This window comes from Globicephala melas, chromosome 6, assembly GCF_963455315.2.
Source record: "Globicephala melas chromosome 6, mGloMel1.2, whole genome shotgun sequence".
In the NCBI taxonomy this organism is placed as follows: Eukaryota; Metazoa; Chordata; class Mammalia; order Artiodactyla; family Delphinidae; genus Globicephala; species Globicephala melas.
Genome location: NC_083319.1, coordinates 101,535,365 through 101,679,543, shown reverse-complemented (window position 1 = coordinate 101,679,543; position 144,179 = coordinate 101,535,365). Strand labels below are relative to the sequence as shown.

Genomic DNA, 144,179 nt, shown 5'->3' with positions numbered 1-144,179 from the left:
TAGTAAAACATTGATATGAAATATATTCAAATATTTAAAAGAAAACGAAGTTAATAAAGTGATAAATGATACAAAGAATACAAAAAAGGAATTATTAGAAATAAAAAAATTGGTCTCAAAATTTAAATTTCTGTTTATGATTTACAGTAGATTAGGCATGCAAAAGGAAAGATCAGTGAACCTGAAGATATAACAATAGAAAATGTCTATAATGGAGTGTAGAGTGTAAAAATACTGAAAAAAATAAACAAAATTTCAACAGCTTATGGGAAAAAGTCAAGATTTCTAATATGTATATAATTTTAGTCCCATAAAGAGAGGGAAAGTAAAAGTAAACAACCCAATCTTAAACAACCAATGATCAAATAAGAAATCACAAACAAAATTTAAAAATACCTTGAAGCAAGTGGAAATGATAAAAAAAAAAAAAAAAAAAAAATTCAAGAAGCCAAAGGAAAAAAACCTTTACCTACAGAGGAGCAAAGATAAGATTACATCTAACTTCTCCTCAGAAACTATACAAGAAAGAAAAGAGTAGAGTAAAATATTCAAAGTATTGAGAGAAAACACCAACTATCCTAGAATTGCGTACCCAGAATAATTACTTTTTAAAAGTGAAGAAGAAATAAAGACTTTCTCAGACGAAAAACACTGAAGGACTTTTTTGCTGGTACACCTGCCTTCCAAAATGTGTTAAAAGAAATTCTTCAGAAGGAAGGAAAATGATCAAGTCAGAAACTCAGATATACATAAGGAAAGAGCATTGAAGGCGGAGTAATTGAAGGTAAATAAAAAGTTTTATTGTTCTTATTCTTAATTGATCTAGTGGATAACAACTTGTTCAAAATATTAACAATGTATTCAATTATGTTATGCTTATGTATATATCATATAATGGTTGTGATATATAGATATAGATAGATAGATATAGGGGGTGTGTGTGTGTGTGTGAATTGAATGGTAGTAATCAGGATGGGACTGGTGAGAAATTAGAATTATTTTGTTGTTATAAAATACACTACCTGGGGCTTCCCTGGTGGCGCAGTGGTTGAGAGTCCGCCTGCCGATGCAGGGGACACAGGGTTCGTGCCCCGGTCCGGGAAGATCCCACATGCCGCGGAGCGGCTAGGCCCGTGAGCCATGGCCGCTGAGCCTGCGCGTCCGGAGCCTGTGCTCCGCAACAGGAGAGGCCACAACAGTGAGAGGCCCATGTACCGCAAAAAAAAAAAAAAAAAAAAAAATCCCAAGCATATGTCATTTACAAGAAATCCACTTGTCATCTACAAGATATATATAGCTTAAAAGTAAATGGATGGAGAAAAAAATACCATGTTAACACTAATCAGAAGAAAGCAGGAGTAGCCATATTAATTTCAGACAGAACAGACTTCAAAGCAATGAACGTTATCACAGTTAAAGAGTATTACATTATGATAAAGGGGTCAATTCTCCAAGAAGGTATACCAATTCCTACTGTGTAGGCACCTAACAACAGCGTGTTGCAAAGGCTGATAGAACTGCAAGAAGAAATAGATAAATCCACTTGATAGTTGATAGTTGGAGGCACAACACTCCTCTCTCAGAAATGGACAGATCCAGCAGTTGAGAACCAATTAAGACATAGCTGAAATAAACAGCACTATCAATCAACAATAGAGTTGGCATCTATAGACTACTGCATCCAACATCAGCAGAATATACATTCTTCTCAAGCTTGTGCCTAACATTCAGCAAGATAGACTGCATTCTGGGCCATAAACCACACCTTAACAAATTTAACAGAATAGATATCATACATCTGCTCATGGACCACAAACTAGAAATCAATAACAGAAGGATAACCAGAAAATCCCCAAATACGTGGAGATTAAACATTGAGGTATTAAGGTAAGGCTGGACCTCAAACTTTACTTCTGTTTTGCAAAAGACAATGTAAAGAGAATGAGAAGACAAGACACAGACTGGGAAAAAATATTTGCAAAAGACACATCTGATAAAGGACTGCTATCCAAAATATACAAAGAACTCAAAATTCAATAGTAAGAAAACAAATGACCACATTAAAAAATTGGCCAAAGTCCTTAACAGACACTTCAGCAAATACTATCTACAGACGGGAGAAAAGCATATGAAAAGATGCTCCATACCATATATCAGGGAAACACAGGTTAAAACAACAATGAGATAACACTGCACAACTATTAGAATGGCCAGAATCCAGAACACTGAGAATACCAAGTGCTGTTGAGGGTGTGGAGTGCCAGGAACCGTTACTCATTGTTGGTGGGAATGCAAAATTGTACAAGCACTTTAGAAGATGATTTGGTGGTTTCTTGCTAAACTAAATATACTCTTTCCATGTAATACAGCATTTGCCCTCTGTACTACTTTCCCAAAGTTGATGACGACTTAGGTTCACACGAAAACCTATATGCATGAGTGTTTATAGCTCTTTTATTCATAATTGCCAAAACTTGGAAACAACCAAGTTATTCTTTAGTAGGTAAATGGATAAATACACTGTGGTACATCCAGACAATGGAATATTATTCAGTGCCAAAAAGAAATGCGATCTCAAGCATGACAAGACATGAAAATACCTTAAATGAATATTAATAAGTGAAGAAGCCAACCTGAAAGGGGTGCTTACTATATGATTCTAACTCTATATACAATATTTGGAACAAGGCAAAATTATGGAGACAATTAAAAGGATGAGTAGTTATCAAGGGTTGGGGCAAGGAGGAAAAAGATCTGCAGAGCACAGAGGATTTTTAAGGCAATGAAAATGCTCTGTTAGATACTATAATGATGCATACATGTCGTTATACATTTGTCCGAACCCTTAGAATGTACAGCACCAAGACTGAACCCTAATGTAAACTGTAGATTTTGGTTGATAATGACATGTCAGTGTAGGTTCCTCGGCTGTAACAGATATGCCACTCTGGTTTAGGACTTTGGGGAGACTATGTGCATATGCATGTCAGGGCAGGGGCTATGTGGAAAATCTCCCTTTTTCTCAATTTTGCTGAGAACTTAAAACTGCTCTAAAAAATAAATACTTAAAAAAACAAAAAGAAATAAAACCCTTTTTTTATTGAAGTGTAGTTGATTTAGCATGTTGTGTTGGTTTCTGGTATACAGCAGAGTGATTCAGTTATACATATATATCTATTCTTTTTCATATTCTTTTCCATTATGGTTTATTACAGGATAGTGAATAAAGTTCCCTGTGCTCTACAGTAGGGCCTTGTTGTTTATCTATCCTATATATAATTTGCATCTGCTAATCCCCAGTCCAGCCCTCCCCTGCCTCTCTGTCCCCTTTGGCAACCACAAGTCTAAAAACAACAATCCTTTTTTTTTTTTTTTTTGGAATTTTTGAATTTTATTTAATTTATTTTTTTATACAGCAGGTTCTTATTAGTTATCCATTTTACACATATTAGTGTATATATGTCAATCCCAATCTCCCAATTCATCACACCACCACCCCTACCCCGCCACTTTCCCCCCTTGGTGTCCATATGTTTGTTCTCTACATCTGTGTCTCTATTTTTGCCCTGCAAACCAGTTCATCTGTACCATTTTTCTAGGTTCCACATATATGCTAAAACAACAATCTTTTAATCTTGGAAAGAAATCTTTAAGAAAATGAAAAGGCAAGAGATAGATAGCCTAGGAGGAAATATTTGTAATAGGTATATCTGACAAAGAACTTGTGTCCAGATACATAAGCAATTGCTATCACTCAATAATAGGATACACAACACAATAAAAATGTACAAGTGATCTGAATGCACACGTTGCACAAGAAAATAGATATAGCCAATAAGCGTACAAAAGTGTGTTCATAACATTTGTCAATAAGGACACGCAAATTAAAATCACATGGAGATAATGCTGCATACGTAGCAGAATGGCTAAAATTTAAAAAGATGAATGATACTAACTGTTGGTGAAGATGTGGAGTAACTTGAATTCTCACATATAAACTGATGGGGATACAAAGTCATAATATTCTAGAAAACATTGTGTTACTTTCTCATGTTAAATATATACTGCCATATGGCCTAGTAATTTTATCCTTGGTATTTTCCTGAGAGATAAAAATGTATGTCCATAGAAAGACTTGTACACAAATATTTATTGCAGTTATAGTCATGATAGCCACAAACTAGAAACCACCTAAATAGCCATGAAAGGTTAAATCGATTACACTAAGCATGGCACAGCCATACAATGGTGCTCTGCTAATTGATTGTAAGAAATGGACTGCCAGGGCACACAAGTAAATAGATGCGGTCGTTTTAAAACATGTTCACAGATTCTCTGAACATGGACCTCTCCTCTTGAATCTAGACTGACCACAGGGGTGCATTTGCAAGCAATACAGTACAGCACACGTGATGCTATACAACCTCCGGGACTGTGTCAGAAAAGGCCGTGCAGCTTCTGCCTGGCTCTGGACGCCTTTGGATCCAGGACCTGCTGCATGCTAATGCTCACTCACCATGCTGTGGGGAAGCAGCAGATAAGTGTCCCAGTCTATAGAGCACAGAGGTCTCTGCCCATAGCATCAACCGCTAGATGCATGGGTGACATTGCCTCAATTGCTCTGACATCCAGGCATTTAGTCACTCCTAGTACTTCCAGCTGAGACCCCAGACAGTAAAGGGCTGTCCCCACCGTGCCCTGCTGAAATCCTAACCCACAGAGCCTATGGGCAAACTAAACTCCAATAAAAGTTAAAAGAAAAGAAAAGAAAATGCTCAAAACAAAACATAGGAACAAACATACAAAAGGAACTAGAAACTATAGAAGGGTGCTATCTACCTGCTCAAAGAATGGGTAGATGTCTGCAAATATTTGTCCATCTGTGGTCACTAAATCACTCATCACCAAATCCTCAAGTAAAGACAAGGGGGAGACACAGAGACATGGTTTGGGCTGCTTACAATATTTCAACACATAATGCTACCTACTTAATACTGGAATTTCAACGGTCAGGAAAAATCTGTTATTTGCTCATTTTCTCCTAGAAGTTTTCATGTTCTAGCAATATTTATCTCTTTTCCATAGGGAAGACTGGCAAGGAATTGGAAAGTAAGTTCTTTGTTTCTGACAGCAGGTGTCACAATTGCCTAATAAAAGAGAAGCATGCTGTAAGTTTTCTTAATGAAAAAGAGAAAGGCACTAATCACTTTGACATATGGCTTTAAAAAACAGGCAACTAGTATCATTAGCACATTGTGAGAATTGACATGGTAATGAGTGCCTTCCTGCATTGGCAAGTAACATGCTGGTAAACTACAGCATTGATTTAATTATAGTCATTGAAGAGAAAAACAGAACACTACCTCATCAAATGTGTGTGTGTGTGTGTGTGTGTGTAAAAATATACATCCATATATACTACAAGCAATATCCCAACTTCATAAATGTTAAAATGTGAAAGGATGTTACCCTTAGCACCAAGGAAATATGGTCACTAACCACATGCTGTTTGCAAGTGGCTGGTGAGTTTCACAGCCCTGCCACTGCTTTCCAGTTTCCCAGACATCTGCCCTGTTCAGTTTCCCTTGCACAGAACCTAATTCTGGAGGGTGCCAACCGAGTGTCAATACACCTGCTGGCTGATGCTTTAAGAAAACAACATGATGCTATACATCATCAGAATTTCGAGGCCACAGGGCCTGGGGTGATGAAGGATGGTGGTGGGCCCTGGTATTTGCTGATGGACACAGGAGGTGGTGCCCTCTTTTCCATTTGCATTTTTGGAGATAAAGAATTCTCTCTGCTGCCTGAAATAGGAGCGTGCTTTTTTTTCCCCTTGGCCCACAGTAAGAGTTCAATAAATACAAGAAAAATAAACCAGGTAACAATCTCCACACAATGACCATCCCAACCCTGGCAGCAGACCATGAGAAACGTTATCTCCCAGTTTTCAGCGGAAGCTTTTATCTTTCTTTGCTCACATTCTTAGGGAAGACTTTATTGTTGAATATTGTTTGTTTGTATTTCCCTTTTTTAAAAAAAGTAAATGAGCCCCTAGTTTTTCATATAATACATCTCTGCACTCAATCCCAGGCCCCTCATTTCAGCGAAGACCATCACACCCTTTTGGGTGGATATCCCTATGTAAGACAAGAGGTCGACATGCACTGTGGTCAAAAAAGATGTCCTCTTGTAGCTGAGTTGTGCAGAATATCCTGGCATATTCCAAACATGAGTTCATCTTCCTCAAACTTACAATTTCTTCTGTACTTCTATTTATTCTACAAAAGGAAGAAATATTGCCATAAATGTTCAAATAAATAGACAACAAAAAATAAAGCAAAAAAAATACAAATCCTAAATTATCAATTATGGAATATGAGATTTTTTTCCCCCCATGGAGACAGCCCTCTCCAGGGTAAAAGCTGGAATCTCCAGTCTCTAAATTGATGTTTAGGCTAATGTTGCCTAAAGCAAAATACAGATGATGCCACTGACTTGGAGGATGGGGAAGACAGAGTGATGGTCATATCAGCCTGGTTCTTGGTGGGAGGGCATGTGTACAGGACAGGAAGTCATCACATAGTAGCATTAGGAAAGAGTGAGGCACCAGGATGTGGAACAGAACACACATGCCACATCCAGACTGAATGGCTGTCACTGAACTGGCTGCACAAACTGATTTAGGAATAGTCGCTAGATCCTAAATAATGTGACACATCAATGAAGAGCTTTGGGATTTGTAGTCCTCTAGACGACATACAACAAGAAAAGGCAGTATTTAAATTAGGGGGGAGAAAAAGCTGTTAGAATGAATAAGTTAGTTGAGCAAGGTCATAGATTAGATACATAGATCAATGAAACAGAATAAAGAGTCCAGAAACGAGCTCTCACATATAAACGATTGATTTTTTTGTTTATACAAATGCATCAAGGAAACTCAATGAGGAACTGATAATTTTTTTCAACAAATGGTGCTGGAACCACAGGCCATATATGGAAAAAGTGAACTTTGGACCTTACCTAACACCACGCATGAAAATTAACTTGAAATTCATCATAGAGCTAAATGTAAAAAGCATCAATACAATAATAAAAATTCCGGTAGAAAACATAAGAGAAAATATTAACAACCCTAAGGGAAGAAGGATGTGCGAATATAGAGTAAACAACAAACATTTAAAAAAATCATAAATTAGCCTTCCTTAAAATTAAAAACTTTGAATCTTGGAAAGATAGCATTAAGATAATGAAAAGGCAAGTTCCACTATACCCAATGGGTGTATATATATATATATTCATATTCTGACTTATCTGAATGTTTTTAATACATATATCTGACAAGGACTCGTGTCCAGAATATTAGCACTCAAAAATGGTAGTAGATGGATAGCCATAATCCAAGAGATTTGTGGTCCACAGGCAAGAAATGAGGGGTAAGGCTCAAGTCCCAGGTAGAATTAACAAGGAAAAACAAGGGAGCAGGTCATCCTGCATCTTGTGTCTCCAGGCTAAGGTTAAGGAGAAAGGAGGGAGCTTGTGTAGGATTTAATGAGAAGATAGCTTTCCTTTTGAGTAGAAGGGGAAAGGAAAAGTTTGATGAACCCTTGGATAGGAGATAGCATGGTTGGACTAATTTTAATTCTTAGGCAGAATAGAGGATGTATCCTAGTGATTCAGTGTTTACTCTTGGCCCTAATCTTTCTGAAAGCCCACTAAATGGAACATCCACCCAACAGGGCTTAGCAGGGTTCCTCTTGGCTGAATGAACCAGGTTACCTCTAGGGCCTGCGAGTCTGGGAATGAAACCCAAATGCTTGAAGTCTCTGACGTATGTCACTCTGCCGGAGCAGAAGCAATGTGCCAGAACAATCTGCAGACCTCTGAGTTCTTCTGATCCAATTTTTTTTTTTCCTTTTATCCCTGGGAAATAAACCAGAGTGTCCTCAGTATTTGACCCTTCCTTTTGTGTTTCTGACTAGGGACAATAACCCTGTGGTTTATATCCCCTGCCCAGGCTCTGAGTGACAGCTGTGCGGAATCTGTAAACCCCGTGGGTAATTATCCCAGGTAATCAGTGCAGTCAGCTTGGTGTGTGAATATGTGTGTATGTGCAGTACATTAGCAGTGCTGGGAGGAGACCACTTCCAGAGCATGCATGCCCATCTGTCCTCTGAGCTTCAAAGAGTCTTCTTAGGTGGGAAACTGGTCAAATCTGAAAGGAATAAGGAAGAGTGTCCTTAGAAACTCTTAAAACACAAGTAGAACCAAGATACCGACTTCCTCATTCAGCAGTTAACCAGAGAGCAGTTTGTTGTATTGAACTGAATGGATAAAGCTTGGCCAGGGGTGCAGCTTTCAACCCCAGTGGATCAACTTTGTTAAGATGACTTGAAGGAAATGCAGATTGGACGGGTAGTAAAGGTGGGCTCTGCTGCTATATATATTGTGGCCACACGAGGGCGCGTAAAACCCTAAATAGTGTCCACAACTGCAAAAGCCGGCATTGAGTCCACAAATCCTGGCCCTGCCTGAGCCCCTCTCTAAGCTTCCAGACTTCAGACTAAAGTCCACCTGCCCTGATCCTGGAGTCCTCTACTCTGTTCAACAACGCGCACTGGTCACAGCCCCTCTGATGTGGGAGAAAAGGGGACTAGACTGAGATGCAAAGATGGGGAAAGGCAAGAAGTCCTTGCTCCTGGGAGGTCCTGAAGATCAGCCGGCCTCGGAGAGCCCCTCCCACCTGCTCTGTGTCGCTGAGGCCGCTGGGATGAGCAAATCTGCTGTCTGTTCCCTGTCACCGGAACTTGGCTCCTTGTCCAAAGCCTTCCTGGAAGAGAGTCTCCTGCGGGGAAGTAAGCGGCTTTCCTGGAAACTTACAGGGAGGGCGTTGCAGATGGTTCTTAAGTGGGATTTTTAGGGATTAATAAGGATCAGAAATTCAGTACGAAAAGTTAATAGATAATAAAATGGAATCCCTCCCGTGGAAATAAAGAGGAGGAGGAAGGGCCCTGGGCAAAGTCCATGAAGATGTACAGTCCTTTGGACTGGCACTTGTCAGAAAAGCCACACTATGGGAAGACGGCTATCTTTTATGTTTCCTTTTTATGCTGCTATTTATTTCTTCCTATTATTAAGTCTATAGTAAAGTTAGTTTTTTCAAAAAGCACTTTAGTTAGATCTGCTAAGAGAAACAAGAAAGAAGTCATTATTTTTCATTATTTAAGATTGGCTTGTGTCGATAACAGTTGAGGAAGAGCTATATCGGGAATTTTCGTGGTGCATCAGCAGAAGGAAAATGAGTGAGCCCAGTCCAGGAGGACAGTCAGGGGCTCCAGAATATTTGAAGAGTTAGACATGTTTCCTGTATGATGGATTAGTCTCCTTATAAGCAATCTCTATATAGCTGATCTCGCTGTGTAGTTCTAATTTGATGCCACAGCACTGACCTTTCAAACCTTGATTCTCCCTCTCAGCTTCTTCCTGTCTGTCCACAGAAACATTATTACCTACCCTTGACCCTGATTTCTCACTGCTTTCTTGTATCCCATGGACCTTATTATACCTGAGAAAACAGCACTTCTCTTTTTACCCCTAAGATATGTAGGGGCACTCTCTCCCTCTTACAGGTTTACCTTTTCTTGATGATTGTCATTTGTCTATGAAGATGCCCAAAATCCCGATTAATTTGATTTCAGAAATTAAAAGCTCTGTCAATTTTGGGCTGTCCCTAGGTGGTGGTAGACTTGGGGATAGGCAAAGCTGAATAGCTGTGAGTAACTATCTAATGTTCTGATGTATTGATATTTGATGGTCAAGATGAAGAATGATTTTTCCAGTCACCTGGTACCGAGTGGTAGCCCCCTAGAAAGGGTATTTTCTAATATATCCATTGAGGAGAGTAGATTTCTTTTCCTTCTACTCCCTCTCTCTTACCTTTACTCTTCTGGTGAGCTTCTTCTATTTTTTAAAAATTTATTTATTTGGCTGTGCTGGGTCTTAGTTGCGGTATGTGGGACCTTTATTGTGGCATGCAGGATCTAGTTCCCTGACCAGGGATCGAACCCGGGCCCCTTGCATTGGGAGCGTGGGGTTTTAACCACTGGACCACCCAGGAAGTCCCTGGTGAGCTTTTACTGATCCTCTGTTTCTATGCCTTCAATTTCCTCTTAGAATTTGTTGACTACGTGATCACAAGGAAGACAGAGAAAGGCAATGTAAAAACTGATTCCAATATTTCAAGACTTCCTGAAACATGTATTTGAAAAGGAAGCTCTTTGGAGGAAACAGAAGTAACATCTGTAGTGTCTGTAGAAAGCAGATTACTGAGCACTATCTGTAGGCATTAGTTAGGCCTTTGAGCTCAAATTAATTTTCCAACATCCTAGGTTCTCTTAGGATTTATGACACACTCTAAGGTTTAATATATAAATGCCATCTGCATGCTTTAAGATGTGAGGTTCATCCATTCCAGAGATAATCCCATCAGAAAGGAGGATAAAATGGTAAACATCTAAATTATTTGTAAATGATCTGACATTGGGACTCAGGGCACTTGAGTTTGAGTTCTGTCAAACTTTCCTACAGAAGTCTAGATAAATCACTAAACAACCTCTTTGGCCACAGATTATTCCCTTATGAAATAAAAATAATAATATTTTTCATGCGTATCTCTTATTGATTTCATTAAGAATCAAACTAAGTAAAAGATATAAAAATACTTTGAAAAACTTACAGCGTCGAACAGATGTGTGGTGGTGTTTTGATTTTGCTTTGGTTGGAAACAAAATTATGCCTTTGAAAAGTAATTTCTGGATGTTAAAAACACATCACATTTAACTGTTAGACTATCTGCATATTACCAAATGTCAAAAGCAAACTATCCAGATGTTTGGTCTACCAACATGCCAATCATCTGAACATTTCCAAAAACAGTATTTAAGTCTTTATCACAGCAATTTTTTTCCCAAATAGTTTGATGACTCCTGATAAACTCAATGGGAAAACTTTTATTTAAATTGGATATTTGGTAATATGCCAATTATACCCAGCCTTTAAAAATTGTCCAGATCTCTAAGCCACTTTTCTGAAGATGCTATGTTTTCATGACAGATAGAAACGGAGCAGGACCCTATGGTCCTTGTCTCCCAAGTCCTCTGCCTGTCTTTCATCTGTGGAAAAACTTTAGCCAAAGAATAAGTTTAATCAGAGAAGTGAGAAAATGCAGAAACAAAGGAAAATGGTCAAAGGAGACCAAATAATAATAGTTTAGTCATTAAACATTAGTCAAGGACCCTTAGTTCCTACTCAAGGGCTATAGGTAATATTATGAGCCATATCCTGTGAGCTGTCTTATAGGTACTGAAACGCTCACCAGGTGGAAGAAGCTAACTACATGATGATCAGACTGTAGCCATGACATAAGCTGCCACAATTCCAAGAATTGGCCTCAAGGAAATGGGAACAAACCAACCCTAGAACTGAAGATTAACTGTTCTTAAAACAATCAAGATGGCAGTGGTCAGACTACCTCATGACCAATTTCAAGATGACGGTCAGAGCTGACTGTGCTGTTTCTGCATGTAGTCTCCTCCTTCAGCCTATAAAAGCTCTGTCAGTGTCGGGGAGTCAGCCTTTGGACAGGTGTCCGCCCTGGTTGCTGGCATCCAAAATAAAGCAAACTTTCCTTTCCACCAACCTTGCCTCTTTATTGGCTTTTGAGCAGCGAGCACTAGACCCCACTTTTGGTTACAAAATGAGGAGTTGTTTAGAAATTTTAAATTATGTAATAGGACATTTTAGCTAGGCAAGGGCTTGGGACTTACAGCCTGAAGCCACTTGGAGTTAGGTGTTGCCCCTCCCCCTCAATATACATCAGCTTTTGGAGCTTAGACGCTATTAAGTAGAATTGGAAGGGGTCCTCCCTATTTCAACTCTAGTCCATGTATTTATATACTGTCTCAATAACTGAGGGAGAATAATCTTTTAAGGTGGAAAAAAAATCAAAATCCCGACTCTTGCCTTTGAGGTTTATAGATATAAACCCATGTTCAATAGACTGGAGCAGCCCTAATCAAGGCAAATTTCAGAAAAACACTAGGGATCTTTTAGGGAAAAAAAAACCAACACTGAAAGGAAGAGGAAAGGACTAGACTATGTATATGGACTTAGTAGGTGAGAAGAGAGTGGAAAAGGGATGGAGATCATATTTCTGGGCTATTAGAATCCATTCCCATGACCTGGGCATTCTGATAACACTGATATACCCTGGACAAAGTGATTTTAAGTCACATGAGTATGACTTAAAAATTTTAGATATAAAATGCTCTAATCAGTGGTACCTTGGTAAATTTTTAACAACTGGCTCTCGGGGAAAAAAAGGCATGTTTGCACATAAGTACATATGCTTATTATAAATTTTACTGATATAAAGGATGTGTCATATTTTTAAATAATAATAAAGCATACAGTATTCTTTATTGTAAATTTCATACAGCCTTTGGATTCTCACAGGATGCTTTCTTTGATTTCTGTTGAACAATTGTGTCTGTAGCCAAACTAGCTGCTGCAAATGATGAATGAGGGTAGTTCTGATATGAATATCAGAACTTGTATCTTTGTTTATGCAAATGAACAGAAATGAAACAACAAAAATATATATTGGAATTTCTCTCATTTGTCAAAGATGTGAGTGACTTTAAGTGGATAATAGTTTTCCAATACTGAAAGAATAGTCTCTCAATTTTTTTGTGCTATTCACATTGTAATTGCTATAAAGACTCTTTTTTTCTTTTTTCTTTTTGCTGTACCCGGGCCTCTCACTGCTGTGGCTTCTCCCGCCGCGGAGCACAGGCTCCAGACGCGCAAGCCCAGTGGCCATGGCTCACGGGCCCAGCCGCTCTGCGGCACGTGGGATCCCCCCGGACTGGGGCACGAACCCGTGTCCCCTGCATCGGCAGGCGGACCCTCAACCACTGCGCCACCAGGGAAGCCCTAAAGACTCATTTTTACGTTGAATCTGCATTATAAAAAACTTCTCCATCACTTTCTGAAATATAGACAATGCACAAAACAATCAGTGATTTATAGCACTTGCCTATTTCTGTAATAAAATTCTCCCACCAGGGTCCATTTCAAAGCTACTAATGTGACATCACTGAACACAGAGTAGAGGTGTACACACTACACAGAGTAGCACACGGGTATACAGACAGTCCCAGGCTTATGATGGTTCAGCTTACAATTTTTTGACTTTATGATGGTGCAAAAGTGATACCCATTCAGTAGAAACTGTCCTTCGAATTTTGAAATTTGATCTTTTCCTGGGCTAGTGATAGGCGGTATGATCCTCTCTCAAGATGCTGGGCAGTGGCAGGGAAGCAAAGCCCCCGGCCAGCCATGCAGTCATGACGGGAAACAACCCATACACTTATTACCATTCTGTACCCAGACAGTCATTCTGTTTTTCACTTTCAGTACAGTATTCAATAAACTACTTGCAAGATTGAACACTTTGGTGTAAAACAGACTTTTTATTAGATGATTTTGCCCAACTGTATGCTAATGGAAGTGTTCTGAGCACGTTTAAGGTAGGCGAGGCTAAGCTACGATGTTAGGTGTATTAACTGCATTTTCAACTTAACGATGGCTTTGTTAGGACATAATCCCATCATAAATCAAGGAAGATCTGTATGAGATTTCCATCACATGATTATGGTAGACCTAGACAACAAGAAGAGCACGGGTTAGTAAAATGTAGTATGATAGGAAGTGATAAGTTTTCAGTGTGTCCTTTGCTTCTGTGACTGCACCACGGGGTGTCGTAAGGCTCAGTGAAGCAGATTCCTCCTCAAGGTTGGTGGGCATCATCCAATCTGTGGAGGATCTGAACAGAACAAAAGGTGGAGAAAAAAGAATTGTCCTGTTTTTTCTTCCTGCCTGCCTGCTCGAGCTGGGACACCTCAGCCCAAGTTCTCCTGCCCTGGGACTGAATTACAGCACCAGCTCTCCTGGTTCTTCAGATGGTAGATCTGGGGACTTCTCAGCCTTCATAATTGTGTGAGCGAATTCCTCACAACAAAATTCAATTTCTCTCTCTCTTACATAGGTAGGTAGATAGATAGACAGACATCTATAAATATAGATGTAGATATGTATTTATCATATGTATATGATAAATAGATATAATGTATATGATATATATTTATCATAAAGAGTGAATAAATGTAAATATGTATGGTGTTTCTCTGGGGAGCTCTAATATAGGTTTTAATATAATGTATTTAATTATACATTTTTTATGGGTTGCTTTTTTAGTAATGGCTGTGTTTTACAACCAATGCTAGCTGTCTCCAGCATGCCACTGGTTATAATCCTTGTAGGTCAAGCAGTTTTACTATAAGAAGCCTCTATCTGAGCATGAGGTAGGGGAGAAATAAACCTAAAGAAACCCTTTTTCCTTGGAAGATCTGGGTGGGAGTTTGTATAAGACCAGTGGACAGTTGGGGATATTGACAAGTCCTGGCTGCAGCAGGGCTACCAGCAACATCAGATGTGCAGCTTCACTGTAACACTTGTAGTTACAAACCCACCAATAATATGGAAGCAAGGAAGGGGAAGACAGCCGACACCAGCAAGCAGGGTTTTCTGGAAGGCTGCTTGTTTCAAAACCTAATCTTTAGAAGTATGTTTAAGTTCCTGTTCTCCCAGCCCAGGCATCAGTGGAAATGTGGGCAATTATTTTAATTGTTAAAAAGGGTTTAGAGAAACTTCAAAAAGAAGTCTAGTCTTGTGTGACTGGCCTCAAGTCATTTCATTTCGGGCATTAAAATATGATGTGACCTTTTCCATCTCCATCACGATGCCCAGCTCTCTGTGGCAATGCCGTCAAATGACCAGAGGGAAAACTAATTATGTGAGGCTTTAACGTCTAACACAGACCTACGGCAAAGCTAGAAAATATTCATTTTTGAAAATGACCACACAGAAAATCCTCAAAAAGTTGCGCTTTTATTCATTGACATTGTGGTTCATTAAGCCAATAGATGAATGAAGCATTCCTTGGTGGCTAAATTCCAGTGTAAGCAATGCAGACTTCTTCAAATTAATATTAAATGTGATGGCGAAAGGATTACACATGACAAAATTAAAAATGCTTATTAATAAGGGGCTTCCCTGGTGGCGCAGTGGTTGAGAGTCCGCCTGCCGATGCAGGGGCATGGGTTCGTGCCCCGGTCCGGGAAGATCCCACATGCCGCGGAGTGGCTGGGCCCGTGAGCCATGGCTGCTGAGCCTGCGCGTCCAGAGCCTGTGCTCCGCAATGGGAGAGGCCACAACAGTGAGAGGCCCGCGTACCGCAAAAAAAAAAAAAAAACTGGGGTTAAAACACATGTCACTTAACAGTTTACAATTCTGAATTGAGCCTGCATAATTCAGCAGAACATTTTGAGGTGTTTTAGTCAAAGGCTAATTTCTTTTGTTCTCCAAAGAACAGAGCTAAACAACAGCTTCAGGGTCCTTAAAAATACACTAAAGATCAGGCTTAGAAAACATGCAGCTTCTCTAAATACATTTATTGACCTGTTGGCTGGAGTGGTAAAACTATAGGAAGCATAATGACAAGTGAAAAGCAAAATATATCTCAGGGCAACCGTGAGAATATGCAAGATTCCTGGCATGTTTAGATTTCTTGATTCTTGTTCTGGCAAGTAGCATCTCAATGAAGTGGATTTTTGGATTCATTCTCTGATCAAAAGAAAAAAGTTTGGAAGCCATGGTTATTATAAATTATAAAATATTATGTAATAATAATAAATATTTATAGAATTTTAAAAATGCTAACAACCCTACTGAAAGGCAATATCATTAGCTTTATTTTACAGGTGAGAAAACTAATTAAATAACTTGGCTTAAAGTCCCTAGTTTGGGGAAGAACTAAGAAAAGAATTGAAGTTTCCTGAGTCCAAGTCCAATTTTCTTTCCATGATCCTAAATTGCCAATCTTGCCCAGTAATGGGGCATGCCCACCTATCATTCCAAGCCCCTAAAGAGTTGAATGGATGTTTTCTGTGATGCTATGCTTCTGGTCACTGTGACAGAGGAAGAAAATGGGCCTAATGTCTAGCATTCCCTGCAGAGTGGATCACACCAGGGGTTCAGCTGAGTGCAGTGATGCTTGGTGAGAGAATTAATGATGTTCCTCATCTTATGACCCCTCTGATCCTTTCCTTGAGGAAGTTATAGTCAATGGTTTTTGAGTCGATTATTCACTTTATAATCTCTCTGCAGTTTCCGTCCCAGAAAAGATTCAGGAAATTCAGGAAAGGGTGGGGATTTGTAAGAATAACTCCTTTAATATAATTTATCCTGAACCTTTCCCCTATTTATAACTTTTTGTTCTTGTTGCCATTTTTAGATTTGGAGACTGTTTTTCACTGAAAGGAATATATTCAGAACAATTAGGTTTCCTAGTATAACTTATGTAGGAGTGTGTAAAACACAAAAGTAATAAGTGAATTATGAATTATTGAGGCATTTTGAAAGGAATAAAATTGCTAAATCTTGTAGTGTGTTCTTAAATGTTATTTTCTGACTACGCTGCAAGTTTCAATGATCAGCACTTAAGAACAAAATTTGCTCTTCAATTGAGACCTTTTTAAATAAAATTTTCTGTCATATTACTTTATATTAAACTTACAACTAGCCAATAGAAACTTATACAAATTTTAGCACAGATTACAGCAGTCCTGATCTAGTAGATGATAAAGTAGCCACTTTTCTCATTACTATATTAGTATACACAGAACTCTGAGTTATTTATGTTCATATTGATGGCTTTTTTCATTTCTGAAACTGAGTCATTTAAAAAATGTAAAATAAATTGTGTTTTAGTGTATTGTAGAACTCAGTGTCACATCTCTCTTAAATCACATAGAAGTATGAAAATATTTGGAAACAAAGAAAGAAAAAAAAGTCTTACGTGTTATGGTTTACTGTTTTTTCCACAGTCAGCTTCAGGTTTTAACATACAGGTCATGGCGTCACAGCAAGGATTGGCACATTCCTTTAAAGCACACACACAATGCGAAAGTGGGTTCAAGTATTTTTTTTCCTGTAGACTAGGTGCACAGAATTCTGGTACAAGATGACAGTGAAATTTCACTTTCTAAACTAAATTACTCTGCTATACAAATTCCAATGGAAATGACCAAGGAAATTTAATAATAGAAAAAATGCTGAGTAGTGAAAACTACCTCCTAAAAGGACAAAAATAGAATTATCCAAGAATTATCCCAAATAAATTTGCCCACGTGGTATTACATGTAAGTTAATTTAAAAGCTCAAAGGACAGTATTTCTATACTATTCAAACAGCTTGAAGATAGAGAAAAAAATTTTCTTAATCCTCAATTCATTTTACCAAGCCTGCATAATTTCGATAATGAGATTTGGTAATGAATATACACATACATACTATTCTCATTTATGAATATAAATGCAAAAACTTGAATAAAATATTAATAAAACACTAGCTTATTAATATAACAACTCTCTATTACAAACTATGCAGGGTTTTTTTGGTCACCAAAAATGCAAGAGTGACTCAGCTCTACAGAATAAAGTAATATAATCCATCATATTAAAAGGCTGAGGGGAGAAAACAACTAATATTATAGTGATAGATGGCAAAAATTAGTACAAATTAGGTAGCCATTATTTACTTATTTAAGCGTATATTAGTAAACTATGAACAGAATTACGCATCATTATGATAAAATCTATCTGATGAATAGCAAAAATATATTCAATAATATAAACTATAAGACAAGAATTATTTATAAGCTATGTAAAGCAACTATACTCCATAAAAAGTAATTTAAAAAATTACTCATAGGCTATATCTGAATGTAAATTCTGACAAATGCTATGAGTGAAAAAATACATGAAAGTATAATAATTGGAACATAAAATCACACTTTCATTATTCATATGTGGTACAATTCTTGACCTAGGAAAAAAAGAGAGGATCAACTCTAAAAACTTTGAATGAGTCACTAAGATAGCTGTTTAAGATAACAATAAAAATAACATCAAGAACACTAATAAATTAGAACCTAAATAAAAAAGAAAGCATTACACATATTAATAGCAAAAAGAAAAAATTGAAAATACTTCAAAATAAACTTTCAAAATGTGCAAGAACTGCATGAAGAACATTTTATATAACTTCCCTGAAAAACTTCAAAGGCAACTTGTCTTTTAAGACAATACTTAATATTGTAAAAATGCCAGTGGCCTTCAGAGTGAATTATGAATTTAACACGTTTCAACCAGAATCTCAATTGTATTTGTGGGCAAGTTGACAAAAAAAAAATACTGGGAGTTTTATAGAAGAATGAACACTGGATAATTGCTATGTAAACACTGCCAAAAAAAAAAAAAGCCAGTGAAGAAATTTTCTATTAAAGATATTAAAGTGTGTTACATAGTTACAGTCATTAAAATAGCATTTCAGTTGTGTGATAATATCTAGACAGATAGATAGAATGATTATTTTTTAAATCCAGAAAAATACCTGCATATATACATAAAAATAATAAAATAGCATATAAGATCATGGAAAACTGGATTTTTCACTAAAGGATACTATATAAAGTATATATACACTACTTTTTGGGTAAGAAAACAGTTGTTTAAAAATTCAGTTGTTTGTAAGCTTGAACCCTCTCTCTGATTTTATTCAACTGTAGAAGAAGAAAATCAACAAGATATGGAAAAAGTATAGCAGTTGGATGATATACTTAAAGAATATTAGATATTATACATCATATATAGTAGTTTCTCTCTCTCCTCTCCTCCTCCCTTCTCTCCCTCTTTTTTTTGTAGGTGTGTCTGTATGTACTGAATACACGTTATTTACCTGCTGAAATTAGAAATAGTAAGGATTGTGAACAACTTCAATGATCTTCCACCCAAGAAACCATATGGGAATGTAAGGAAGTAAGAATGAGATAAACATAAGTCTAACTTATTGTAAGGTATCACGTCATTTGTAAAATTTCGTATCTCATTATAATTAAGAGAATATTTGCAATATTCTTTACAAATGATTGTTGCACCATGTAAACTTTTAATATAATTCAATAGCTTAAAATTTCTGAATAAATAAACTCAGGCATAGAGAGATTACATGCCTTCCCCATTGTCATAGAGCCTCTTAAAGTAATGGATAAGTCTTGGGCTGCAGTAGGCTTCACCAATTACTAGCTTTGTATCCTTGGATCTAGTTACTTAAATTTTCTGCGTCTCACTTCTTTTCTAAATTGGGAAAATAACAAACCTATTTTGTAGATTTGTTGTGAGTAATAAGGAGATTGTGATTATAAAAGCATTTTGCAGATTGACACATAAAAGTTCTCTTCAAATAGTAACTCATTTTCTCAATCTTAAAAGTAAAAGAAGATTGCTAAGAAAATAGAATGCTTTCTTTTAGAAACCTAATCTGGGATTGCTAATAAACATTCTATCAGAGACATTTTTTAGAGTACACTGATGCCTTGAAGGGGTCAGATTTTTATGAAGATTAGCAGAAGTATAGTAATTATCTTAGACGTTCTATGTTAACCCATTTTCTACAGGTTTGTGTGATTTTTCTTTTTTCTCCTTCTGTTTTAATTTCTCCTCGTTTACACACTGGTTTGATGAGAGAAGACCAGCACTTTTTCTATGGAGAGAACTTACTTCTAGACTTTTAATTGTTATTGCTCAACAAATGATCAGCTGTGACTTTAGGTGATTTAGGAATTTCTGACTAATATATTTAGGAAAGATCATAAGTGACATGTTATAGTTAATGATTTACTTCTTTACACTGAACTTCATACAATCATGTCATAAGTGTATCCTGGCTTTGAAATGCTTTTCAAAAGATTACTAAAAGCAGTACTGAAAACAAGTGCAAGCCTACGTTTTACTAAGATGTCAAGTTTGTCTTTAAAAAGAATTTCCAAAAAAACATTTTAAAGGAAAAAAAAGAAAAAGAAAACAGTATAATTCTTATGCAACAATAACTCTTTAGTAAATTTTTTAAACCGTGGATATTTTCATACCTCAGGAGAGCCACAATCACAGACTTCTCCTACTTCCAGAAGTTGGTTCCCACACACTGGTTTTATCATCATATTTTTAGGAACCCGTGTTTTCAGCAAGCAGCTTGGTTTTTGAGATAAAATATATTTTTTAAAATGTGAGCGACTGACTGTACTGAAATCCTTTGGGAATTTTGAACTGTAACCAGAAGAAAAATGAGACATATCATGACACACAGTGATAAGTGAACATGAGAATCTGACTTGTCTAACGATATTACGTAGTTCAATGAAAATTCCAAATTTAGTATAAATGGACCATGTTATATGTGGAGCTTCATAGAGCAGGCATACTCTGCTGGTTGAAAAATTCTTTTCCTAGACACCCAGTTGTAGAGTTGGAAGAATTTAAATTCCCGTGTGGATTCACTTCTGTCCTAAAGGGCAGCAGTGATGAGCCTCGCCATTTGTTATCATTCACTCATCTCGCCGAGGGCTGAGAGGTAGGCGATAATAACAATGAATAGTGAAAGGAAATAATTGCAGAATTAGAGGTTCTATGGACATATTTATCTATTTATGAACACTTCAAAAGCAAGGTATGTTTTTTCATTTTTCTATCCCAGGTCCTTGCAAAGTGCCTGGAATTAAAAGGCAACTATTAATAACATAAAAATGAATTGATTGGTGATGGGGATTTATAAGGATGTTGTCATCATCTTAATTAGATAAATATTTTTAGAAAATATATTATTTTAAGCTAAAATTATTTTAAGTTAAAATAACATGATCACTATACTTATAAACTCTATCTTGGCATATTTGGAGATCTTAAATAATGAACTCTGCTAGCTGGTAAATCCTATACATCAAGAAGCTGGAGGGTGGGGATTTCCCTGGCAGTCCAGTGGTTAAGGCTCTGCACTTCCAATGCAGGGGGCACGGGTTTGATCCCTGGTTGGGGAGCTAAGATCCCACATGCTGTGCGGTGTGGCCAAAAAAAAAAAAGAAAAAAAAAGAAAAGAAAAAAAAAGCTGGAGGGTGAATTAGCAGGAAACAGCCCTACATAAAAAAAAAAAATTTCCATCCAACTATATAGGCTGCATCTGAATTCTTTAAGATTTAAGAAATATTTTTTCTCTAGGGTGACAAGGGCTCACCTCAGATATTCATTCATCACACAACTCCCAGAGAGACACTTGGTGTTATATGGAACATCAGGCATACCGAGGGCATGACCCAACTCATGTGCCATCACTCCTGCAAGAGAGACACTGTTCTTTCTCTTACCCTGGAAAAAGAATAGAAATATCTATTACTTCTGATTTTATTCAGTTATTTGTTAATTTTTGCCAATGTTCAGTGTTACAAAAAAATAGTTTGACAGATGAAAATTATTGAATCATTGAGCTTCTTGCCCTGTCATTGGTTATTGAAAATTGTTGCATAAACATTTGAAATGATTGCCTCCTGGGAATCTAACCATTGAGCCAGTGCTCAATCAATATTTGCTGAATTAATGATGAATTCTTGATAAACCATGGTTAAATTACAGTAATTCCATTCTTTATAAGCAGTACTAAAATACACCATAGTATATACTCAAAGACCTCCAAAAACTATTGCCGTGATGCCTATGACATTGGTAGTGTTTGGCCGTATGACACCAGCATGCACTTTGTCTGACCTTCCTGGCCATAGATACTAGGGATGATTAATTTGAAGTTGCCTTGGGCCCCAGAGGGCACCTGGATTCCCTTTATGTCCCAGTCTTCCTGTTCTCATTCCCTAACACAAACTAAAGAATGAAACCTCTGGGATAGTCAATGTAAAGAGATATTCTGTTTCATAATCCAAGGAATCTTCAGTGTAGTGATCTAGCAGGAGGTTCATTTCTACTTTTATTTACTGACTCAGCAAGTGTACATTGTGCTAACTCTGAATAAGACATTGTGCTTGTCTTCCTGGAGGTTATAGAACCTCATGGAGCTATATTTTTACAAACCTCAATAACGGCAACAGACGATGGGGAACACAAGGAATTCAAGGCTGCCAGTGCTGTAATTCGATTTTTGAAGCCAACTCCACTGTGTGAAAGTTACAGGTACATTGTCACAATTTGAATCTTTGGAACCATCAGCTTTTTTCAACTCTGTTTGAGATTTCCCTAGTTCCCCTATCCTTTTCATATTCATGAGGCCCCCGAAAAGCTTCTGCTGTTCTATAGCATTATAATGACCACAGATGGCTATCCCACATCCAAGAGTCGATTTTAGTGTTCTGACATGGGTCTCCAATAATCTCACAGGTGAACTGCTATTAGTAGAACTTTAGGCTCTCTGACAACTGGATCAGGGAGGTAGAATTGAACAGGAATGTCTGCCAAGAAACATTTGGGATAACTATCTTCTCTGCCAAAATAGGCCTGGCCCTGTCCAGCGTGTGCTCACGTGAGTAGCTGAGCGTGGTCATGGATCTTCATCTTCCCCAGGTTAGAACGATGCCAATTCAGAAAGTTTTCAAAGGTGACAGCTGTGTTGGGTACCACGTTTATCTTATCACCATCAGACCAGACTTCCATACCTATCAAGACCACTTGAACATCTATGGTATTATACATCTGTGGAAAGAACATTTTTCTTCATGAAAATGTTTGAGATTTCTTTTTTTAAAAGTTTTGATTGAAGTATAGTTGATTTACAATGTGTTAATTTCTGTTGTACAGCAAAGTGACTCAGTTATATATATATTCTTTTTCATATGCTTTTCCATTATGGTTTATCCCAGGATATTGAATATAGTTTCCTGTGCTATATAGTAGGAGAGATTTCTTTAGTATTTTAGATATTTTACTGACCACAAGTGATGCATAAATGTATCCGAATTTTGAAAATAGAAAACCTAGAAGTTGCCTTTTCTACAGTATATGTGATTTTACCTTGATGTTGATCATATCTGCTAAATTTCCCAAAACTGCTGGCCTTAAGCCATTGTGACTCTCCCAGCTCCTTATTTGGTGAACACATAGGGAAGCCCTAAGCTCCTGTGTGGAAATATATGTTTAGAGAACAAATATCTTACCACATTGAGTAGGTTTATCACATCAAACAGAAAGCTTCTTATCAAAGTTACATTCCTATTATACATGTTATACTGTAAAACAGAAAATGCAAAGAGTAATTAAAACCACAAATTAAAATGAGAAAGCTGATGGGGTACAGGATTTTACATTCTAAGAAAAATTACACGTTTCAATGTAAATAAATGTCTGTTCATTCCACGTCTATCTTATATAAGAATCTATTTCAACAAATTCTAATTCAAATGTAAGACGTTTTTGGCAGGAGAACAATTTGGCATTCATATAAAATTTCAATTCAAACTAAGTTAAATAAATCAAATTAATTTCAGTGTTTTTAAACCAATTTAATATTATTAAAATTTGGTTATAAAGCAGTATTTGAGAGAAGCACAGATTCTAGTATTTTTGAGCATATGAACATAATTTGTAAAGTACAGATAGTTTTATGTCTATATGTATTATAGTGAGAACTTTAAAAAGATATTAATAACCCATTCTTTTATGTTTCTAGTTATTGTGGTTGTTTTACTGTTGCTATCTGGCATTAAGTATATTTCCAATATCTGAATATTTTGGCAGAAGATTTTAAAGGGGGGGATGAATGAAAACTATTTTTGACAAAGCAGGTAGAACAGACAAGACAATCAGGTGGACAGGCTTTGTATTTTCAGCTAGAATAGTTTATTGCTTGTGTCCACTTGATAAGAAAACTTAAAAGTTGACTTAACTGGCCAAAAAGTACTTATATTTCATACTCACAAAGGCATTATCCAGCACCAAAAAGAGATCGATGTATTTCTTAGCCTGAAGAAAGTCTTTCTTTACAAAGAGTGAAAGAACATTGTTAATATCTTCAACCTAAGAGATTAAAAAGCTTACAAAGAGATTTAAATAAGTAAAGAAGGGTTGGGCTTTACTCATGCGAGTCATTGCTGGGTGCACCAGTATTTCATACATCATTGCTGAAATGAATGTTGGTCGGAAAGCTGCACTCACCTCTGGCCTTTTGAGTGACCTTGAGGTTCGAATAAGGCCCTGTTTCCTGCCAACATTTCTTACACCACAGGTGTGATTAGCTGGGTCTAGCTCCTCCTGGTTGTATATGAGGACAGCATGTTCTTCTTGGTCTGTGCTTTTCAAAGGCTTTATCATGTATCTCTGATTGTGATGTGTGAAGTATCCCCTGCGAGATACAGAGGCTCATATTTCAAGATTGTCTTCCAGAGTCACATCCACTGACCAGAGTGTGGAGGGATACCTCTCCCTCAATCCCAAACTCACACATAGAGTTTTCATTTGTAGGCCTTGCAGCTAACTTTTGCTAACTTAAGTTGTACTCAGTATTTGTCAGTACTAAAATAGAGCCTATTTTAATTACCTAGAGAATTCTGAACAAGAAGTACTAAGGTGAAGCTATCCCAAAGAATTTGGAATGTACACCATAGTTTATTTTCACATTTAGCAAATATTTCTTGGCAGTTCCCAGACATATAATGGAAAATGCAGTAAAGGCATGTTTAGATACCAAGAACCCCAGAAGAGAGAGAGAATGATGAGCAGATCAGCCAGAGGAACAGTTTATAATTAGTATTAACTTAAAGATTTTCTCCTCTTAGAAGGAAAATTAGTTCAGAAATACAAAGTAAATCCATATGATGGAATATTAGAAAGCCAACACAGCTGTTAAAAATTACATCTATGAAGGTATTTTATGATCTGGGAAAAGGCTTATGATGTCATGTGGTATGTCCCAGGTTGGCAGAAGAATCATGTATATTTTATTTCATATTTCAATCATGTAAAAGATATATTTGTCTATATGCATAAAAGGCAGCAACCATGACAAAATATTAATAATAGCGATACACAGAGGTAAAATTTTATGGTGGATAGTTTTGTATTTGTGCTTTCTCACATGTTAAAAATTTTCCCTAATCGGCAAGAATTATTTTAGTAAACAGAAATACCACACAGACAGACACACACACATACCCATACACACAAACTTCTAAAAATTATGTTCAACCATGACAATTGCAGGGTAGAATCTTTAAGAAAATGAAACAGATGGTTTTGGGGAGTGAGTGGTAGAGTGGGTGATAAACATGAAAATGGATCCAGATATCCTCAAGCTCCAGAATGTAGTACTTGTTTAAAAATTGGTAACTTTAACTGTTACTAGAACCGCAGATAATGAGTGCAAGGATGATACATTATTCTTCACTTTAACCACATATATGCAACATTTTATCAATGGAGACAATTTTACCAGGATAGTAAGAAGATATGGTGTTCAGAAAGACTCAACCTTGTGTAACAAAATGGTGCTTGATGTTTAACATTTTTGCAAGTGGCACCCACCTCAGCCCATCACAAGTACAAATGCTGGCAACAGAATCCTTTTCATTTAGGACGTGTCCTTTATAGTAGCAGTGTTCCTAAGGTTGGAAAAAAATGTGTTTGTTTTTTTTAACTACAAAAATAAACATATCACAGTTGTGTTGAAAGCTCTTATCTTGAATATGTAGGAAAGTTTTTCAAGTAGTGGCTGTGGCCAGACCAGCTCCCAGAAACAAAAACATGAGAACCTCAGCGGTTTCATGAACTACTCCATGGGGAATTTGAATCTAAATGGACTCATGGCAAGAGTGGATGCTGCATTTGAGAAGTAGCCAGTTCCCCCATGGGATCTATAGCACTCCCCAAGAGCTCTCAGGTTTGAGTGTCAACTTTTGAGAATATAGTTCCCTTATGTAAGCTCCACTGTGCATCACATATCAATAAAATGAGGTATTCATTTTTCCAGATTCTGGAGTCCTCAGGGGGCCACATCACCACTCCTGAGCCCCTCAGACTAACTGGTCCAACTCATTATTTTAACTAGTGTGTTAGTGGCATCCCTTTACCAGCATCCGAAGCCCAGAGAATTTATCTACAACTAGAGATTCACACATGGTTGGCGCTTCGTAGAAGCAAAGTAATGGGTCACTTATGTAGAATGATCCAAGAAAGCTAATGAATAAACTCTTGCTCAGAATAAACTGACTTGCCTCAGGGTCTGAAAATCCATCTGTGTCTTTCTTTCCTTGTAAGAAACCTTGTCATCATAAACATTTTCTTATAGACGACTTGGAAAAGGTACCACATTAAGATATCACTGGCCATTCACACTTGAGCATGAATAAATTTATCAGATATTTTCCCCAGAGGTCAATGTTAGCAACAATCCAGACATCCATGAAATGAGAGTCTTGACTTGAGAAGGGAATGGAGAGTCATTCTGTGGCATAAGTCTTGTCTGTTTTTTTATAGAAACATAGATATTTGGGGCACCATGGAGGGTGGCTCTGAGAAACTCGCTTAGCTTGGTAATACTCCATGAATGAGTCTTTTTATATTCTCTTCCTGTTTTTCCCTTGGCCTTGATTCTCTATGTCTGATATCTATACCTTGGCATTATTCATATGATGGTAGTTTAACCAGATAAAAAATTATATTAATTAAATAATATACCTTTTCTGATCTCAGGATAAATTCATATATCATTAGGAAACAGTAAACAGCGACATGACCTTTCAAGTACCTAGGGGACAATATTTCTAACCTATTGATAAGATGGTTTAAGGGAAAGCAGACTTTTGGTTGCTTCTAAAAATGCAACACTTGGAAGCCTCCTACTACTCCTATCTTTTAAAAAAGATACAATTTTTTTCATCTGTTATCTCATTGGTCTTAGGTGAGCATCCTGTTTTCAAGTCCTTTAATTTTTTTTAAGTTGCCCTTGAACCTATGAATCTTACGATGTAAGCAGCAGATCCAAGTAAGAGTCCCAGAAAGCATTCGGAACCTACCATGTTCTGAGGGCTTGTTGTGATTTTCTCTCCTCTGGGTGAGTAATACGTTTCAAGGTAGTCTGGCCCCAGGAGATGCCTGTAGAGAGCAGAAAGCTGCATGATACTCTCATGGTGGTAGTAAAGGCTAATATTCCTGTAAGATCATCAGTACTAAAGGAATGATAATGTCTACAGTGAGAAAGAGCTGGCATTCTGACCACTGGTCCTTTTCCAACATCAGAAGTCTGCTCCTGAAGCAAACCAAAGCATTAGTTATACCTCTTAGATCTGAGGAAAGAAATACCCTGAAATACTTTTCTGATAGAAAAATCACATAGGAATTTTTCTACCTTCAAATGGATTATTTTGGGATTCTTTGAACCAAGGATATAGCCTCCAAAGGATCTCTGTAGGGTGTTGGGTCGTAAATACACATGAAGGACCATTGCATTCAGGGAGAAGTTTACTATTATAGAACTTGGTGGAGCCCCATACCCTGGGATCTATCTCAAACTTGTATGCCCTGAATGAGCATTAGATATATGTTATTATAAAAGTAATGGAGGAGAGGACCTTCAAGATAGCAGAGGAGCAAGACGGGGAGATCACCTTCCTCCCCCAAAATACATCAAAAATACATCTACATGTGGAACAACTCCTACAGAACACCTACTGAACGCTGGCAGAAGACCACAGACTCCCCAAAAGGCAAGAAACTCCCCACGTACCTGGGTAGGGCAAAAGAAAAAACTGACACAAAAGAATAGGGACAGGACCTGCACTTCTGGGAGGGAGCTGTGAAGGAGGAAAAATTTCCACATACTAGGAAGTCCCTTTGCAGGCAGAGACTGTGGGTGGCAGAGAGGGGAAGCTTCAGAGCCACAGAGGAGAGTGCAGGAACAAGGGTGCAGAGGGCAAAGTGGAGAGATTCCCCCACAGAGGATGGGCGCCGACCAGCACTCACCAGCCTGAGAGGCTTCTCTGCTCACCCGCCGGGATGGGTGAGGGCTGGGAGCTGAGGCTCCAGCTTCAGAGTTCAGACCCAAGGGAGAGGACTGGGGTTGGCTGCGTGAACACAGCCTGAAGGGGGCTAGTGTGCCACAACTGTCCAGGAAAAAGTCTGGAGCTGCCTAAGAGTCAAGAGACCACTGTTTCGGGGTGCATGAGGAGAGGAAATTCAGAACACCACCTAAATGACCTTCAGAGATGGGCGCAAGCCACAGCTATCAGCACAGACCCCAGAGATGGGCATGAGATGCTAAGGCTGCTGCTGCTGCCACCAAGAAGCCTGTGTGCAAGCATAGGTCACTATCCACACCTCCCCTCCTCGGAGCCTGTGCAACCCGCCACTGCCAGGGTCCCGTGATCCAGAGACAATTTCCCCGAGAGAACATATGACTCACCTCAGGCTGGTACAAGGTCACACTGGACTCTGCCACTGCAGGCTTGCCCTGCATTCCATACCTCTCCCTCCCCCTGACCTAAGTGATCCAGAGCCCCCAAATCAGCTGCTCTTTAACCCCCTCCTGTCTGAACGAAGACCTGTTGCCAAAGGGCGACCTACATGCAGAGGCGGGAACAAATCCAAAGCTGAACCCCAGGAGCTGTGCGAACAAAGAAGAGAAAGGGAAATTTCTCTGTGCAGCCTCAGGGGCAGCGTTTTAAATCTCCGCAATCAACTTGATGTACCCTGCATCTGTGGAATACATGAATAGACAACTAATCATTCCAAAATTGAGGTGGTGGTCTTTAAGAGCATCTGTAGATTGGGGTTTGCTGTATGCGACTGACTAGTTTCTGATTTTTATGTTTATCTTAGTATAGTTTTTAGTGCTTCTTATCATTGGTGGATTTGTTTATTGGTTTGGTTGCTCTCGTCTTTTTCTTTCTTAATTAGAAAATTTTTAAATTTAATACTATCTTTTTATTTTTTTTAATAACTTTATTTTACTTATTCTTTTCTTTCTTTCTTTCTTTTCTCCCTTTTCTTCTGAGCCATGTGGCTGAGAGGGTCTTGGTGCTCCAGCCGGGTCTCAGACCTGAGGGGGGAGACACAAGTTCACCAGAGACCTCCTGGCTCCTCATAATATCAATTGGTGAGAGCTCCCCCAGAGATCTCCATCTCAACACTAAGACCCGGCTCCACTCAATGACGAATGAGGTCCAGCACTGGACACCCCATGCCAAACAACTGGCAAGACAGGAACACAACACCACCCATTAGCAGAGAGGCTGCCTAAAATAATAATAAATTCACAGACACCCCCAAACACAACACTGGATGCGGTCCTGCCCACCAGAAAGAAAAGATCCAGCCTTATAGACCAGAGAGCACAGGCACCAGTCTCCTCCACCAAGAGCCTACACAAACCACTGAAACAACCTTACCCACTGGGGGCAGACACCAAAAACAATGGGAACTACGAACCTGAAGACTGTGAAAAGGAGACCCCAAACACAGTAAGTTAAGCAAAATGAGAAGACAGAGAAATACACAGCAGATGAAGGAGCAAGGTAAAAACCCACCAGACCTAACAAATGAAGAGGAAATAGGCAGTCTACCTGAAAAAGAATTCAGAGTAATGATAGTAAAGATGATCCAAAATATTGGAAATAGAATGGAGAAATACAAGAAACATTTAACAAGGGCCTAAAAGAACTAAAGAGCAAACAAACAATGATGAACAACAGAATAAATGGAATTAAAAATTCTCTAGAGGGAATCAATAGCAGAATAACTAAAGCAGAAGAACGAATAAGTGAGCTGGAAGTAAAATAGTGGAAATAACTGCTACAGAGCAGAATAAAAAAAAAAAGAATGAAAAGAATTGAGGACAGTCTCAGAGACCTCTGGGACAGCATTAAACACAACATTCAAATTATAGGGGTCCCAGAAGAAAAAGAGAAAAAGAAAGAGACTGAGAAAATATTTGAAGAGATTATAGTTGAAAATTTCCCTAATATGGGAAAGGAAATAGTTAATCAAGTCCAGGAAGTGCAGAGACTCATACAGGATAAATGCAAGGAGAAACATGCCAAGACACATATTAATCAAACTATCAAAAATTAAATACAGGGCTTCACTGGTGGCGCAGTGGTTGAGGGTTCACCTGCCGATGCAGGGGACACGGGTTCGTGCCCTGGTCCAGGAAGATCCCACATGCCGTGGAGCAGCTGGGCCCATGAGCCATGGCCACTGAGCCTATGTGTCTGGAGCCTGTGCTCTGCAACAGGAGAGGCCACAACAGTGAGAGGCCCGTGTACCGCAAAAAAAAAAAAAAAAAAAAAAAATTAAATACAAAGAAAAAATGTTAAAAGCAGCAAGGGAGAAGCAACAAATACCATAAGCGAGAATACCCATAAGGTTAACAGCTGATCTTTCAACAGAAAGTCTGCAAGCCAGAAGGGAATGGCAGGAGATAGTTGAAGTGATGAAAGGGAAAAACCTATAACCAAGATTACTCTCCACAGAAAGGATCTCATTCAGATTCGATGGAGAAATTAAAATCTTTACAGGCAAGCAAAAGCTAAGAGAATTCAGCACCACCAAACCAGCTTTACAACAAATGCTAAAGGAATTCTCTAGGCAGGAAACACAAGAGAATGAAAAGACCTACAAAAACAAACCCAAAATAATTAAGAAAATAGTAAATGGAATATACATATCTATAATTACCTTAAATGTAAATTGATTAAATGCTCCAACCAAAAGACATCGACTGGCTGAATTGTTACAAAAACAAGATTTGTATATATGCTGTCTGCAGGAGACCCACTTCAGACCTAGGGACACATACTGACTGAAAGTGAAGGGATGGAAAAAGATATTCCATGTAAATGGAAATCAAAAGAAAGCTGGAGTAGCAATTCTCATATCAGACAAAATAGACTTTAAAATAAAGACTATTAGAAGAGACAAAGAAGGACACTACATAACAATCAAGGGATCAATCCAAGAAAGAAGACATAACAATTGTACATATTTTTGCACCCAACATAGGAGCACCTCAACATAAGACAAATGCTAACAGCCAGAAAAGAGGAAATCGACAGTAACACAATCATAGTAGGGGACTTTAACACCCCACTTTCACCAATGGACAGGTCATCCAAAATGAAAATAAATAAGGAAACCAAGCTTTAAATGATACATTAAGCAAGATGGACTTAACTGATATTTATAGAACATTCCATCCAAAAACAACAGAATACACATTTTTCTCAAGTTCTCATGGCACATTCTCCAGGATAGATCGTATCTTGGGCCACAAATCAAGCCTTGATAAATTTAAGAAAATTGAAATCGTATCAAGTATGTTTTCCAACCACATGCTATGAGACCAGATACCAATTACAGGAAGAAAACTGTAAAAAGTACAAACACATGGAGGCTAAGCAATGCACTACTAAATATCCAACAGATCACTGAAGAAATCAAAAGGAAATCAAAGAACACCTAGAAACAAATGACAGTGAAGACACGACCACCCAACTGCAGTTTGCTGCACCCAACTGCAGCAAAAGCAGTTCTAAGAGGGAAATTTATAGCAATACAATCCTACTGCAAGAAATAAGAAAAATCTCAAACAACCTAACGTTACACCTAAAGCAATTAGAGAAAGAAGAACAAAATCCCCCCAAAGTTCGCAGAAGGAAAGAAATCATAAAGATCAGATGAGAAATAAATGAAAAAGAAAGAAGGAAACAACAGCAAACTTCAATAAAATTAGAAGCTGGTTCTTTGAGAAGATAAACAAAATTGATAAAACACTAGCCAGACTCATCAAGAAAAAAAGGGAGAAGACTCAGATCAACAGAATTAGAAATGAAAAAGGAGAAGTAACAACTGATCCTGCAGAAATACAATGAATCATGAAGGATTACTATAAGCAACTGTATGCCAGTAAAATGGGCAACCTGGAAGAAATGGACAAATTCTTAGAAAAGCACAACCTTCTGAGACTGAACCAGGAAGAAATAGAAAATATAAACAGACCAATCACAAGCATAGAAATTGAAACTGTGATGAAAAATCTTCCAACAAACAAAAGCCCAGGACCAGATGGCTTCACAGGTGAATTCTATCAAACATTTAGAGAAGAGCTAACACCCATCCTTCTCAAACTCTTCCAAAAAACTGCAGAGGAACTAACAATCCCAAACTCATTCTACGAGGCCACCATCACCCTGATACCCAAACCAGACAAAGATATCACAAAAAAAGAAAACTAGAGGCCAATATCACTGATGAACATAGATGCAAAAATCCTCAACAAAATACTAGCAAACAGAATCCAACAGCACATTAAAAGGATCATACACCATGATCAAGTGCGGTTTATCCCAGGAATGCAAGGATTCAATATATGCAAATCAATCAATGTGATACAGCATATTAAAAAATTGAAGAATAAAAACCATATGATTTTCTTAATAGATGTAGAAACAGCTTTTGACAAAATTCAACACCTGTTTATGGTAAGAACCCTCCAGAAAGTAGGCATAGAGGGAACTTACCTCAACCAAGTAAAGGCCATATATGACAAACCCACAGCCAATGTCATTCTCAATGGTGAAAAACTGAAGCCATTTCCACTAAAATCAGGAACAAGACAAGGTTGCCCACTCCCACCGCTATTATTCAACATAGTTTTGGAAGTTTTAGCCACAGCAATCAGAGAAGAAAAAGAAATAAAAGGAATCCAAATCGGAAAAGAAGTAATACTGTCACTGTTTGCAGATGACATGATACTATACAATGAGAATCGTAAAGATGCCACCAGAAAACTGCTAGAGCTAATCAATGAATTTGGTAAAGTTGCAGGATCCAAAATTAATGCACAGAAATCTCTTGCTTTCCTATACACTAGTTATGAAAAATCTGAAAGAGAAATTAAGGAAACATGCCCATTTACCATTGCAACAAAAAGAATAAAATACCTAGGAATAAAACTATCTAAGGAGACCTGTATGCAGAAAACTATAAGACACTGATAAAACATATTAAAGATGTTACAAACAGATGGAGAGATATACCATGTTCTTGGATTGGAAGAATCAACATTGTGAAAATGACTCTACTACCCAAAGCAATCTACAGATTCAGTGCAATCCCTATCAAATTACCAATGGCATTTTTCACAGAACTAGACCAAAAAATTTCACAATTAGTGTTGAAACACAAAAGTCCCTGAGTAGCCAAAGCAATCTTAAGAAAGAAAAATGGAGCTGGAGGAATCAGGCTCCCTAACTTCAGACTATATTACAAAGCTACAATAATCAAGACAGTATGGGACTGGCACAAAAAAGAAATATAGATCAATGTAACAGGATAGAAAACCCAGAGGTAAACTCATGCACATATGGTCACCTTCTCTTTGGTAAAGGAGGCAAGAATATACAATGGAGAAAAGACAGCCCCTTCAATAAGTGGTGCTGGGAAAACTGGACAGCTACATGTAAAAGAATGAAATTAGAACACTCCCTAACACCACACACAAAAATAAACTCAAATTGGATTAAAGACCTAAATGTAAGGCCAGACACCATCAAACTCTTGGAGGAAAACATAGGCAGAACACTCTATTACATAAATCAGAGCAAGATCCTTTTGACCCACCTCCTAGAGAAACGGAAATAAAAACAAAAACAAATGGGACCTAACGAAACTTAAAAGCTTTTGCACAGCAAGGGAAACCATAAACAAGATGAAAAGACAATGCTCAGAATGGGAGAAAATATTTAGAAACGAAGCAACTGACAAAGAGTTAATCTCCAAAATATACAAGCAGCTCATGCAACTCAATATCAAAAAAACAACGCAATCCAAAAATGGGCAGAAGACCTAAATAGATATTGTCCAATGAAGATATACAGATTTCCAACAACATATGAAAGGATGCTCAACATCACTAATGATTAGAGAAATGCAAATCAAAACTACAATGAGATATCACCTCACACTGGTCAGAGTGGCCATCATCAAAAAATCTACAAACAATAAATGCTGGAGAGGGTGTGGAGAAAAGGGAACCCTCTTGCACTGTTGGTGGGAATGGAAATTGGTACAGCCACTATGGAGAGCAGTATGGAGTTTCCTTAAAAAACTAAAAGTAGTACTACTATACAACCCCACAATCCCACTACTGGGCATACACCCTAGAAAATCATAATTCAAAAGTGTTATGTACCACAATACTCATTGCAGCAGTATTTGTAATAACCAGGACACGGAAGCAACCTAAGTGTCCATCAACAGATGAATGGATAAAGAAGATGTGGCACATATATACAATGGAATATTACTCAGCCATGAAAAGAAATGAAATTGAGTTATTTGTAGTGAGGTGGATGGACATAGAGTCTGTCGTACAGAGGGAAGTAAGTCAGAAAGAGAAGAACAAATACCATATGCTAACACATATATATGGAATCTAAAAATAAATAAATAAATAAATAATGGTTCTGAAGATCCTAGGGGCAGGACAAGAATAAAGATGCAGACGTAGAGAATGGACTTGAGGACATGGGGAGGGGGAAGGGTAAGCTGGGACGAAGTGAGAGAGTGGTATGGACATATATACTCTACCAAATGTAAAATAGATAGCTAGTGGGAAGCAGCCGCATAGCACAGGGAGATCAGCTCGGTGCTTTTGACCACCTAGATGAATGGGATAGGGAGGTTGGGAGGCAGGCACAAGAGGGAGGGTATATGGGGATATATGTATACATATAGCTGATTCACTTTGTTATACAGCTGAAACTATCACACCATTGTAAGGCAATTATAGTCCAATAAAGATGTTAAAAAAATTAAAATGCTTTACAGAACAACAGCAACAAAAAGTAATGGAAAGTCACATCAAAGGTTTCAGTTTATCTGGGTAAAAAATATTTTCAGTAAATTCCAAAAGCAGCAGGGAATCAAGTCATTCGTGCAGCTCGTTGTTTTACTCTTTGCATATAATTTCCTAGGGAAACATCAAACTTCTTAGATAATATTAACACCAACTATTAACATCTAATATTCAATATGCTTCATGTCTTCTATGTCAAATTACAGTATATAGAGTCTAAAGAAGATTTATTTTTCCACATTCTCTTAGGTATAATCCAGTGATTAGACTGTCAGGAAATACAACTTACTCGGCTTTTTGTAGGCAAAGAATGACGTCTTCTCCATTTAATATCATCTGATACTGAAGTTCATGTTCATATCTTTCCTAAAAATATGTAATAATATAATGATAATTTATATTTATGAGTCTAAAATAATTATAATGATATAGGTAGCTGTATAGAATAATAATTACAAATGTAATAGAAAGTTAATATCTATAATACATTTTTAAAATGTTAATTAATGAGATAATATGATTTCTCTATTATAGACAAAAGGCAATTCAGGGGGTCAGGAGGTGAGGGTAGGGAGAAGACATGGATTTGGTGGGCTTGGCAAGGAATGTCTTCTCCTAGAAATACTGCCGTTCTGTCCTCTTTTTTTTTTTTTGTTCCCCCCACAGAGTTGGAGAAACACCCAAACTGTTTTATTTTTTCTGATCCAGTGTGGGAGTTAACTCCCTTCCTGCTGCTTAACGGTAAAAGCATTTAGAAAAATCCTATGCCCTCTCCTGGGCAAAGGGGAGCATTCGTGTAAATGGGCTTCAAGACTGAACTACTAGATGTTGACTGTGACATCACTTCTACTAGTAAAAAGGTCCTTTACTGTCTCTTTAGATGACAGCAAAATCCCACGGTCATCCCATTGCTTACCTCTTTGCCATGCTTCTCTGTCTGGTTGTTCTGTATCTCTCTTTTGTGTAAAATGTGTAGTTTTTTAGGATGAACTACTTCATAGGGCTCTAGTTCAGGAGTCTGCTTTATGGCTATTGCTAGAAAAAGAGAGGTAATACTGACAAAATATTTAAAGGTTTTTGTCGGTTGGTTTCTTGAAACTGAGTGGAAGACAATTTCCATTGAGAAGGGAAACATTGAGAAGAACAAGTTACTCCTCCAGTTCAGCTTTGATAACAAAGAATTTTTCTTTAGTTTTCTCTCCCTATTCTGGAAAGATGTGACAATGATGAAACAATTCTTTGGAACTGTCAATATATTAGTACTTACCTTGAGCTTGAACGATGAGCCAGAGGGTGGAAAGCAGGACCAAAGACATGCTGGCTACTGTAGGTAGCTGAGACATCCCACACAACATGAAAATTTGGTCTCCCCAGCTGTCCAGTTTTATCTGCCCCTACTTCTCTTTACAAATTGAAAAAAAATAATAAAAACCTAAAACCTTCTTTGGGAGATTGAGGAATGTTTCCTAATGACACTGGGAAGTTGCTAAGAAATTGCAGTGTCAAGATCGTGAGAATGTTCCTCATTTATGAGAGGTGTTTATGTCTGTGGTTACAGCTTAAGGAGTCACATCTGGACAGCTGCTTGGCCCTGATGCTCCTATAGTAGTGAGAAAGTACCAACTGAGACAGATGTGTGTGCATATGTTTACATATTCATTAAATTCAGCCATTGCTCATGCCATTCGGTAGTGTTACAGAAAGTGATCCATACTTTTAGAAAATATTTCAGTAGTCTGTACATATTTTGAAAAATTGGCACAGAGAAAACAATCTGTAAAACAAGCACCAGGCAAAGTTTTATAAGCTAGGATATTATAATTTCTCTGACCCTCACTTTCCTTATCTGTGAAAAGGGGATGATGATAATGATACCTACTCTAAGTTTCTTATAAAGTTCATAGAAGGTAACACACACACATGCACGCACACACGTAAAACTATAAGGAAATGTGCAAATGTAAATTCTCTTGACGACAGTGCTAGCCTCAAATTATACTGCATATAAAGTATTTTTGAAACGCACTATGAGTTCTACTGAAGGAAAATAACTTTTTCTGATTACAAAAATAATACATTTTCATGGTCATAAGCATCAAATCAGTATCCTGAGGGAAAGAAGTTGGTCACCCAACAGCCCAACATCAAGAAGTGACTACTGTTAACATTTTGACAACTTACTCTCATCTCTCTTCCATGCACTAGTAAAAGAAAGGAAAGAAAAAAGAAAATTAAACTTTATAAACTATAGTTCTTACTGTAGAAAAGGTTTGGGGAACCTGTTATTTTTTGCATAGCATTATAGCATAAACATTGTCATCCTATTGTATATTAATATGTTATTTTAATGACTTTAGAATATTGCCTTGCATGTAATGTTTTATATGTCGTTATTTGTGTATATTTCTATGATTGATTTTCTGATTCTTTTGGATAACTTACTAGAAATGGTATTATTTAGTTAAAAAGGTAGAACAATTTGAGCTTCTTGGTATACATTGATCTGGTAATTCTCAGATAATTAGCTCCAAATTACACCCCCATTTGCAGAGTTTTCCCAATCTAAAAATCTATGCTCTTTAACTACTGAGTTCAGTTTTCACTGATACATTTGGGAGTTTGCTAGCATTGGACTGTAAGTTTTATAGTTACCTCTTCATGTTCATGCTTCTTTTTGTTCTTCTACGTTCTGTTGTGTCATTTAAGCTTTCTCTATAACTTTATATATATATATATATATATTTTTTTTTTTTTTTTGCTGGTGCAGAAGATCAACAGTCTACATATATCCTATAGTAGTTACCATTAAAATTTCACAAAATATAATCTTAACATCTCTACCGTCAAGTAGTACAAGACTTTGGAATGGTGTAACTCTTATCAACATCTCACCCCTTGCCATCTTACATGTTGTTGTCAGGTATTTTAGCTCTACCATGATTTTCACCCCTAAGTTAGTCATTATCATTAGTTTGTGTTTTATACAGATAATACTATTTGAAATTACTCACAATCATACCACCTTCTTTGCTTATAGATCCTTTTAGTATTAGTATTTTTTTTAAATGTCTTTATAAAACATATTCTCTGACAAATCATTTCTTAGAGTAAACACTGCTTTTTTTTAAATTTTTTTTCTGAGAGTATTTATTTCACCCTATTCTTTAATGGTGGTTTAGCTCGGAATACAGTTTTAGAATGACAATTAATGTCTCAGCATTTGTAAGCTATTTTACTGGGGTTTTTTTTTTTTTTTTTTTTTTTTGACAACTAGTGTTGCTGTTGAAAAGTCTGCTTTCAGACTATTAAACACCACATTAATTTTTGGTTACTTATACAGCTAGTATTTCAAGATAAGTTAAATATTTATTGAGATCATGTTAAATTTGAGTTTATATTAAATTAATGCTACTATTCTGGGCATTTCAAGATGACCCTGATACTATCCTTAGTATTGTGATAGTCCCGTAACAAAGTCTAATAATAGAGATTAATTTACAAATAGGTCCGTTTATACAAATGGTAAACATTATGATTGAGGCTTGTGCACTACATTCAGGTAGACTTTAGAATACCTCATTTGGTGCACAGAGAGAGTCAGATAATATTAGCTGGAAAAGAAATAGGGGAATGAGCATTCTGTGAGAGAAAACTATGTGAGAAAAGCCATGGATATGTAGAAAATCATATGTGTGTAGAACTACAATATGTTCTCCATGACTTGAACATAACATAAAAAGTAATAGGTATACGGCATAAAGCTTTTGAGATATTCAGGGGGCCAAGTTATGGAGAGACAAATGTTAAAGGGCTTAAGGAAAATGGTACCTATCTGAGAAATATTTAGCTCATAAAATTGTCACACTTGCTAATTGATCGGATGTAACAACTAAGGAAGATAGAAGAATCTGGAATGAGTTCTAAGGGGCAGTTTGAGCAACTGTATGAATCTTATAGATGACATCTTCCCATTTGGTCAGTTGATCAGACTGTTTTAGTTATAACCATTAAAGGCAGGATATATATCTCCTGGTGTATCTTTCAAGAGCACAGCACCTTGGAGATAATAGATGTTCAAAAATATTCACATTCAATGAAAAGAAGTTTGTAAACTGAACTGTCTGCCTGAGATACTAATGCTGTTTGTTAAATAGTTGAATATCAGTCTATAAATTAAAACTGTGGAAATAATAGTGAAGAGATTGTTTACTTGATGCATCTGGAGGGAATGAGGAATGACATATCATGTACCCTTATGAACACAATATCCAAGGATTTACTAAACATAGGACTTAATTTATGATCACAAAACTAAGAAATCATGACCAACGTCTTGACCACAGAGAATTTTGTTCCAATAAAAGTTAACAACATTCTGAAATGTTTCATAATAAAGTATACTTGATGACTGGGGAAGATGTTTAAACAGTGTCTAACTAGAAATGAAAATAGAACAGCAACATGGATAAAAATTACAATAATCCCTTAAAATGTGAATATTTTACATACATTCTTTTATTTGGTAATCGTAATAGATCTAAGTAGTCAGTTCAAAGATTGTGATTCCCGTTTTATAGATGACTCAAAGAGACTTACTTCAAATCATCCAGAAGGTCTGTAATATATGTCTCCTAAGTCACTGACATAGGAGAAGAGTTGCTTGATATGAGAACTAAAGTATTTCAAATATCTTATTGTGGGAGGGATCCATGATGGCTTCAATCGCTTCAAGGAAGAAGCCTATTCTAAGAATATGAGAGGATAGGAATTAGTGGGTTGGCTGAGAGGTTTGAGATGAGAAGAGAGGGTTTAGAATAATTAAATGTATATATATGTATAAAGGAATCACTTTGCTGTACAGCAGAAATTAACACAACATTGTAAATCAACTATACTTTAATAAGAATAAATAAATAAGTACTCAGAATAATTATTCAAAACAATGGAAGGGGAGCTGACTAAGGAAAGGTAAAAAGATTGTTTAGTTAGTATTAATGAAACAACTAAGGTTATAAATCACAGAAAGAGTTAGATGTACAAGAGTTTCATATTAGACAATAGATTAGGTACCTAAGTTATCTGAAATGATAGTAAGGCTTGATACCACTAGAGTTAAAGTATTGCCTTGCAGTAAGATCCAAGAACTATAATGTTAGTATGCTTCTGGGTCTTTAAATATTAAAAGTTCTAAAGTTATAGCAGACTTTATTGATACAGAGAAGTACCACGTGCACTACTAAAGGTCATTCTAAGGGTAGTAACATGTAAATCTTAAATCTCAGTGGCTATACACAACATATAGTTCACTTAAAATCCAATCAGCAGCAAGGGGCTCTGCTCCACACAGTCATTCGGAGACACTGGATGATGGAGGCTCCGCCATTTTCAACACGTAACTTTCAGTGTTACCATGGACATCAACATCCATCTGAAAGATGGAGGAAGAGAAAGAGTGGAGCATTTATGGAGCTAGGCTTGGAAGTAACATCGCATCTTTGGAACTCCATCGGCCAGAACTTACAGGGTCACATTTAATTGTAAGGGAGGCTGGGACAATAGTCCAGCTACACGATTCCAGAGGAAAGGGAAATGGGTTTGGTGAACACCTACATCACACAGCTTTAATGTATATTTGTTAGCTATCATCAAGTTGTTAGATGTCAAAGATAAGTAAAAATAGAAGGTGACAGCTGAGCAACATGAAACTTAATGGAAGTAAAAGTGAAAATGCAATCGTTTAAAAGCCATCTTTGGTGAACTAGCAGTTTTCCCAATTAATGTGGGAAATATGTTGGAAATATCCCTAAAATGCATGCAAGGTAACGAGGTCATTGAATGGAGAGTGGGATTTCAGTTATGACAGATGGTAAAGAGATTGAAGATAAGGGGTATGTATATTTTCAGGTGAATAAAGTAAAAGGAATGAGAGAGGGTTCAGTTGGGTTTGCTCATTCATTCAACAAATATTTAGAATTGCTTATGTTCCAGGCTTTGTATAAGGGTTTTGGGAGGTGAGATTCAACAGTATAATTGTGAGGAAAATTACACTGAACAGTAAGTGGAATGGTGCATGAGGGAAAAGAAAATACAGAATTAGGTAAGAGAAGAGTATTTTGGGTATCAACCAAAGAAAACTGCCAACTGTTGCAGACTAGGTTGTATCAGACCAGTCCTCCACTAGTAATATGTTCATGAGCTAGAGAAAAAAATGTATAAAACCTATTAAAACGAGTTTGAGAATAGCCAAATAATAAGTCTTGGAATTAGGTAAATTGATCTTTTCACTTCTTCCTTTTCAGTATTGTTTTAGCTATACTAATTTCTATGCCTTTCCCTATAAATTTTAGAGTTATCTTGTCTGTATATAGAAAAAATCCTCATGAGATTTTGATAGGAATTGTGTTGAACCCATGTATCAATTTGCAAAGAATTGACATGTTACTATACTAAGCCTCCCTAACCATGAATATGGGAGGTCTCCCCATTTATTTAAATCTTCTTTGATGTACTTCATCAGCATATAAATCCTATATATGTTTGTTAGACTTACACACATGTTTAATTTTTTAAGAAACTGCAAATGGATTGTAGTTTTAGTTTAAGCTTTCTTGTTTTCATTAGTAATATAGAGAAATAAAACTTATTTTTATCTCGTATCCTGCAACCTCGTGAAACTTACTTATTCTAGGATTGTTTTGTAGATTCCTTGAGATTTTCTATATAGACCATCATGTCATCTGCAAATAAAGTTTTATTTTATCTTTTCTGATCTGATTCTTTCCCCCTTACTTGCCTTGTAGCACTGGCTAGCACTTCTATTACACTGATGAATAAGAGTGACAAGAGCAGATAGCCTCACCTTGTTCCCAGTTTTAGGAGAAAACGCTGAGTTTTTCATCATTAAATACAATTAAATGTAATATTATATAATTAAATATTAAAAATTGTTAGAAGTTCTTTAACAAATTAAGGAAATTCCCTTCTATTCCTTTTTACTGAGGGTTTAATCATGCACTACAGTTGAATTTTGTTAAATTTTTCCTTCATTGATTGATATCATCATTTGATGTTTCTTATTTAGTCTATTAATGTGATTTTTAAATACTGGCTTTTGTTTCCAGCATGTTAATAGTTGCTCTTTCATGCATCTTTTTAATGACTGGTTTAAAATCTTTGTCAGATGATTCTATAATCTCTGTCATCTCAGTGTTTTCATCTATACTGGCTGATTTTTGTTTTTGTTTTTTAATCACTTAATTTGAGATACCCACTGTTCTTGGTATAATGAGTAATTTCTTACTAAAACTTGGGCTTTGGAGATATTATGCTCTGAAACTCTAAATATTACTTAAACTTTCTGTTTTAGCTGACTTCTTCTAACACCTCTCTGGCAGGAGAAGGGGGACACTGCCTCATTACTACCTACTGCAGGTAGAAATCCACATTCTCCACTCTAACTCAACTGACACCTAAAGGTGGGAATGCTTCTTATCATTCCTGGGTAGGAGAGGGGGTTCTGGCTCCCCACTAGGTTTCCACTGACACTACCCTCTCTGGAGAGGTAGGAGCACCTTGTTACTGCTCCCCACATGGTCTCCATTGACACCTCGGTTAGGGAAGGTGGCCTTGTTACACCCGGGAGGTGATGAAAATCTTGACTCTCCACTAAGCTTCCTCTGACAACCCTGCATCAGTGAGTGGGGAGGGAGCCCTTCATTTTCCCCAGGTAGGGGTAGAAATCAAGGCTCTCTACCTCATTTCCACTGAGACCAAGGGGAGTGGACTGTCATGATCATTACCGCCTGGTGAGAATGAAAAAAGCGCAGGCCTCCAGTTAGCCTTGTCTGACATCACCCCAGTATGGTGGTCAAAGGGTTCATTCAGCTTTTGCTGATGTAGTTGGAGTGTAGCCATAAATATTTGTGTAGTGTTTGGCCGGAGTAGAGCATTTAAAATTTTCTGTGTTGCTAACCTGTCTTATTCCTGGTTGTTTGACTAAAATGAACAGACTTCTGTTGAGGATTTTCTTGTCTGTGTCCATTGACATTTCCAAATTGATGGCTTCTTCAGATACAGTCTGGGTGAAAGAAAACCCAGGGAACTCACCATTATGTCCTTACTTGCAGCCCAAGGTCCTAGATGTTCTGTCTTCTCTCCACCTTTGAGTCTTATTATGTTTATTTTATATATATTCCACATACAGTTTTTAGTTGTACTTCATGTGAGAAATAGGGAAAAGTACACCTACTCTGTCTTCCAAATTAAATTGTTTTTAAAGGAATTTTTCTGTTTTATCTAAGTTGCTGAATTTTTACTGTAAAGTTTTCATACTACTTTGTTATTATCCTTTTAACATCTAAAGGGTCTGTTGTGATGGAATCACTCTGATTCTTGATATTAGTAATTTCTGCTTTCTCTTTATACTTGATATGTTTGGTAAAAGTTTATCAAACCTTTACCAAATTTCTCTTTTCAGATCAAATTATTCCTTTGTTCATTTCTTTATTATATTTTGTGTGCCATTTCATTTTTTCTTATATTTTTGAAGATTTTTTTGATGTGGACTATTTTTAAAGTCTTTATTGAATTTGTTACAATATTGCTTCTGTTCTATGTTTTGATTTTTTGGCCATGAGGCATGTGGGATCTTAGCTCCCCAACCAGGGATTGAACCCGCACTGCCTACATTGGAAGGCAAAGTCTTAACCATTGGACCACCAGGGAAGTCCCTCATTTTTTCTTAATTTTTATAAGTTTAATTTTAATTAATTTATTTTCTTTTTAATTTTTTATTATTTGAATCATTGATTTTAAATTTCTAACATAAGCATTGGGAAGCTATACATTTCTCAGCACTATCCACTATTTCTTTTATTTGAAAGAGATAAAAACATCAGTTAAAAATATCTCCTAATTTTATTTTTGTTATTAATTTATGAGATTTTGAAGGATGCTGCCTAATTGCAAAATATTTGGAGCTTTCCAATATATCTCATTTTAATGAAATTCTAATATATTACTGTTGTGTTCTGAGAAAATTTTTGTAACATTACAGTCTTTTGAAATATATGAGACATTCATCAACATATTAGTGAAAAATCCATGTTCTCTTAAAAATCATGTATTTTCTGTGGTTATGAATATAATACTGTACTCATTATTAATTAGGTCATACTAGTTGTCTAGTTGGTAGTGTTGTTCAAGTCTTCTATAACTGTACTGTTAAAATTTTCCAGGTTGTTCCATCAATGCCTGAAAGAGGTATTTTAAATCACCTACCATAATTGTGGATTTACCTATTTCTACCTTAATGCTTTTTAGTTTGTGTTTTGTGTATTTTTGTTTGTTTGTTTTGTGGTATGCGGGCCTCTCACTGTTGTGGCCTCTCCCGTTGCGGAGCACAGGCTCCGGACATGCAGGCTCGGCAGCCATGGCTCATGGGCCCAGCCGCTCTGTGGCATGTGGGATCTTCCCAGACCGGGTCACGAACCCATGTCCCCTGCATCGGCAGGCAGACTCTCAACCACTGTGCCACCAGGGAAGCCCCATGTTTCGTGTATTTTTAAGCTTTATTACTTGGTGCACAACATTTGAGATTATTATATGTTTGTGATGAATGTCCCTTTTTATTTCCAGCTGTATTTCCTGTATAAAATTTATTTTGTCTGATATTTATATAGCCACACTGCCTTTCTTAAAGAGTGTTTACATGATATGTGTTTTTACAGTCAGTTCTACTTTACAGTACTATTGAGTATATGTCTCTCTGGATGTAAATCAAATTTTAAACTTTTTCTGGAAATATTTTCTCTACTTCGTTTCTTTAATTTACTGATTTGTTCTTCAATTCCATACATTCCACAATTTATTCTATTTTATTCTGTATTTCAAGTATGAAGTTTTTTATGCCTAATATTTTTCCTTATTTTTTAAAAATCTTTTCTTGTTTTATATTTGGAGTAACTTCTCTTATGCCTATTAATATGTTTATTGTTATTTTTGGACCCTCTCTTCTAATATATCTGCTTAGGCTGCTTTATTTTAGGTGTTTTGCCCATTTTCATTTTAGGTATTGTTATTTTTTGGGGGAGAATATGCTATTTTTCTGTTTCCTTTCTCTTTTTTTTAAATTTTTTAATTTAATTTTATTTATTTTTTTATACAGCAGGCTATTAGTCATCAATTTTATACACATCAGTGTATCTATATCAATCCTAATCTCCCAGTTCATCACACCACTATCCCCATCCCCCCGCGGCTTTCCCCTCTTGGTGTCCATACGTTTGTTCTCTATGTCTGTATCTCAACTTCTGCCCTGCAAAGCGGATCATCTGTACCATTTTTCTAGGTTCCACATATATGTGTTAATATACAATATTTGTTTTTCTCTTTCTGACATACTTCACTCTGTATGACAGTCTCTAGATCCATCCACATCTCAACATATGACCCAATTTCGTTCCTTTTTATGGCTGAGTAATATTCCATTGTATATATGTACCACATCTTCTTTATCCATTCATCTGTCGATGGGCATTGAGGTTGCTACCAGGACCTGGCTATTGTAAATAGTGCTGCAATGAACATTGGGGTGCATGTGTCTTTTTGAATTATGGTTTTCTGTGGGTATATGCCCAGTAGTGGGATTGCTGGATCATATGGAAATTCTATTTTTAGTTTTTTAAAGAACCTCCATTCTGTTCTCCACAGTGGCTGTATCAATTTACATTCCCACCAGCAGTGCAGGAGACTCCCCTTTTCTCCACACCCTCTCCAGCATTTGTTGTTTGTACATTTTCTTATGATGCCCATTCTAACTGGTGTGAGGTGATACCTCATTGTAGTTTTGATTTGCATTTCTCTAATAACTAGTGATGTTGAGCAGCTTTTCATGTGCTTCTTGGACATCTGTAAGTCTTCTTTGGAGAAATGTCTATTTAGGTCTTCTGCCCATTTTTGGATTGGATTGTTTGTTTCTTTAATATTGAGCTGCATGAGCTGTTTATATATTTGGAGATTAATCTTTTGTCCGTTGATTCATTTGCAAACATTTTCTCCCATTCTGAGGGTTGTCTTTTCATCTTGTTTATGCTTTCCTTTGCTGTGCAAAAGCTTTTAAGTTTCATTAGGTCCCATTTGCTTATTTCTGTTTTTATTTCCATTACTCTAGGAGGTGGATCAAAAAAGATCTTGCTGTGATTTATGTCAAATAATGTTCTTCCTATGTTTTCCTCTAAGAGTTTCATAGTGCCCAGTATAAAATTTAGGTCTCGAATCCATTTTGAGTTTATTTTTGTGTATGGGGTTAGGGAGGGTTCTAATTTCATTCTTTTATATATAGCTGTCCATTTTTCCCAGCACCACTTATTGAAAAGACTGTATTTTCTCCATTGTATATCCTTCACTCCTTTGTCACATTAGTTGACCATAGGTGCATGGGTTTATCTCTGGGCTTTCTATCTTGTTCCATTGATCTATGTTTCTGTTTTTGTGCCAGTAGAATATTGTCTTGATTACTGTAGCTTTGTAGTATAGTCTGAAATCAGGGAGTCTGATTCCTCCAGCTCCATTTTTTTCCCTCAAAACGGCTTTGGCTATTTGGGGTCTTTTATGTCTCCATACAAATTTTAAGAGTTTGTGCTCTAGTTCTGTAAAAAGTGCCATTGGTAACTTGATAGGGATTGCATTGAATCTGTAGATTGCTTTGGGTAGTATAATCATTTTTCACAATATTGATTCTTCCAATCCAAGAACATGGTATATCTCTCCATCTGTTGGTATCATCTTTTAATTTCTTTCATCAGTCTTATAATTTTCTGCATACAGGTCTTTTGTCTCCCTAGGTAGGTTTATTCCTAGGTATTTTATTCTTTCTGTTGCTATGGTAAATGGGAGTGTTTCCTTAATTTCTCTTTCAGATTTTTCATCATTAGTATATAGGAATCAAGAGATTTCTGTGCATTAATTTTGTATCCTGAAACTTTACCAGATTCATTGATTAGCTCTAGTAGTTTTCTGGTGGCATTTTTAGGATTCTCTATGTATAGTACCATGTCATCTGCAAACAGTGACAGTTTTACTTCTTCTTTTCCAATTTGTATTCCTTTTATTTCTTTTTCTTCTCTGATTGCCATGGCTAGGACTTCCAAAACTATTTTGAATAATAGTGGTGAGAGTGGACATCCTTTTCTTGTTCCTGATCTTAGAGGAAATGCTTTCAGTTTTTCACTATTGAGAATGATGTTTGCTGTTGGTTTGTCACATATGGCCTTTATTATGTTGAGGTAGGTTCCCTCTATGCCCACTTTCTGGGGAGTTTTTATTGTAAATGCGTGTTGAATTTTGTCGAAGCTTTTTCTGCATCTATTGAGGTCATCATATGGTTTTTATTCTTCAGTTTATTAATATGGTGTATCACATCAATTGATTTGTGTATATTGAAGAATCCTTGCATCCCTGGGATAAATCCCACTTGATCATGGAGTATGATCCTTTTAATTTGTTGCTGGATTCTGTTTGCTAGTATTTTGTTGAGGATTTTTGCATCTATATTCATCAGTGCTATTGGTCTGTAATTTTCTGTTTTTGTAGTATCTTTGTCTGGTTTTGGTATCAGCGTGTTGGTGGCCTCATAGAACGAGTTTGGGAGGTTTCCTTCCTCTGCAGTTTTTTGGAAGAGTTTGAGAAGGATGGGTGTTAGCTCTTCTCTAAATGTTTGATAGAATTCAACTGTGAAGCCATCTGGTCCTGGACTTTTGTTTTTTGGAAGATTTTTAATCACAGTTTCAATTTCAGTGCTTGTGATTGGTCTGTTCATATTTTCTATTTCTTCCTGGTTCAGTCTTGGAAGGTTATAACTTTCTAAGAATTTGTCTGTTTCTTCCAGGTTGTCTATTTTATTGGCATAGAGTTGCTTGTAGTAGTCTCTTAGGATGCTTTGTATTTCTGTGGTGTCTGTTGTAACTTTTCCTTTTTCAATTCTAATTTTATTGATTTGAGTCCTCTCCCTCTTTTTCCTGATGAGTCTAGCTAATGCTTTATCAACTTTATCTTTTCAAAGAACCAGCTTTTAGTTTTATTGATCTTTGCTATTGTTTTCTTTGTTTCTACTTCATTTATTTCTGCTCTGATCTTTATGATTTCTTTCCTTCCAGTAACTTTGGGTTTTGTTTGTTTTTCTTTCTCTAGTTACTTTAAGTGTAAGATTAGATTGTTTATTTGAGATTTTTCTTGTTTCTTTAGGTAGGCTTGTATAGCTATAAACTTCCCTCTTAGAACTGTTTTTGCTGCATCCCATAGGTTTTGGATCATTGTGTTTTCATTGTCATTTGTCTCTAGGTATTTTTTGATTTCCTCTTTGATTTCTTCAGTGATCTCTTGGTTATTTAGTAACGTATTGTTTAGCCTCCATGTGTTTGTGTTTTTTACTTTTTTTTCCCTTTAATTCATTTCTGATCTCATAGTGTTGTTGTCCGAAAAGATGCTTGATATGATTTCAGTTTTCTTAAATTTACTGAGGCTAGATTTGTGAACCAAGGTGTGATCTCTCCTGGAGAATGTTCCATGCACACTTGAGAAGAAAGTGTAATCTGCTGTTTTTGGATGGAATGTCCTATAAATGTCAATTAAATCTGTCTATTGTGTCATTTAAAGCTTCTGTTTCCTTACTTATTTTCATTTTGGATGATCTGTCCCTTGGTGTAAGCGAGGTGTTAAAGTCCCCTACTATTATTGTGTTACTGTCCATTTCCTCTTTTATAGCTGTTAACAGTTGTCTGATGTATTGAGGTGCTCCTTGTTGGGTGCATATATATTTTCAATTATTATATCTTCTTCTTGGACTGAACCCTTGATCATAATGTAGTGTCCTTCCTTGTCTCTTGTAACATTCTTTATTTTAAAGTCTGTTTTATCTGATTTGAGTATTGCTACTCCAGCTTTCTTTTGATTTCCATTTGCATGGAATATCTTTGTCCATCCCCTCACTTTCAGTCTGTATGTGTCCCTAGGTCTGAAGTGGGTCTCTTGTAGACAGCATATAGATGGGTCTTGTTTTTGTATCCATTCAGCAAGCCTGTGTCTTTTGGTTGGAGCATTTAATCCATTCACGTTTAAGGTAATTATCTATATGTATGTTCCTATGACCATTTTCTTAATTGTTTTCATAGGTCCTTTTCTTCTCTTGGGTTTCCCACTTAGAGAATTTCCTTTAGCATTTGTTGTAGAGCTGGTTTGGTGGTGCTGAATTCTCTTAGCTTTTGCTTGTCTGTAAAGCTTTTGATTTCTCCATCGAATCTGAATGAGATCCTTGCCGGTAGAGTAATCTTGGTTGTAGGTTCTACCCTTTCATCACTTTAAGTATAGCATGCCACTCCCTTCTTGCTTGTAGAATTTCTGCTGAGAAATCAGCTGTTAACCTTATGGGAGTTCCCTTGTATGTTATTTGTCATTTTTCCCTTGCTGCTTTCAATAATTTTTCTTTGTGTTTAATTTTTGCCAATTTGATTACTATATGTCTCGGCATGTTTCTCCTTGGGTTTATCCTGTATGGGACTCGCTGCGCTTCCTGGACTTTGGTGGCTATTTCCTTTCCCATGTTAGGGAAGTTTTCGACTATAATGTCTTCAAATAGTTTCTCTGGTCCTTTCTCTCTCTCTTCTCCTTCTGGGACCCCTATAATGTGAATGTTGCTGTGTTTAATGTCCCAGAAATGAATGTTGTCTTCATTTCTATTCATTCTTTTTTCTTTATTCTGTCCCACAACAGTAAATTCCACCATTCTGTCTTCCAGTTCCCTTATCCGTTCTGCTGCCTCAGTTATTCTGCTATTGATTCCTTCTAGTGTATTTTTCATTTCCGTTATTGTATTGTTCATCTCTGTTTGTTTGTTCTTTAATTCTTCTATGTCTTTGTTAAACGTTTCTTGCATCTTCTCCATCTTTGCCTCCATTCTTTTTCTGAGGTCCTGGATCCTCTTCACTATCATTTTTCTGAATTCTTTTTCTGGACTGTTGCCTATCTCCACTTCATTTAGTTGTTCTTCTGGGGTTATATCTTGTTCACTCATCTGGTACATAGTCCTCTGCCTTTTCATCTTGTCTAACTTTCTGTGAATGTGCTTTTTGTTCCTCAGGCTGCAGGATTGTAGTTCTTGTTTCTGCTCTCTACCCTCTGGTGGATGAGGCTATCTAAGAGCCTTTTGCAAGTTTCCTGATGGGAGGGACTGGTGGTGGGTAGAGCTGTGTGTTGCTCTGGTGGGCAGAGCTCAGTAAAACTTTAATCCACTTGACTGCTGATGGGTGGTGCTGGGTTCCCTCCCTGTTGGTGGTTTGGCCTGAGGTAACCCAACACTGGATCCTACCTGGGCTCTTTGGTGGGGCTAATGACAGACTCTGGGAGGGCTCACGCCTAGAAACCCTTCCCACAACCTCCGCCGCCAGTGCCCCCATTCCCACGGCGAGCCACAGCCACCCCCCGCCTTCGCAGGAGACCCTCCAACACCAGCAGGTGGGTCTGGTGCAGTCTCCCCTGGGGTCACTGCTCCTTCCCCTGGGTCCTGATGTGCACACTACTTTGTGTGCCCTCCAAGAGTGGAGTCTCTGTAAGTCTGATTCTCTAGGAATTCCTCCTCCCATTGCCGGACCCCCAAGTTGGGAAGCCTGACATGGGGCTCAGAACCTTCACTACAGTGGGTGGACTTCTGTGGTATAAGTGTTCTCCAGTCTTTGAGTCACCCACCCAGCAGTTATGAGATTTGGTTTTACTATGATTGCGCCCCTCCTACCATCTCATTGTGGCTTCTCCTTTGTCTTTGGATGTGGGGTATCTTTTTTGGTGAGTTCTAGTGTCTTCCTGTCGATGATTGTCCAGCAGCTAGTTGTGATTCTGGTGTTCTCACAGGAGGGAGTGAGAGCATGTCCTTCTACTCCGCCATCTTGGTTCCTCTTCTCTTTTGAGTTTTTATGTAAACAACTTTTGGCAGTAGCCTTTTAAAAGCCTGCTATTGTTGGAGGGCCTCCTGCAGAGGCGGGGGTTGGCCCTGTCCCACCGTGAGGACAAGGACACCGGCAGCAGAAGCCCCAGGAAGCACTCCCTGGCATGAGCCCCTCCAGAGTCTGCATGCATTTGCTTTTTATTCTCTTGTTTTTCCTTTCTTGCCTTCTTTTGGGTATTCAAATTTTTTTAGTGTCACATTTTAGTCCCTGTATTTGGATTTTTGGCTATATCTCTTTGTAATAGTTTTTTAGATTTTTTTCTTGTTTGATGCAGACCTTTATATAATTACATTAGTCTTAGCTTGTTAATTATAGTGTCCACATCACTTATATATTCTTCTTAATTTTTTATCTGTTTGAACTATTCATAATCAAAAGGAAGATGTTGAGATCGCTTACAATTAAGGGAAGTTTATCACTTTCTCCTTGTGGTTCTAGAAATTTATTAGGTGTTCAGATGCATAAAATACTACATTTTACTTTGTACCTTTTAAAATTATACAATAACTCTCTTTGTTCTCTACCCTCTCCATCCCTAATAATGCTTTTTTGCCATAAAGTATATATTCTCTGATAATTAGATACCCCAGGTTTCTTTTTACTTATATTTGCCTGATATTTCTATTCCTATCTTTTCACTTTACATGAAATTATATTTTAGATGTGTCACTTGTAAACTATGCATATCTGCATTTTTATTCAGTTCATCAATCTTTGTCTCTTAACTTGTAAGTTTAGTTTAATTATATTTATTGTTACTATTGGTATTTTTTGTCCTTGTTTTCATCTTTTCAAATTATTTCTTACTTTTTAAATAGTTGATAACTATTTCTCCCCCCAAATAAAACAAGAATTCACCTCGCTTTCTTATTCCTTGCTCTTTCCCAAGTCTTACATTTTATTGATATCATCTAGACTTATACTGTCCAAAAAGTAGTCACTAGCCACATGTGTCTATTAAGATTAACATTAATTAAAATTAAATACAATTTAAACATTCAGTCCCTAAGTCATAGAAGCCATATCTCAAACATTCAATAGCCATGTGGCTAGTGGCTACCATTTACAGGGTGAAGATGTAGAATACTTCCATCATAACAAAGTTTTCTTGAATAGAATTGATCCAGACTTTCCAATCAGGGCAATTATGGATATACTTTGGGGGAGGGGGGCTATAACTATTTTGTTTTAGGATACATACATTTTATCAAGATGTTTAATCATCTCTGCTTCATATATTTCTTGTGGTGTACTCTGGATTTTTTTTTTGTCTCATTTATTAATTTATCCAAAAGGCTTTTCAAGTGGGTCTTTGTGTAGTCAATTTCTGTAACCCCTGATGCTTGAGAATATTGTTGAATCAACTCCTTATAATTAAATAGAGTTTGGTTGGGTATAAAATCCTAGTTCTAAGTTTTTTCCTTCAAAACTTTAAAATTGCTATTGTATTTCCTTCATGAATCTATTACAGCTGTTGGAAAATGTGAGGTCAATGAAAATCTTTTTATTTTTTTTCTGTGTGATATGCTATTTCTCTTGGAATCACTGGATTTTTTTCTTTGTTTTGATATTCCTAAATTTGTCATAAATTTGCTAAGGGCAAGATTTTTTTTTTTAAATGTTTTGTTTCCCTTTCCCCTTTGACTCTCCATGGCTTTTCTCATATGGTGCTCTTTTCTCTTTCTTAAGTGTGGAAAATTCATCTCCATTATTCAGATATTTACTTATCTCCCCTTTTTTGAGATATCATTTTTCTGGGATTTCTATTATTTGGACTTTAGCATTTTTACTTCTACCCTCCATAATTTTTGGCTCTCCTTTTTTTAAAAAAAATTCTTCGTAATTTTTTTGGTTATTTCTGGAAAAAACTTTTTATTTGGTCTCTGCAGTTTACTGATTTGTTCCTCAATTCTATCTATTCTATTATTTATTCTATTTTATTCTGTATATTTCAACTATTAAGTTTTCTTATGTCTCATATTTTCCCTTGGTTCCTTTCTTTATGTTTTCTTGTTTTAGTTTCATATTTGAACTATCTTCCTTTACTCCTATTAGTATGTTTATTATTATTTTTGTCTCCTCTCTTCTAATATTTCTGCCTAGGTTGGAATCTGTAATCCAACATATTGCTTGTCTTTGGAAATGTTTGTTTCCCTAATGTGTTATTTTTGGGTCAGCTACCTCATTTTTACACAGCACTATTGCTTATTCTACTAAGACATGCATATAGAGAAGGACAGCCTCAGATATTGTTAGCTAGAAAAGCGAGAAAGTGGGAAGTTGATGCATCTCTCACAAGGTGGAAAACCTCAAATACAAGGAAACAAGTCAATTACTCCCCACCCACAGACAGCTCTCAGACCTTCACCGTTTGCCCCTAGAGAAATAGCATTAGTAAGATAAACTCTTTAGATGTTACTTCCTTTGTCAGTTTAGAGCAGGTGAGGTGAGAAAGCAACTGTGAAGGATTAGTTAGTCTCATTTCCTCTGGAATCATACTGCTCAGGGTTTCTCTATTGCCCTGATTTTATTCCTGAGTCCACCAGGACTAATCCCAGTTGGAGCAGATATAATACACAACACTGTGTATTCAAGGCAAATCTGGCAAACAGCCAGAGAAGCTCAATACCTTCTGTTCCTCTTTTACCCTCTCACAGATTTCCAAGCTGCCTCCTGTTCCAAGCCAAAGCAGCACACAGAAATCTAAAAACAAATCCACCCCCACTCCCATACTATCTGGGGAAGTCTTCCAGCTTCCTTAAGTTCTCCTGGGACTAAAGAAATAGCCAGATGTGCCACATCAGCTTATTTCCTTGAAATGACTGGATGATTTTTAAATGTAAACAAGATATGCATGTTTTCTTTCCTCATTAAATTTACCTAGAATTAGATCATTCAGCTGAATGGGTCCTTTAAAACCCCTTTCTAATTACAAAACCTATTTCTATCAGCCTAGCTTCCTTTTTCCCTCTTTACTTCTCCATTTTGTGTTTTAAGAAGAAAGCAGAAGTCTAAACCAAACAGCTCGTGTACCTTTAGTGGTGAGACCCACCTATTGCTAATGGAGGTATTATTTGATGTCATCTGAGTCACTGCATGGAAGATTTACCATCTCAAGAGATATTAGAAGGACTCAAATATAAGTTTTATTATGACATTATCTTCAGTTGCAACAAAATAAAAGGTTCCTGGATCAGTTCCAAAGGGTATGTTTGGCAAATAAGCATATGAAAACACTCAACATCATATATCATGAGGAATTGCAAATTAAGGCAACAATAAGATACCACTACACACCTGCTAGAAAGGCCAAAATCCAGAGCACTGACAGTATCAAATGCTGGGGAGGATGCAGAGCAACAGGAACACTCATTCTTTGCTGGTGGGAAAGCAAAATGTTTCAGCCACTTTGGAAGACAATTTGGAGTAACCCTACAATCCAGCAATCACAGGACCTTGTTGGTTATCTATTTTATATGTAACAATATGTATATATATATATATATATAAAATATAATATGTATATTTTAATCCCTAACTCCTAATTTATCCCTCTCCCTGCTTTTCCACTTTGGAAAACCCTTTGTTTTCTAGGTCTGTGAGTCTGTTTTTATTTTGTAAATAAATTCAGTTGTATCATTTTTTTAGATTCCACATATAAGTGATATCATATGATATTTGTCTTTGTCTGACTTACTTCACCTAATATGATAATCTCTAGGTCCATCCATATTGCTGCAAGTACTCTTAAAACAGGTTAAAATATCTATTTCACTTGTTCGGTGATGATATATTAGTGTGAGAAAGATCAATTATCTGATTTCTCAATTCATGGTTTACAGCTTAGTTTGAAATTACTCCATTACTGTGACAAGTAATGGATTAAAGTCACTGGTGAAAAGGTTGGGTCGATGAGCTGAATTAAGCCTACACATTCCTCCCTTTTGGGGTTCTTTTCCTACTGGGTGTGAGTATAGCGTGGGTTAGGGCAAGTAGTCAAGAATCTGTATCTGAAATACCTGGGGGATACCAGTGTGAAAGCCCAGGAAAAAGGCAAAGTCAGGTTCTCAAGTTTGATCCAATAACGATACCACCATGAAAACTCTCAGAAACAGGAAGAGCTGTGCTCCTTCTGATTTTTATGTATTTGTTTGGTTGGCTTTGCTCTGTTTATGTAGTTTTATTATCCTTGTTGCTAGTATGTTTGTTTTTGTTTTATGGGTGCTATCCATCTCCTATCAATCCTGTTTACTTCTCGTTTGTTTACTATTTTGTCTTCAGATAGTTTGGAGTAAAACTTAGAGCTCATACTTATCAAACTTGTAGGGCTGTATGTTTTATATTTCACTGGTCTCATCTTACCCATGGCTTTATGGTTTCTGGAACTTTCTTGCTTTCTTGTTTTCTAATTCTCTTAACTGTTTCTCTTCCTTTTGTTATACTTTTTGAAACCTCCACAATTTGTGTGTGCACAGTGTGTGTGTATGCTTAATGAAGGGTGGTGTATGTAAATATATAAAGAGACTCCTTAAAAAAATAAATAAAACGCTTCATTTCAGGCTAACCTCGATAAACCTGATGAACCATGACTTCATACATGCTATTGTTGAATCTCATTATCTCCCCAGAATGCTCCCTTCTTCTTGTTTCCTTTATAGGCCTGACAAACCTGCTATTTTAAGGTTTAAGTGGCACCTCCCTGAGAAATTTCTCATGCCCTCCTTTGATAAATATTTCCCCCATGCTCCCTTGTGCTGTTATTTTAGCAATAAATTTATTTCTGTATTTATTTACGCCAGTCTTTAGAATGAGGCTGTGTGTCCCAGGACATCAGGGAAAGAGGTTAATCTTTCTATCCCAAAGGTCAACATAGTAAATTAACATTTTTTTAACATCTTTATTGGGGTATAATTGCTTTACAATGGTGTGTTAGTTTCTGCTTTATAACAAAGTGAATCAGTTATACATATACATATGTTCCCACATCTCTTCCCTCTTGCGTCTCCCTCCCTCCCACCCTCCCTATCCCACCCCTCTAGGTGGTCACAAAGCACCGAGCCCGATATCCCTGTGCCATGCGGCTGCTTCCCACTAGCTATCTACCTTACGTTTGTTAGTGTATATATGTCCATGCCTCTCTCTCGCCATTTTTGCAAATGTTTGCATTAAAGAACAAAAGAAAACAACCAGGTAAGTGTAAGTTGCATAATGCTAAATCCAGAGTCTTGACCAAAGACTTTTGTTAAGGACTTTTTGAGTACTTACCATTTTCCAGGCTCTGTGCTATCAATAACGGCAAGAATGGGGAGAAAAATTAAAAGTTATTTTCAGAAGGAGTGGACAGCCAAGGGGCATAAAGTTTGACACCAACATCAGATAAATTTTCACTGGTAACACTGTAGAAAGGAAATTATAGCTGGAGATAAAGGGGAATTTCTCTACTTAGTACTATAATGTTAAATGTGCCTTTCTGTTCAAAATAGTTTTGCTGCAGACAGTGTGGTTGTGTAGAAGGAACTAAAAACTTGGAGTCAGAATAGTTGGGTTTGAGACCCTATTTCAACACATCCTAGCTGAATAATCTAGAGAAAAATAACCTACTCTCATTTTTATCTCTGTTTTCTCATCTGTAAAATGAGGACACTGTTGTAAGGATTAAGCGAAGACATACATGCACACACATACACACAGGCTTGCATAAATCATATGGTACTCTACAGTTGTAAACTTTTATCATTACCCTATGATATTCTAACTTTTAAAAAAAATCATCAAATTTACAATCAGTTGTGATTTCATTTTTTTCTAATAGTTTTGTGGATTCAGCGCTTGTTGATTTCCCTCAAATATCAATTCCAGGTCATTTTACATGGCAGCCCCAAATCTAGAACAGTGTTTGATTTGACCCAGAAGTTCTGGCTGAGATTTAGACTTAATGGAAGGGGCGGAATTGCCTCCAGCTGTTTTAAGGAGAAAATAAATATATTAAAATGATATTAGGCTCTTAAGCCTTTTAAAGGAATGACATTCTGATATATTCTACAATGTGGATGAACCTTGAAAACATTGTGCTAAGTGAAATAAACCAGTTACATGAAAGAAAAAAAATACTGTATAATCCCAGTTATTAGGGTACCTAGAATTGGCAAATTCATGTGGACAGAAGGTGAAGAAAGGTTATCAAGGCCTGGGGGAAGTAGTAATGGGAAGTATTTAACGGGTACAGAATTTCTGTTTGGGATGATGACCAAGTTTTGAAAATGGATAATGGTGATGGGTACACAGCCTTGTGAATGTACTTATGCCACTGAATTGTAAACTTAAAATTGGTTAAAATGGTAAAATTTTTATCTATATTTTCAGAAAAACAGCCAGGTTTAAGAAAATGGGCAAAGGAGCCTAACAGACATTTTTCCAAAGAAGACAGACAACAGGTATGTAAAAAAGTGCTCAACCTCCTTGATCATCAGGGAAATGCAAATCAAAACCACAGTGAAATATCACCTCACACTTGTTAGGATGGCTAGTGTCAAGAAGGCCAGAGATCAGAAGAGTTGGCGAAGGTGTGGAGAAAAGGGAAACTTTGTGCACTGTTCGTGGGAGTGTTAATTGGTACAGCTGCTATGGAAAACATATGAAGATTCCTCCAAAAAATTTAAAATGGAACCACCATATGATTCAACAATTCCACCTCTGGGTATTTATATAAAAAAATTAAAATTAGGGTCTCAGAGAGTTATCTGCAATCCCATGTTCATTGCAGCACTCTTCATAATACCCCAAATGTGGAAACAATGTAACATCAATGAATGAATGAGTTTTTAAAATGTGGTATACATGTAAAAAGGAATATTATTTGGCCTTTAAAAAGGAAGGAAATCCTGTCATATGCAACAACATGGGTGAACCTGTAGGACATTATGCTAAATGAAATAAGTGAATTATAGAAGGACAAATATTGCATGATTCCATTTATATGAGATGTCTGAAATAGGCAAACTCTTGGAAGCAAAAAACAGAATTGTGGTTGCCAGAGGCTGGGAGGGGAAAATGGGGAGTTGCCAATCAATGGGTATAAAATTTCAATTATGCAAGATGAATAAGAACTGGAGAGCTGCTGCCCAATATTGTACTTACAGGTAACAATACGTTGATGTACATTTAAGTATCTGTTAAGAGGACAGATGCCATGTCAAATGTTCTTACCACAATACATTTTTAAAAATTTATTTTATAAAAAAGAGTATGGACTTCAACACCAGGTGTGAGAGAGAAAAGAGTTAAATTTTAACAAGGAGATACTTTCATAGTAAACAGCATACCATAATTTTCTTCTGCTTAGGAACTTAGTTTCCATAACAATATTACTTATTTAGCAGATTAAGAATAGTAATATTGTATTAGTGTTGAGCAGAATAGCAGACTGTCCAGGGCTAATTGCTAAGCGATGTCTAAAGTTGTCACTGGCAAGGGAAGGTCTTTTTCTGGAAGCGATCTATAGCGGTGATGGTGAAGTGGAACATGTGCCCTAATAATAGGAGCAGCTACTTTATTAGTCAGGATGGCTTCTGTCACAAATAAGAGCACGTTTAACTTGAAATGGCTTAAACAATAAGAAGATTTTCTTGGTCATGCAACAGAAGTCCCAAGAAAGTACACGGTGATGCAGGCAGTTACTAATCTACCAGTTCATGACATCATTAAAAGACCAGGTTTTATTCTTTTCATTTTTCTGCTCTATCTTATTCAGTATATCAGCCATGCCCTCATAATCACAACAACATGGCTGCAACAGTACCAGATAGGATATCCAAATAGCCAGAAGGGACAAGGATATCTTTCCTAGAAATTCCCCAGCATATCTCCTGTCTTGCCCATTGGCAAAAAAGGGGGGGGAATGGGGGTAGGGTGGGTTAATACACTTACCTCTAAATCAATCAACCACTGGTAAAGGAAGTGAGATTATTATGATTGACTTAGAGTGATGATAGAAATGTATCCAGGAGATGGAGTTAGGATTGTCTTTTTTTGTTTAATTAATTTTCTATTTTATATTGGAGTATAGTTGATTTACAATGTTGTGTTAGTTTCAGGTGTACAGCAAAGTGTTTAGTTATACATATTCATTTATCTATTCTTTTTCAGATTGATTCTTTTCCCATATAGGTTATTACAGAGATTATCTCTTCATGCATGCATGAAAATGGAAATGCATATGGAAAACTGAACAAAATTCGGCTTCTGAAAAGCAAGAAAGGAGTTTTTGGTAAGGCAACCTACAATGTTTGTTCCATCACCAGTCAGCTAAGCTGATGGTTGCTGTGGGCAATGTGATTCCAGTGTTGACAAACCATTTGATTACTTCTTTTAAAATGCTGGAGATCTGGATGTTTATGCAGGATCTCCCAAGTTTTAAATATTGGCAATACATTCAAAACATTAAAAAATACTTTTTGGCCAAAATCATTGAGGCCAAATAAAATAAATCTGCAGTCCAGACACATCCTGCTGGTCAGCAGTTTACAACTTCTGGTTTACGTTATTAATTTATTTAACTAAAACTTAGTTAGAAAGTACTACTAAGTTTCTACTAAAACTACTTAGAAAGTAATGTTCACTTTAAGCTTACCAGTAACTGAATTATACAAATTTCTATGAAAAAACAATTTAATTAATAAAGTCTTAATCAGTTGTAGTAAACTTCCAATGACACAGCTAATAAGAATTCCAGAAGATAATGTAGGGTAGGAAAAAGACATGATATAAACCAGAGAATGTCTGTATAATTTTCTTTGTAACTGAGGGTTCTAATTTGACAGTTTCAGGGTTAAAACAGTTAAGCTATTGCTAGTCATCCAATGAGGAGTATACAATTTTCTCCCATCCTTCCCAGTTTCCTGTGATTTCTTGTTTTTTGTTTTCATTTCATTAGAGGGTGAATTAATTCCTACTGAATGAGGAAATCAAGGTGCTCAAAACCCTTTAACAAATATTAGTCAACATCACAGTAAAAAAGCAGGGGTGGGAAAGGTTAGGAAATTCACCTAATTAGAGATTTCAGCTTTATAACTCTTTCTTTAGAGCCATCCTCTTTCCCGTGAGTATAGAGAACAGAAAATTTTAATTCATACAAAGATTATCAAGAGTATGTCTCTCTTGAAAGTTTTATGTCTTCAAAGTATAATCAAGAAATAGTAACGTCCTTGAGTGTCAAGAGCAATATTAGTACATTTCTCTTCCATCCAGATGGTCCAGTCTTCTAAGTTGATCATTTACCCACCAATCCTTGTTTAGCTGTTACTTCAGACTTCTGGATTGGAGCCCTAAAAAAAGACAGAACTCTTAAATAATGAACTTTCCCTAAAAACTTAGATATTACATAACTTTGAACTATTAAGAAATTAAAATGATTTATCTGTAGTCACTCTTGCTATTCTGTAGCTTGATACTTCACAGTGAAGGAGTGGAAACATAAGAGGGTAGAGAAAGGAGAGAAAAACATCACAACTGGGATTCAACTATCCACCTGGCCACTTATCAGTTGTAGAGGGTGGGGCATCAGGAGAAGAATTATGCCATGCTGAGTAATTTTTCTGTGGAGAATTTTCTCCCTCTCACTATCCCTGGGTAATTTTTCTGAGAAAACAAAGACTATTGGGGTCATCATCACTTTCTAGCAAAGACCCTTACGTCTTCTTTCTCTTGGTTTTTGTCCAAGCTCAGAAGGAAGACATATACTAGAACCCAAAATATACTCATATAGACACGGTCCTTAGTGAGCATCTTCTAGGAAGACATGGTTAGCACTTCTGTCCTTGATTCTAGGAGGGCTACAAGATTAGAATAGTTTGGTTATCGATCTCTTACTTTAAGTGCAGACATTGGCTTATCCTTGAAAACAGCAGAGGAAAGTCCTTTTATGTCTTTATGCTATATTAGGGACAAAAATAATGGGAGGGCGTTAGAAATGTTGTGCAGTTCCCATCTTTGCTATTTCTTATTTATTTCCTCATTATTACTTACTTATTTCCTTATTTAAATCCTTCCTACCTCCTTGTCACTTATTTTAACTTCCACCCAACCCTCAGGGTCCAGTACAAATTCCAACCACTTAGTCAATGGACCTTCCTCTTACTTTCCCATTCCTACCCCATTCATTGTCCCCTCGCCATACTTCTCTCAGTAGTATTGCCTGCTTTGGCACACATAATATATGAGGAGTTAAGTGCTCCATATGCATATGATTTGTTTTCCTACCAAAAATGTAAAAATTATTGAAAAAAAGGACCTTAAGTTTTAATTCCTTCTCATGTACTCACAACAAAGTACCAAGTATGAGGGGAGTATGTTCAGGATCCACTTGAGCGAATGACTCTACCTGTTGCTTCATGAGTGCTTGGCCTTTATTCTGGGTGTGCCTTCATGTGCTCCGTTTTTCATACCCTTCCTCCTCTAGAACACTGTGAATAATATAGACCTTATTCTGTCTAGAATAAACAAGTACAGTCTAATTTATAATACAATTTTGTATCCTCCAAAAAGAGCGTCTAGAAACTAACCTGTGAAGGAGACAGTTCAACTTCTGCAGCAGAACCATTTATCATTTCTTAACAATCATGTAACAGTAGAACTATTTTTAACAGTAAAAAAATTAATAGCCATTCTAATTTGTAGATAGTGAGTAGGCCTTCTTTCTCAGATATTCCTATGGGCTATGATATCTCAGGTTAGCTTAGCGTATCCTGAAAGGGAACCCAGAGATCTGAAGACACCCTTCACATTGGGCACCAGAGACATTTAAAACACCACCAGTGACCATCTGATACTTACAAGGAAAGAGAATGACACAGATGTAGGAATCAGCGGTGGAGAAAAATCTGGCTTCGTAATTAGCTAGTAAGAAGGTAAAAAAAAAAAAATTAAAAAATGGGGCCTCGAAAACAGGTGTGCTTAACGGAAAGGCTTAAATCACTTTCAGAAATGGAGAACTAGGAATCTTCTAAACCTGTACATTTAATTGCTTTCACTAAGGGGCGCACATGCAGTTCAGAAACAAGCTCAATGCCAACAGACATATGATGAAGATGGCATTCTATGAAGCAGATCGGTTCTCTTCTTTAATGAATTAGCTTTTCAGACCCAGTAACTCAGGTTGAAGGGTTAAATTTAGTAGTATAATGGAAAGGCAAGCTCGTATTTCGTCTTTTCAAAACGTTTTGCAGAAGAATCCATATTTTCTATGAATATTCACACAGATCTGAACATTCTCCTGAAGAAATAATTGGGCATTGTGGGTTATGTCTTTCACTAGCGTTCCCCTGAGGTTAGATTGGAAGGGATTTTTAAGAGACGTTACCAACTCACAACAGAAGCTGGAGGCGCATCCTCCTCTGCCAGAAGGTCAGGTGTGTCAAGCTTCATCTAAAAAGAAAAAAATAAAATTTTAAAATGGGTTTATATGAAATCATGTGTGTGAAAACTTTGAAAATTATAAAGCACTATAGAATTTAAAGAATGCTTCATTCAATAAAAATAAATTTAAAAAAATGATCGGTGTCCTAATTTCAGCTTCCAAATAAGCAGCCCTTTCTGATGTGAGCTCAGAACTAAGATGACACTAAGAGATTGGATGGAAAATCACAGTGGCCCAGCTGCTGCATTCTGCTGTGTACAGAGCTATCAGAGATGGGTAAGTTTCCATCAAAAACATTATTACCAATGTCATTGTCATTAGGCAATTGCCACTTAAATTTTTAAACTTGCAGGACACAACTAGGGCATTAAGGATTATACATATTACAGGTGTTGTCATACAAGTATACATATTATTGTCATTATTGGGATATTGCAAAAGGAATAAGGAATCAACCTAGAATCCCACAGAGAGAAAAGGAGAGAGAGCTGGCATCTGCCCTCCCCTTTCTCTTTATTCTCTTTGCATTTTGTGAACCCCAGCAAAGCAGCCCCTGAATTGTAGAGAGACTCTTTTGCATGGAACAAAAGGCAAAGGTGAACTTTCTGAATGTGTAATTCAGAGCCCACAGTCCTTGCTACATACTAACTAGTGAGATGGATTTGTAAAACACTGCTGAGTAGAAATGACAGCTAGCTGGTCAGGACAAGAGTGAGAGAATCACAAACTGGGACCCAGGGCAAACACAGTACAGACTACGGTTCACCTCTTGGGGTTGAACAGCCTTCGCCGTCTGTGGTTTCCTCTTCTGCTTGTGTGGCCCGGTGTCAGTGGTAGACAGTGGCCTGCATGTGAAAGCGTATCATATAAACTGACTTAGAACTTCCTTCCCCGTGAGAAGGAGATTCAAGAGAAGTCTGCTAGTGTCCTCTGCCCATTGTTTCATACTTGGTAGTTGACTGGGTTTTCATCTGCTCCCTAGGGCATCCTGCAGGTTTCCTTGTCTTGTAATTAATAATCATTACCACTAATTTTCTTTTCCATTCTCTACCAATCCCTGAAACCTAATAATGAAGATGCTGAATCCAACTTTTATCTAAATTATGCCATTTACTTAAAGATTTGTTTTATTCATTCAGTATTTATTAAAAGTCCATTCTGGGTGAATAAATCAATTTTTAAAAAATGCTAGAAAGAGACTGTAGTGTCAAGATTATCTTTGAAAGACTGACTGACTGATCTATGTGCAAACCTAGACTCCATTACTTACTTTGTAAGACTCTGAACATGTTAGTTTATCTCCCTGAGCTTCTGTTTCCACATCAGTAAAAAAGTGAAGTGCCTGGCCTTGCAGGACTGTTGTGAGGATCAATCTATAACACCTTTTCATCTATAAAATGGGAATAATAGTAACTATTATTTCCTTATGAAGATTAAATGACACACGTAAAAGGGCTAAGCAGAGTGCTTGTCATAAAGCTATGAGCGATACATTTTAGATACTGTATTTGGATAATGAGCATAAACATCTTTAATAATGAGAGTTATTATTAATTATAAACGGTGATTAATAGAAGAGAAAAAGGAGATCTTACTGTGAAGAATTTCCCAATAAAAAGAATAACTAGCCTCTGGTCCAAGAAAAATGTATCTGTACTTATTTCTGAGTATTTGAAGTAAACTAAAATTAAATTGGATAATTTGGGTCCTTACATTTAAAGTGAATTAAAGGCCAAAAACGTCCCCAAGGCAAGATAATGCCTACCTCCGGACTTCCTTCCGCTTTCCTCTGGTGCTTTGGTATCGGGTTACTATAGCAACCACCACAAATATGACAGCCACAGGGAACAGCACCCCAACCACGATGGAGAAATCTGCAGCCAGGAGAACGAGGGCCTCGTGAGAATAGGGGAAATGCACAAGTATACATCACACTGGTCCTTATTTCTTTATTTTATTTTTTTTTTTTTGCGGCATGCGGGCCTCTCACTGCTGTGGCCTCTCCCGCTGTGGAGCACAGGCTCTGGACACGCAGGCTCAGCGGCCATGGCTCACGGGCCCAGCCGCTCCGCGGCATGTGGGATCTTCCCGGACCGGGGCACGAACCCGTGTCCCCTGCATTGGCAGGTGGACTCTCAACCACTGCGCCACCAGGGAAGCCCCCTTATTTATTTATCACAAACTCCGCCTACCTTTTCCCCAAAGGACATGCAGTCCCTGGAACATCTCTCATAGCCAGTAAAATGAAAATATATTTTGATAATGATTATTATAATATTATTTAGATAGAAGAAATTAAGAGGATGTCTAGGGAGAACATTTTACATGAGATAGGTAAAGCATCATACTACTGGGAATTCTTAGAAGGGATGATGTTTGTAATAAATTGAAAACAAAGGGCTGAAAGAATATGAAGTAAGGAGGATGCGGAAGAGGAGGGAAACATTGTTAAAATTCAGCCTTGGAATAAAACCAGTGAAAAGAATCTGAAGACTTGAAATCATATTCCTCTTAGTAGCAAGTAAGAAGCTGAGACGTGAAAAAGAGAATTGATGGATAACTGATAAGTGACAGATAGGACATAAGTGAGTGTCCTGCTGACGTTTGCTCTATAGTGGAATTATTATGGACAAAAAAATTATGTGACCTTGTGAACTGGGGAATGGTTCTAACAAAGTTTTTTGATTTATAGGGTGTTTTTTACCTACTAATCTAATTAATGAATGCAACTTCAATCTTTTGCTATCTCATGTATTCATTTCTCTTATAATAATCTGAAAGCACAAAGACCAGGAGGTACAAGTTTGAAGAGCAATGCAAACAGCTACTGCTCTCTTATTACAGAGATGGCGGAGATCAGTAAATGAATAATAAGAATGATTTTTGCATAAATGCAAGAAAAGTTCACAAGTGTGAGCACACATGCGTGCAGAGAGATAGAGACCTCAGAAGTAGAATTCTAGGTAAGATAATAACAGTTCAAATACCTAATACTCTCTACCCTCCATAAAAATTCCTACCCAAAACGTCAAAGGAAATAAAGTTCTGAAGCATCTGTGTTAGAAACAGTATAGATGCGTTCAGAATTTTAAAAGTGTACTTGCACTAACAACAGAATCATAGCTATTTTCAAACGAGTGACACGGTCCAGAGGAAATAAAGAGGAACTTGGCAGTACTTCACAGACATCCATAGTTTGAAAGGATGTGGTCTAGAGGTAAAGCCGGGGCATCAGGCAGATGGAGAGTACTATAAAAGGAAGCAGGTTTACAGTTGAAGATGTCAGTGATTGAACAAAAATTACAGCCCTTTCTGTTTCTGGAAATGGTGGTCTAGGAAATTTGGACTAGCTCTCTCACTAAAAACAACTAATGAATTAAAAAAAAATCTTCCTAAAAGCACAGAAGTGCTGAAGAAATAGGGGGAAAATATTTTGGAGTGAGAGAAAATTACTTTGGAGTGAGAAAGCAGGAACTCAGAAACACAGGAAGGAAAACGATCATAAAAGGAAGCTCAGAAATGCAGAAAGGAATGAAAAGTAAATAAACCAAGAATGAACCTTAATGTAAACTGTGGACTTTGGATGATAATCACATGTCAATGTAGGTTCATTAATTGTAACAAATGTTCCACTCTGGTTGCGGGGTGTTAGCGGTGGGAGACTGTGCATGTGTGGGGCAGGGATATAGGGGAAATCGCTGTACTTCCTGCTCAGTTTTACTGTGAACCTAAGACTGCTCTAAAAAGTAAAGTCTCTATTAAAAATAATAAAATGGAAATTTTTATGCTGGCCACGAAAAGAATATAAAATAAATGTATAATCTCCAAATTAATAAAAATAAAAATGAAGTGATTAAAATCCTCAGTAAGTCCATAAGAAAACAAGAATCGAGAGAAAAAGGAACAGGAACCAGGCAGGACAAATAAAAAGCATATAATAAGATTGTAGATTACACCCAAATATATCAGTAATTACATTTAACTTGAATGGACTGTTTTTAAAAAACGATTGAGACTAAAATTTTAAAATATATCTGTATTTTTTAAAATGAGAGACAGATATAAAACATGAGGATTCAGAAAGGATGAAAGTAAAAGTATGAAGAAAAAGTTATACCAAAGCAAAAGAGACCAAGAGAAATATGGTACAGCTATATTTTTCTCCAGGAACTGTGGACTTTAAAATGCAAGAAGACTAGAGATACAAAAAAGCATTTCATAATAACAAAAGTGTTAATTCACTGGGAAGACATACAATTCTAAACTTTACTGTAGATAACAGCATGGTCTCAAAATATATAGGTATTGATAGAACCAGAAGTAATAGCCAAATTCACAGTTACAGTGGGGGATTTTAACACTCTTGACTCAGTCATTGGTACAACAAACAAACAAGGTATCAGTAAGGGTTAATATATTACACACAGCTAACAAACATGGCATTAAAAACATATGGAAAACACTGCACATAAGTGCAGAACACATTTTTGTGTTCACAGACAGAACACTTACAATATGGGCTTATGCTGGGTCATAGAGCAGGTGTCAACAAATTTCAGCATATTCTCAACACAGTAGGTTTTCTGATCCCCATGTAATTATGCTAAGTATTAATTTAACAGAAGCTAGAAAATCTCCATATGCATGTATGTTAAGAAATAGATGTCTAAACAGTTCAAGGGCCAAAGAAGAAAGCAAATAGAAAATAATTTGAAACAAATTGGTGAAAACACCAATTACGATATGGTCTACAAACTGAAAATTAATGAGCCAAAGATTCCTTTCAAGATTTTTCTTTTAAAGATGAAATAAACTTAAGGAAATGGAATTGTATAAAGTAGAAATTGAAATAGCAAAAAAAAGTTAAAAAAACAAATCATAAAGAATAATTTTTAAAATTTTGTTAGGATAATATAAAAAAAGAAAAAACAATGCTACAGATACTATTGATATTGAAAAGATAAGTGAGTATTATGAGCAATCTTAAACCAAAACATTGACATTTAGGTGAAGTAGGTAAATGTCTAAGAAAAATATAACATAGTAAAACTTGCATAAGAAGAAATTAAATACCTGAAGGGTCTTAGAGCTACTAAAGACACTGAATCTTTAACTAAAATATTGTCCAGAATTCTAGGCCTGCATGGCTTACTGACAAGTTCTACCAGATATTTAAGGAAAGAGTCTTCCATTCTTATACAAACTCTTCCAGAGAATTTAAATGAATGAAAATGCTCCACTTCATTTAATATGTCTAGCATAACCATGATACTCAAATTTAGCAAGTACAGGCATCACTCATGAACATGAAATAATAGCAAACATCATCCATCAGTATCCGTGAGAGCTATTTCCATGTTGGGTTTATCCAAAGTATGCACAGTTAGATAAATGTTCAAATATCAATCAATTTATTTTGCAATACCAACACAGTAAAGAGGTAAAAATCTTAACCAATAAATAAAAAGTATTTGGTAAAATTCTTAGCAAACTAGAAATAGAAATGAATTTTCTTGATCTAATGAAGAGGATCCAATATGTACAGAATACCTTCAGATAACAGGGCAAAATACTAAAAGTCTTTCCTAAGATTGGGAAAGAAACAAAGAGGCGTGCTATCTCTATTTCTATTCAGCATTGCACAAGAGTACTACTCAGTGAAGGAAAACAAGTATGAGAAATTAAAATGGTGAAGATTAGAGAAGAAGCAAAACTGTCATTTTTCTGAAACAGAATGATTGAATATGTAGAAAATCTAATGGAATCTACAAATAAATTACTAAGATCATTAAGAGAGGTTAGCAGACGTGCTTGATATAAAAATAAATATACAAAAATTAGTTGACCTTCTATATTCTAGTAATAGTTGAAAAATATTTTTTCAAAAAATACCATTTAAAAATACAATAAAAATTAATTTCTTATAAAACAAATCAAACAAAATATATGTAAAATTTCTGTGGTGAAAACCATTAACTATTATTGGGCAAAATTAAAGAAGACTAAGTAAATGGATAGATATTTCATGTCAATAGGTTTGGAATTCAATATTTTATATATGCTCATTTTCTGCAAGTAAATGTATAGCTGTAGTTTACACTAAATTAAAATCCCAACAGGAATTGTGTGTGTAACTTGAGAATCTGATTATAAAATATATGTGGAAATACAAAAGCTAATAGCCAAGACATTCTTGAAGAACAATGTTAAAGGATCTCCTATAAGATAACGAAATTATTTTAAAGATACAATAATAAAAGAGTGTTATACTGGCATAAGGATAGCCAAATAGGGCCACCAGCAAAGAACAGATATCCCAAAATAACACACGTGCATGGACATACGTGCTTTATTAGAAAGTCATTTATGACATGAATAATGGTGTGACAACTGGGCATCTAGCGGAGATAAAAACGAAATTGAACACTTCGTTGACACTTGCTCTATGACCCAGCATAAGCCCATATTGTAAGTGTTCTGTCTATGAACACAAAAATATGTGTTCTGCACTTATGTGCAGTGTTTTCCATATGTTTTTAATGCCATGTTTGTTAACTGTGTGTAATATATTAACCCTTACTGATACCTCGTTTGTTTGTTGTACCAATGACTGAGTCAAGAGTGTTAAAATCCCCCACTATAACTCTGAATTTGGCTATTACTTCTGGTTCTATCAATACTTATATATTTTGAGACCATGCTCTTATCTACAGTAAAGTTTAGAATTGTATGTCTTCCCAGTGAATTAACACTTTTGTTATTATGAAATTGCACACTTTGTGTGCATCACACACAAAATAATTCCAGATACATTATAGACTTAAATTTGAAAAGGCAATACAAAAATCCTTTTTAGAAGATAATATATGGGTATACATTCATAACTTCAGGATAGGAAAATTGTCCTTAAAAAGGACACAAAAAGAAAAAAAACTAATAATCAAGGAAATGATTAACAAATTGACTACATTACAATTAAAAGCTTCTTTAGGGCTTCCCTGGTGGTGCAGTGGTTAAGAATCCTCCTGCCAATGCAGGGGACACGGGTTGAAGCCCTGGTCCAGGAAGATCCCACATGCCACGGAGCAACTAAGCCTGTGCACCACAACTACTGAGCCTGTGCTCCAGAGCCCGTGAGCCACAACTACTGAAGCCCGCGCGCCTAGAGCCCATGCTCCACAACAAGAGAAACCACCGCAATGAGAAGCCCACGCACGGCAACGAAGAGTGGCCCCTGCTCGCCGCAACTAGAGAAAGCCCGCACGCAGCAACAAAGACCCAACGCAGCCAAAAATAGATTTTAAAAATAATAATAATTAAAAAAAGCTTCTTTAATCACATGACATCACGAAGACAGTGAGAAAACACAGAATGAAGGGAGTTATTTGCAGCATATATAACTGAAAAAATAGCTTATATCAAGAATATATTAAAACTTACACAAGTTATTAAGGGGTCAGGGGAGACACCCAATAGAAGAATAAACAAAATGGCTTGAACAGATGCTTTGCAAAAAACAAAATCCAAATGGCCAAAAAATAAGAAAAGATTTTATTATTATTAGTTATAAAGAGCAAGTCAACCTAATCCCACATTGAAAGAAGGATCATACATACTGAAGAAAAACAGCCCAGGGAAATAAAAGAGACAGGGTGAAAAAACAAAACAACTCGACTCAAAAGAAACAATCTAGAGAACAAAGTGAACCTGCAAAAATTATGTCATATTCTTAGAGTTTTATGAGGATATTATATCTAGTACACATTCAGTCAAGGCTGCTATGAAAATGGAACAATCATAAAGCAAGAAAATTCGGAAAATTAAAATAAAATGACAAATATAAAATGTCAAGATATCTTTTTGTATGTAGCACAAAAACATAAGAATGTGGAAAATATGATTAAAAAGTTGCTGTAGAAACTTTGGGGATTAATATTGTGGATTCAATATCTACAGAATAGGAATTCCAAGAGAAGTGGAAAAAAGACAATGAAATCTTACATAACAGGAAATAAAAGCTTGGAAGAGGAGAGTAATTTTCTCACATTAGATGTGCAGTATTACTTACTGAAGACCATGGAAGAAGCACCGCAATCAGGAGGGGCCCATCCTTCTTTACACTGACATTGGAGCTCGTGGTCACACACCTAGAGGAGCAATGATCCTGTTAGTTTTCTCACTGGACTAATCCCCAACCCGAGGGTTGATTCATCCATAATTAAGTCCATTCCAAAAAAAGAATAACCTCTGCTCTGTAGCCTTTCAGCTGTCTACGTAATGTATGAATCAGTAATAGTAATTTCAGTACTAGGTTCTTTGAAGGAATTTTTCATTGAATAAAACTAGTGAGGAGTTAGATAATAATTTTAATCATTCAACGCTGAAACATTATTTTAACATCATCCAAACTGTCTGACCTAAAATGACACAAGATTCAGCAAGCTTGGGGAAACACTGTCAAGACTTACAGCATGTCCTTTGCATTTAGAGGAGCAATTGGCCGATCTGTAAGTTCTTTCGACATCCACACATTCTGCATTAATGCAAACCTGAAAGTGATATGAAAAACACAAAGTAGACATGAATGTCCAGTGGTTTCAGTTCTGCAAACTGTTGACTCTTTGGTATTTAGCCTTGTATTTTTAGTTACTATTATTGTTATCAAACTTGCCTTTTCATTAGGGAAATCACCAAATCCTTTTGAAAATAGGAATATGGAATCTAGATCATTTTTATAATAAAATATTTAGGAAGTCCTCTTTAAAGAAGATTTCCTTACTTCACGTCATATCTCATGGGTCATCTTTAATGCACCTCTTTAGTCCAACTCTGAAGACTGAGAGCACTGAGCTAAGCATTGTACATGGTACAAGGTACGCATCCTAAACAAAAATACTATGGAAAACATGGTAATATCACATCATCTCCAATATTAAGATAATTATCATTTATGTAAAAATAAATAGTATTGTTACGATTTTTTTCATTATTATCATCAGAATGGCTATCATTTATTGAGACCATACCAATTTGGGGGAAATAAAATTTACCTAAATTTAACAACCTAGTGCTAAGCACATAATAGGTACTTATTAAATAACACTGAAGGCAAGAATGCAGTCATGTATACGTGAATGGCATAAACATTACTTTGAAAAACTGTGCTCCATGAAACACAAGGAGGCCTTGAGAAGCAAGCAAACAAAATGAACAAACAACCAGAACATTTTAAGTAAAAGCCACCATTAATCAATGTACCTTATTCTCTCCACACTTGGTTCCATTGGCTACTATGCTGATTTCTTGACTGCTGTCTTCAGGTTCAAATGTTTTACATGTCAGGAACGTTATTATATGTCCTTTCCAGAGCAGATAATCTGACCCACCATTACAGAACAACTTCCCACACAGGGCGTCACTGAAGAAAAGCCGAAATTTGTTGCCTTTGAAATAGCAGGATCCAAAATGCAGTTTTATACAAATATAAATCAGCTCCCTATCGATATTTAACTAATGGTATTTTCCCCTACGGCAGAGACTTCTAGTTCTCCTTTATACCAATTTCCCCCTTATTCTTCAGTAATAGAACCATTGAGTATTAGCAAGGCACAATGTTGCTCAAAAGAAAAATCCCATGGCTCTCATATTCCCAAATTTTGGCCAGTTGCCTAAATTCTAGCCAATGGGAAGGAAGCAGAATCTTAACTGCAGATTCTTGAGGGTGCCCTTACGTGAGGGTATATGTCCTCTCTCAATATTTTCTCCTTTTTGCTTATTGGAATATGACGGTTGGAGTTGGAGAAGCCATCACAGACTGAGAGAAACATTTGGGAAAGGAGGTCATACGTATGATGGAGTAAGAAGCTATAAGGAGGATGGATGTCTAACATCATGGAGGGCACCTAGGAAATCAGTTTCTGTCTTGTTTCAGCTAAGTTATTTATTGCCATGAAGGGCAGCAGAATAATTCTCTCGACTGTAGTTGTATCGGTATAAGGCTGAGCCTCGGTGGTCACTCCAAGGCATCGTGTGTTACTGGAAGAACCCCTGCAAATTCAGATGAAACTGGTCAGCACTCATTAAAGCCTTGCCTTCACTAGCAAGGGGAAGAAAGTCATCGCCAACAAAATTGGAATCAATTGCTTTATGCAGAATTTAGAGGAATGCTGTGAAAAACTCTTCGGAGAGTGGTAGAATCAGATTCTTCTGATGTCTCTGAGGCTTTTAGAAAATACCATTGAGGAGTGGAGAAAGGCACGCATTCTCTCCAGACTTGAGAGGGTGTTTTTCTTGAATCATTTAGGTAGAGCTTTATGAGGAAGGCTCTAGGACACAGGGACTTTCAGGCTTATTTCCCACTACAGCCAAAGACTATCAAGAAGTGACCAGGAGGTCAGCCTGTGGGAAGAAATGAAATGCTTGTGCCTCTGGTTGCAGAAATTATCCAGTGTTCACACAAAGTTTTACAGGACAAGGGTGTATACACTCTACAGAGGAAAGATGGAATTACCCTAGTCTCTTTTCCCTGTCACACCCTCTCAGACTAAATATTGCCACACTCCCACCCCACTCTCCCACACACATTGCCTTTTACATAATTTTCATGACTTCCTGTAAAGAAGAACCCACAGGGTATGATTATCTTTGAGGCTTAGACTCCCCAAGAGATGACCTTCTGTCCAAAATATAGTTTGTTTGGTAATATCTATCATTGAGAGAAATCAGTGTTATTTTAATAGAAAATCTTTGAGAAATGCTGATTTTTTCCATTCAATCTCTGGTTACACATTAGTTTGTATGTATAAAATTTGGAGCAGGTATAAAGTTTAATCTATTATCATTTGAATTTTAAAAGTCATCTTAAAATTGCAGAATCAAAGGAAAATATATAGAAAAAATCTCAAGTTCATTGCTTATGGTGTTCTATCATTTTTTTCAGACTATCAATATAAAAAGGACAACAAATTCTTTAGGTAAATTGTCCATCTTTCCCTTACTGTATTTTTTCTTTATGGAATGCCATGGCAAGTTTAAATAAAACTGTACAATCATCATATTGCTTATTTCTCTGAGTAGATACATATTTATACCCTAGAATCAAAATGAAAGACACTAGATGGAAAAGCATCTAAAGTATACTGGAGAATCAGTGTGCAAATTTCCAACCAGGCCCATTTAACTATTGCACGCTCGGTCTCAAACATTCATTCTATTTAACAACAGCTGTACTTGGTGTCCTTTGAAGCATCCATTATGAGAGACTGGAAAAAGTGGATCATTCCCTATTTGTCTTTTTAACTCAGTGCCTAGCCTAAAATATATCATATAATAGTCACTCAATGAATGTTTATCAAATGAATGATGTCCAAATTCACTTTCTCTTTAAATGGGATAAATCAGAATGTGTCAAAATGAGCAGGAAGGTTCAAATAACAAGGCCACTTACTTTGCTTTACAGGGAATGCGTGTGTCATCCACTTTTCGGCAGTACCCGTAACTTGACCCACCTTCATTTCTGCTAAAACATGACTTATCTGCAACCTGGGTTCCTGGGACCAGGCATAGTCAGTAGGCACACAGTTGAAAAGAAAAGAGATAAATAGTTCAGTGCCATAAAGGATTCATGAAACAGAAAACCAGCATGAGGAATACGATTTTAGCATCATCCCCTTGACCCTTCTTGGAAATATAGGTTGCACTAATTTGATATCAAGAGAGATGGCTAGAGTTAAAACAATCTTTTAGATAGCCTATCTTTGAATAATGGCTATCTAAATATTTGGAAACATCTGGATGATTGAAGACTTAGCTGGAAGAGCCGTAGTTATCGTAGTAGCAGCCCACAGGCAGATACTGGAATGTTATCCTGCTGGAGGGTGCAGCTGTGACAGGTACCTGCTGTGCTTAGTCAAACTTCTACTTCTGCCAGGCACAGAGATGAGCATCGCATGCTTAATTTCTCAGGTAATCTTCCTCAGATCCCCATCAACTGGGGCAACAGAACACAGTGGTTGAGAGCTCAGGCGTTAAGTAAGAGCTGTGTGATCTTTGGCAAGTGCCTTAATCTCTTGGTTTGCTCTGTGTAAAAATGAGGATTCTATGATAGTACCTCCCCCACAGCGTTATTATGAGGATTAAATGAGTTAATATATGTGAGCCACTGAGGAGAGGGCCTGGTCTGTAGTACATGGTTCAGAAAGAAAATGCTGGCTGAAAATCCTTTGTAAATAAATATACCTGGGTACCGTTGCTAAGGAAAGGAGCACATTTTCTTTTTAGGTTGCACACACATTTTTCCAAATTCTCTGTGAAAAGACTGTACTAATTCATACTCTTACCAGAGCATATTAAACTAAGTGTTTTGTCACATCCTCACCAACACTAAGCATTAACTGTAACAAAGCTTTGCAATTTAACAAGTGTAGAAGATTAACTTGTCTTCATTTATATTTCTTACCATATAGTGCATGTGCTGATGTATTAATAGTGTTTCATACTCCTTGCTAGTGAGTTAAAATGATTTTAATGTTTATTAAACATGTGTACTTCTTTATGATGAATTGCCTGTTTATTCCTTGGTCACATTTTCAATATTTGGAATTCCAAATGATTTATAGGAGGTTAAAGACAGTGATTTTCCCCCCTTATATGTGTTATAAGACTTTTCAAACTTTGAAGACTAATTTAAAATAAATGTGTGATCCTTGTGAATTGTAAAATTTGAAATTTTATTTAGGCAAATCTATTTCTCTGGTCTTTTATAAAGGCCACCTTTAAATATATGATTTAAAAGTTCTTCTCTATTCCAATATTGGATAAATATATTCAACATTAATTCAATAGATCACTTGGAACATTTACTAAAGTCAGGCACTGTGCTAGGATACACTGGGAATAACAACTATGAATAAAACAGTGTCTAGGTACTAGAAAATTTACAGATTTGTAAGGGAGGCGATATTGAAGGGTCAGGCAAAAAGAAGAAAGTAATAGTTTTTATCGCAGTGATTTATAGCCAAGTAACAAAGGAGATGTTCAGAGCTTCATCTCTGAGCTGAAGATTTCCTTTCCCCAGGTTTCTGCCATATACTGAAGTTAGCCAAGGAAGTACAAGGTCTTTAACCAGCAAAGCCATCTTTGCTTGCAGCTGTAATTTAGCACGTCCACCTGCATTACCTATAAACTGGAGGAGAGCCAGAACCGAATTCCAGACCATCAGAGCACTTCCTGGTGCACCAATGGTATCAAGCTTTCTCCTCAAATTGTGTCTCAGCTCACCCTAGCCTGATACAGAGGCTTTCATTCAGGGGTTTTTCTAGGTTCCTGTCCATTTATTTCCCAGGTGTCTTTTTTTCTGGGTATATTGTCAATCAGTGATTTTTGTTGCTTTCCTTCATCTTGTCTTATGTATATTTTCAGGAATTATGGAAAGTTTCCAGCATATGATAACCTTCCTCAAATATTTTTAGGAATATGTATTTTCCCTGTTAAAAATAGTCCTTCAGCCATTTAAGTAGGAATCTGGAAATGTAGCAGAAAATGGTATGAAAATTAAATATATCTACACAATATACATCATATCCAGGAAGTCCAACGAATTGATATTTTAAAAATTGCTCTTCTAATCAAGTTATTTAGCATAATTTAAATTTGGGTTTAAAGTTTTTGAAGAGTCTTAAGTTATGCTTTTATTTTTAACTTCTTTTTTATGGTGTAATCAGAGAATATGACCTTTAAAATTCTGGTATTATGGACAAAATAAACATTTTAAAAACTTTCAATTTTCCTCACTGCTTCTTTGCATTCCACCCCTATACAACACACACACACACACACACACACACACACACACACACAATTCCAAGGGTCTGCTTAACTGGGAAGGATTTTGATTAGAGCTGCCAGATAAAGTACAGGATATCCAGTTAAATTTAAATTCCAGATAAAGACTTTTTTTCAGCCTAAGTCTCACCCAAATATTGCATGAGACATACTGACACTTAAAAAAAAATTGTTAATCTGAAATTCAAATTTAACTGGACTGTCCTTATTTTTATTTGCTACATCTAGCAACACCAAAATTCTCCACTTATCTAGGATTTTGAGCAGTGGCACAGTCTCTAAGATGGAAGAAAGGGACAGAATGCTACTTTGGCCATGATTAAACACTGTCACTTGGAGTGATACGATTTTCCTTTGTATGTACAAAGGTAGTGCCAGCATCACTGGGGTTTGTCCTCCTACCTGGTCCCCATAGCTTGGTGCACTGCTCCTCCAGGGTGGGGCACATCCCCATCAAGCAGTAGCCCTTCCCATTTTGGCAAGGGAAGCCATTGACTTGGAATCGATCATCCGGGCAGAGACCAGATTTGCCATCACACGTTTCGGGCAGGTCACACTCATCTTTTGCTGGTCTGCACACCTCACCAGCCTTTTTAAACTATAGGGAAATAAAATTGGAGAGAAGGCTTTTTTTCCCACCTGACTTAACCCTAATATCTCAAATTGATTCAAATAACATTTTCCCTGTGGCCTTTTTTTGGCAACGTAGTTAGAGGCATCGTTCTGTTTTAGTTCACGTTTTCATTGTATAAGCTGAAGCCATCTCCTATAGTCTCTCTTCTGTTGACTTTGGCCAAGCCCTGAGTCTTTAAGCAATCAATATTTCTGAATTTGTAGAGCAAACGTTAGAGAAATAACAATGAAAAAACACAGAAGAAAACTGAGCAATATCTTAGATGGAAAGAAGGAAGTTATTTCTCCCTCTGTTGAATGCATCTTCGACAAGCTTTTCAAGGAGATTTAAATCTGCAGCTTCAGAGATTTACTGGTGAAGTAAATCTTCCATAGTAAGGAAGATAAGTTTATAAGCCCAGATCAGCATGCTCTGAGACTTCCCCAGGCATAGAGTTTCCTAATCCTTAATTCCTTTTATTGTATGTTCAGATATTTCTTTTCAACTCATGTCTTTCTATGGAATGATTTATCAGAAGGAGGAAACAACCAAATATTCATTTCATGTGTTAATTCCATTGCAATCTATTACTGCGAGTCTTGCTCTTGTGAGCTCAGAGAAACCTTAGGAAAAGAAATTCTGCCATTCATACAAATCTAAGAGGCCTGTGTGGATATTGGAAGCATACCCTTCTCTAGTTGAAGTGAGAAGGCATGCTCTCGTATCATCAAAAGACTTTCCATATCTTTACGCTGGTGACAGAATGTGCCAAAACTAAGATCCGGCACAACCAAATAAATAAATAAATATTTTTAAAAGAATCCAAATTTTCATCAGAGCATATGAGACCCTCCAAATTCAAGCCCCCCCTACTCCAGTCAGACTAGCTTTCTTACCAGATGTCACACAAACCATGTTTATATCTTCTTTTCTTTCTTCCTTCTCCCTGCCTGCTCACTTGGAATTTTTTCTATTTATCTAAAATCTCCTCTGACCTCTCCAATGCAAATCACTGTTCCTCTTTTCTACATGTGGTAGGAAAAGAGCCCTGAATTTGGATTTGAAAGATACAGGTTTGAATCTTGGCTCTGCCAGTGGCTAGATGTGTACCCTTAGCAAATGGATTTAATCTCTCTGAAGATCCGTTTCCCGATCCAATATTAACTTTCTAAGGTCATTATGAACATTAAGTGAGAATATATGTGGAAACTATTACCCATATAATGGCCATCTGTCATTATAATATCTATCTGAGCATTTAATCATGTATCATATTTTCGTCTGTTTTAGTTATGTATGTCATCACCCTAAAGAAATAGCAAGTTTTTTGAAGTCAAATACTAGTTTTCTTTATCACTCATAATCTCTAACAAACAAGACTTAATAAATACTTGTTGAATACTACTTAAGTTCTCAAATTTTCTTCATTTTGGCCTCCTTTATTTCTTTCCTCTCCCTCCAACATTAAAAAAAAAAAAAGAAACAAACAAAAAAAACCTATCTCAAACACTGCCTATAACCTGGCATGCCATCTGCACATTCCTTTTACAGATGGTTATTGGGCTTTTAAAATGAACGCAATTCTGTGTTAGCTGAGCATGAATCAGACTCCAGACATTAAGAATCAGTTTAACTAAGAAGACACATAAACAAATAATCACAATAGAGAATTCTCTGCAACAGTAGAATGTAACATGCTGAACTCAAACTGGAAGAGAAAGTCAAAAAAGCCCCACAGAGAAAATGACACAGCATCCTCATCTTATGTCTTTTTTCTAAGAATTTCACCCGCAAGTGACTTCAAAGGTTGAAGATAGAGGAGCCCCTATATTATTAAAATTAAAAGCTTTTCCACTACACCATATTAAAGTGTGAAATAAAATTCATATTTTATGGCAAGACAAGGAAAATTTAAACATAAGAAATTGTCACTCCCTCTGACCTCCTCTCTCCCCATACCGTGCACTGTGCATTAGGCATTGACCAGACCTCCTCCATCAGCAGAAATACCTGCTCAACCATAAAGACCAACATACTCCCAGCATCAACAAGATAACTCCTTAAAAGATAACGTTCCTTCTCGATCTTGTAAGGGGCCATGGTGATGCTTAGATATGGATTGTGTAAATTATCAATAATATGCCATTTAACGTACAGCCCTCTGTCTCAAAAAACTTACACAACTGTGCTTTGACTTCTAACTGGCTCAACAGTTTTCAGAGCTTTCTGAGATGCTCTTCCCCGGTTATAATCCTCAATTTGGGTAGAATAAAATTTTCCATTTCTTTCTTAGATCGGCTGATTAATTTTTTGCCAACAAAGGGATATGCAAGCAATTACTGGATTTGGTCCAGGAGGGTCACACGGCATCAAAAGAAATAGCAGGTGGGAATAACAAAGCATTGGTTTTGGAACTGATCATACTTGGGATTTTGCCATTTAGTGGCTGTATTATTTTGTACATTATCTGTTCTGAGACTCTGCTCGAAAACAAAATTAAATAATAATATATACTTCAAAGGGCTGTTGGAGGATTAAAGAGCCCATCTTTGCAAAGTACTCAGTGAGGACTTGATAGATGGTAGGTAACATTATTTTATAGACAGAAAAATATTACTTTGCCTATTTCATTTAACATAATCCCTAAGATTTTAATACAGAAAAAACAAAGTAATCATAATTATTAAGATAGAATAAAATAATAATCTTACCTGGCATTTTTCACAGCATTCCCCTACCACACATTGAAAATTTGCTTTGATTTTACATGTTTTTGCATCACAGCAAACGTTGGTACATTCCTAAGAAATACCAGAAACAAATGCAAATGCAAGATTACCTTTTGGTCTCATTTTGGCACAATTCATAATACAATTTATTCATCACACAGACCTTTGATACAGTCTGAAAATGATTTGGGGGAAAACTAAAAAAAAAAAAAGTTTAACGTTAGAAATACTGAGTTTATCTGAATTCTACTTACATCATTTTTTTTATTTGAATATCTTTTCTAGTTCCCCCAATCTCCCATAGTAATACTGAACATGGTCTATTTTTGGTGAAATAGGAGAGAAAACAAAAGAAAGGGACAGTTTTTGAAAATCAAATTCCTCTAAATTGTTACAGAACATAATTAGTTCAGCTCATCAATTTTGTATCTATCCAGCAGTAAACTTAATCTCTAGAGCATATACTGAAAATCTAAAAATATAGTTCTTTATTCAAGTTTGACATTTAATTCAGCTCTCTGTAAAGCAGTATACTTTGTCTTGTTCTCCCCACCTTGCTTCTGAGAAATTAGGCATCTGCACAAGGCTTTGGGGAAACTCCTACTTTGGGAACCTCAGAGTGAGATATTTACAGTTACCAATTTTTAGGGTTAAAACTCTTGCCCTGGGCTTCCCTGGTGGCACAGTTGTTGAGAGTCTGCCTGCTGATGCAGGGGACGCGGGTTCGTGCCCGGGTCCAGGAAGATCCCACATGCCGCGGAGCGGCTGGGCCCGTGAGCCATGGACGCTGAGCCTGCGTGTCCGGAGCCTGTGCTCCGCAACGGGAGAGGCCACAACAGTGAGAGGCCCGCGTACCGCAAAAAAAACCCAAAAAACTCTTGCCCTTATTCAAACAAACATCACCTGGGAAAGATTCCTTTTTCTCACAGAAGGGATAAATGTGTAATCCTATTTTGAAGTACTGAAAGGCCAACCCCCTGAGAGCTTGGCCTGGTACTCGCATTAGGTATTAATAAGATGGGGGCAAAGGTCCCATTCAGAATCCTGGCTGCCCTGTCAAGAGGATGGGACCAAGCCAGGCACTTCGACTGGTAAAATGTCCTGAGTCCCAAAGTTGGCCTAACAGACGTCTACAAACAAACATTTACAAAATTACAAGAAGTGTGATTTTTTTAGTGAACCGCACGTTGATAGTTTATCTCTCAGCAATTGAAAAACAAAGTAGATCATTTTAGAAAGAACTTGGTGGTACCTCGGGGGTCCCACAGTCACAGTCTTCTCCCATTTCTAACAACTGGTTCCCACAGATTGGGGTGGATATGATATCTGTAGGCAGCGGAACGTTAAAGAGGCAATTGGATAATTTATCTTCCAAGAATTTTTCATAGCTGACACGGCTGCAAGAACTGAAGTCTGTAGGTATATAGAAGCTGTAAAGGTAAGGAAAAAGAAAATGGAATACAGTCACGCTGAGCAGATGGGGGAAATATCAGACATTGGGTGTGATACACTCAAAACGTGACCCAAAAGATCAAAGGGAAGACACTCACCAACTGCTAAATCACGAGCTCTTATTTTTGCTCCTGAAGTAGCCCACCCGGGCAGGTATAAACACCTCCAGCTTAATGAACAAAGCAAGTATGGTCACATCTTAAAATAGAACATCCAGGCTGCTATTTAATAAACTAAAAATCGTTCTAATTTATCCAGATAATCTAATTCAGCCTTCGGTTGTCTTGGTTTTGAAGTCTTAAAGGCACTAAAATTATATTTATTTACATGTTTAAGAATTCATTTTCCTTCAGAGGGATTTCTATTGACAGCCTCTCTTCATTCCACAAATAACAATGAGGTTAAAAAAGCAGTAGCCGGGCTTCCCTGGTGGCGCAGTGGTTGACAGTCCACCTGCCGATGCAGGGGACACGGGTTCGTGCCCCGGTTCGGGAAGATCCCACATGCCGCAGAGCGGCTGGGCCCGTGAGCCATGGCCGCTGAGCCTGCGTGTCCGGAGACTGTGCTCCGCAACGGGAGAGGCCACAACAGTGCGAGGCCTGTGTAACGAGAAAAAAAAAAAAAAAAAGCAGTAGCCAAGGGGGTTGCGGGGGAGGGAAGGAATGGGAGTTTGGGATTAGCAGAGGCAAACTATTATACATAAGACAGATAAACAACAAGGTCCTACTGTACAGCACAGGGAACTATATTCAATACCCTGTGACAAACCATAATGGCAAAGAATATGAAAAAGAATATATATGCCTACCTGTCTGAGTCACTTTGCTGTACAGAAGAAATTAACACATTGTAAATCAACTATACTTAAAATTAAAAAAAATTTTTAAACTACAGTAATATACGTGAGAGATAGCATAAGCTATGTAACTGGCATGCAGCCATAGGCTATTTCGTGGAAGGGCATGGGAGACTAACCCTAGCTTGAATGAGCTGGGAGAGGGAAATACAAAAAGAGGAAATGAACACATAAAAGGGATTGTGGGGTTCTTAAAAATAAAATTCCAGGGCAGTTTTGCCTAAGGTGTGGCAGGAATGTGTAATCTCTTTTCAAAGACTCTCGTCATCTTCCTATGAGAACATTCTTCTTTTTTGAAAAAAAATTTTATTAGAGTATATTTGCTTTACAATGTTGTATTAGTTTCGCATATACAGCAAAGTGAATCAGTTATACATATACATAAATCCACTCTTTTTTAGATTATTTTCCCATATAGACCGTTACAGAGTATTTAATAGAGTTCCTTGTGTGATACAGTAGGTCCTTATTATCTATTTTATATCTAGTAGTGTGTATATGTCAATCCCAGTCTCCCAATTTATCTGCCCCCCCCTTTACACCCTGGTAACCATTAGTTTGTTTTCTACATCTGTATCTATTTCTGTTTTGTAGCTAAGTTCATTTGTACCCTTTTTTTAGATTCCACATATAAGTGGTATCATATATTTGTCTTTGTCTGACAGTTCACTCTGTATGACAATCTCTAGGTCCATCCATGTTGCTGCAAATGGCATTATTTCATTCTTTCTTATGGCTGAGTAATATTCCTTTGTATATATGTACCACATCTTCTTTATCCATTCCTCTGTTGATGGACATTTAGGTTGCTTCCATGTCCTGGCTATCGTAAATAGTGCTGCAATAAACATTGGGGTTGCATGTATCTTTTCGAATTATGGTTTTCTCTGGATATATGCCCAGGAGTGGGATTATATGGTAACTCTATGGAGTTAGAGTTAGTTAACTCTACGGTAGAGTTAGTTAACTCTATGGTAACTCTATATAATAACTCTATTTTTAGTTTTTTAAGGAGCCTCCATACTGTTCTCCATTGTGGCTGCACCAATTTACATTCCCACCAACAGTATAGGTGGGTTCCCTTTTCTCCACACCCTCTCCAGCATTTATTGTTTGTAGATTTTCTGATGATGGCCATTCTGACCCATGTGAGTTGATACCTCATTGTAGTTTTGATTTACATTTCTCTAATAATTAATGACGTTGAGCATCTTCTCATGTGCTTTTTAGTCATCTGTATGTCTTCTTTGGAAAAATGTCTATTTAGATCTTCTCATTTTTTGATTGGTTTGTTTGTTTTTTTGATATTGAGCTACATGAGCTGTTTGTATATTTTTGGAGATTAATCCCTTGTTGGTTGCTTTGTTTGCGTATATTTTCTCCCATTCTGAGGGTTGTCTTTTTGTTTTGTTTATGGTTTCCTTTGCTGTGCAAAACCTTTTAAGTTTAATTAGGTCCCATTTGTTTATTTTTGTTATTATTTTCATTACTTTAGGAGGTGGATTGAAAAGATCTTGCTGTGCTTTATGTCAAAGAGTGTTCTGCCTATGTTTTCCTCTCAGAGTTTTATAGTATCCAGCCTTACCTTTAGATCTTTAAACCATTTTGAGTTTATTTCTTTTTTTTTTTTTTTTTTTTTTTTTGCGGTACACGAGCCTCTCACTGTTGTGGCCTCTCCCGTTGCAGAGCACAGGCTTCGGACGCACAGGCTCAGCGGCCATGGCTCATGGGCCCAGCCGCTCCGCGGCATGTGGGATCTTCCCAGACCGGGTCACGAACCCGTGTCCCCTGCATCGGCAGGCGGACTCTCAACCACTGCGCCACCAGGGAAGCCCCATTCTTCTTTAATTACAGTTTTCTTCTAAAACTTCTCCATTACCACCACCCAATCTGAATTCACTGAAAATGTGATAAATGCTAATGAGTTTATGAACCCAGATCTTGTGTAGCTAAGATGAGGATAAAGTGACACATCACCCCAACAGCAAAGAGATAGTATGTTTAAACTATGTCTCAGTTAATGAAAAACATTACACATAGATGAGGTACAAGGTAGTTTGGTATAGATACACATCCATGATTTTGTCCTGATACTGCTATTTAATAATTTGAAAGTTTGAACATGTCATTGAAGATGACAGCCCAGAGTGAATCCAAAACACAGATAAATAGCATCTTCCCAGAAAGGCTCACCTTAGTGCTCTGTCCATCACACATACTGTAGAAGGGCACTTGCAAGCATAGGTGTCATGAAACATTCCGAAGTTATGGCCCATTTCATGGGCCATGGTCCCTGCAGTGCTAAGCATGTTGTGATTGTGGTCCTGAGGATGAGAATAGGGAGACAGATACTCTGGTTTGCAAATTGAATTATCACTCAGGACATAATTAAGTATTTTCACTGTAGTCAAGTGGAGTAGAGAGTCTGATTTTAGCTTCAGTTTCCTCACCTTACCCATCTCTTCCCCTCTCTCCTTCTCTTCCCTTCTCTCCTGTCTCTCACCCTGACTTTCTCTGCTCTTTTGTCTCTCTGTCTCTGTATCTCTTGCTGTCTCTCCCCCCAACACACACACTCCTTTGGTACTGAATCCCCATCACAAGGCATACAGCCTACTCTCTGTTCTTGTCAATGGGTCCCTATCATGAAAATTTTTGTTATTTCCTGCCATGACGGATAATGACAACCTTTTTTTCAACAATAATAAGAAATTAGAATTTTTGAAAACTGATTTACCTCCCCCCTCACATTTGGATTGTTTTTCAAATTCTTTCCAATTTATCAATAATTGGAGGTCTTTAATGTATTTAGTTCACAGGGATCTAGAAGTGCTCATGAACCTAGAACTTTAGAACCACTGGTACCTTTTTCAAATCTACTACTGCCAAGACTAGACATCAGTCAACTCCAGACTTCCCTTATTGCATGAAGTTCAGCGAGTAGCCAACTTCATTACCAGATTGTTTCTGATTAAAGGTGTTGGACCAGGACATCCAAGTTATCCAGAAGCAATAAAACAACACTAAAGAATTATTGCTGGTTGTAATTTCCCAGTAGGGATACAGGAATATGCCAATAACACCCACCACAGAAAACTGATTCCCTTATGTACTTCATTTCAAAGAGCAAAATAGAGAAGTCCATCAGGCACAGTACAAGGCTGGCAAACAAGGAACACGTATGTGAGACAGGAAGTTAATACCTACCACTCACAATATTGTTTCATCCTGTTGAGGTGAACCTGGTAACCTTACTATCTATTAAGATGGAGAGTCTTCAGTGGGGACAAAAACAAACCAAACAATTTAAGAAAAAAAGAAATGTGTTTAAATAGACACTTTCCAGATTGCCTTATTTGAGGTTCCTTCAAATTTAGGGTACCTTCCTTTAAATAATTATTTTCATAACTTAAATGGTTTTTTTCTACTGGGATTACCTCCATCCTCTCTTCCCCTTAAATCCAATCCAAGCTCTGAGGTTCATTTTAATGCAACTTTTCCTGACCACATTACTCTTCATCTACAATCCTCTCCTCTGGATTCCTACTGCAGTTTTAAGTCTGTTGGGTTGGCCAGAAAGTTTGTTCAGGTTTTTTCCATAACATCTTATGGATGTTACTATCATATATTATTAACTATTGCTTTAAGTGGGCTAGTTTCTCTTCCAGTTTTATGGTAGGCACTTTCAAGTTTTAAAATACATATTTTACTTCCTCCGTTTATGATAGGAAGGCTATCATAAACCCAGACTCATAAGATATATTGGAGAGATATATACATATTCACTGACGGGAGAAGTGGCAACAACCTATAGCAGAACTGCCGACCTGTTACAGATAGGGCATGAGTTTAACACACACACACACATACCCCACACACAAAACTACAAAAACCTCTACTCCTGAGAGAGAGGCAGACAAAAATCCTGAGCCTAGGATCCTATATTGATATCAAGTGAGGTTTTCTGCCCATTGCAGGAGGGCCAGGAAACTCTCTTCCAGGAATGATCTGCAAAAGTCAGAAAGCAGAGTTTTGCTGCCATTGAAAGGACGCAGGATCACTGAGAAAGCCTAGCTGCTGAGACCCAGGGCCTGATGAAAACTGAAATTAGACAAAGTCAGATGAGAATTCCCTGACCCCTGTTTCTCATCACCAGATAACAGAAAGCTGGACAGAGCATCCCACCCAAACTTATCGTAGTCAGATTCACAGTTTTCTAGAACCAATCCTAGAGCTGAGGTCACAAGGCAACAAAGCTGAAATCTAAGGAAAGACAGGCTGGCACCTAGTGGGAGAGCTGGACGTGAACTTCTGTTTACCTGGGGCAGACACTACCAGATGCCGTAATAACTCACACAGAACATTAAAAACTGATGTGAAGTGAGAGTAGCAGCGACATATATACACTACCAAATGTAAAACTGTCACCTAGTGGGAAGCAGCAGCATAGCACAGGGATCAGCTCGGTGCTTTGCGATGACCTAGAGGGGTGGGATAGGGAGGGTGGGAGGGAGGCTCAAGAGGGAGGGGATATGGGGACATATGTATGTATGTGGCTGATTCTGTTGTACACTTTGATGTACAACAGAAACTAAAACAGTATTGTGAAGCAGTTATACTCCAATAAAGATCTATTAAAAAAACAAGTGTGGTGGAAACACCAAAAAGAAAACCCCAAAAAACTGATCAATGTTGACTGTGGAATAGCAAGAGAATATGCAAAATGTGAGGAATTCAGAAATTAGAGAAATTCCCACCTATTCACAGATTTTTCTCCACATGACGTCACTAAGTCAGAGTTCTGGGAAATCCTCCATCATGGTATTGACCTGGGGGAGCAGAACAGCAGTAGCAAAGGCATGAAACCCCTTCACAATCCTTCTCCCTTATCCCTGTAATGGAGCAAACGTGACCAGCACCAGGGTGAGCTAAGTGCCTCACTTGGCTTACTCTAGTCCTAGCCCTAACTAAGGTCTTAAACTTCTAAGAGAAGGGCAACAAATCTTGCCACCCTTAACGCACTGGTGAAGTCTCAGTGCAACTGTGAAAAAGAAAAAGAAAAAGAAAGGGAAATAAAGAACCCAAAAGCAAAAAACCTCTACCACTGGAGGGGAGGGGCAGAAGGAGCAGGAATGCCTGCTGGGTTTACGTCACTAGAGGTTACGTCACATCTGGCAGTGGATCAGAATCGCTAGAAGGACCCATGCCAGAAACTAAGAGATGCAGGACTTGCCTAAGACTGAGCTTAATGAGAGCAAAAGGAAATGCCCTCCTCCCACCAAACGTCCAACAATCATCCAGTAACAAGTAACAACAACCTATTGATGGGAGATGGATAACAGCTTAAAGAGACTCCCTGTGAGATGCAGTAAAGCCCTAAAGATGAGTGTGGAACACACAGTGAGAAAAACTCTGGCAAACCATCCTTCATTCTAAACACAAAATAATGTGAAAGGAATTTAACATCTGTGGTGCACTGAGGATGTTCATACCAATCAAAAAATCCCGAACCCAGCTCAACTCCTGCTAGATTGATTCCAATCTTCACACTGAAGTCCTAGAAGAAGGAAAGAAGTGATCATTTCCAGGCCAAAAAAAAAATTATTTACCTCAGACTATTGCCTTTCACTAGATGCCTAACTTTCAACAAAAAGTAATAAGGCATCCCCCCCCCCAAAAAAAACAAGAAAAAACAATACCTTGCCAATCAACAGAACCAGACTCAGACTATTAGTGCTATCGGAGAGGCACTTTAAAATAACTACGATTAATATGTTAAAAGCTTCAGTGGAAAAGATGAATATCATATAAGACTGGATGGAAAAAGAGAGTTGTACACCATAAGAGAGAATCAAATGGAAACACTAGAATTGAAAAAGACAGTAACAGAGATGAATAATGCCTTCCATAGCCTTAATAGTAGATCCGGAATAGCTGAGGAAAGAATCAGTGGATTTAATGTTTCAACAGAAATTACCCAAATGGTAACACGAATTGAAAAAAATGATAAAAAGGAAAAACCAAACAAAATGAAACAAACATGGAGATACAAGTTTTGTGGGGTAATATAGAATGATCATACATATATGTTCAATTACTTATATATAATTGAAATCCCAGAAAGTAAAAAGGATGAGAATGGAAGAGAAGAAATATTTGAAGACATAATGGCCTAAAATTTTCCAAAATTAATCACAAATACCAAGCCCCAGGACAAAGGAACACTAAGTAGGATAAATCACCTCTCCCCACAAAAACTCCTTAGTTATAACATAATTATAATTATAATCGAAGAAATTAAGGACAAAGGAAAAATCTTAAAATCAGAAAAAAAAAAACACCCACACACATTAGAGAGGAACAAAGATAAAGTTTACAGCAGATTTCTCGTTAGGAACTCCAGCAGACAGTGAGATCACTAAAAGTGCTGAAAGAAAAACACTATCCACCCAGAATTGTCAACCCAGTGAAATATATATACAAGAATGAAAGAGAGATAAGGTCATCTTCTTAAAAAAATGGAAAGAATTCATGGACAGGAGACTTGTCTTATAAGAAATATTTTTTAAAAATTCTTATGGAAGAAAAAATATATTATGCCAGATAGAAATTTTCTCTCTGCAAAGAAAGGAAGAACGTTGGGAATGTAACCAAAATAAGCACCAGTAAAGATAAGATAAACGGAAAACTAATTTTTTCTCATTTTAAATTGCACAGCAAGATGACTTTTAAAGAAAAATTAGTAACAATGTATATTGTATTTATAGTATATGCGAAGTTAAACATTTGATAAAAATAGCACAAAGGATGGAAGGGAGTAATTAGAGGTGTTTCCTTGTAAAGTCCTTATATGATATGTGAACCAGTTAATACCATTTCAAGGTAAAACATACAAGCAGAGATGTATAATAAACCCCAGGGTAACCATTAAAAAGAGACAAATCAATAAAAAGCTAATAATGGAGATAAATGAAACTTTTTTTATATACTCAATCCTAAAAAGGCAGAAAAAAATAGAAGAGATGGCATAGGAAACATCTAGCAAAATGGAAGATTTTAATCCAACAATATGAATAATGATATTACATATAAATTATTTAAACATACCAAATAAAAGACAGAGATTGTCAGATTAGATAAAAAATAAAATCCATGTATATACTGTCTAGCAGAAACCTTCTTTAAATGTAAAGAAATACATATGCTAAAAATAAAAGTAAGGAAGAGGTTGTATCAAGTACACTATAGCCACAAAATATTGGAGTGATTATACTGAATTTGGACAAAGTAGACTTCAGAATAGGAATATCTCAGGGAAATAGAGGGACATAATATGATAAATGGATCAGTTCTCCAACAAGACATGACAACTCTGTGTATTCACTTTACAACAGAGCTTCAAAATACATGAAGTGAAACTTATAGAACTGAAAGAAGAAACAGACACATCTACAGTTCTGCTTGGATACTTAAACACTCTCTCCATAAACGATTCAAAAGAATTGAACACTGTAAGTCAACCTGACATAATTGACAATTACAGAACACTCAAACAACAGTAGGACACATTCTTTTTGAAGTTCATATGGGGCAATGACCAAGAACAAACCTCAAAAAAATTTAAAATATCAAAATTCTACGAAGTATATTCCCAGACTATTATGAACTAAATTGTGTCCTGCCCACTAATTCATATGTTGAAGCCCTAACTCCTAACATGTCTGTATTTGGAGATAGAATCGTCAAAGGGATAATTAGGTTAGATGAGGTCATAAGGGTGGGGCCCTAATACAGTAAGACTGATGTCCTTATGAGAAGAGGAAGAGACACCAGGGATAAGTGTGCACAGAAAAACGGCCACATGAGGGCACAGCAAAAAGGTGGTCATCATCAAGCCAAGGAGACAGGCCTCAGATACCTTGTCACCTAAAGCTACTGACACCTTGATCTTGGATTTCCAGCCTCCAGAACTGTGAGAAAATAAATTTCTGTTGTTTAAACCACACAGGCGATAGTATTTTGTTATGGCAGCCCTAACAAATGAATACACAGACCATGACAGAATAACAGAATTAAACTAAAAAGTCAATAATGAAAATTATTACAATACACATCTAAATAATACATGAGTCAAAAAGAAATTAAGGGGACTTCCCTGGTGGTGCAGTGGTTAAGAATCCGCCTGCCAATGCAGGGGACACAGGTTCAATCCCTGGTCCAGGAAGATCCCACATACGGCGGAGCAACTAAGCCCGTGTGCCGCAACTACTGAGCCTGAGTGTCACAACTACTGAAGCCCGTGAACCTAGGGCCTGTGCTCCGCAACAAAGATAAGCCACTGCAATGAGAAGCCCGCGCACCACAGTGAAGAGTAGCCCCTGCTCGCTGCAACTACAGAAAGGCTGCACGCAGCAACAAAGACCCAACGCAGCCAAAAATAAATAAATAAATGAATAAATAAATTTATTAAAAAGATTAGCAAATATTTTTAACTTAATGAAAATGAAACCACACGTATCCAAAAAACTTGGATGCAGCTAAAGCAGTGCATAGTGGGAAATTTATAGTATTAAATGATTATATGTGAAAAGAAGAAAACCCTCAAATTCACAATCTAAAATTCTTCCTTAAGTAACTAGAAAAAGAGTAACAAATTAAATGCAGAGAATGCAGAAAAAAATCAATAATCAAGACAAGAGCGGAAATCAATGAAATTGAAACTAGGAAAGCCTCAGTAAAGCAAAAACTGTTTCCTTGAGATCAATAAAATTGATATACCTTTGGCCAGACTGATAATGGGGGAAAAAACCCCACAAATTACTAATATCATGAATGATAGAGGGAAAATCACTACAAATCCTACAGATATTAAAAGGATAGTAATGGAGTATCATCGACAAATATATGCCAACTTAAATGGACAACTTTCCTTGAAGACACAAACTACCAACGCTCACTCAAGAAGAGATAAATAACCTGAGAAGTCCAATATCTATTGAGGAAATTGAAAATGTAGTTTAAAAATTTTCCACAAAAACATGCCAGACCCATATGGTTTTACTAGTGAATTATACCAAACATTTCAGGAAGGAATAATACTAATTTTACTCAAATATTCCAGAACATCGAAGAGTTGGGAGCACATCCTTCACCCTGATACTTGCTCTAATAACAAAACCTGAAAAACACATTACAGGATAAGATAACTACAGACTAATATCCCTCATGAATATGGATGCAAAAATCCTCAACATATGTTACCATGTTGACTCCAGCAATATATACAAATAATACATTATGACCATGTTATGTTGGGTTTATACTGGATATGCAAGATTGATTCAACATTTGAAATTCAGTCACTGTTTTTTACCATGCCAAAGGACCAAAGGAGAAAAACTACATGACCTTCTCAACAGATGCAGCAGAACAGCATTTGACAGGCTTGAGCTGTAGAACCAACAGTTTAAACAAACCTGAACAATGCCAACAGAATGATACGGAGAGCACATTGTAGACATGAAAGCAAGGCCCACAGTTGTTCCAGAAAATTCACTTGCCCTGTGAAAAAGAGAGAAATTGATAAAGCTTATGACTCTAAGTATATTTTCTATAGACAATTCATCCAGAACCCTTACTAATTAACAGAGAAACTCACATTGCGAATCATCACTCAAATATTTCCTTCAGCGAGTTTGCAGAAGGCATTTTTTTAAATACAATGGTTTTCATACCACCTAAATCCAAGCATCTGGGAGTAATCACTTTAATATTTTATATCTCTTATTCATGATTCTTATATTTTTCATTGTGGAATTCATTTCTTGTCAGGAAATAAAGGGGGATTTTTTTTCTAACAAATGTTTTGCTTTATAATATACATATGTATGTATAAATTTATATAAATATATAAATTAAGGTGAAACATGTTTCACCTTAATTTATTTTCTCCTCATGTATTTTTATATATGTTTACTTTTATTTTAGCACTGTTTTAGCTGTAGCTTGATTTAAGTTTGGGCTCATTCTATAAGTATTTGTGTTATTGAAGCATTTATGCATTTGCAATATTTGTCCTATTGGAGTGACATTTGAACCACTTGCATTTATTTACGTAGATGATATATTTGGTCTTTAGTAATTTTAATTTCTATTTTGGTTTTGTTTCATTTTTTCTTTCAATTTTTAATAATTCCATGTGCTTTTTTTGTTATTATTATTCTGTTATTATTGTCTGTTAAGAATCTGACCCTGGTTTGCATCTAGAAATTTGCAAGTAGGCATCATTTTAAAAATTCCCATAGTAGGTGCATTTACATAAAAAGTTGAACCTATATTTTTCCACTATCAACATAAAGAATGGCAAGTACACATTTTGCCATGAAAAATGAGGAAATTAGAGAACTTCCTGCCACTTTCCATTCCCTATGGAGATTTCAATATCTGTTATTCTGTAATGATATTTTGTATCATACATGATATTTTAAAGATTTATGGCATTTATATTCTCTTTTAAAATTATATTGTGAAATTATTTATACTTAAGTCTACATTTTTGTGGATTTAATTCTTACTACTAGCTCATTTATAAAAAATAAAATCTTCCTCCATCATGGGATTACCTATTTTGGTTTCTCTTTTCAGTGGATAGAGTATATTTGGACTCTAAGATTCATACCCGGTTATGCCCAGGTATAGGTATATTTTGTTAATTTGTCAGGTAAATGGTAAGGCTTTCAGTTCACACATGAAAGGGCAATTATTTCCTCCCATCCTTATCTTTTTAGTTCTTTTATCTTGTTTATTCTGGTCTATTCAGGAAATCTACTCTTGATATTAGATTACTGTTTTTTATCTATACATCTGTCATCTTGTCTATAATTTATATTTCTCTACCCTATTACTTCACAATACTGGATTCAACTACCATTTTAGCTTTGTCCTGGGACCAGTCTGGTAAGAGTTGAATTCCCTTACTACTCACTACCTTCGAGACCCTGGAAAATCACCAAACCACTCCCCAAAATGAGCTATGTCTTGTGGTGGGCCCCTGAGTCTGGAACTCATCTTTCCAAATTAAGGAACTGTGGCAGCTAGCCTTCAGAGATAACCCAATGAGCCAGCCTTGTGGTATTCATATCCTGTGTAGCACCTTCCCTAAAACTGGATAGGTCTATGACTTGTTCTTGACCAACAGAATACACCAGAAGTGATGTGTGATTTCTAAGACTGAGTCATAACAAGCCTTGAAGTTTTCTCCTGGGCCTCTTAGAATGCTTCTTCTGGGGAAAGCTAGTCACCTTGTTAAGATATCCAGAAACCTGAGACTGCCATATTGGAGGAAGTCCAAGTTAGCCACATGAAAAGCTGTATATGCAAAGAGATGACCAACCGGCACCCCAGGCAAGGCACTAGACATATAAATGAAGAAGACTTATTTTAAGTCTGGAAGTTGCGTGCTGATGCAGTCATAGATAACCAGCACAGAATATTAATTAATTCTGACAGGACCTAGTCCACTTATTTCCCATGACACCCACTGTTTTCTTAGGTAGTGAAACTCAAGTAATTTTAAGTCACTCTTTGTTGCAATCTGATTCCAGCTGCAAACCATCCGGCAGAACTGTCTTGAGGCATATGCTTAGCAGTCTTGTGTCATTTATAGCTGTTGGATTTATTTCCCCTATTTTTTAAATTAGTCACTAATTAGTCATTTTGTCAGGATGGTAGAAGCATGGGATTAGAATATCATGTTCAATTTTCCTTCAGTCCTAGAAGTTTATCCTGATTGGTGCGTACAGCTAATCCATTCTTTTAAAACATTGACTCTAAATCCCTCTTGCCATTATCTAAACCCGCCTTTCCTTTCTGTTATACACAATCAAAACAAACAAGCTTGTTATGAATCATTGCTCACTTACTAGCCTCTCTCTTAAAAAAAAAGAAAAAGAAATCGTTGGAACAAAAGTAAGAGCACATGCAACCTAAGATCCAAATGAATACTTTTTAAACTTTTAACGCTCTATGTGTAAACCTGTAACCTGAGATACCATTTGCTTTGCCAAGGCTTTGAAAAATGTCTATGGCAAATACCACAGAACATACAAAGGGGAAAATCTCTACATACGTGATTAACTGAGCAACATCATGACGCTTTCTTCTTAGGAGGACATCCCCCCTCCATTTAGCAAAATTTTCCAAGGTGAGGCTTGCATTGGGGGATATCTTTATCTTATCCTTGTCATTCCAAATTTCCATCCCAACTAAGGCAACATGAGTATTGAGCTTTTTATAAAGCTGTTGAAAGAGAATAAATGGCAAAGTAACAACTCATAATGGTGTTATCTTTTAAACTTTTCAATGTACTTTAGATTTTGAAACTTATTTACAACAGCACTGTAAAAACCTTCTTTCCAAACATACTTGTGAAATGGAAGTTACCATCTCTTTTGGCAGACACTAGCATCCCCATTTGTAGGCAAGACAGACACCCTTAGATATTTCAGGTCTATAAACTCCCTTTTTTGGGACAAAGCATCTATTGAAGCAAACTTTTCCTGTTTGCAACCTCAAAAAATATTATAATTTCCTGCTAGTAGTTCATGACTATGACTTTACTATAAATATATTTCCTCAAATGCTATGTAACTTCCTCAGAGTCATAATTTTTCAGAATTAGCAAGCCTGACTCGGTGCTGATTTGGACATCAGAAAAGGAACAGACTACATGAAAAAGTCCTGCATATGTGAGTACAATAAAGTAAGGGACCTCTAATACTTGAAACTGGACTGAACCAAATAATCTACAATGCATACAGAATAACCTTTAGAAATAACTAGTTAAGCTTATGAGACAATACACTTACTCTAAAGATGAAAACTTAAATTACTACTATAGTTTATAAAACTGCACAGTGTTGGTCAAAGAGTACAAGCTTCTGGTGTTCTGGGGATCTAATGTACAACATGGTGACTAAAGTTAATAATACTGTATTCTATGCTTCAAAATTGCTAAGAGAGAAGATCTTTAATGTTCTCATCGCAAAAAAGAAATGGTGGAATCATGTGACGTGATGGAGGTGTTAGCCAACCTATTAGGTGAGCGAACCTAATCATTTTGCAATATATAAGTATATCAGATCAACACAACACCTTAAATTTGCCCAATGTAATACGCCAATTATATCTCAATAAAGCTGGGGAAAAAAACTACACAGTTACAGGCCTTCTCCTGGGGCAACTTTCTGCTGAGAAACCTGAGGAGATATTTTTTCAAAAAAAACAAGAAAACAAGAAAAGTGTTGAGGAATGCAATTATCATCAAAAGCAAAGTAAAAATCTAATCAGATTAAAATCTTGCCTTTGATTTTTTTCCAACTTCCTTATTCCTCTCTTCTTTATCTTACTCACCTGACAAAACTCCAATCCCGGTTAAAACAAACTCTCCCTTCTGTCTCTCCCCCATCAAGCCCCGAACACAGACAGGGGAAAACAAATGATGTTGGCTGCTTTCGCTTAGAAGCCATGACCACTAACCTCCAGTGGTCTGAACCACCCTCCAGCAAACCTGCTGCATTTCCGAAACCCGTTCACTCTCACAACCTTCTATACATTTTTTCATGCTTGCTCTTCTTTCTCAAAAATTCTGCCACTTTCTTTTAAAACCTCACTTTGAGCAGACGTCCCTGCTGCCACATTCATCGAAGAGCATAGATGCAACCAGAAGAGAATCTCCACAAGCTCCCACCCCGTCCACCCACTGGTCTACACCTGTTCAAACAACCTGTGCTTCCCCTTCCTCACTATATGAATGAACTGTGAGCCCAAGGCCAACTTCTCCATGCATGCGCTGGACCTGCCATCTCTCCCCAGATCAAAGAGATTCCTCCAAAAATTATTCCATCTTTTTTTCACTGTCAGTGTTTAGCCTTTTGTGCCGTGGTTCTCATTAGCATATAAAGGATGCCTCATCGTGGCGGGACCGGAATTTCTCTTTATGATTCTTCCTCCAATGACTTATGCCCCATTTCTCTGCTTCCATTTATAACAAAATTTCTGTATTTGCTGTCTCTAATTCCACTTCTTTCATTGTCTCCTGGACTCCCTGGAATCATGCTTTTACACTCCACAGGAACGTGCTTCATCCAGGAGACCAATAACTTCTACTTTGTTAAATCCAGTGGCCAGTTCCTGGTCCTCAGAACATTTCACATCATTGATCATGTCTTCCTTTGATAGATTTTTGTTTCAAGTAGCTTCTAGAATAACCACCTCTCCTGGATTTCCTCCTATCTCACTGTCTACTCCTTGGTCTCACCTCCACTCTCTCACCTCTTCCCCTCTTACTCCTCCTTAGAGAAGTACTTCGAGTATATATCTTTGTGTCCTCTTCCTACTTATCTACACCTATTCCCTTGGTGATTTTACAAACATTTTCTGCAAAGGTCCAGGTAGAAAATATTTTAGGCTTTGAGGCCATGTGGTCTTGGTTGCAATTACTCACCACCTTTGTTATTGTAGCAGGAAAGCAACCATAAACAATGTAAACAAATGGGCATGACTGTGTTTGAATAAAACTTTATTTTATAAAAAGGCAATAGGCCAGAGTTGGTCCACAGGCTACAGTTTGCTAACCTGTGTCTTATGCCATCTATATGTGCTAAAGTCATAGATTTATATCTATGGACCTGGACCTGCCATCTCTTGCCCTGAACTTCAATCTTGTATCTCCAGCATTTCCACCTAGAAATTTTTATACAAAGAGATATCTCAAAGTTGCTGTGTCCAAAATGGAAATCCTAATCTTTCCTCTGATAGATTTCCATCATCCCCCACCATTGTTCCCCATTCTTGAAGTTGCTTAGGTCAAAACCCTTGGTGTCACCTGACTCCACTCTTTTTCTTATGCTTCTCATCTTCCACCCACCTCGTAAACCCAGTTGACTCTGTCCAGACATCAGATCTTCTCAGTAGGTCTCCCATCACTGCCTTTTCTCAAGCCACCATCTTCTCTTGCCCTGAATTATGACACGATTCCCCTACCTGGTCTTGTTTCTGCCCTTGCTTTCCTTCAGTTTATTTTCAACAGAATGGCCAACGTAATCTTTTAAGAACACAGATCTGAACATGTCACACCTCAGCTCAGGCTTTCCAATGCCTTCCTCATTCATTAAGAATAACAAAGTGCTAAATACCATATGATATCACTTATATGTGGAATCTAAAATATGACATAAATGAACCTATCCACGAAACAGAAACCGACTCACACACATAGAGAACAGACTTGTGGTTGCCAAGGGAGAGGGGGGTGGGAGAGGGAAGGGTTTGGAGTTTGAGATTAGCAGATGAAAACTATTATATATAGGATGGATAAACAACAAGGTCCTACTTATAGCACAGGGAATTACACTCAGTATCCTGTGATAAACCATAATGGAAAAGAATATGAAAAAGAATGTGTATATATATATATATATGTGTGTGTGTATATATAACTGAATCACTTTGCTGTACAGCAGAAATTAACATAACATTGTAAATCAACTATACTTCAATAAAAAAAAGAATAGCAAAGTCCTTACGCAGACCCACAGGGCCTTCAGATTCTGGCCACTGCTACCTTTAGATGTCATCTCCCACCCTAGCTCTGGCTTATTACGACCAGCCACAATGGCCTTCCCCTTATTCCTCAAACAAGGCAATCTAGGTTCTGCCCTCAGGTCCTTTGCTCTGCCTAGGGTCAGACTTCTCTCCCTTACTTCAAGTCTCTACTCAAATGTTACCCTATTAGAAATGACTTCCCTGTCTAACACAGCACCCAAGATATCTCAATCTTTCTCCTCTCTCTCTCTCTCTCTCTCTCCCTTTCTCTCTCTTTTTAAAAACTCTGCTTTATTTTTCTGTATAGCACTTATCACCATCTTACATACTCTTTATTTGACTTGTTTGTTTGCCTCCTTGAACAAGGATGCTAAGTTCCTGAAGGGAAGGATAACTCCTTGAAAAAAAGGATATTTGTCAGTTTTGTCCCTCATTTTATTTCCGCAATCTAGAAAAGTACCGACACAAAGTAGGTGCTCAATAAATATGGCCAGTTCTTGGGGCTCTTTAAGAGGAGTCAGCATACTCTTTGTGGTGAGAATATGAGATATGACCTTGGTCATTGTATCCACCTTCGTTTTATTTCTATCCTCAGAGGATTTGCAGGACCACAGGTGACTCAGCCATTTCAACTAAGTAGGTAACCATATGTTCAACTAATAGGAAACTAACAAGATTTAAATAGAAATGATATAAAAATCATTTTTTAAAAGTTTTTAGAAATTAGATAATAAAATCACGTTTAAAGAACCAAATCAACAGTTTTACAATGGAAATAGGCGTGGAAATCTAACCAATCTAAGTTGAAATCTTCTCTTTACCATTTCCTAACTTTGTGATTTTAGGCAAGTTATTTTGCATCTTAGAAACTAATTTCTTAGCTATAAATTACGTTTAATAATATGTTAGCGTTGTTCAAGGATTAAATGAGATTAGGTATTGAAAGCTGCTATGTACCAGAGCTTGGCTTATTTTGTTTTTTGGTTGGTTGGTTGGTTGGTTTTCCATTTTCTTCCTTAGATTGGTTTTCTATTGGGATTTGTGTGTCAGCATTTTCTTACTGGGTTTTAGAAAAATAAAAACCATGAAACAAAACCACCTCCTATACCTTCATGGACCTGAGAATAGTGTGGTGAGTATGTGAGATACTTCTCTATCATGTAATATTAATATTCAATTAAGTTGCCAAAGTTGTGGTCACCCTTCAAGAGCCAGTAAGCAGTATTAGTCTCAGGACTATTGGCTTTTCTTCCCTGCTTCATGAACATTCATAGAAACACCCAATGGCATCACCTAGCAAATTGTTAAAATTACACTTAATAAAATATATCATACCATGTTGATGTAATTGACCATCTCAAACACCCTCTTTCTTATTTCCTCTTGGTCTTGATTGTACTTTTTAAACTACAGACAAAATATAGACATTGATAGAAATGAATATAATTGGAAGGTAAGAAAAAGCAATTTCACTTTATTTTACTTATTATTACTTATGATCAGTTATAAAAGTTAACACTTAAACATTAAAAACAAAGCACTTCCTTATTTCTCTACCTAAATTAAAGCAGTCTGGAAGAAGAGATGATGTTTTGTCCCCTGAAGTACTAGCTCAGTGTAAAGCTCTAAGGAGCTATTGCAGACATATTTTCAGTTAAATACCATAGTTTCCTAAGCTGAGGAGCACTAGTGCAAGGAATAGTCTACTTATTTCAAAAAATATGAGCAGTAAGTGAATTTAGTATAATAAGAGAGGTCAAAATTTTAGGGTCTGAACTAACTTACATTATCATAACACAAAAATTTTCCTTTTGAGAGCACACATGTGGACTTCAGGTTTAGAACAATCAATATATAAAATGCATTCTTATAAAAGAAGATTAACAATGAATATTACCAAAAAATCATCTTTTTCAGAAAATTCTATCCATTAGTTTTTTTTTTTTTTATTTACCACTCCCTGATGAGCATAAATTTTAATTTACCAATGATTTAACTACTTAACAGAAGACAAAGTGACAAAGGAATTTAATTGGAAAATAAGTTTGGGGCTCCTAAGACAATGAGAAAGGCACATTATAGTGCAAAAAAACCAGTTTATGCATATCATATTAGGTGTACATTCCTTAAAAGGTAAGATCATATCAGTCTAATTATATGTTATATTTCCTAGGTTCAAAACAATTTGTAAAAAAGAATAGCTCATACTCATTATTTTTAAAAACTTATCCATTATTTAATATCTTGCATAATAAATTTATGTAGTATAGCATTTTAAAAGACACATTTATCTGATATAATTACCTCACCATTATCCAGGACCAAAAAATATTCTATGTATTTATTTTGTTCCCAAGCCTTCTGGTCTTTGGATTTCTATAATAAACATAAAAAAGAAGATTACTAAGACAACATCTTTCTCTGCAAGAGTCATTCTTAAATTTTAAATGAGTAATTTTGTAAGAGTTGGTTGGTCTGGGAATGAAGGAAGACAATAGTACCATTTTGACTCTAACTAACCATCCAGAATCATCTATAGACAAGGCTCAGAATGTCAGAGGTAGAAGAGACATTGGTGATATTCTAGTCTGGCCCCTTCATTTTTACCAAAGAGTGTAAAGGATTACACAACTGAGTGCTAAAAATAAAACCAAAGTCTTCATATTTTTTGAACGGTGGACTTTCTCCACTAGCCTGCTGTGAAATAGAGGCACGTTAACTTCAGCATCCTCCTAGGGTTTTGTTTTGTTTTGGTTGCCTTTTATTCCTATCCCAGTGAATACACCCTCCTTTACCAATGGTGCAAAGTCCAGAGCCACCGCGGCACCCAGTCTGTCCTTTTCTTCTCAGACAGTGCTTGATCGCCTTCCCACATTCCAAGCCTCCCTATTTTCAGTTTCTGTCTCTCCACAAAATGAAACAAAAACAAAAAAACATGTTTCACAGTAGATTTTTTACTGATCTGGGTTCTTGAACTCTTTTATCAGTAGAAATTGGTAAGAGGCCAGATGAGAAATTCAGACAAGGGTTAGATGCATGAAGTAGGTAGCTACTTGTAACCGTCTGGCCTCTAAAGGCAAAGGCTGGAGATATACATTTGATGGTAATTAGTGAACAGTTCCTATTTAAATAAGACATAGCACTGGATGAGATTACCTAGGAAGAATGTGTAGATAAAGTAAAGAATGGGACCCAGTATTGAGTTACATGAGGCCTCTAATATTTAGTGGTCCATCAGAGGCGGGATAACAGTGAGAGGAACTGAGAAGAAGTCGCAAAACCAAACAATAAGATGTCATGAGAGCGAGGTTATTTGCACACAGTTACCAAGGAATTGAGACAGAAAGACTAGAGGCCTGTACCAAGCTAAACGAGGAGATCAACGTTCATAGGAACATATAGCTCAGAGTGATTCTCCTGGACTCTTAGATATCATACTGCTGGTAGAATTTAAACCCATAGCAAATTGAATCCAACAGAGATTCTATTTTATTCAAACCTATTCTGTCCAGTGCTTATGCATTCTGAGAACATGTATCAGTAGAAGAGATGATTGGATGTGAAGCGTATCCTAAAGAAAATGAAGGTAATAATGACAAAGTTTTTGTGAATTATTTTATAGTTTCAAACACAAGCAATATTCATTTTCCTTCTGTGACCAGAAGCTGAATTCCAGGTATGAAAGAATATTCTAAGTTCCTGTGGGAAGATCTGATATTTATTTTGCCCACTGCTATATCCCCAGCACCTATGGCGGTACTTTAAGAAAGATTTATTGAATAAATTCATTCATGGAGAAGGCAGGGTATTTTATCTCAAAGCAGTAATAATACTTTACACCTTTGTTGTATGTTGTAGCATCGCGAAAGCTGTCTGCTTCTAGGAGGCCAGCATTATATCGATGCGTCTTTTTAACCCTTGCACACAACATGTTGTTAATAATAGTTGATCCTTACACACTCATTAAATAAATCGTCAATGTACAGTAAGGTTTTAATGTCTCTTTAACCTACTAGTTTCAACAATGACTGTAAAGTTTCAGTCAGTTGGAGCTACTAAGACTGGAAACCAGAGCAGCCAGGATGAGATACATGAGAGCACCGCAAATAAAAAATAAAAGTAGGCATACAAGAAGACTGGTGGCCGATGGGGCTTCATTCTGATGAATTTCAGGTACCCATAACATGTCATCCATCCCACAGTTGCTGTTAGTCTTCTGTTCATCAGGATCGTGCTTGAAGAGTGCATGTTCCTGTTCATCCTGATTTGTGGGGCTTAAAGGTTCAATGAAGTACTTTTGATCTCCCTGACTGAAGTAACCCCTGAAAAACACAAGAATCTAAGCTTCCTAAAAATATTCCAGTTCTGAGCACTAAAGACTTGTCGACTTCAAAAAATGACCAATGCCAAAGCATTCCAAGCTCATGGCAGTAAAATATGGTATAACATTATAGCTGAAGAGACGCTTAGAGATTACCTAAACTTATTTTCTCTATGAGGAAACTGGACTAGTTGGGGAGAAGTAACTACTGCAGTCATATAGCTAACCTGTGTCAGAACCGGTGCTAGAATGGAAAATTCCTGACTCTCAGTCAAGTGTCCTTCCGATTCTCATGCCTGGTCTGCTCTAAAGATACACCGACAATAAAAGAGACTTTGAAGTCTTATAGATAGAGTTAAAATTCTGAGTCTATCACTTATTATCCATGATACCATGGGAAAAAGACTTAAACTCACATAGCCTTAGTTCTCCACCTCTGAAATGGGAATAATAATACCTACCTAACAGTATAGTCGTAAAGATTGAAGGAGATAATACATAAGGCACATAATCAATGAATATTATCAATTTCTTCTCGATTCTCTCTGCTAAAGCCCTGAGCTAAGATTCATTTAACCATGAATTAGGGAGCGAGCACCCATTATTCATTAGACACTGGAGCAAGGGCAGAAGGTAAAAGGAAAAGAGTCGTGGTCTCTCATCTCATGGAGCTTATATTCAAATAAGGAAGATGGATGTGGATCGAATAATCACATTTGATCCACAAATATATACAATTATATGATGTATACATACTACATGCAATTATGGCAGATAACTGCTAGGAAGAAAAAGTCTGAGAATATATAGCAGGGAGACTGGACTAAGCATACGTGGAAGTAGAAGAGTGGATTGGGGAAATAAGTTAGGTGACTTATTGCAATAGTCTGCCTAAAGGATCATGGCAGTTTGGACTAGGATGTGGCAGTAGAGAGAGAATGTAGTGAATAATCTCAGGGAATATTTAGAACATATAATCAATAGGGCTTGTTAAATGGATAGAAAATGCGTATTTGAAAGGCAAGAAGTCATCAAGGAATCTAGGTTTCTGTATTAGGTGGTTGGTTGACTATATCTTTTATTGAGATAGGAAGCACTGGAAAAACGCCACATGAGGGAGAATATCATTAGTTTGATTTGGAGTATATTAAGATTGAGATTTCCTTAAGATATCCAGATATGGAGAGATACGGAGATATGGAAGAGGAAGTGAGATAATGAAGTCTGGGCATCAGAAGAGATATCTTACTGTAGACAAATACATGACAAGTCATTAACATCCCAAAAGAAATGGATGTCATAGGCATGGATTGGACACACTAGAGAGAGTTTAGAGTGAAGAGAGGTGTTCCCATTCCCTAAAGATTCCGACTGTAAAACTGGGACACAAAAACCTATATTTTGAAAACAAGCTAACAAAAAAAAACAACTCTGCAAGCAATTCAGAGGTGTAATTTACAAACTACTACCAAGAAAAGCCATGTTTCCTTTAAATTTCAGAATTTTTGAGTCCTTAGAATTCATACTCAACTATAGTATAATTTATTATATTTGAGATTCTTTAGGTAATTAACACACACACACCCCCATCATCACAGGTACATACAAACCATTATGAAGCCTTACCTTAGACCCCTACATGTGCTGATACTTGCATCAGAAACTTTTTCATTAATGATGTGTCCTTGGTAATAACAGTCATCCTAGAGAAAAGGGAAAAGGGGGTTGACAAAGGAAAAGTGTGCATGTACTTTAGACCCGCTACTAAATTTGAATTTGAAATCTTGAAACAAGATCTATAATATTTTCAAATCATTTTATGCTGAACAACAAAAAAATTTTTTTTTAATTTCTTTTCTTTTTTTTTGGCTGCATCGGGTCTTAGTTGCAGCACGCAGGATCATCGTTGAGGCATGAAGGATCTTTCGTTGCGGCGTGCTGGCTTCTCTCTAGTTGTGGTGTGTGGGCTCTCTAGTTGAGGCATGCGAGCTCAGTAGTTGTGGTATGCAGGCTTAGTTGCCACACGGCATGTGGGATCTTAGTCCCCCAACCAGGGATCAAACCCTCATCCTCTGCATTGGAAGGTGGATTCTTTACCACTGGACCACCGGGGAAGTCTCCCTAAAAAAATTTTCTTTAAGCAGCCTTTTGTGGTTAAAATCTTTACTATTTAGCTAATGATCCCAAATGCTTAGGGGGCATTAACTAAACACTGTTGTAAATTTTGTTGTTGCCAAAGAAGGATAACAGGGATGAATACAGTTTGGGAAAAAAACAACTCCCAGGTATAAGTTTAAAACCTGAGCCCCCAAAACACCAGACATTCATTCTTTTCCTTGGCTAATTGCTCAGTAAATTTTCCTAACACTGATGAGCTCTTTCCAATGAATGGATTATTCAGTTTGTGCTGTTATTTCTTGATTTTTCCAAAGAGCGCCACCAGACTAACTAGATTAGTTTAACATCCCTGTATCCACTCGAAGCCAAATGCTCAGTCTTAGCACTTTTTCACATGGATGTACTTCAGTCAAATTCACCTTTCTACTTTGGCACAGGTGAGGTATTGGCCCACATAAACCTCTGTGCATTGCTATGGAAGAAAATGCTTGAAAAACTTCCTCAGAATAGATGGCAAGGATAAAACACGCCTCATACCACTTCATCCTGTCTTCTTCTCTGAATAAGAGTCCAGAGTGGAAATTATTTAGGGAAAACACAGAATTCTACAATTCTACCATTGAGGAAATAGTCTTGAGTTTGAGAGACTACATGATCCTGAGAGGTGATTGGCACTGAATAAGAACACCAGATACATTTAATTCTCTACTTTTCAAATGAAAATAAGTAGCCCTTTCTGCCCACTCTCCTATAAGGAGTCCTTAAAGTCTGGAAATGGTTACCATGGTGGTCAAGGAATACATTTGTTCTTGTCAAACTGTAAAAATGTTAGAGGATCTATTAAGAAATTACTACTGTTTCTGTTTTGTAAATAAGTTCATTTGTATCATTTTTTTTTTAGATTCCACATGTAAGTGGTATCATATGGTATTTGTCTTTCTCTGTCTGACTTACTTCACTTAGTATGATAATCTCTAGGTCCATCCATGTTGCTGCAAATGGGATTTTTTCATTCTTTTTTATGACTGAGTAATATTCCATAGTATATAGGTACCACATCTTATATACACTACTATATATAAAATAAGATAATCAATCAACAAGGACCTACTGTATAGCATGGGGAACTCTACTCAGTATTCCATAATAAGCTATATGGGAAAAGAATCTGGAAAAGAACAGATATATATACATGTATAACTGAATCACTTTGCTGTACACCTGAAACTGACACAATATTGTAAATCAACTATACTCCAATATAAAATAAAAATTAAAGAAAAGAAATTACTACTGTGAAAAAAACATTGTTGCCATAACACCATTTCACTTTCACTAATTGGCAATGACACTGCTTCTGAGTGTGTGGGTCACACGCCAATTAGCAATGAATTTAGGATACTCTGTCTTACCATGATCTGTGGGCTCGTGGTGACCTCCTTTCCAGTGGAATTATAATATGTTTCCGTGTAGCCTGGTGCAAGGAGACCCCTGAGGGTGGGAGGAAAATGTCATGTTTACTCATGCTAATTGCAAAGTCCAGTGATCAAAGCTAGAGCTTTCCCTGGGTGTGGAGAAAAGTTTTACCTCTTAGCCCCTCAGGGCAAATCCAAGCGAAAGGGATGCTTAAACTGGAGAGAGTGGGAAGGGCAGGGACATTCCTGAGTAGTGTGGAACAATGTCTGTTTCCTCATCAGACTCTGCCTGTTTGAGGAGAGATTTGAGGAAGAAATAGAACTGAGTAGGGCAAAGTTGATAAAAATGACTGAAAAGAGCAATGTTCTTCCCCACAGCTAAGGATGACTGCCTTTTTCACCCAGTCCTTGTCAGTTACCAGTAGCCGTTAACAGTTGCAGCAGTGGAAAGTGTATTGAAAATTGACTTGCACTTGGTAGTTTGGGCTCTTTCAGCATTCTCACTGAGCTTCCTAAAGTTCTTTCAATTATCCACCAGCAAATAGGAGTCTGAATATATTTTTAAAAGAGGCAGGGCAAGGAGAAAAGGAAGTAACTAATATGTATTCTATACCATCTCTATCCTGGCTGCTGGGATAGACCTATTACACATATCATTTAATCATTTCAACAATCCTACCAGATAAATATTACTCTCCTTATTTTTCAGATGAGATTAAACAGTTCAAGTGGCAAAGAATCCTATCCAGATTTGTCTGAATTCAAAGCCATACTATTTCCATTGTACCACACTGTTTCCAAACTCTCGACAGTTGTGGCTTTTTGCAAAAGGTGATAGTCTATTTGAGGGGAAAAAAAAATCTCGTTGCCCTATACTGAACAATTGAGGGATTAAAAAAACTTGAAAGCATAGAATTAGGAAGAAACTACTTTGGATGTAGTCTAGATATAGGATGATCAAGATCTGGGTGAGAGCTGAGGTAGTGAAATTTGAAAAAGAATGTTGAATTTCAATGAACTGAATGAAGAGAATGAAGGAATACAGGAAAATGTAATGTATGAGAAAATGGAGGGTTAGTGGTTGGCTGGGTAGAAACAGCATTGGTGTTGCAATCAGGGGACCCTGAGTCAGTTTTTACCACTGACTTGTTTTTTGGCCCTAGAGTTTACTTAACTTATGTATGTCTTGTTTTTCTGATGAAAATAGTTGCAAATTTTTTAAATATCTAATCTTTCAGTGTTAAAATAACAAAATGCAGTGGGGGAGACTTAAAAATCTATGTGCTGTTTCATAGAAGTTGATAAAATATACGTCTGCTCGCACCTCGTTCATTGTGTTTTATGACTTCAACTGGCAGAACACTAGTGAACTGTTACCTTACTCAGTGTCTCTGCTACTTCAGTACAAACAAATACTCGTGGAAGCCCTTGGGTCACTTGAGAGTAAAAGATGATTAGCCAAGGTTTGTGGGAGTCATAAGTAGTACCAGACTCAGTTATCACACTTGCCACATGCTAACTGGCTGTTGGTGAGGATAGTATCAGAAGTAAAGACTCTTACTTGTTTTTCTTCAAGTAAAGCACTGCGATTTTTCCATTAACTGTCATTTCATACTTCAATTCAGTTTCAAATTTTTCCTGCAAAAATGCACAAACACTTACTGGTGATTAAAAACATACACACACACAGATTCACTTGGCTATGTCCATCTGTCTCATCATCAGAGAGCAGTGCCTGCTTTTCTTTAACAGTGGTCTCTGTAATTCCAAATGTCTGCTTCTGCCTCTTTTAACAAGTCAAGCTGCCAACTGAATAGACAAGTTATCTGAGACCTTTATACAAACCCATCTATCCATCCAGGCAGCCTCACATTCTACAAAGAGGATGTGAGTGTGGGTTATATGCCAGGCACTGCTAAGTTCTGGAAACTGGCCTCTGAGCAGGAAAAATTGGTACTGACTGTCAGAAAGCTTATAATATTGTGGAAAGACAGACAATAGAAGTGAGTTATATGATAAGGGGTATGAATCTGGAAGCAGGGTAGGATGTCTCACGTCTTAAGGGCAGGGAAAGACTTTCCTGAGGAAGGAACATGTCAGCTGAGATATGAATTAGCCAGGTGACACAGGGTGGGGAAGTTATTTGAGAAGAAGTACTACTATGCACACAGACCCAAAGACCCGCAAGCCTCTCAACTGATGATTTGGTCTAGAGGTCTTCTCACTGCTACATGGAGGGCAGAAGATGGGCAAAATAACATGAATCTGTACCCTAAGGCAGGAAGAAGTCATCAGGAAGAAAACATAGTCTCGGGTGTTCAGAAAGAGAAGAAAATGTCACTTCTAGTAAACTGTGTGGAAAAGGAGAACTATTTTAAGTTTAGATTTATATATACAGGAGGAGATAGAGAGGTCTATACATAAGAATTTTAAAGAAGATGTTATCAGGTACTGAATTCTGACTTTGTCCTATAAAACAGGGTTATTAGCCATGGTGACATGTAATATCTACCAATTCACTGGGAAGTACTAGGACATTGTTGTTATTAAAGAGATCCAATGTGGCAGAGCAAACGTGATAAAGCACCAGTTATTATGGACTCAGTGACGCTTCCACTGCTGTGTTACACCTAAGGTCAAGCTTTCTTGTCTCCTCCCTCTCCTGAAGGAGAGAGAAAAGGACCTGACCTCATCCAGGGACAATAGAGAGTTAGAGCCAAATGAGAAGGAAATCCAAATAAGAGGGGATATATGTATACATATAGCTGATTCATTTCGCTGCGCAGTATAAACACAATATTATAAAGCAACTATACTCCAATAAAAATTTTTAAAAATAAAATTGTTGATAAAAAAGAAAGGGGCTTCCATGGTGGTGCAGTGGTTGAGAGTCCGCCTGCCGATGCAGGGGACACGGGTTCGTGCCCCAGTCCGGGAAGATCCCACATGCCGCAGAGCGGCTGGGCCCGTGAGCCATGGCCGCTGAGCCTGCGTGTCCGGAGCCTGTGCTCCGCAACGGGAGAGGCCACAACAGTGAGAGGCCCGCGCACGGCAAAAAAAAAAAAAAAAAAAAAAGTTAGAGCCATCTGGTCAGAGTATTGTGCAGGGATTTGCCATCTCCAAGGTCAGTTATTTCAGCTAAAATTTCCTTTAAATTTTCAGTTATTGAAGTGTGTCTCTGGTGTCAAAAATCTCAGACTATAAATATCCTACGCTGTGGGTCTAGAGGAGGGGAAGCTGCTCTAATTGAGTTCACTTTCATGAATAACAGGAGCTGGAAAAAAGCCTGAGGGTTGAAAACAAACGTCATGGAGAATTGTTGTCACCACTTCTTGTTCAGGCTTAAGAAAGGCCAGATAAAATGAAAATATTAGGAGGATACCAGATATGACCGTCCATACAGAAGAGCCTTCCAGATATCTGTTTTCTGTCAGCAATGGATTTTAGTAGATTTTCAGATAAAATATTATTTGGAGGTTGTTTCAGAAAAGATAATTGGGTAATGGGAGTTTTAGCCAATACTATCATAGAGGGTACGGATGAAAGAAAACAGCAAAGGAGAAAACCAGAGACTATACGAAAGAGGGTGCACTGGGTAATGTGATCTGAAGACTGCAAGAACAGTGACCACCTTTGGAATGTAAGTTTCAACATCAGGGACCTTGACTGAGAATGTGTTGACTATACATCTATGCAGGTTTATAGGAAGTGTATTCCACTTACACTCATTCGTCTATTTGTTTACTTACTCATTTGCTCACTTATTCAACAAACGCCTATTCAGGTCTCCTTATGCCATGTATGTAAAATACAGTCAAGAATACAATCATGAATCAAATCTTTAAGATTCTGTCTTGGCTGTTAGTGCCTCCTCCAGAAAATGTTTCAGAGGATTACTTCATTCTAGCTCAAATCTTAAATAATGTGGCCAGGTGTGAGGAAGTCAGAAAGATGGGCCATGCTCTTGGCATACCTGACAGGTAATGTTGGTGCCTTAATTCTCTGGTCCAGCAGAGGGCACAGTGGTGTAATAGTAAGTACAAGAGTCCTCCTCTTCACTGCCTTGAGAAGTGATCAATCCAGACTGAGATCTGTGTAGATACAGGGATCCCCTCTGTCCCATGCACTCTAAATTCTAAATGTTTCACGTAATTGCTAATCAATTATTTGCACAAGGAAGACCAAGAGTCTCAACACAGAAACCACAAAGTTAATTTCTAGCAACTTGGCTTTCACCTCAAAATATTCAGTGGAAAATGTAGTTGGCATTTTTAAGAGACTGCCAGAAAGCATTTGAAGAAAGCCATATTGACAGGGAATCCAATGCATATGGGTCCTATATAAATTTAGCAGAAACATTTTGTTGAGAGACAATTATTTTGGGAAACAGAGTCTACTCTGGGTTCTGTTGCTATACATGTGTTTGCTTTAGAAAAAATAATTTGTGAGGAACTTTGTCCAGTTGGGGAATATGAGCTTCCAGTGAGTTTCATCTTACAATAGGTAGATGTAGAAGCTGTCATTTATGTCTCATTTATTTGTATTTTCCTGGCTCCCAGCAGAAGACTTCCAGGTGTAGGTAATTAGAAAATTGCTGTGGAATGAATCATCATGTTTTAGCTTTCCTCTTCTGACTGAGAATGTGTGTTTTGTCAAGTGGTAAGAATTCTACAAACTTTAATAGCCGACTCTTGGAAAAACAGAGGTAAATTTTATGTTCAATTACAGGAATTAATCCTAATTTACTACACATATATGCATTTATTCACCCACAATATTTTATTTTTTACTTCAATTTTAGTGTTCACGGTTTTGTTTGTATGTGTGTATGTATAGATGATAGAGATATATAAAGAGATAGATAAAAGAAGTTGCATCAAATTCTTTAGAAGTAACAGAATAAGTTATAAATTACCATAAGTAAAGTTCACCCTCTGTGTGACCTTGGACAGTTAGTTTATCTCAACTGCCAGAACTTTAAAATCAAAATAAAGCTAATAATAGAATGTTGGGTTATCGTGAAGATTAATAAAGGTAAGACAGGTAAAAAAACACAAATGTGTGTATGTATATATATCTACATATTAAATATAGTTATATATATGCGTGTGTGTGTGTGTGTGTGTGTGTGTGTGTGTGTGTGTGCGTGTATTCAAAATTCTTTATTAAATCAAAAGCTGTACCTGTTGACCTGGATCCTTGACCTCTCTTTTATGCAGTGGATGAAGTCTTCTGGGATAAACCACTTCATAGTTTTTCACTCCAGGGAGTTCTTTTATAGAATTTACTGAGCCAAAAAAAAAAAAAAGTTAGAGAAGATTCAGCTAAGCAGAACTAACATATGCTGTTCGGTAGTGGTCATGTTGATTGCGTTTCTGATGAATGATGCCACACGCAGGGGCTTTAACTGAGTTATGTGAGAGAGTTGTAAGAGTGCAGACACCAGAAAAGATCAACAAAATCAGAAGCCCACTCTTCCTCTCAGATCTTTAATCTATATCTTCAGATATTTTCCCACTGAAAGTTTACCGGTGTTTCTCAGCTTAGTGAAGATATTTAATATCTTCACTAAGATAAAAGATAATTCAAAGATAAAAATAATTCAAAAACACTTAGTGAAGATATTTCTTCACTAAGAATTTTCCCGCTTCTCTTTACCACTTTGTGTCCCCTAGGGGAAGGTAGCAAACAGTTCAGGCAAAAGCCAGGACAGGAGAACAGAAGCCAAAGTAATCCTCTAAGAACCTAATCAGTATCAGAATAATCAAACTGAAGCACTCTGAAACTACACAGTGTCATAAAAATGAAATAACTAATGGATGCCATTTCAGATTCTAATATATTTTTCTTGGGTTTTCCAACAGCAATATTTTACAGTAATGACAGAAACGAAATCAGTAAGAAAAGGCTCCAATATCAGCTCCATAGAATGGGCTGACTTTTGCAGTACAGACATACCTTCATTTTTGAATACAAAACATGAAAAATATGAAACCTGGAGAAGCAGACAATTAGAACACTAGGACTGGCCTGGAAGGAAAACTTCTGAACCTGCAGTTATATTGAAAGAGAATTGGAAAGATTCAACCTACTACTGGCATCTTGAATTCTCATTTCAATGTTGTTTCTAGAAGTTATTTTTTTTAGAGAAATTCAGTTTTCCCAAAGCTGATGCTGAATTTTCTATTTTCTTTTTTATTTGCCCACATGGTCCAGTCCCTGCTCTGTATAAAGAAGTGCCTGAGGAAATGTCAACAGACCAGCTCTTTAGAGGTTAAGGGGCTGCAGATCCACAGAGAATGTAGGTACAAGGGAACAGGGGTCCACAGGATGGCCCCAACCCAGCAGTTTCCTAACTAGAACTGGAAAGGCTTTAAATGACTAGAGGGTAATTCTAGCTCATTAAAATAGGCAAACCTAAATTCTATGATAACATAAATTTATGTGATGGGGTTGATCTTTTAGCAAATAAAACAGTATTTTTCATTAGTCACTTTGCATGAATGTACACTTATCCCAGTGATGTTCCAGAGAATAAATGCTTATTTTTTCAAAGTTTCTTCAGAAACTAAAGTAGAAACTTTTCAAGATTCCTAGTGATGTCAATTTTCTTTTATCATTTTAGGATGGCTTTCATTCTTCTGACCATTCAAGAGCCATTTGCATATCTAACTTTGAAGAATAGAAAAAGTGATTAAATTTGCTAAAAGCTCACTGGGTCAAAAATGGAGTGTTAAAGAGATGAAATGGCATTTCTTTCACTGGCTCAAGATTTACTGTTAAAAATAATTCAGAAACACTTAAAGCCGTGGCGTCAACACTAGACTACATTAACTTTGGGTTTAGTTTGGGTTTTTTAATTGTGAAAAGAGGGGGCAGATTAAATGATCTTGAAGAACAGTTCAAGTAGTCTACAACTTTATGCAAATAAATACAGAATCTCCAATGATCTCTCTGAATAGGTGACGGTCATTTCAATAATGTTCTAATCAGAACCTTGTGATAACATGTCTCATTACATAGTCACACTTCAAGAATTACATCACAAGTTCCCTCAGTCACTTACTTCTTGCTGTTATAGAGCTAATCACTGGGCATCTTTTATTTCTATTTAATTAATTTTTGGTAGAGGAAAATAATAATGTTAGTTTTAAAACAATAAGCGAGGTTCAAAAGCCTAAAGGAACAGTAAATCAGTCATTTTCTTTCCATCGAGTGAAAATTTTCCTAATTATCATAATTATTTCAAAATAATAAGATGCCAAGAGTAAGAAAATTACTCTTGCCAGAAATTAACTGATGGTAGCAATTCCGTACAGTCTCCTGTTACTCTCTAAGTACACCATAAGGCACCCGCATGCTGTCTGGTGGACTGTGTTCAATCAGTGCAATTAGTCCCATTAATATGGAGCTCATGAAGCCATATATTCACCAACATTGCAACCAGAGTAACTCTTCTAAAAATGCTGTATGAAACACACATTATTCTGATGGGAAATATTAGTCTAAGCTGCCCTCAGTTCATAAAATAATAACTACCCAACTAATTCTTTTAATAAAAGCAGAAAGGGATAACACTCACATGCTGCCCTTCAGAAGTGGTGAGAAGGGGACAGGCCAATCCAACCAACACAAGTTTTCTCTGATATACACATTGGTCTCCATGCCTCTAGTTAGTATCTAAATGCTAATGTTTCCCAACTGACTATGAAATATGGAGTCTAAGCATGTAAATCAGTGGAGAAATTTCTTTCCAACTCTTTGTTTGATGGCCAAGCACTTCCAAATGGCAACCAAAACAAATCAATGAATAAACTAAACCAGGATATTTTTTAAAACGCCTCCAGCAACCTCTCACTTTCTTCAGTGTGAAGTGAACAGATTTCCAGCTTTTCACATTCTTACAACAGGGTACATTCTCTAAAGAAAACAGATAGAATTTCCCTTAATGGCCCTTCTTTTTCTGAAACCAAGAAGGCCCTGAAAGAATGAGATTTGAGATACAACAAATTATACAGCAGTTAAAGAGAGGCAACAGACCTAAGTGTTGTTTGGCTCATCATCCTAAGGTGTGATGCTGCCGTCTCCTCCCAGCTGTATGACAGCACACTAATCATTTTAAGGCCTGTGGAACAAACACAACTAACTATCATCCAGGGATTACACAAATCTGAGATGAAACACAATATGTTTCTACTAATTCACTTTAATACTTGCTTTTCTCTCTCCCACAGAACTCACAGGATGGATTAGTTTTGACGAGCAAAACCGGATCAAGAAAAAGAAAACTGTTATTTGGCTTTGGGTTAGATCATTATTTTCACTGTTTATTAGTTTTAGAAAAGTGAAATCTTTGGGGGGGGTACTTTTAAACACTTTTTATTTGGCAATAATTTCAAATGTATACAAGAATTGCAAGAATAGGAATAGTACAAATAACGTCTTTATATCCTTCACCCAGATTTACCTAATTCACAGATTTACCCTACACGTTCATGTAGTGACAAAGTATTCTTGTAAGCCATCAATATTTTGAGGCTGTTGTCACTGAGATTTTGAATATTCTCAGTCTCACATATATACATATGTGTATATACACATACATATGTATATACATATACATACACATACACACAATGTTTTCTAACCATTTGAGGATGAGTTACACTACATACATCATGGTTCTTTACCCCTACAAACTTGAGTATTTCCTAAGTACAAGAATATTCTCTTACACAGCCATAGCACAGCTCTCAAATTTAAGAAATTTAACACTGAGCCAGTGCTTTTATCTAATCTACCATCAGTATTCCAGTTTTGTCAATTGACCAAATAATATCCTTTATAGCATTTTCCCCATTCCAGTGCAGAATCCACTCTAGGGTCAGGTATTTTATCTAGTTTTCATGTTTGTGGCCTCTCCCGTTGCGGAGCACAGGCTCCGGACGCGCAGGCTCAGCGGCCATGGCTCACGGGCCCAGCCGCTCCGCGGCATGTGGGATCTTCCCGGACCGGGGCACGAACCCGCGTCCCCTGCATCGGCAGGTGGACTCTCAACCACTGCGCCACCAGGGAAGCCCTCTTTACTCTCGTTTAATCTGGAACCTTCTCACCTTCCTTCCACCCTCCCTTCATCCTTCCTTCCAACCGTTTTCTTTCTTTCTCTTTCTTCCTTCCTCTATCTCTCTTTCTCTCTCTGCCTCCCTCCCTCTGTCTTTAGAAAAGTTAAATCTTGTTGACAAGATTAATATACTAGACATTAGTCTGGATGGCTACTTTATTTTTTAATGTGTTTGGAGCCATTTTAGAGTTTAGCCCCTTTGTACATAATACTGATATTTCCATTTTTCTTCAAATCTTTTCAAAACTGTTGAAAGCAATGTCTTTTCAAACTAAACACATGATGTGAAGCCCTGAATCAGGGTTTATGCAATGACATGGACTTAAGTTCTGGGATTCACTGTACCCCATCAAGCTACCCCATCAAACTATCTGGTGATTTTAAACTTCATGCAGTAAAAGTGAGTACAAACACTACAGGAAAAAAGACATCCTAATTATGTCTATCACTTTGGCTCTAAAGATGAAATTACGTATACTCTTTGGGGTCTTCCAGTCGACTTATGAAGACAGGAAGAAATTGCAATTTGAAATAAAATAATTTCAAAAAGTACTGTACCCCCTGGATATTCTGCTGAAGTAAAGAAATTTTTCCTTACTTCTTCACCCCCAAGCACCTGTCACATTCTTTAAATTTTTTTCCCTTTCCTACAATGAAATCTTATAAGTTATTTTTCTCAGGGGATTGTAAAGCTCATTACAAACAGTTGGCCTGATTTGACCTCATGTTTTAATTTCGCATATGTAAGAACTGGGCAGGACTCATGGTTGGAGGGGCACATACTTATTCTCTGGATGATGGGGGCAGAGAAACAAAAAAAGGAGGAGATGGGAAAATGGAAATTGCTTTATGTCTTACATTTCAGTGGGTATTTCATTTCAGGGTTATTTCAGGGACCATGGAGACATTCTTTTTTTTTTTTTTTTTTTTTTTTGGCTGCGTTGGTTCTTGGTTGCTGTACACGGGCTTTCTCTAGTTGTGGTGAGCAGGGGCTACTCTTCATTGTGGTGCATGGCCTTCTTATTGCCGTGGCTTCTCTTGTTGCGGGGCACGGGCTCTAGGCTCGTGGGCTTCAGTAGCGGCACACCGGCTCAGTAGTTGTGGCTCACAGGCTTAGTTGCTCTGCGGCATGTGGGATCTACCGGACCAGGGCTCGAACCTGTGTCCCCTGAATTGGCAGGCGGATTCACGGAGACATTCTTGAAAATATACAATGGAAAATAAAAAAGAGGGGGCAGCTTTCTGTTCCAGATGGAAGATAAGGGAAGGCAGCTTTCTGTTCATCCCCCCATCCTCACAAAAGCCACTTCAGAACCTCTGTCCCCTTCTCACCAAGTATTCAGAGATGTCACACTTTGAGACATGACCTCTAAAAATGTTTTGTCTCTTGGGGCAAATGATGTGAATGCAAAGACAGAAGAACAGAATCAATTGGTACGCCCAAATTCACCGAAAAGGCTATAATGTGGGTGGACCGCACTGGTAGCTATGTTATTCTGTTAACAGATCCTGCTTGATCTTTATGCTGTTGGGTAAGGCTAGTACACAAACAATTCTTTCAACCAAGCAAAATTCTTTCAACCAAGCAAAGTGTCCCAGAGAGTGTTCAGTGATCCTACTTTTGGAGAATGTAGGGAAAGAAGATTTCTATTAACTTTGACTCAAAAAATAGGAATTTTAAGTCAATAATTTAAATTCCTAGCACAGTTCTATACCAAAAGATGTTAAGTTAAAACTTTCCCAAGTCTGAAAAACAAATCAGGAACCAGCGTAAAAGGAAAGTCGCTTTTAGTGACAAAGTACTGTGTGGGCAAAAGGGGTAGGAGAATATTTCCCTACCTAACCCCATCCTTCTTGTTGATAATGTGTTCCCATTTCTAGGTCCCGGCAAACATTCTAAAGCCCAGGAAAAGGTTTACCAGGGAAGGAGTCTCACGCACTGAAGCTAACGTGCTGAATTTCAATAAGCTCTCGAAGTAGAAATAAACAAAGGAAATGTGTTAGCCAATCTAATTTAGCCAAAATCTAACTGGAGAATTCATCAGAGATGGAGAGATATGCTAGATATAATTGATTATTAGGAAGGAATATTACTCTACTTTTGAATTCTTAAACTAAAAATTGCTGCTCACCATCTGGCACTACAAGAATGAAGTCACTTGGGGCTTCCCTGGTGGCGCAGTGGTTGGGAGTCCGCCTGCCGATGCAGGGGACACGGGTTCATGCCCCGGTCCGGGAAGATCCCACATGCCGCGGAGCGTCTGGGCCCGTGAGCCATGGCCACTGAGCCTGCGCGTCCGGAGCCGCGTACGCCAAAAAAAAAAAAAAAAAAAAAAATGAAGTCACTAGCCACTGCAGTAGTTGACCTTCAATACACAGCCTGAAACAGGAGTTCAGGGCCAGCAAAGATCAGAAATGAGGCACTCTGTACTCTGGGAAAAACTGGCAGAACAGACCTTCAGATAATTAGATACTTTTAGGAGAAGATGTTATGAACCCAATTTCTTGCATTTTCTCATATCTAGAAAAGCTCTAAAATTATTAATGGAGACATCCGCTCACCGTGACTAGCAGCAACCTCCTGCCAAAATGTACGCTTGAGTCCATGGACCGCCTTCACCAAAACACATAATACTGATCTCCCTGCCCTACTTCTTCCTCACAGTTCCTCACAGTTATCTGAGAAGTTGTCTCCCAGGCTATAGTCCTCATTTTGTCCCAAATAAAACTTCACTCACAACTCTCACATTGTGCTTTCTTTTTTTTCAGTCGACAAATGTTTGATCTAACCAGCAAAATGGAAGTGAATGATCAACATAAGTTCAACGGCAACATTGTTTTGACCAAGTAATATCACAGTGCTTTATAAACATGAAATGGGTCCACTACTTATTTCTAATTCATCATATTTATCATCAGCAATAATGAAAGGACTAAATATAAAAATGTGATTGAAAGGAATAGGACGCATCGAACTGGCCCCAATAATAATAACAGATACTTTCTGAAGCCTTCTGTACCACAATAACCAGTCAAACCTGCCTCATCTTAACTGCTCTAAAAACTGACAAGGTTGATCTGGGTGCATTCCATTCTTTGATGCAAAGATCACAGTCACTGTTTAAATGATGCTGAATGAAATGTCCCCTCTGATTTCTAAGTGTTCTCAGATCAGACGTGTAAATATTGATTCAAGAAGTCTGCTTGCCTCTCCTTTACACTGAGTGTTTAAATCAGTCAGGGCCCCCCAAAACAACAAATTAAACCAGCTCAACTGGTTAGTAAAATTGGTTAAAAAAAAAAAATACTGGGAGAAGATGAAAAGCAAGCAGTTCCCTGGGTATTTAACAGAACCTGAACAGGAGTTAAACACCTACCTGGAAGTGGAGAAAGGAGGAGAGTGGCTGTCAAAAGAAGCCCTGGCCACATGCTGGGTGATCCCAGGAGCCTGGTGTCTGTCCTTCTGTCTCAAGCAGACGTGCACTGGGTCTGTCCCTTCCTCTCAAGTGAGACAGAATGAAACCTCAGGGTTCATTGTTGTCTCTGCTTCAGCAAGTGTTTACTAGAGGTGTTGCACAACCTCAGGGCTCTGGTCCTGTGACAGTGGCACAGCAGGCGGAAGTTCTGGCCGCAGTCTGGCTCTAAGATCCCTTGATCCCACGCTGTTGTTTCTCTTTCTTTCTTCCCCATATTCCCCACTCAGAAGTAGTACATTTCCAGGAAAATACTATATTCCAATAAGCCACTGCAATAACGGCTTCAGTGTAGCTTGATAAATGTGTGTATTTATTATGTGTATAATAAATATATGTGTATGTACACACTACTACATATAAAACAGGTAACCAGCAAGGACCTCCTGTATAGCACAGGGAACTATACTCAGTGTTCTGCAAGGACCTCTACGGGAAAAGAATCTGAAAAAGTATATATATATTTGTAAATATATATATACACATATATACATGTATATATAAAAGTATATATATATATGTAGCTGAATCACTTTGTGGATCCCTGAAACTAACACAACACTGTAAAGCAACTATACTTCAATAAAAAAGTGAATAAATAAAAATTAAAAAAATAAAAAGCAAAATAAATAAATACATGTATATGTATTTGCTATGTTGGCAAAAATTTATTGAGAAGGTTATCCTCTCACATATACATGTGGTTCAGTGAAGCAATTTCTGATCCAATCCCATTATTATATAAAACTCTCTTTTCCAATTATTTTGTATCCTTAGCCTGTTCTTCCACAATGGCGATCTCAGGGAGCTTGAACTCTCATGAAATAAGAATGTAGGACTCTATAAGCTCAAGGTTTTTCAGCTCTCCAAGGGTATTTGTATCATCAATAACAACCAAAAGAAGGGGGTAGGGGGAAGCCTTTAAGACTCAAAAAATGTAATTTCCAGGATAATTTCAGGAGTTGTCACAGGTGGTAGTGAGTCTAAGCTGGCATGCCCAGATATCACACAGTATAGCTAATATTAATTAGAGCTGCTTACCAAGTTCCAGGTCCTTTATACTAATTATCATATTGATTCTTACGATACTCCTGTGTGATAAATATCATCTTACCCATATTTTGTATATGAAAAAAACTGGGGTTTAAAAAGATAAAAAATTCAGAAGATTAAGACTCAGTTTTCCTCATTTTATAGAATAAAAAGGGTAAGCAGCTCGCCCACAGTTACCTAGCTAGCAAGTGGTAGGAGTGGAATTTGGACCTGGTGTTGTCTGATCTCCTAGTCACAGACTCTAATGCTTCCTACTTATGCAGTTGATTTATACACCCAGTTATATTTCTGTTGAGAAATAAATATACAATTCCTACTAAAAAACCCTGAAGTATTATTACAAAACCCATTCCTGGTCCACTAAAATTATGCATCATTTTACGGATTCTGAGCACATTCTTATACTAGTGATTGCAATGAAAAGGGATATCTCTAAATGATAATACACATATTGGCCAACAAGCATAAGGGACTTTTTTAATCTAGTTATTGAACATTTCAGCCATCAGGATTGGGAATCTCACAGGTGTCTTGTCTCTTCCATCCAAGTTCTACTGGTTTGTTTTTTTCAGGGAACAGAAAGAATACATCTGCTTTTAAATGATTACATGGCTTTTCTCCATTAATTCTGTACACATTCATTAGTATCTTATGCGTAGGACACTGAGGTCGTGGCTGAAAACACAATCATTTCCTTTGAGATGCCTGCAGTCTGGTGAGGCAGATAGGCAAGAACAGTTACCATGAAGTTGTGCAAAGTGAGTACTGTCCGTATATCACAGTACCTTGTGTTTAGTGCTATGACAGATTTAGGCATAGCGGTCAGAAGTCAGAGGTGACCTCTATGCCGAAATCCTATCAGGGCAAGGAAGGCTTCCTGGAGGCAAGAACAATGAGATCAATGAAGAACCAACTGTGAGAAGTAGTGAGGAGGATAAACACATTAGTTTATGGCTGGTAATGTTTTGGTGTTTTTGGAGCAAAGAGTGTCTGGGGGAATGGGAAGATGTTGTTGTGATATCAGCACAGGAACTTGAGTGGGAAAATACAGGTTCAAGTTCTTACTCTGCCACTTGCTTTATTACACTGGGAATATAACTTTCTCTTAAATCTTGATTATGGAGAAAGTTAAGTTCCAAAGTCATGTAGCAAATAACTTCCAGCATTCTACTTCACTGGACTTTATAAGGATCAAATGATAATATATATTTGAAAAGCGCTTGTAAAATGTTTACTTTATCCTCTATTCTACACAAATTTCTCTTAGTTAAATGTCACCTAAAGAGAGGATTCTAACAAGATGATCCATTTTAATCATTTGATTAAAAATAGTGAGGAATGAAATCTGATCTGGTTACAGGTAAGAACATTACTACTTTGAACTGGTGTTCCAGATTGTGTAGTTCCTATGCATTGTAATGTATAAGACACTTGTAAAGCCCCTTCCCTTTAATATACGCCTGATGCCATTTGAAGTTCATTGTATGTGGTGTCGCTAGTTCCTATTAAAATTTTTCGATGTATGTATCAACAACTCCAAGTCACATATGCAGAAACTGAGGTCCAGATGTATTAAGGGAGTTTTTGCAGGGACTTCAGCAGTGTGTAGCTTATGAAGGATTGTTTTTTGGTAGCGTTGGAGTTACTCAGATCCTACTCCATCCTTCAGGGCCACAGTCCACTGGGAGATGATTATCAGAAAAAGAAAATCCTTTAGGGATGCTGGCTGGGAAAGGCTGATAGTGAAAGGACCCCACAGCACCAAGCAGGAGACAGGCAATGAGGATCAATGTAATGTATCAGGGAGGATCTGGTCTTGAGCTCTGCCTTTTCATTGATGCTTTGGGAAGTGTTTCTTGGAGCAGTGTCTGTACCACAATAGGACACCCTCTCTTCTTGTTTTCCTCCCTGCTGCACACCTCAAAAAAGAAACTTCTGGAGAAACAGACATAGATAAATGGGTAGGGGAGGTGTTCAAGGTTTAAAACACCTTATCTTTACCTCTTAGGAGGAAGTGGACCTAAAACCGAGAGTGGGATCATGGGAAAAAAAGGACCCAATTATGGGTAGGTTACTAAGACTCATAGATTGTATCTGATTTAATAAATATAATCGTTCTGCTGTGTTCTCTGTATGTTTATGTCATTCAAGGCTTTCAAAATTTCTTCAACAGTAATTATTTAGAATCATCAAATCATTTGAATGAGAGATCAGGTCTTGAACTCTGCCCAAGATGGGTTCTCACTGAAGCTCCAGGAAGATCTTACTGTCACTGTTTCACCTCCCAGGACCATTATAGCTCTGTCCCTATTCACTAAGGGCGAAGAGAAATAGCACACATGGAAGACTGTATTTTTCCTCAAAAGAACTTCACAAAAATCTCTTTTCAGTCCAGAATTCTCACTATTCTTTCTGCTTTCCATTCTGATTAGTTCAAGGAACATCACGTAGAAAAAAGACCAAATGATGTTAGTATTGGAACTGGGAGAAAAGGATTATTCAGTCACCACCTACTTGACTCTACTCAGACCAAGGGGATGCAAAGTCTTCTTAGCAGGAAGAGAGAAAGGAGCAAATGTTTACTGTGTGATTAGAATGTGCTAGTTGCTTTGTATTAACATGAATCATCTTCACCACAACCTAGAACCTAGAGAAGGAAGTGTCATTGAATTATCAAAGACTTGACATTGATCTTTTCTTTTTTTTTTTTTGGCCGCTCGGCTTGCGGGATCTTACTTCCCTGACCAGGATCGAACCTGCGCCCCCTGCAGCAGAAGTGCGGAGTCTTAACAACTGGACTCCCAGAGAAGTCCCAGTATTGATCTTTTCTGAGCATGTGTGACAAATCTTGGGACCACTGGGTGTAGGATCTTTCTTCAATATGTTTTTATTTAATTAAAACATTCCTACACTGCTATGCTCTTACAAATTGCTTCTGGAACAGACAGAGAGGTAACGTTCCTTCAACCCAAAGACACACTACGGGGTCAGTGAATACTGAGGCACCACCTTTGTCTTCCCTGTGCCCAGAAATGAACTACACAGAGCTGGCACTGAGTAAATTAAATAGCTTCCAGAGACGCTATTAAAGGATATGTTGTAGAGCATAAGGAACTCAGGCGTTAACACGGCTGAATACATTCCTTCTGCCTGCTCTATACACATACTGTACACATGTTGAAAATTTATTGGATCACATCCCTATAACAGAACAAACAAAAATACAAACTTAGAGTTTAAAGGAAGACAGACTGGTCATCAAATTCAAGATTTTTAAATATTTTCTATTTTAAACAAGTAATTCAACCACTGAGAATCACTCTAAGAAAATTGTCTGAAATATAAAATGGGTTTTATGCATCAAGATGTTAATTACATTATCTATAAGGAATAAAACTAAAACTAAATATCCAAAAATAAAAAGATGGGCATATAGTCAACTACATACCTACTCAATAAAATATTAAACCACTTACAATGAAATTTAATATTATGGGAAATTGTAACATTATAATATTGGAACAAAACTGAAGCCACAAATTTATATACAAAATGGTCACAACTACATAAAAATTTCAAAAACCTATTTGGAGTAAAAAAAAAAAAAAAAAGCAAAAAAATTCCCAAATATTTAGGGAGATGTTTCTGTATGTGCTGGGAAGATGAATGTTTTTACCTCTTTTCTTCCTGTATTTCTTAATATTTAAGTAGTGGTTACTATTATTTTTATAATTTAAAAATTATATAAAGTAAACACAAAAATCAAAATATTTTTTCAGAACAGACCTATTCTCCCCTAAACTGAGCTCTCCTTGAGGATACATATTAGTCATCATTGCACCCTCAAGACCCCAACAGAGTGCTTAGAAAACAGGAGCTAATGAATATATGTTTGCACATTGATTTAGTGATTTGAAGGAGGATCACTCAAAAAACAAGCAGAGCCCCTGAACTACAAGCCATGAGCAGCTGAGTCTTAGAAGAAAAGAGAGAAAAGCGCTGTTAGTCTTCTAAAACCAGAACAAAGGTAAAGCTTAAGGTTTCCTCTTCCAACTTATGTTCCCACCTATGGTAAGTAGATAGTGTAACACAAAGAAAGAAAGCTATTGGCTTTTAAGCTCTGTAAATACATTTTTACTTACGAAAGCCAACAGGTTTTTGTTATCTCCTTTCAGGTACTATATTTACATAAGATTTTACCTTAAGTTTTACTGTTATAATCAGCCAATAACTCCTCTCACCCTGAATCACCCTGAATTACTAGCTATTATTTAAGACTTGCTACATTGCATTAGGCTCTTTGTAACATGAAGTGACCTTTCCTCTCATCACACAGTATCTAAATTAAAAAGCAGTAGCTAATCACAGAGATTTATTGAGTCCAATCAAACTGATGCATCATTTGCATAATCTGATGTACTTAACAAGCAGATAGGGCTGTCAGAACACTGTCTTCCAGGTGGAATGAGAATAGACATTGTCCTTCTTTATATCTGTGATTCTTCTAGTTTTTCTGTGCTCCACTGCTGACCTACACTCTCCCCTACCCTTCATCTGGTATAAAAACTAAAATTAAGATCCAATAATATGTGTGCTTTGATATGGCAAAAAAAAAAAAAAAAAAAAGAGAGAGAGCCTGGATTGGTCTAACTACAAATTTCCCTCCCTACTCTATTTTTATGGATAAGGTCCCCTAGTCAAACAGTAATCCTTTCCAAAGGGACCAGGGAGGCATTCTGCTTATATCTGTTTGGATTCATTATGTGTTGATTTCACATGTAAACTCCCATAGGGAAATCTCATTCCTCTTATTTACAATCAAAGGTAGAGAAAGTTTTCTTATGGTCGTCCCCTCATGGTCTTCCTACACATGAAAATCCAGACTGACTGAAAAATCTTCACCACCCTAATTAAACTCAACTCCATCCATTACAATGACTTTCAAGGCTATACAGGACCTGTACTCCGACACTCGGCACTCACCCCTCAGTCCCTTCTGGTCTGAGCTCATCTTCTTGCTCACTCTAATCAAGCCACACTGGATGACTCCATATTCCTTGAATAATCAGGCACAGGCTTGCCGCAGCGTTTGCTTTGACTCTTCCTTCTGCCTGAAATACTCTTCCCTCAGATATGTACCTGGATGATTAGTTCAAGTACTTGGTCAAAGATTGCGTTCTCGGGCTTCCTTGGTGGCGCAGTGGTTGAGAGTCCGCCTGCCGATGCAGGGGACGCGGGTTCGTGCCCCGGTCTGGGAAGGTCCCACACGCCGCGGAGCAGCTGGGCCCGTGAGCCATGGCCGCTGAGCCTGCGTGTCCGGAGCCTGTGCTCCGCAGCAGGAGAGGCCACAACAGTGAGAGGCCCGCGTACCGCAACAAAAAAAAAAAAAAAAAAAAAAAAAAAGGTTGCCTTCTCAATGAGGTGTAACTTAATCAGAAATTTCCATTTTTCTTTTCTGTAGCACAACTCATACCCTTTCTGTTTTATTTTTCTCCATTGCACTTATTACACACCAACATTCTACATTATGTATTTGTGTGTTTATTCATTTTTAAAGCCTTTCTCTCTTCCCCTTGAATGTAAATTCCATGAAGCAAGTAATGGTTCAATAAGTTAGCTCTAACACTTAGAGCTGTGCATGTTTTAGAAAATGCTCAATAAATATTCGTTAATGTTTTTTAAATGGATGAATTTAAATTAAAAAATTGGAGCAAAAATTCTTTTATCTATTAACATAAAATTCTGATGTATATTTTAACTTTAGAAAAGTTTTTAGTAACCCACTTGAGTCCCCATTACTCACTTAACAGGAAACCCATTATATTTCTCTGTATACACCCTTCCATTCCCCAAATCATTCAAAACTCTTACAGATTTACATAGCTGAAAGTACGTCATGCCTTTTCAAGATATCAAGATATTAAGCAGAGACTGAGAACTGGATTCTGATTGGTCTATTATTGCAACTGTTTTGTCACTGGATGGAAAAACTGGTCCATAATATAGAAGTATTTTTACAGGCTCTGAACCCTCCCTGGACAGTGATGGTGCTTCAAAAAAGGCACTAACGTTCTTAGTTCACATTGACTTGGTTAGCTATCACTCACATTGCTATCCTATGGGAGGATAGCTAGATTTAAAGGAAGTGGCAGCTTCATATTGCTTCAAATCAACTCTTCTCAATCAAACTTAAAACCTTGTCTAAAGCCTGCTCTCCAGCGTAAAGTCCCTTTTCCCACATGCTATTTAATTCAGAGGTCTCTGTCTTTGGTCCTCATATCCTGAAGTATTCCCTGAGTTGCCCCACACAATTGTGGAGGCTGGCGAGTCCAAAATCTGCAGGGTATGCTAGCAGGCTGCAAACCCAGAAGAGTTAAGATTGCAGCTCAAGTCTGAAGGCCGGCTACTGGCATAATGCTCTCTTTCTCAGGGGAGGTCTTTCTTTTTTCTATTAAAGCCTTCAAGTAATTGGATGAGGCCCGTACATATTAAGGTGGGTAATCTCCTTTGCTGAAGTCTACTGATTTACATGTTAATGTCATCTGCAAAGAAATCTTCACAGGAACAGGATATCGTTTGACCAAATATCTTAGTACTGTAGCCTAGCCAAGTTAACACAGAAAATTAATCATACACTAGGCATATAGATTGGGATTTGACTCTTTCCTTCCAGAAAGCCCAGGGCTTTTTATTTAATTTGTCACTCTCTCCACAGAGATGTACTCCACATTGCAGCTATTTCATCACTGAAAAAAGACAAAAAAGAACTGGTTATACACTAATTCTCTAATCCTAGAAAAATGTGTTCCTGCTAGCCCTACATCTGCATATCAGAGAGGGCCCTCCAAGAGATTCTTTGCCAGACAAAGAGGATCAACTCAGTATTACAAATCTTGGGCCCACTGTAGAGAGGAAGGGATAGCCACACAAGTAATAATGCCCAAAGCTGTGACAGGTTAATTAAAATGAACTTTAAACACCTGGAAGTGGAGTCCGCCGGCATTGTCCTTACTTTTATACAAACTGTATGGAAGAACATTGTCCCAGGAGTCACATTAAACAAATTTATTTATTTGTAACTTAGTCATTCTACAAACTATCCTTCTGTGTCACATGCTTCTGGGTTGAGAAGAAGTACTCTGTAAGCTTGATAGAATAAGAATATAGGACTGGGTGATCCTTTCTGATTTCTCTCTGGACTTAACCAAGCAAAACTGTTAACCCATGCACTTATTAATCTGTGATCATTTATGCACTGTAAGTATGAATTAAAACCATCCAATTATTCATAAATTAAATTAATTTTGTGTTGAACAGATCTTCTTAATAGGTCAACAATAAAGCCATTTCTGAGAGTGGCTTAAGAAGAGAAAAGAAGTGCAACTGAATGCTAAGGAACTGAGAAGAGTTTGAAGAAATTAAGATTTAGAATTTAACTTATAAATATGTGATGGTTAATATTATGTGGCAACCTGGCTGAGCCATGATACCCAGATACTTGTTCAAATATTATTCTGGATGTTTCTATGAAGGTTTTTTTGATGAGATTAACATTTAAATCAGCAGATTCTTTTTTAAACCACTTTATTGAGGTATAACTGACATGTAAAAGGCTGTACATATTCAAAGTATAGAAGTTGATGTGTCTGGGGATAAGTATACACCTGTGAAGCCATCACCACTATCAAGGCCATAGATATATCCAAGTCCTCCTAAAGTATCCTCCCACCTCCTTTGTAAATTACTGTTTATTACTACTATTAGTTTGTGTGGTAAAAACACTTAACATAAGATCTACCCTCTTAGTAAATTTTGAGTATACAATACAGTATTGTTAGATCTAGGCACTGTTCTGTACAGTAGATTTCTAGAACTTATTTACCACACAAAACTGAAACTTTGTACTCTTTAACCATAAACTCCCCATTTCCCTTCCCCCGCCCCCAGCCCCTGATAACCACCATTCTACTCTCTGCTTCTATGAATTTTTTTTTTTTTTTTTTTTTGCGGTACGTGGGCCTCTCACTGTTGTGGCCTCTCCCGTTGCGGAGCACAGACTCTGGACGCGCAGGCTCAGTGACCATGGCTCACGGGCCCAGCCGCTCTGCGGCATGTGGGATCTTCCCGGACCGGGGCATGAACCCGCGTCCCCTGCATCGGCAGGCAGACTCTCAACCACTGCGCCACCAGGGAAGCCCTGCTTCTATGAATTTGATGATTTTAGATTCCACATATAAATGAGATCATTCTGTATTTGTCTTTCCATGTCTAGATTATTTCATTTAGCATAACCCTCTCCTGGTCCATCTATGTTATCATAAATGATAGGATTTTCTTCTTTTTAAGCTTGAATAATATTTCATTGTATGCATAAATTTTTTTAATCCACTCATCCATCAATGGACATTACATTGTTTCCATATCTTGGCTATTGTGAATAATGCTGCACTGAACAGGGGAGTACAGACATCTCTTCGAGATCTTGATTTCTATTGTTTTTGATAAATACCTACAAGTGGGATTGCTGGATCATATGGTAGCTCTAATTTTAATATCTTGAGGGATCATCATACTGTTTTCTTTAGTTGTTGCACCAATTAACATTCTCACCAACGGTGCACAAGGGTTGCCTTTTCTCCACATTCTCACCAGCACTTTCTATCGATTGTTTTTTTGACGATGGCCATTCTAACAGGCGTGACGTGATACCTCATTGTAGTTTTGTTCTGCATTTCCCTGATGATTAGTGATGTTGAACATCATTTCATGTACCTGTTGACCGTCTGTATGTCTTCTTCGGAAAAATGTTTTTTCAGGTCTTTGCCCATTTTTTAATTGGACTGTATGTTTTTTTGTTATTGAGTTGTATAAGTTCCTATATACTTTGGTTATTAACCCCTTACCAGATACATAATTTGCAAATATTTTCTCCATTCTGTAGGTTGTCTTTTCATTTTGTCAATTGTTTACCTGTTGTACAGTTTTCTTTTGTTTTATTAGTTTTTATTGTTTTAGTTTGATGTAGTCTTACTTGTTTATTTTTGTTCCTTTTGTTTTTGGCATCAAATCCAAACAATCATTGCCAGAACCACTGTCAAGAATATATTTTCCTATGTTTTATTCTAGGAGTTTTGTGATTTCAGGTCTTATAGTTAAGTCTTTAATCCATTTTGAGTTATTTTTTGCGTACGGTATAAGATAGGGGTCCAACTGCATTCTTCTGTGTGTTATTATCCAGTTTTCTCAAAACCATTTATCGCAGAGGCTATCTTTTCTCCATTGAGTACTCTTGGCTGCTTTGTCAAATATTAATTGATCATTTATGTGAGGGTTTAAAAATGGATTAAACTAAGGTTCTGGATTATAAATTGTTAAGATAAAGGAACATCTAAAAAATATGACTGAAGGTTGGTGAAGAAGTATACACACTATGAAAAGTACTTTCTCCATAAAATAAGAGCAGAGTCATGTGTTACAAGGAAGGGGTAGGGGCTCGGTGAGGGACTGGGGGAGCATGTTGGACATTGGGATTCATAAATGTTTCCATCAGCGTGTATATTAGGAAACACCAGAACTAGAATGATGTCTTTCCATTCAAATTGAATACAGATAAAATAACCAACTTGAAGTCTATAAAAATATATGCAGAAATGAGGCAATGAAGTATTGCTCTCAAGTTTCCATAAAAAAAAAAAGCATGCTTGTTAAAATAATTTTTTAAAAGATATATAAAACAATTTAGGAGTCATATGTTGCCCCCTGAAAAGTATATATATTTTAAATGTCTGTATAAACAGGTGAAGAAAGCCATGAGAAGGAAAAACACTTACATGTGCAAAGAGAGCTACGTGTAATGAAAAAAACATGGAAAAGAACACCTGTGTCAGATGGCCATGTGAGCCTAGGGAGTTAATCTTTCTGCTCCAGACACTACAAGGCCCCTGGAGATACACAGAACATGATGGAACTTGGATGTCTTGCAGGATAGCTGCTGCACTGCTGTTGGTCACACTATTCATGATTATTCAAGAGCAATAGGCAGTTAAAGAGGTGTTCTGTTTAGATGCTGAGAGTCAATAAGGCTGAAACTGTGTGTTTCTTGCTCAAATCTACTTGGATCTCAACATTACAACTTTGAGAATTCATCTACACAGCCTTAGTTCCAGGGCACGTGTTTATGCCTAGCAATTTGGGCCAGAATGAGTTTCAATTGCCACTTCATGCAGACATAGAAAAAGTGATGTATGTATACCTATATATTAGTACATGTGTGTTAGTGTGTGGCTGAGGGTTTTGAGAGGGAGAATTATAGGTAAATAGCTAGCTAGCTAGCTAGATAACATGCACATTATAGACAATAAATGGATGGATGGATGGATGGATAGATAGATCGATATAGAGGTAGACTGATATATAACTTACAAATTATCAATATCCTGGGCTTACTGGTGAGTTGTATGTTCTTTATGTATTTAAATTCTCTTAAAATTTTTCTAAAGTGAACATTATTAATTTTATATAATAAATTAGAAATCAAAAACTTTTTTTAATGTTCCAAAACTGGAGAATTTTAGAGTGATGAACAGGTTGAGGATGAAGCTATTTCTGAGAATGACATAAGGGGAAGATAAATGCAACAGAATGTCAAGGAACTGAGCGATAAGCTCAGCTTTTTTTTATCAGATTACATGAACATTGTACTCACTTGGATGGTGGTAGAAACTAGGGTTTGAAAGAGGAAAATCTGTGAAAAGTGTGCTAGCTTGTAGATGAATATGCAGAAGTAGCTGGGAGGCTAAGCAAATATAGAGTGCTGCCCAGCTTCAGAGGAAAAACGATTTGCACACATATAGAAGAGGAAAGATACCAATAGCTGGGAAACTTAGGAAGATTGAACACTGCTTCCTGCATACTTAGGAAGTAACAGAATGAGGACTGTCTACTAAAAAGCTACAGATGTACATTACCCTTGCTAGAGATGAATGAAGTGAAGTGATGTCAAAAGTAACACAGGTTTTGTAAACAATGCCACAGTCATTCTGGAAGGCTCAATGGAAAGCCTGAAAAGAGAGCAGTGGTGTAGTGACAACGTGGCACGAGAAGCACAGAGAAATTTTGAGACAAGAATATAGAAAAAAATTGACCAAAGTCGTTTTCACCTGGAAGATGACCACGAATGGCAGGACTTGAAAGAAAAAGGAACAGTTCGATAGTCAACAAGGACCTAATATATAGCACAGGGAACTCTACTCAATACTCTGTAATAAGCCATATGGGAAAAGAATCTGAAAAGGAATGGATATATATATATATATATATATATATATATATATATATATATATATATATATATATATATATATAAAAAACTGAATCACTTTGCTGTATACCTGAAACTAACACAACATTGTAAATCAACTGTACTCCAATATAAAATAAAAATTAAATTAAAAAAAGATAAAGGTACAGCTCTAGGAGAACATACTTGGAAGAATAAGTAGAATGCAGAATGGGAGATGAGAGCTTCATGTACAAATATTGTCTTGAACTATCTTCATAGATCACAGAGAGTTGCAGAAGCAATCTCAGATGTCTCCAGTATGCAGTTCTCTAATGAATCACTGCCAGGGTTGCTTGACTTACCAGAGTTGTTAGGTGCAAACCTCAGCACGTGTCTTACTATATAGAGGAAAGGTATTTATCAGGAACAACCTCGTGAATGGGGTCAGGATGAACAGAATGAAACATGACCCACAGAACCCAAGGAGTTATCTGAAGTTTCTACATTGTTATTTCTTGTTCCGAGGAAAGAAGCTGGGTGGCAAGGAGTTAGAACATTTATAGTAGAAAAGCTGATTAGGAGAAATACTGATCTGCAGGTGAACACTGTCTACGTGTGCAGACAAGTCGTAATGATATCACTGACCCAGATACCTAGAGAAATACATCACACGTTTACCTGTCAAAATTTTGTAAGGGGTCCCCAAACAGTCCTGTTCATGCTTTTGAGTTCTTTGATTAATAATTCTCTATTCATTTTAGTAAACACCCCTTCATTAAAGTGAGGACAGGGAGGGGCAAATCTTCACCAGAGTTAAATCATGAAGCTACACTATTTAAAAGTCTTGTCCAGGGCTTCCCTGGTGGCGCGGTGGTTGAGAGTCCGCCTGCCGATGCAGCGGACACGGGTTCCTGCCCCGGTCCGGGAAGATTCCACATGCCGCGGAGCGGCTGGGCCCGTGAGCCATGGCCGCTGAGCCTGCGCGTCCGGAGCCTGTGCTCCGCAACGGGAGAGGCCACAGCAGTGAGGGGCCCGCGTACCGCAAAAGAAAAAATAAATAAATAAATAAAAATAAAAGTCTTGTCCAGGCAGAGTAACAGACAGATACATGAGATCGACTAGATAGTACAGAAATGGACCATAATATATCTATAAATTTAGTGTATAATAAGGTTAAATTTTCATACCACTTTATGGTCCTCAATAAATGGTATTAATTAGTAGGTTTACTAGTTAATAAGTCTAGCTAATTATATAGAAAAGAAAAACATCGACTTAGAATTCCTGTCTGATATACTAATTCCACATTAATTAAAGATTAATATATAAAATATAAATAAACAGATTTTTCACCCATCAAATTAGCACAGATTTTTAAAATGATAGTGCTTAATACTGCCAAGGATATCACTGCTGAAGGAAGGGGAAATTAGTCCAATATTTTGGATACGTTGTATACATTCTAATCATTTTCTTGGGTCTTATTCCAAAGTGTAAAATTTTTCTTATGCTGAGGGGATGATGATTCTTGGGCTTTAACATATATGGCCAAATAGCCATCTTGAAAGTGTTTTTCCTTATTATCATATTAACTCTTGTTGAGTATAGAAGAACACAAAGTACCAACAAGCAAAAAAAGAAAAAAAGGCTTTTAAAGGGTCTGATTTCTCCACATCAGAGACAAGTTCTCACCAGGGTATATTCATTTAGAAAATTTTCAACACATCTATATGTGTGTTACTTTCTCCAAAATGAGACCATGATATTAAGTTCTATAGCTTTCTTTTACATTTAGAAATGTATTGTGAAAATCTCTTAAATGAATAGGTACAGTTCTGAAGCATCTGTATTGCTGCTCAGTGCTCCACTGGATGGACGCACAACAATTTAACTAATGCACTTCTGTTGGGATTGCTTCCAACATTTCATTGTCACAGCATTACAGAAAATACTCATGCAGAAGCATGTGAACACTCTCACCATTTGGGGATAGACACACAATTTTATTAGAACACCTTTTGGTATTGTAGCCAATTTTACTGACACTGGCAAATTGGAATGCAGTCTTGGATAGCTGGGCTGTTTGCTGGGAGAGTGTATGCATATATAAATATACATGTGTGTAAGTGTGTGTGTGTGTGTGTGTGTGTGTGTGTATAAACACAACACCAGCGTAAACTAGTGATTTATAAATTGGTTCCACTCTTGCCAAAATAGGCAACACCTTTCACTGGAAACAAAAATACACCTGTTGTTGGCAGATCTCACGCTATTGAGTGTAGTGTGCTCACAAAGTCCCTATCAACTGAGAATTAATAGTCATGGTCATCTGAAAATTTGAAATCAACTAATTCTTAGTATGGTGACATTTTCCTGAAAGCACGATTTATTTTACTTACATTTAAAAACCTTAAATACACCTTCTAAGAAGATGTGGGGTTTGGAAAATTCTGAAATAAATCTGAAAAGTGGGAGCTACAAAAAAAATCTCATTGAATTTTTCAGAACTTTGGCTTTTCTTAAGTATAAATAAATTAGTAGGTGAATGTGTTTCTCTGTTCTAATTATTAATAGAAAATGACACCCCATTGATTTTCATATATTTTAACCAGTTTCATTCATTCACTCCATAAGTGATTACTCATTACCTTCTTTATATTCTCACATTCCCTCTCTCTCTCCCTCTCCCCCCCCCCACACACACATACACACAGCAGACACTAAAGAAACTACCTTCAAGAGGCTCACATAAGCTCCTAATCTGAGCATTTTTGAAAAAAATAGAGCAAGGGAAGAAAGCAACTCATTTGCACCATGATGACACTCTGAGATCATGCGACAGGTACTAACATGAATCTGCATACATCATACAGCAGTCCTTTGCCAAAGATCACAAAGCAAGTAACAAAATAAGCACGAGAATTTGGTTCGCCCATGCCCACTGCTCAAGTAGAGAACGTTTTTCTTCTCTGAGAATTTATCATCAAGAACCGGCGACCTGAATATCATAAAATCAATGATTAAATAACACACTATGTATGGGAGAAGGTGCAGGAGAGGCAATATTTTCATTGGTCATGTTTTATTGATTCTTTCTGTCCAGGCAAGAAAACTTCTTATAAGAATAAACTAGGCTTAGGAACAAAATTGGGTCATTTGTAGAGAAGAGACATGAATGGACCTAGAGACTGTCATACAGGGTGAAGTAAGTCAGAAACAGCAAAACAAATATATATTAACACATACATGTGGAATCTGAAAAAGTTGGTATAGACCATCTTATTTACAAACAGAAATACAGACACAGATGTAGAGAACAAATATATGGATACAAAGGGGGAAGGGGGGGTTGGGATGAATTGGGAGATTGGGATTGACATATACACACTATTGATACTATGTATAAAATAGATAACTAATGAGGACCTACTGTATAGCACAGGGAAACTCAATGCTCTGTGGTGACCTAAATGAAAAGGAAATCCACAAAAGGGGATAAATGTATATGTATAGCTGATTCACTTCGCTGTACAGTATAAACTAACACAATATTGTAAAGCAACTATACCCCAATTAAAAAAAAATGAATAAACAAGACTTAGGGAGGAAGAAGCAGGCTGAAGACATAAAGGGAACAGTTGTAATGATTGCTCATGACTTGGGTACAAGATTGAAGGCTGAGAGAGTTACCAGTGAGGAAATAAGGAGACATTTAGAATTCAGAACTAATGAAAGGTTGAAGGGACAGGAAGGCCGGGGATGCTATAAAGTGAACTCATAATGTGCGTGGCGAGAAGATAATTTGGAGGAGAGGGAGAAGACAGAACCAAGCAAAGGAAAGACTGAGCTGTGAAAATCAAGCTTGCTTTGCACAATACACCATTATTAACCCCAACAGAAATGCTGAATGTATCAGGGATCTGAGTTACAGAATAACTAGTTAGGTGAGCCTTCTAGCCAAACCTACTTATTTGCCTGATAAGAAAGCTGGAATCAACAAGGCTACGTTATCTTTTTAAAAAGTCCCAGGAGGAAATAAAGTCAGTTCTCTCTCTCAGTCAAAAAAATTTTTTTTCTTTTTCTTTTTTTTTTTTTTTTTGCTGCAAACCTTGGCTCCAATTATAGTATTTCTTATGAGTTCATTTAGGCAGAAATGGACCAGGGCCAGGGCAAGAGATTTATTCGCATGGACTGAGAGAATGTGCATTCCCTCCCCCAGCCCCCTACACACACAGTGAGAAAAAATACAGGATTTGAGGGCCTTGTGTTTGGAGATAAGGGTCATGTAAAAAACACACTAGACCCTTTAGAAGTTCATCTTACAAAACAAGTTTTTCCAAAGCCATCTGTTCCCACCAGTTTTGGATGGGAAAGAGGGACATGTTTGCACACCAGAGGGTGTGGTTTGTACCAGATGACAAAGTGAGTCATGATTACTTTCTGCTTCTCTTTATCACATCTCATTAATGCTTGATCCCAGCGTAAATGGTGTAGCACTCAGGTCTTCTCCAAAAGCCCTACGTGCATATTAACCATGGTTCTATGCTCTTACTGTCACTCTAGCTTCATTTCGGCCTGTCAGTGTTTACTTCAGGGAAACTTCAGATGGCATTTTGAGCAAACATGATCTTGTAGATCAGAATAAGGCACTCAGGAGATATCAGGTAGGTAATTTGAGCTCAAGCTACCCAGAAACCTGAGTTTCATTCCATTCCAGCCTAATAAACTGGGGTGTCACCCCTGAGTTCTGTCTAGCACATCATTTTTAAAAATTTTATTGGAGTAGAGTTGATTTACAATGTTGTGTTAGTTTCAAGTGTCCAGCAAAGTGATTCAGTTATACATACACATATATCTATTCTTTTTCAGATTCTTTTCCCATATAGATTATTATAGAATATTGAATAGAGGTCCCTGTGCTCTACAGTAGGTCCTTGCTGTTTTCTATTTTATATGTAGTAGTGTGTGCATGTTCATCCCAACCTCCTAATTTATCCTTCCCCCACAACTTTCCCCTTTGGTTACCATAAGTTTATTTTCTAAGTCTGTGAATCTGTTTCTGTTTTGTAAATAAGTTCATTTATATCATTTTTTTTACATTCCACATATAAGTGATATCATATGATAATTGTCTTTCCCTGTCTGACTTACTTCACTTAGTAGGATAATCTCTAGGTCCATCCATGTTACTGCAAATGGCATTATTTCATTCTTTTTTACTGTCTAGCCCATTCTTGAAACGAAGATCTTTACTGGTCCAGAAAGGACACCGGATGGCTTGGAGCAAAAGCTTTTATTCAGTTGCACAGAATCTTTTTTTGGCAAAATTAGAAAGGTAGCAATGCACCTAAAAGCATAAATTTAGCCACTAGTGAGATGTTTCAGCAACAGTCTAAAACATCAAGTAGAAACAGAGAGCTTTTCTAGTTTTTTTTCAATACTGTCTGTGATACACTGGAATTTTTTAGATATTAAGAATTGTTTCTACCAAAAAAGGGGGTAGGGGTGGTCCAGTTGTACCGGTTGGGTTGCTGCTTTATCCTCTGAGTCCCTTTTGCTAACCCAGAGCTTTGTACTTCCAGAAAAGAGTTCTGGATACAAGTTGTACAACTGATATAACTCCTCCTCCAACCTAACCAAATGGTGGCCTAGCCTACTGTCCTGTGTCTTTGATTTGGGATAATGTATGTGCGAGCATGCATGTGTGTATTTGTACCGAGAGATATCCCAACACCTGTCTTAGTCCCACCGCAAGACTTGAGCTCTGCTCTAGACCTAAGTCAGTATGAAGAATCTTGCCATCCAAAAATAATTTTCACAAATAACAACTACTTCCTTACCTTCCCGCCAAAATCTGAAAACTAACCTTTGCCTAAATTCCCTACTATTTTGTTCTGAATACCTGATTCGCTGGCCACCTGAATTCTTTACCAAATCGTATTCTGTCCCCTTTACCCATCTCTAGAGTCCCTCTTGCACCCAAGTCACTTTCTTGAGCATCCTTTTTTCCCAAAAGTCCCCGCAAAGAGACCATGTTCTGTACCTAAATCTGTAAAGATAACACCGTTCAAATTCACCATGGAATAGAAGACCCTACATAACTTATCTTCCCGTAGGTGTTCAGCCTTACTTCCTGTAATTCCCAAAGCAGATCCCTTCTCTTCAGGCTAGTCCAGCAGTCCTTTTCTCATGTATATGTGGAATCTTAAAAAAAGAAAAAGTCAAACGCAGAGTAGCAGAGAGTAGAATGATAGCAACCAGAGAATGGGGGTGTAAGGGAAAAGGGGAGATACTGATCAAAGGGGACAAACTGTCAGTTATAAAATGAATACATTCTGGAGCCCTCATGTTATACATGGTGACCAGAGTTAATAATGATGTATTGTACACTTTAGACTTGCCAAGATAGTAGATCTCTCTTTCTCTCTCTCTCTCTCTCTCTCACACACACACACACACACAAAATGATAACTATGGGAGGTGATGGATTTGTTAATTAGTATGATTGTGATAATCATTTCATGAAAAAAACTGCATGTTCTCTAGAACATGAAGTTGATAAACACAGGAAAAGAATTATATCCCATCTGGAATCATTAAAGTTGGTCTGAAAGAGAGGATGGCAAATAGCCAAGGAATGTGGAGGTCATCCTCTCATGACCAAAGCGGGAAGTGGCTGGACGCCTTCAAACCTCCAGCTCAACTAAACAGGAGAGAGTAGATGAATGACAGCTTTATGGGTCACATCCATCTCAGTGGGGAGGAAAGAGGTTTGAATATTTTTTTTCTTGAAGACAGGCTTTGAAGAGGGAGAAAAAGACCATCAGAACAGAGTACTGAAATGGGAGGGAATGACTGGAACAGAATATTGTTAATGAAGACAAAATATTACAGAAAGGAGAGGCTGGAAATACTAAACATAAAAGCATCAACTCTGCAGTTTTAGAGCAGGATTTACTTCCTCTGACAGTCTAGATCTGTGATTTTTATGTCTTCTTTGGTTCATAAAACCCTTAGATAATTTGAGGAAATCTTTGGACTTGGCCAATAAATGCAAAAAAAAAAAATTAAGAAAATTCTGCATAGATTTTCATGAGAAGTACTGAGCCTGTGAAGTCCATTTATTGATTTGTTTTCAAAACCAGTGTTCTAGAACGTACACTCATTCCTGATATCAAAGGTAAGCTATAATAATGTTGGCAAGGAGGATGTTCCCACTCTGTTGTAACTGCCAACATCACCCCCTCAAACTAAAGAGTGAGGTTTCACCTCTAAGAAGCCTCTTACATCTATTTTCTTTGTCAGGAAGACCCCACTGGAGGTGGGGAGGTGGTCCCGGAACACTTCACCCATTTCCTAGAACACTACCTCCCTAAATTGCATTTATTGGTCATCTTCAAAGCCTGAGAAATTTACTAGGGATGGTGAGGAAGTGGCGAAAGTGAAGTAGACTTGGACTTGAAGATCTGAGTTCTGGCCTCAGAACAACTGTGTGACTTTAGGGCACTCACATAACCTCTCAACAGCTCAATCTTCTCACCTGTGAAATACCAGCCAGATAAGATGATTTTTAATTTTCCTTTCTGCAGTGTGGCTGTGTCCAGGAGAAGGTGAGACCTGGATTTGGAGGGTTTGGTAGGATTAATGAACAGGGGAGGAAGTCTATTCTGTATTTTTGGTGAACCTTTATTAAGTCTCCAAAGTGTGTTAACAACTGGCTTTAACATTTCCTATAGAGAAACAGACATATGAAGTTGAATTTATTTAACAGGTTTGGGTGTGTTATTTTGGGACAGGAATACCTCCCATTTACAATACTGCATTAGAGCATCTATTGAAAATAGATGAGTCAGCAAGATGTTTTCTTCATCCTATTATATTTGTAGGGCCATATTTTGAGATACGACACATCAATCCATAGACATTTCTGTTTTGTAGGGATATTTCTAGTGTGTCACACTGGAGAATCCTGGCCCCTGCTTTCCCTTACTTTTCTGAATTTAACTCTTTATGTTTCCATAAAACAATAGAAACATATACCGGTGACTCTTAAGGTAATTAAAAAAAAAACTTGTTAAGGTTGCACGACTTCTTTGAAAATTTCATATATATATAAGATTTATATATAATATATGCAAATTATATGTTAATATATTTTATATATAAATATAAAATTATATATTAATACATTCACATCTATATCTTCACTTAAAATATACCGCTTTTCTGAATAGATACAAAGATGAAGCAGAACTTCTTTCCTGCCATTGAGGAGCTTACAATCTGTCATAAATTCAAATCTTTCCTAAACTGCTCCATATTGTCCAATATAGCTTTAAATGATCTGCAATATAATAATGCCTTCCTTTTATTTAGCTATTTATCATTTTACAAAGTGCTGTTATTAACTTGTCTTCATTTAATTTGACTTACACTCATGAATAAGTGTTTGGCAGTAAATTCTGAACTTTGTTTTATCTGTGTAGGCTAAAAGAAAAAATAAAAGTCAAAGAAAAGGTATTTGTGGGTTTTTTTTTTTTTTCCTTTCTTTTCCTTTTTTTCCCTTATTTCTTCCCTGGTAAATATTCCATACATCACGTGTGAGTCTAAGAAATCAAATATCAAACTATCAATTTAAAAACTTTCCAAGATTTAAATCACGTCTTCATATTCTAAGGTTTCTTAGAATATGTTTCTAACTTTACACGCTGCTGGTATAAGCGGTAGCCCACACCACCACATTCATTTACAGCAAATGACTCATTTGAAAATAATTCCTATTGCCACAAAGAATGGAGACTATTCCATTTACCCACTAAGTATTCTATGAGGGTATATATAACATGTCGGCAACGAAAACAGAAAACCGGATTTTGTTGACAAGCCCACAATTTTAGGCATGGCGCTTAGAACCAACACCAGTCAAACTAATAAAAAGGCAGTATGAGACCAACCAAAAGTCAGATAAGAACGGTGGCTTGATTCTGAGACAATCCAGTTCCAAACTAAAATGGAAAGTACTGGAATTTTGTAATTTTTTTTAAACAGGTAACTTTGAAACTTAAAGAGGAAATGTATACAGAGTACTGAAATGGGAGGAAGTTAGTTTCCCTAAGGTTTATGTTTTCATGATTCTTGGCTCAGGCTGCTTTTATAAAATGTCTAGATTTTGCTCACTGGCTCTTTAAGAACTGCCTCCAATTGGACTTCAGATGGTTCCATAGAGCTCTGTTGGTCTTGAGAATTGTTGAATCCATGTTTCTCTTTATTAACTCATTATCATTATTACAGGCGATAATCATGTAGTACAATTGCTCAAGTTTCATAAGTGAGCTAATCTCATGGTATTTCTAGGAGGACACCCAGGATGAACATTAAGCTAAATATGTAGGGCTTGCCAATGACAAAGAAAAAGATGGGATATAAAAAACACAGAGTGCAGACCTACTAGAGAGTGGCCTTGAGGACACGGGGAGGGGGAAGGGTAAGCTGGGACGAACTGAGGGAGTGGCATGGACATATATACACTACCAAATGTAAAACCGATAGCTAGTGGGAAGCAGCCACATAGCACAGGGAGACCAGCTCCGTGCTTTGTGACCACCTAGAGGGGTGGGATAGGGAGGGTGGGAGGGAGGGAGACGCAAGAGGGAAGAGATTTGGGGATATATGTATACGTATAGCTGAGCCACTTTGTTATAAAGCAGAAACTAACACACCACTGTAAAACAATTATACCCCAATAAAGATGTTAAAATAAATAAATAATATAAAAATAAAAAACACAAAGTGTTACTATGGGTAGAAATGTATGCATTCCTTGTGTTAATGTCCTTGTTTCTTACTGAAGATGCCACAGTAATGTCTGGGCCTAGGAAAAAATACATAAATAAGTAAAGATTGCTCTTTGCAACCCTTCTACTCTGTTGTCAGCAATTGTTCCACTAGCCATTCCACATTTGGGGTGGCTTTTTTGCATTATACCTCAAGAACTTTGTGAATGCCTTTGTAAATTTAGTGAATGTTTACTGATTACCTATTTTACAAGAGCAAGTTCTAGGGGCCACAGATAAAACAGAGATGAATGGAACACAATTTCTGCTATCACTTAACATTTCAACCTAAGATATAAAATAAGACACATTTTAAAATACACTAAAGGCAGAATGCATTTGTTACTGTAAAAGACATTCATGCTACAATATGTATTTGATTCGGTTAGTTCCTGGACAATAGTCGCATGTCCAATTATTATAAATCCATTCCTTTCTTCCAATAAATACAATGCCATCAAATCAGATTATCCTTAGTAACCAATTTCATACTCATAATATTTACATGTTATTCACAAAAATAAATGATAAAGAGGAAAAATGTGTGTATTTAGGAGGTTTCTTTCACTGCATGGGCTAGACTGATTACATGATTTTAAATATGAATCTAATACGTTTAGACATTTAGACTAAATATGATTGAGTCGGTGGTTGAGCGAGATTGAAACACCACTATTATACAGTTGATAATGTCATTAATAGAAATAAGAAGACTGGAGAAAATGTGCTTGAGGGAAATACAACGAATTCAATTTTAAATATGAGTTTGGTGGGGGTAACCATCAAACAATCAGAAACACAAGAATAAAATTCAGAAGACTGGCATTGACCAAATTTGAGAGTTATGTACATATTAGAATTTGTGAGAATGGTTAATAATCTTAAGGGAGAAATTCTAAAATGAAAAGATGGCTGTGGAATGGATTTGGTGTAAAACTACTTGGAAGACAAGAAAGAAAAGGGAGTCAGTGAAAGAGTGTGAGATGTAAGACAAAAATGAGGAGAGCCGTTGTCACAGAGACCAAAGATGATGCTAGTGCCACAAAGATGGGAAGGACATCTGAAAAGTCACAGGAAATAGGGTGTGAGAAATAACGAGACGTTAAATATTGAAAGGGGGATGAGGAAAGACTACTCACTTAAGAGACTTGGGATCCAGGAAAGAGGGAGATGTCATGGTAATGTAAGGTAGAACCAGGGTGAAGGAGAGTTTATATGGAGGTGGTGAGACCTGAACATGTCTGAAGGCAACAAGTCAATGAGTAGGGAGTGAGGGAAGAGGCTGAGCAGAGAGAAGATAATGACTTAGGCTTCATAGGAGCAGGAGAAGATGGGCTTCAGTCAAGCTAATCTTTAGGACCTAGAGATTTTGGGCAGGAGCAAAGAGAGGTAGGAAAGATGACAATCCAGGAAAATACATCCAGATAAAATGCAAAAACATTAAAGGGACCTCCCGTTGGATGGACCCAATCATTCTTGATAACAGAGCCAAGGCCATCTACTCACAGGAGCTGAAATGAGGCAGAAGTAGAGATTTGAGGCAAGTGAAAAAAGTATGAAACAACCATTTTAGATAATGCAACAGAGAGGCCACAAAAGTTAAAGAATTATAGGACGGCAGTGAGGTCCAGACTGACATTGCATATGTCAATAGGATCAGCATATTTGCAATACTTCCCACATTGATCTTTGGCAGTAAAAAACAAAGAAAGCAAGCAACGTGAATTTTCCTAGGTTCAGCTTTGGTTAAGGTTGAGTAGCAAAAGTTTACAGTATACTTTCTCATACGTTAATCTAATTTTTGCTCTAATAAAAATCATAGGACGTCATATCATTTCCATTTTACACACTGAGGTTGACAAATGTCACATAAGTATTATGAGCCAGAATTTTAATGGGATCTCCAATAGGCACACTGCCAATGGCCGAGAGGGATTCAGATAGTACAGAAGGAAAGGATGTAAGCTTAGGTCGTAATAACAGAATCTGGGGAGTAGGGGACTGGGAAGTCCACTCATGTTAATCTTTGGGCAAGAGAAATCTATGTGAAAACACTCGGATATAGGTTTCCAATATATTGGTGGAAAACGTTTCACCTCAACTCTGCTACCTAGTCAATGTTTCATTCTTGTCCAGCACTGACTTCCAACTAATCTCTGAAAGTATGTTAAATTACTAATATAATCTAATAAAAATAAATAATAAATGGTTATTCAAAAAATATTTGCATGTTTCTAGCAAGGAGACCCTACTTCCTTCCTCATCACGCTGAATTCTGCCACTCTATTCCTACCTATCTCTTTGGTCTTCAATTGTGAAGCTTATGGGCATATTCCCAGGGGTCTTTGACTACATTCAGCCCAACTACTTTGAATTATAGCAGTTTCTCAATGTGGAAGAAAATTTTGATGAGGACTGCACCCCCATCCACATCGCTACTTTCACTCTCCACGTGTCATCACTTTCACCTCCAAGAGGGAATGAATAAAAGATCGCTGGACAGCCTCTTCCAAAGAATTTGTCAATTCATGTCTATACTACTAGAGTTAAGAGCTTTATTCAATGTTTGATCTTAGAGGCACAAACTGTGAAATTCTATTTTTATTAAAGACCAGTGATTATTACTGTGACAGGTATTGCCACTTGAAGATTTTGAGCTATAGCATTTAAAGACATGATAAAGTCTGTACCTCTTTGTTGCTCTAAAGATCTGAGCCAATCGGGTGTTCTGTTGTGCCTGTGTGTGTGTAATGTCTAACTACAACATTTCCTGAAACCTGAAGGAGTTAAAGATGATTAAGTTCCACAGGTAGAGTAGAAAAACCAACGAAATGCACTTCTGATTATATTACCTGTATGTTTCATAGGGGCAGTAGAGACAGTTTCTAGACCAGTGGTTCTCAACCCTGGCTGTACATGAGAATCACCTGGAGAGCTATTAAGAAGCACCAATGCCCAGACATCACCAAAGCCAATTAAATCAGATACTCCAGGGGTGAGGCCCAGACTTTGGTGTTTGTTAAAAGCTCCCCAGGTGATTGTAACACTCAGCCAGGCTTAAGAACCATTAATCTCAGCCTTTTGGTCCATAAATCTGCTTGGTTAAAATATCTGGGTAACGAGGTTGGATGGTTGTCTTAGCTCGTTACTTCCCTTTGTAAAAATTCCCTTCTCCATGAATAAATTGTTCTCATTTCCCTATTTTATTATTGTGACTCCTTTCCTAAGTATTGCTGAAGAGTTTTATAAAAGGAAGTGACTAAGTTTTGATGTATCTTGAAATAAAGTAAAAGTCTATTCTTTAAGTTTGTCCACATCCACTGGAAATTGAAAATCAAAATTTTAAAATGTCAGATTTAAAGTAGACAAAGAACAAGCTGTTGAAGACTTGTAAAGACCTGAGACCATAAAACTCCTAGAAGAAAACATAGGCAGTAAGCTCCCTGACATAGGTCTTGGCAATGAATTTTTTTAGATTTCACGCCAAAACAAAGACAACAAAAGCAAAAATAAACAAGTGAGACCACATCAAACAAAAAAAGCATCAACACAACAAAGGAAACCATTAAAAAAAAAAGCAACCTACTGAATGGAAGAAATCATTTGCAAATCATAAGTTTATAAGGCGTTAATATTCAAAACATGTAAAAATTTATACAACTCAATAGTAAAACAAACAATCTTATTAAAAAATGGGCACAGGATCTGAATAGGCATCTTCCCAAGGAAGACATACAGAGGGCCAAGCAGTGCATGAAAATGTGCTCAACATCACTAATCACTAGGGGAGTGCAAATCAGAATCACAATGATATATCAGAACCACAGTGATATGTATCATATATCGATGATATGCATTTCACAGCTGTTAGAATGGCCATAGCAAAAAGACAAGAAAAATACAGGTGTTGGTGAGGATATGGATGGAAGGAATGTAAATTGGTCCAGCCACTATGGAAAACAGTATGGAGGGGTCCTCAAAAAAAAAAAAAAAAAAAAAAAAAAAAAGAACTACCATATGATCCAGCAATTCCTGGGTATTTATCCAAAGGAAAAGAAAACACTAACTTGAAAAGATATCTGTACCTCCATGTTCATTGCAGCATTATTTACAATAGTCAAGACATGGAAACAGCCTAAGTGTCCATCCAAGGGTGACTAGATAAAGAAAATGTGATACACATACACACACACACACACACACACAC

At 37.1% G+C, this 144,179-nt stretch overlaps 2 protein-coding genes across 2 annotated transcripts; both read right to left on the bottom strand.

The window, feature by feature from the left end:
• Positions 1–16,981: 16,981 nt before the first annotated feature.
• ADAMDEC1 (ADAM like decysin 1) lies at positions 16,982–36,212 on the bottom strand. The gene is made up of 13 exons (XM_030879049.3): positions 36,125–36,212; positions 35,774–35,892; positions 35,147–35,223; positions 27,020–27,098; positions 25,530–25,606; positions 24,165–24,351; positions 23,928–23,987; positions 23,168–23,239; positions 22,537–22,706; positions 22,092–22,173; positions 21,247–21,377; positions 20,108–20,285; positions 16,982–17,062 (listed from the first exon to the last, which is right to left on the bottom strand). Exons 1-13 carry the CDS (start codon positions 36,210–36,212, stop codon positions 16,982–16,984), a joined length of 1,401 nt encoding a protein of 466 aa, XP_030734909.1.
• A 23,372-nt stretch (positions 36,213–59,584) lies between these two features.
• Positions 59,585–117,780, bottom strand: ADAM28 (ADAM metallopeptidase domain 28). Its single transcript, XM_030879048.2, has 24 exons — positions 117,710–117,780; positions 110,395–110,498; positions 106,773–106,849; positions 105,209–105,287; positions 103,305–103,381; positions 101,487–101,679; positions 99,662–99,733; positions 98,693–98,764; positions 93,882–94,051; positions 91,231–91,315; positions 83,951–84,081; positions 80,702–80,879; positions 79,432–79,521; positions 76,510–76,705; positions 73,712–73,814; positions 71,524–71,683; positions 70,734–70,814; positions 70,334–70,412; positions 64,031–64,139; positions 63,032–63,110; positions 62,217–62,273; positions 61,683–61,745; positions 60,720–60,782; positions 59,585–60,175 (listed from the first exon to the last, which is right to left on the bottom strand). Exons 1-24 carry the CDS (start codon positions 117,759–117,761, stop codon positions 60,155–60,157), a joined length of 2,391 nt encoding a protein of 796 aa, XP_030734908.1. The 5' UTR covers positions 117,762–117,780; the 3' UTR covers positions 59,585–60,154.
• Positions 117,781–144,179: the final 26,399 nt, after the last annotated feature.

What these genes read in the sequence shown, in the direction of transcription:
- ADAMDEC1 (XM_030879049.3), bottom strand. Translation starts at nt 36,212, where the DNA reads ATGTTGTGTGGGATGTCTCAGCTACCTACAGTAGCCAGCATGTCTTTG. An exon ending in TGTACTTGTGATGGGCTGAG is followed by an intron (nt 24,352 to 25,529) that starts GTGGGTGCCACT and finishes TGTATCTCGCAG; the next exon opens with GGGATACTTCACACATCACA. An exon ending in GGTCACTCAAAAGGCCAGAG is followed by an intron (nt 23,988 to 24,164) that starts GTGAGTGCAGCT and finishes CTCTTTGTAAAG; the next exon opens with AAAGACTTTCTTCAGGCTAA.
- ADAM28 (XM_030879048.2), bottom strand. Translation starts at nt 117,761, where the DNA reads ATGTGGCCAGGGCTTCTTTTGACAGCCACTCTCCTCCTTTCTCCACTT. An exon ending in TCAAGGATCCAGGTCAACAG is followed by an intron (nt 106,850 to 110,394) that starts GTACAGCTTTTG and finishes GCATTTTTGCAG; the next exon opens with GAAAAATTTGAAACTGAATT. An exon ending in CCAAGTGTGGAGAGAATAAG is followed by an intron (nt 70,815 to 71,523) that starts GTACATTGATTA and finishes TATCACTTTCAG; the next exon opens with GTTTGCATTAATGCAGAATG.